This window comes from Peromyscus leucopus, chromosome 8b, assembly GCF_004664715.2.
Source record: "Peromyscus leucopus breed LL Stock chromosome 8b, UCI_PerLeu_2.1, whole genome shotgun sequence".
In the NCBI taxonomy this organism is placed as follows: Eukaryota; Metazoa; Chordata; class Mammalia; order Rodentia; family Cricetidae; genus Peromyscus; species Peromyscus leucopus.
In genome coordinates this window covers 43544765-43687215 of record NC_051086.1, presented here as the reverse complement: position 1 = coordinate 43687215, position 142451 = coordinate 43544765, and the positions used below count along the sequence as shown (strand labels likewise).

Here is a 142451-nt window from a genome sequence, read left to right as displayed (position 1 = left end):
GCGCACATGCGTGTTACTTAAGATGGAGCCCAGAGTCTCCTACATGGCAGACAAATGCTCACCACTCAGCTGCTTGTTATTTCGAGACAGAGTCTCACAAAGTTGCCTAGGCTAGCCTGGACCTTCAGATCTTCTGTCTTACCCTTTGGGGCAACTGGTATCATAGCCAGTGCCACCCCACCAGCTACAGAAACATTTCTAAACGCTATGGTCACCTGGCTTCCTCTGGAGTCCCAAGTACTGTTTGATAAATTAGGATTCTCAGGAGAGGCCAACAGTACAGTACAGAGAAAGAGCAAAATGCCTCAAGCAATGGCGTCAGGGTCCTGGACCCCCTGACCATGAGGCCCTCAACCCAGACTCCACCACTCTGGTCCTGACCTTGTCTCTTGTGTTTCAAGGCCCACGCCAGCCTATCTATCTTCTTGTGCATCTTGAGGCCCACCTACATAAGCCCTCAAGTCTCTATAACCATCAGGAAACTCAGATGAGGGGCGTATCTAACCCCAGGACCAGGTGGGCACGCTGTGGCCAGGCAGCTTCTACCTACCATGTGCCCAGTGAAGCTGCAGACACTTGATCCCAGAACTTCAGTGCCTAGTTTACCCACAGGGCCCTCCTACCCCCGCATCTTGGCCAGGCTTCTTATGCCTCTGGCCACTCCAGAGTCCCCTCTAACTGTGCCCCCATCATGTACTCAGAATGGATACTCATAGGAAACAGTGGGGTCAGTGAGGGCCTTCCCATCGGGTTCTTCAGCAAGGTCACCCACAGGGAAGGGGCTCTAGAATGAGGCCAACAGCTGGTATGGAGGAGACAGCTGTCACCCACACCAGAACCAGTGACTGAACTGAACCTGGTCCCTCATTCCTCCTTTTGGTGACCCCCAAATCCTATGGAGTTCCGATCCCCGCTGCTGCCAGCATGCTGATTGTCTCCAGGTCGCCAGACCATTCCTGACATGGCATTTTAAAGATGTGGAAACTGAGGGCCAGAGATATTGAGCCCAGAGTCACACAGTCATGGAACCACTGCCTCCAAAGCGGATGCTCAGAAAGCCCTCCGCTGTGCAGTGCCCTGAGCCCAGTGGGGATCTGTTCAAGGGCTCCCAAGTCCTCAGGTGTCAGCTGCCTGAGAGAAGAGAGGGCAGAATTTGCACAAAATCTGTGCTCACCCATCCATGTACTTCGTCATCAGTAAGAACACAATACTGAACACAGCGTGAATGCTGTGTGAATCGCGGCTGTAACTATACTGTCTGGGGAACAAGAAATAAGCTTGTACATGCTCAGACAAAGTCTATGGTCCTTATTGCTGCAGCTGTGTGGGAATGGAACCCAAGGTCTGGCACAGGCCAAGCAAGTGTTCTACCACTGAGCTACACCCCAACCCTTTTTAATTAAAAAAAAAATCATTTTATTTTGAGGCAGGGTCTCACACAGTCTCCCCATGGGCATAGAAACAGAGAGCCAGGCACAGCTGCCCTGGGAGCTAGGGGGTGCTACTTTACGGGAGGGTGCCCATAGCCGGGACTCTGTCTGGGGGGTGGGAGTGGGGGGCTGAGGGTCTGAGTGGGGGCCTCCAGGCAGCTTGTCAAGGCATGTGGGGTGAGGTGATGGTGAGATCAGGCAGGCAGGGTAGGGCCATGAGGTCAGAGACCAACTGAGCACCATTGTCCCAGGCTTCCTCCTGGGCCTTCGGCCACACCAGGGCTTAGGCGCAAAATGAGTGCAGTGAGCGAAGCCAGATGAGGAATTCGGGGCTGTGTCAGCACATAGCCCCACTGTGCAGGCCGCCCCCTCTGGCCTCCCCAGTGCCCCTCAGCTCCTGTCTCCGTGGTTGGAGAGGGCAGCAGGAGGCTGAGGGAGATATTTGGTCGATTTGCTTTTGAACAATTTCGGTTTATGCCCGGCTGTGCTGTGCCGGTCCTTGGGGATTCCTGTTGTGGGAAAACACTGACCACAGACTTTGCCAATGGGAAAGCGGGTTTCAGAAGGCAGCATGGACCCTGATCACACTCCACAATGGAGCCGTTATGCCCATCTTGGAGTCTCCTTTCATTTTAGAGCTGGAATCCTACTTTAGGACGCAAGGCCATCTAAGCCCAGGAACTTGCCTGGGTGGGGGGAGTTGGGGGCTCAGGGTCTGAGTGAAGGCCTGGTGAGACAACAGCCATGAAGGGGTGAGACTGCTGTGGGGGAGGGGCAGGCTGAGTCCGAGTACCATGAGACGGGAATGCTCCAAGCGCCAGGACAAACAGCCTCTCCTGGAACGAGGCAGGCTAGGGGCGCCCACTGAATCTTCTATTCCGTGTGTCTGGAGATGTAGCCCAGACCTAGCTAACCTTGGGTTTATCCCCAGCCCCCCCCCCCCCAAAAAAAATCCTCAGTCAAAAGCCAGCCACAGCCTGGAGGACCTCATCCCCTCAGCTCTTATCTCCATCCCCTCCTTCACACCTTCCTAGTTATTTCTGAACATGGAGCCTTACTCCAGGGCCCTTGCATTCACAGCAGCCACACACACCACGCACTCCGGACTTCTGAATGACTTACTTCGGGTCACTGCTCGCGCATCCCCTCCCGAGGGGGAGGCTCCTTTTGGATCCTTTATACAAAATTGTAAGTTGTACCATTGCCGCGCTGGGTTCCTTCCAAGGCTTTGTTTTTCTCTAGCTCACTAATCCAAACCTGACACGGTGTCTAATTTACTGATTTGTTGTGGTAATTGCCAGTTTTCTTTAGGAAGTCGGGAATATTTGTTGTATTGATGGCTGTGTCCCTGGTACCTAAAACAGTACTAAGATGACTGGTAACTGAATAGAATCATCACGAAGAAGCCTCAAGGGAAGAACTGTTTCCCTATTTACTGTCTTTCTCTCTCTCTCTCTCTCTCTCTCTCTCTCTCTCTCTCTCTCTCTCTCTCTCTCTCTCTCTTGGTCAGGGTCTCATTTTGTAGCTCTGGCTGGCCTGGAACTCACTGTGTAGATCAGACTGACTTCTAAGATCTGGCTGCCTCTGCCACCAGAGTGCTGGGATTAAAGGTGTGTGCCGTCACACCTGACTACTCTGCCTTTTTGTTGGTTGGGTTATTTTTGAGACGGGGTTTCACTATGTACCTCCTGACCATCCTGGAACTTGCTATATAGACTAGGCTGGCTCTGAACTCACAGTGATCCACCTGCCTCGGTGCTGGGTTTAAAGTCATCCTAATCCTTTGTGCCCTTCTTAGTTTCCCCATGTTAAAAGGAAGGAGTGTAAGCAGCACCCCAAACTGATTTGCTACAACGCCTTGAACTATGGCTTGGTCCACAGGACAGCTCTACCCAGGAGGGAAGCCAGGGTTTCTGCTTTCTTTCTCATTTGTTCCCTTGACTTTGGCTCAGACTCCCACTTGATTCTGAGCAGTCCATCACTAAGGGCTGTCTCTCTAGCCTGTCTCTTTTCCCTCCCAGGCTGAAGGCATGGAGATAAGTCATGTCCTAAGCCTGCCGTCACCTTGGATTCCAGGACCGGCAGAGCCTCTTGGACAGACCACCTTATCTGGTACATCAGGATTCAAACCTGGTCTCTTCTGCTCTTGAAGTGTGAGGCCTCAAAAGGAGATTCCTCCCTCCCTCCTGGACACTGTTTCTGCTGAGAAAAGAAGAAGGGACGGGGGAGGGGAGCTGTAGAAACTGAAGAGTAAGTGGCCAAGGCAGGAGAGGGGGGCAGGAGCAGAGTCTCCAGACGCTATTTCTCCATCTGCAGATGGATACAGAAATGGCCTCTTCTAAGAGTGTAATAACTTTAAATAAGGTGGATTATGAACATTGCAATAGGGCATACAGAAAGCACAGAGCAAGCATTGTACTATCCTGCTCATTACCTGTTTGCCTGTCCATTCTCACCTATCCTCGATTCACCAACTGCCTCTCCACCTGTCCCCTACTCACCCACCCACCCACCTATCTGTCCATGAATCCATCTATCCACCTACCCACCCACCTATCTACCCATGAATCCATCTATCCACCCACCTATCTACCCATGAATCCATCTATCCACCCACCTATCTGTCCATGAATCCATCTATCCACTGACCCACTCACCTATCTGTCCATGAATCCATCTATCCACTGACCCACCCACCTAGATATCCATGAATCCATCTACCCCCCCACCCACCCACCTAGCTGTCCATGAATCCATCCCCACTGACCCACTCATCGTCAGGGCGCAGGCTCTCTTCATGTGTCCCTTCCCAGTGCCCTGACCTCGCATCCACACGTCTGCCCGCCCATCTGCTTCCCTTCCTCGCCACTTCCAGCATCGGCTTTCTCACCCTCCAATCTCTTACTTCCAGGGACTTTTCCAGCTCGACTCCCAACTGTCTCTATATCAATCCCCTCTGCCTCCTGCTGCTGGCAGAGCAGATGCTACCTTCACATTTAACCGGGTCTTCACCTTCTACACTGGCCCCATCAGACACCTCCAGTTCGCAGAGTAGAAGAAAGAGCAGAGGGATGGGAAATACCACACACCCTTGGCCTCCGCATTCCTCGCTAGCTGAGCCAGGCTAGTCCCTGGGAGTAAGTACGGTGTCCTGCAAGGAACCAATGACTCAGTTACTGAAAGTAATGCTTGTTAGGCACTAGCTCAGTGGTTCTCAGCCTGTGGGTCATGACCCCTTTGGGGGAGGGGTCACATATCAGATATCCTGTAGATATTTACATTATGATTCATAACAGTAGCAAAATCACAGTTATGAAGTAGCAACATGAGGAACTGTGTTAAAGGGTACCAGCATTAGGAAGGCTGAGAACCACTGTTCTAGAACAGACAAAGCCCCTGTCCCATGAAACTGCAGACTCAGTGCTCGCAGCAAATGGGGGAGGGGGATGTCATGCAAATGGGGTGAGGGAAGGGTTGTTGGTTGGTTGGTTGGTTGGTTGGTTTGGTTTGGTTTGGTTTTTGGTTTTTCCAACAGGGTCTCACTCTGTAGCCCTAGCTAGATGGCCTCAAACTCACAGAGATCCTCCTGCCTCCACCTCTGCCTCCTGAATGCTGGGATTGAAGATATGTACCACCACTCTTGGCTCACTAGAAGGCTTTAAGAATAAAAGTGATATGACCTCACAGGTTTAAATGGGAGGCAAGAAATGTCCTGCCCCTGTGGGTGCTCTAGTGCCCCAGCCCCACAGAAGTGGTGGCTAGAGGTGGGACAGGCACCTGAGGCATCTGAGTCCCAGGGTCACTCACAGATGATTTCCAAGTTCTTGTGTCTCAGGGCAAAGAACTGGACGAGGGACACATGATCAGACACAGGGAAAGCTTACTAAGAATGGAAAAGTGCCGGGCGGTGGGGCACACACCTTTAATCCCAGTACTCTGGAGCAGAGGCAGACGGATCTGAGTTCAATCTGAGTTCAAGGCCAGCCACTGGATCTACAGAGTGAGTTCCAGGACAGCCAGGGCTACATGGAGAAACCCTGTCTGGGTGGGGGGGGAGAGAGAGAGAGAGAGAGAGAGAGAGAGAGAGAGAGAGAGAGGAGGGAGGGAGGGAGGGAGGGAGGGAGGAAGGAAGGAAGGAAGGAAGGAAGGAAGGAAGGAAGGAAGGAAGGAAGGAAGGAAGGAAGGAAGGGAAAAGGAAAGCATCCTGAAAATGGGAGTGGACTAGTGAGCTGAAAAAGCACTGGGCCACTAAGTTCACGACCCTTCATAGGTTATTTATGAGCCTGTCTCTCCCGCATCTGTACAGCGCAGGCCTTGCTGTTTGCAGCCCAAGGATAGGAAGGGTGTCCAGTCTTTCTTTGCCAACTGTTGTCTTTCATGTTAACCTTGAGGTCTCCTGCCACAGAAGTGCTAAGGGCGGAGCCTGTGGTGGGGACATTTTTGCTGAGAAAAGAAGAAGGAATGGGTGGGGGGGTGCTGTAGAAACTAGACTAAGTGGCCAAGGCAAGGGAGAAGGGGGCAAGGAGAGAGTCTCCAGGCTTGACCTCGGTGCCTGCTCCACCTGGGAAATGGGCGCTGTGGCTCCTGTGGCAAGGACTTAAGAGAGGCCTCTAGTGGCGACTCGATGCCCTTCTGCCTCTGGGTACAGCCAGCACTCCTGCCGACTCCAAATCTTCCTGTCCTGGACGAGAGTCTTTCCTGAGCTCCAGAGCCTCGGGTAGAGGCAAGGGAAAGAAGTGGGGAGGTCTCCGAGGACCCCCACACTGCTCCCAGGTGCTAGGCTATTCCTGTCTCCCATCTGTGTGCCTCCAGCCATTAGTGCGTCTCTCAGCATCAATGGAGGCTCTAAGTAAGCTCAACTCCCCTTGGAGACCTCCCTCTGCCCAGGACCTCGGGAGATTAGCAACTCAACTTAATGGAGGAGAAAGTGGAGCCTCTCGCTGCTCTGGGGACCCATCTCCACCCCTAGCTCCAGTCTCTACCACGCACCCCTTTCCCGGCTGCTGTTCAAGGACCAGACATAACCACGCCGCCAAATTAGTTCAAAATTCAAAATGTTTCTATGACAAACGGAAATAGCAATGTAACCTGTCTTGGTTAAAACAATGATATTCTAAGGATAAATATTTGTCCCCTCCTTTCAGCCATCAAACTGTGGAGATAATGGAGGCCCTCCACCCCACAGCTGAAATCTCTCTAGGAGAGACATGTTGGGAGAAGGAAAAGACTGAAGTCTAGGGCAACCAGAAAGGAATCATCTTGTGAAAAGAGATGTCACACAACTTGTCAGCCTTACAGAGGAGATTTGAGCCGAGGCAGTAATGAGTAATGGAAAGTGTGGGTGGGACTGTACCTTAGTAATGCACACTTCTTGCTTTCTATTTAAACCTAAACCCTATGACATGACCCAAAATATAGACTCAGGGGCCCCTGGACCTCTTTATTTGTCTCTCCCTCTGTAGCCACGGGATAAATCTCTTTTCTCTGATTTTCACTTGTCTTTTTAATTGACCTATTGAAGATGCTGGCCAAGCCTAGCTTGTTAGGGCTGCGGGGCCCTGAACTATTCTACTACAGCAATATCATTTTCTACATTGCTCCACACAAGAGCAGGTTCTCGGAGGGGGGGGGGTACAGAGCTCTGCCCAGACCACTCCAGAATTCCAAAGCCTTAGTCTGCCTCACCCCACCCCATCTCTGGGTTAGATACAGACAAGTGGGCATATCCTACTGGGCTCCTGAGACAAACGAGAGACTTTTTTGAGAAACACAGCACTGGCCACCGAGTGGTGGAGAAAGTCGTGGTGCGAGTCCTGGCACCAGAGCCAGCCAGCCTGCTGAAAACCAGAGTGACCCAGAGTAGGGACAGGGAGGGGATGAAGTGGGGGTGACAGAGTGGGTAGAGGAGGCCACTGAGGCCAGTGGCTCGTGGGGACCTACAGGAAGGGTTCAGCTTGGTGACAGCCAGCACACAGTTAATTGTGGGCCTTTCCTCCCAAGGGGCTCTCGATCTCTGTCCTGGAAACTGGCTTCCCCACCCTTTCTGACCCACCACAGGCAGAGAGGATTTCCTAAGATCAGGGATCTTCACAAAAATGTCCTCTCCTGTCACAGGCCTGCAATCCCTCCATTAATGACACATTAGGGGAATGGTTAAAAGGGCAAGAAGACCTCCCTGTTCAGACTGGTGACTGATTCTTCCTTACAAGCAAGAAAAGGGGCTTTTCTTTTATTCTGCAGCCTCTCCATCAGTGCGTGTGCGCGCGCACGCGCGCGCGCGCACACACACGCACACGCACACACACATATGCACGCGTGCACACGCACACACGCAAAGAGAAACAGGGTGCTGCATACAAATACACAAACACATGGAAGAACACAAACAGAAACACACAATGATACACACAGAGACAAGACATATCATGATAAATACAGATACACAGAGACACACAGAAACATGTAGACACAAATAAAAACATACACATACAAATACACACAGAGACATATATACGTAGAAGAAACACAAAACACATAGAAATTAACACAGGCACAAACATGTACAACTGTCCTGTCTGGTCCAGAGAATGAACTATGATAACCCTGGTTTCAGTTTCAAATGAGTGAGTCTGTTAAGTTTATAGCAAGCAAAAGTAAAGACTAGGTAGCGAGTAGCCTAAAGAGAGAGCCGCTGATACTTAGGAAACTGTCATCAACGGTCACGGCACATTGTCAACGGTCACGGCATCCAGCTGAGGTGACAAGAACGGCCAGATTGAGAGAGGTAACACCAGCAGATGGACAGGGCAAGCCAGCTGGAGTTCTCCATGGAGTTTCCAGTCAGCTTGAGTTCCCAACTGAGAAAGTCCTTGGTGGAGAGTCTGCTGCTTCCCATCCTCACCAGGCATTGGCTGTCCTGGGATACACAGTAACAACCTGCACTGGAAATAGCTACCTTGTAGCTGTTCTCAAGGACACAATGTTAACACCCTTAGTTAGCGGCTTGGTTTTTCCTTTCTTCTTGTTACAGAGCCTGATTCCGGACAACGAATTCTGAAAACAACCAACAGAGGGTCTCCTCCGCCCATTTGAATATGTCTATTTTGAATAAGTTTAAGCAGCACATGACAATTTACCAATATAATGTACTTTATAGACACAGTCATACATACACATACATACACAGTTATACATATATAGACACAAGCACATAGTTATGCATATATACACACATATACAGACACAGACACAGTCACACACATACACACAGAAATACATTTAGACACACACACTTCAACTTAGAAAATGCTTGTAGCTCTCTACACACTGGTGGACTCATCATAAACACAAGCATTTGTAACAGGTTTTCTCTAGAAGGATCCCAAGACAGTACTTTCAACTCTTCCCCTGTAAGCAGGTCCAAAGGGTCCTTCTTCCCTGCTCAGTCCCGTCAGGCAGTCCTGAAAATGCCACGCCCGCCCCTCCCACTTGGCAGGGCCCACCCTGCCTTGCGTCCGCCTTTCCTGGAGTCAGAGGAGACTCTGGCACCTCTCTGACAGCCTGGAACAAGAGAGCCGATGACTCTGTCCCTTCATCATCTGGTCCCATGAGGAGCCAGACAGGGAGCAGCGGTGTTGAGAATGAAGGAGGCAGCATGGACAAACAGGAAGAAGGCCAGAGAAGCCAGTCAAGGGAAGCCTGGAAACCCTTCCATCCTTCGGCTGCAAACGGCAAACGGAGCATGCCCAGGAAGAGCCTGCACTGTCCAGCCGTGGGAGAGCCAGGTGCTATGTGGATGACCTCAGCTCACTAGTCCACCCCCATTCTCAGAATGCTTTTCCTTTCTTAACAAGCTTCCTCTCTGTCTAACCCTATGTCCCCCATCCATTGCTACGCTTTGGCGCACAGGAGCCTCACAACTCCAGTGAGTGAGCCTGGGACTCAGATCCAGACCTTTAACAATGAGGAACACCAGCATGGAGGATCCTTTGTGGGGGGGAAGGGGAGCGCGCGGGGGGGGGGGAGCACCCAGCCTCCGTAAGTTATCTAGGGTGGGAGACAAGAGAGACAGCTCTGTGTCACAGCAGTTGGCCCAGGAAGAGGCCAGGCCGGCCAAGCTGCCAGTCAACCTCCACCCTAGAATTCTGGGAGGCACGTAATTCGATTCTCATTCTAATTAGGAAAATCTAATTCTAAGAATCATGAGGACTCTAATTCCCGATGACTCCAGTGGATTCAAGTCCACCCTCTTTTCTAGGCTACCACCCAACTGGAGCCCCAGCACCTGCCCCACACTACACCCAGTCCCAGCCAAGGATCCCAGGAACCCTGAACCAGCTTCTGCTCCGGGGCTCCACACCGTTAAGGACCGCCCTCTGCTTAGCAGTAAGAGGCTGTCTTCCTCCCCCACCCAGCTTCTTACTGCCCACTCCAGGGAAGGGCACAGAATGTGCACTCAGGGAATAAATGGCAGTGAGTGGATCCTGTCATTATGACAGTCTAAGATAGCCACTCTCCTGCCTGAGACCTGAAGCTCAAAGAATGTTCTTTGATTGGCCCATGGAGCAGAAGAGCTCCTCTGGATTGAGAGGCACTTCACATACGCCAAGGGTGGAGAGCTGAGAGGCCAGCCTACGTCCTCTACCCATCCCTCTGTAAGCGGTTGACCAGATGGCCCCAAGGCCCAGTCCTCCAGACTTGCCACCTCCTGCAGCTTCTGAAACTACTGCAGCCCCACGGTAGGGTCCAGCCGCTTGCTGCTACCAATCAGGATGTCCCTCCCACAGCTTGACACCTTTTCTCAACGATTCTAACAGGGGCTGCCCCAGACCCACACAGGCTGAGACAGGTGCGGATCCCTCAACATCTGAGGACCTCTGAAAGCCGAGGGGTTGGGGCTAGGGAGTGGGCGCCCTGCCAGGAAGTGGAGGATAGGAACAAAGGCCCTGTGGGGGCTGGGGCTAATGGACCGCTAATGGCCTTGCCGCTGGGCCCTGGTGGCCCCTGGCTCCCTAGGCTCTGCTAACTCTGCTAATGAATGTGCCCCCTCCCATAGTAGGTCCTTCTTCAGGGGCCCAAGGTCATCAGAGCCCAATGGGTAAGTGGCAGGAAGGCCCAGCCCCTCCTCCGCTCCACAATCTCTACTCCCCTCCCGTGTACTTCAGGGCACTCAAGAAGCCAGGCATTCGGCTTGTCATGATCAAGGGAACGGTGCCGCTCCATCTCACATTACATGTTGTAAAACCGAGACTTAATACAGAAATCCGGTCTCACTCACACCTTCCCCGCTCATTTGATGCTTATGGCTCCCTTCTCTCTGGGTTTAGGCTCCCAGTCACAGACCCCCTGCTTCCAAGCCTAACCAGAGAAAGAAGGCTCTGGCCGTCATCCCTCTGGCACAGCAGACCTAGTGTCCAGCCACACATCTACTCAGAGCCACAGTAACAGCAGTGAAAAGAGAGATGAGACAGCATGACACAGCCTTGAAAGTCCAGCTGAGTGTGAAATTTGTGTTTAGAGCTCTTAGGCAATAGGAAACGAAGAATGGGCTGATGATAAGGATGATGCCTGGTGCTGGGAAGTCTCGGGCTGTAGGAAATGCACGCAGAGCCAGGGATGTAGGCTGGATAGGTAAATGGATGGAAGGTAGATACGTGGGGGAGCGGTATGTCAGTAAGAGGGTTGTGGGGAGATGGCGGGTTGTTAGGTGAGTGGGTAGACAGGCGCATGGATAGATAGATGGGTGACTGCATGAGCAAGTAGGTGGGAAAACAGATGAGTGAGCAAACTGGACTCAGGGATCCCTGAATGGACAGGTGGATGACGTGTGAGCAGCCAACCGACTGATTCTATCCGTCTGCTGGTGTAAGTGCCACCATAGAGAAAATGGTTAGGATTTTCCCATGGTACCTTTCTGGGAGACTGGAGGTCACAATGGATCTCTAGGTTGCCTGACAGCCCCCCCTGGCCTGCTAGGGTCCTGGTTTTTGTTGTTGTTGTTGTTTTTGGAGGGGGGCAGTTCGAGACAGGGTTTCTCTGTGTAGTTTTGTTGTGTGTCCTGGATCTCGATCTGTAGACCAGGCTGGCCTCAAACTCACAGAGATCCGCCTGCCTCTGCCTCCCGAGTGCTGGGATTAAAGGCGTGTGCCACCACCGCCCAGCTTGTTGCTGTTTTATCTTACTCCTTCCGGTCAGAGTCAGCCTTCGAAAGGTCTGTTTTCCCACACAGACTTTGCTCGGGTTATTTCCTCTGCTTGGATGTTCTCTTGAGTCTACACCACGACTCTCTTCCTCCTACAAGGGCCCTCTAGACTGACTCAGGGCTGCCGGAGCTCCTGCAAGCCCTTGGTCTATACCCAGTGAATCTGGGATCCATGATCTGTCCACAAGGACACAGAGCCCTGGGAACAAGAAATAGCAGCCCATTATTCTGATGTTCCCAGACCTTGACCATGTGCCAGCCTTCACTCAGCCTCTCGACACCCAATTTTTGAGTGGGGCCGAGGGACAGCTGGTAATCACCTCTAGCTCACTAAGTGGATCCTTGCCCAAAAGCTTTGGTTGGGTTTGGGGTTGGGGTTAGGGGCTCTTTTGTTTGGGTTTGGGGTTTGGGGTTTGGGGTTATTTTGTTTGGATGTTTGGGGGTTGGATTATTTTGTTTGGGTGTTTGGGGTTGTTTTGTTTGGGTGTTTTGGGGGTGGGTTTTGGGTGTTTGAGGTTATTTTGTGGGGGGTTTGGGGTTGTTTTGTTTGGGTGTTTTGGGGTGGGTTTTGGGTATTTGGGGTTTGGGGTTATTTTGTGTGGGTGTTTGGGGTTTGAGTGTTTGGGGTTATTTTGTGTGGGTGTTTGGGGTTTGGGGTTGTTTTGTTTGGGTGTTTTGGGGGTGGGGTTTGGGTGTTTGCGGTTATTTTGTGTGGGTGTTTGGGTTGTTTTCACTTTGGTTTTGAGACGGGGTGTAACTGTGTAACCCAATCTAACTTCAGACTTACAGTAATCCTCCTGCCTCTGCCTCTCATATGCTGGGGTTACAAGTGAGCACCATGCCACTCAGGTTGCCCAGAAGATCTTTAGGGTAGGAATGTTGAGGGCAAAGATTCCTGAAGACAGAGCCAGGGACTTCAGCCACTATAGCAACTCCATCATAAACAAACCTACAACTCTGTCAGCTATGGTCATTCTGTCCCTTCCCTACTCTGTCTGACCTCAGATAACTTCCTGAAGGTTCCACCTTCCACCAGTACTGTCACAGAAGGCCGGAGAAGCCCGAGGCAGCTGGGGACCATAGAGCATGGGTTCTACAGCAGGAAGCAGGCCAGACAAACCCCAAGGCCCTGGGCTTGGAGGACAGCTAAGCAGACAAGAAGCAGCTACTCTGGGACAGGGGTCAGCACTGGTAAAGGTGGAGCCTGCCGTTCCCAGACAGAAGTGCGAGCCATGTGGGCTTCAGGGAGAGTTTGGCTTTGCAAGACTGCAGGCCCTGCTGGATTTTGTTTTGTGTCATGGGGAGTGGTTGGATTTGAACCAGGGATAGGAGAGTCTACCTGGTTTTATTTAAATTAAGATATTCTTTACATGACATAAAAATTTTAAATTGTTAACAGGTCCAGGCAAGGTGGTTGTCGTCTATAATCCAATACACAAGAGGCCGAGGCAGGAGGGATCACCATGAGTTTGAAGCCAGCCTGGGCTACATAGGAAAACCCTGTCTTTTTAAGAATTAAGAAAAAAGTAAAATACAACATAGTGGGATTTGTGTATACATGCAGAATTATGGGCTGCCTAGTTCCAAAATGCTTAGTCTGGCCCCAAAGGAAAGCTTATACCTGTGCCCCCTACTCCTCCTGCCCCAGAGAGGCCACTGCTTTCCGCCCTGTGGGTCTTCGTGGGAACTTCATGAGAGTGGAGCCACCCCCAGGTGACCTTGTGTCTGGCTGTCTTCCCTTGGCACCCTGTCTCCATGGTCTGTCACATGGATTCATGGACTGGAACCTGCTCCCTGGGCAGGTCTGTGGATTTGACAGTGTCTTGCTTGTGTATTTGTGTGTTGATGGACATTACAACCTAGGATTGCCTTCACCTGTCAGAGAGTGCTGTGGAAGTGTGGGAGTGCCTGGACTTGGGAGGACTTGCTGTTTTCTGCGATGATGATGATGATGATGATGATGATGATGATGATGATGCTAGAAATGGTCCAACTCAGGACCTTTTCACGAACTGTTTCCTATGCCATGAATACTGTTCGCCACGGATCCCACTTCCTCTTCGCCTGCTCCGTATCTGTCCAGCTGTCTCCTGCTCAAGGAAGGCTTACCTAGCAGCGTGAGCCCTTCCCCTGCTTAAAGTTTACCAGTCTCCTTAGCTTGAATATCAGCTCCACAACTCCATCGCATTGCATAGGGGTTGGTGTACAGGCCTTATAAGTGTCATCAAATAAAGAGAACTCACGGGGAGCAAGCGCCAGGCAAACGCCACCATGTCCCTGGGGAGCTGGTGGGATTCATCCCATTCTTTCCCTCACTGAAGTCGCTGAGCACATGCTGAATAGAACCATCCAGACACTGGGTGGGCCCCAGGTGGGTAAGTGGACAGCCAGTCACTAGCGGAGACAAGGGACTGATGTGGACTCAAGTGACATCCACGGGAAACCAGAGGACTCAGGCAGTTCCCCGGCTAGGCCAGAACGTGGCCTGGGTGACTAGTGGTCAAGGTCACTCTTTGCTCCAGCTCTGAGTCTGAGCTGCTTTCACAGGCAGGCTCTGGAGAACCCCCGAGCCGAGTCCACTGTTTCCTGCTGAGCCCCTACCTGGTCATCCTGGCTCTAACCCCTCCCTCCGTACATCCTGGTCCATCTACAGGACCCACATGTCACTTCCTCAGTCAGCAGCATGGATCTACTTGCCCGTGTGCTTCTCCCAACCCCAGGTGCCCAGTTAGTGGGTGGTAAGATGATTACTTACAGCAGTGAGGGCCCAAGTAGGAAGCAAGGCCCAGAGAGTGACTGGATTAGGAAGCCCCTGCCCATGGGCCTTGGGGCTGCATGGGAGGCTTTGAATTCTGACCCTCCATGACTGTGGGAGCCTGGTCATGTCATCACACCTCTCTGAGCCTGTTTACCCAGCGCTCGGTGGGACACACCTTTTTACTCCTTTACACCGATCCACAACGAGTGCCCCCTACCCTAGACAGGGAGAGGCCTTGATGGTGGGGGAGGTGAGGCCAAGCCCAACCGAAAATAGCCTGGGATGGCAGGATGATGGAGGCCGTGCCCAGCTGGATGGCAGGAGCCTGTAATTGATTACTCTGCACCAGCCATGAATAAAATATCGGCCTCCGCTCTATCCTGGGTTCATTATTTGCTAAGGGGGACAGGGCTCATTTGTAAGGTCACCTCCACTCACTCCTCTCAAGACAAAGAAGACCCTGACCCTTTCTCTTCTCCTCCTCGCTTACTGACTTGGTTCCTTGGCGCCTAGAGGAAACATGGAGACTCTGAGCACACTGGCCTGTCCGCATCCCCTCCTGCCCAGCCCACAGGCCACTCTGCTTCCTACACACAGTCTGGTGTCCACATACCCAGGACCTTGCCTGCATGCTAACTCTACTTCTCTCTTCCTCTTCCTGATATAATAATACCTGCCACTCACGCCAGACTCAGTAAAGGAGGCTGTTCAGGAAGATCTAGCTGCCCCTAAGCAAGACTTTAGAAGATATGGTCATACCCACCTTGAGCATTGTTGTGCTGCCCCACCACAGATGACCCACTGCCTGGCCCCAGGGGCTTCTTCCTTGCCCAGAATCCTGCACCCAGCTCCAGTGCAAACCTGATTTCATCTTCCTGGATCCACCATTCCTCACCCATCTTGTTATGAAGGACCTCATGTCACGTGGGTGAGCGAATATACATGGGTGAGGGTCACACAGGCCTGGCTGGTCACCCTGGGGATCAAGATTGTCATAAATGACAGGCCTACAAGCCCAATAATGACAAACTTCTGACAGCTGAGCAAGAAAGCTAACGGCAGTGTGTTTGCACAAACAGGACGCCCACAGCTATGAATGGGGTGACCTGATTCACCTAGTTAAAACAACAAGGAGTGGGACAGCATCCGTACCGCTACCTCTTCCATTCAGACCAAGGGCCGCAGAAAAGATCTGCAACCAGTTACGTACATTCCAGGGTTGTTGGTTTTTTTTTTTTTTTCTATTATTGTGATGAATACCCATGCCAAACACAACTTGGAGAGGGAAGGGTTTATTTGGCTCATACGGCTACATCACAGTCCATCATTCAGGGAACTGAGGACAGGAACCTGAGGCAGGAACTGATGCAGAGACCACAGAAGAATACTTGCTCCTCGTGGTTGTCTCAGCCTGGTTTGGTTTTGTTTGATGCACCCAGGACCACCAGCTCAGGGGTGGCTCTGGCCCTCCGTGGTCAATCATCAATCAAGAAAATGCCTACAGGCTAATCTGATGGAGGCATTTTCTCAGTTTAGGTTCCCGCTTCCCAGATGACCTTAGTTTATGTCAAGTTAAAAACAAAACAAACAAAAAAAAAAAACCCTAAGTATCACAGTGTGTAAATCTCCAGAAGTGTGCATGGAAATCCAGTTCTTGTCCCTAGAGAAAAGAGCTGTAGGACTAAGGGTAAGCAGGGTAGGCAATCCCGCGCACTCCAAACCCAGCAGGCATCCGGGTTTGGGATTCCCCCACTCCACCATGGTATTTCATAGTGAAAATGGTCAGGATGGGAAAGCTTATGGCACAGGGCTGAGCAGTGACGATGAGCTCAGCAGCCCTGCCCAGCTTGTCCACCTGCAGCCGCCGCCACGGCTGACAGTGAAGAAGGCATTGTGGGATAGAAAGGTTGACAGGCGAGAGCTGGGAGAGCTGGGAAATGGAAGCTGGCAGCAGGGGCAGTCAGTACTCAGGGAGGGTGCCCTTCTCTTCCTGCTGCTTCCACGGGGTTTTTGAGAATGTGCATTGTTTGTAGGGTAAAGGTCCTCACCCTCAGGCCTGCTGCCTGACTCAGGCTAGATGGGGCCCCGTGGTACATACCTGCACCCTGTCACAGACTGGGCTGCGTGTGTGTGTGTGTGTGTGTGTGTGTGTGTGTGTGTGTGTGTGTGTACATGTACGCACACGTGTGCATTTGTATCTATGAAGTATAATTGACACAAATTAAAATTAGTCAAGGAATTTGGAGAAGTGGCTCAGCGGTTAAGATACATTGTTGTTCTTACAAAGGACTCGGGTTCTATTCCCAGCACCCACCTGACTGCTAACAACTGTCTGTAACTCCAGTTCCAGAGGATCCAACACCTCATCTCACCTCTGAGAGCAATGCATGCCTGCAGTTCACAGACATACATACAGGTGAAACACCACATACATAAAATTAGAATACATAAACGTTTCTAAATAAATAAAAAGTCAGAAAGCTAAACGTAGTAGCTCACACCTGTAATCCCCTACCCAGTAGAAGCTAAAGGTGGAGCAAGATCGTAAGTTCGAAGCCAGCCTCACCACATAGACAGTTCAAGGTCAGCCTAGACAACAGAATGAGACCTTGTCTCAAAGAAACAAATGAATAAACAACAGAAAATAAAGCTGCAATGAATCTACATACACAACAAGATGTGGGCGTCGCCTGTGCCAGCTCCTGACATCCTAAAAGTGCTCAACCTCACTTCTCTAGCACGCCGTAGTTGAGCATTGCCAGCCCTGGGTCTTTGTGTGCTGTGTAGCCAGCCCGTGGTGCTGTCTCCCTATCGATCACACAGCATTTTCTCATCTTTATTCCTTAAACAATGCTGCAGACTATTCACACAGGATTTGCGTTGGGGAAGATATTAAGGAGCCAAAAGGTAGCATAAAGAATACAGGAGGGTTGTGCAGGCTAGATGCAAATACATCATTTTATACCAAGGACCTGAGCAGCCATGGCTTTGGGTGCCTGGGGATATCGGAGCCAGTTCCCTCCAGATATGAAAGGATGACTCTGTGTGTCTCAAAATGCTCCTCTGCTTGTTTATCTCTGTGTGTCCATGCAAGTGTGGACACGCATGTCTCTGTGTATCGGTGTTGATATGACTGTGACCCCAAGGGTCTTTGCATGTCTCTATCCTTGTGTACCAGTTTGTGTGCTGTGTGTGTGTTCCTTATCGGATCCCCACAGGTCAAGGCCATGTCTGGTGGTGGCTTTCCTTCACACACACACACACACACACACACACACACACACACACACACACAGCATTGGCCCTAGGAAGGAAGCAGCTTAGATCCTCAGTCAGCTCTGCTTTCCCTTTGATTCCTATTAGCTGCTCCCTCCCTGGGTTCAGGGTTCAGGTGTGGTGAATCCTGTCTCCTGTCTCCCACTGCACCACTTTCCCATCGCACGCGGAGACCACTGCACACGCCCCTCTTTCCATGGGCAGACTGCTCACAGCACCCTGAAGACCAGCACACACAGACAGAGCTGATCTTGGAACTACCAGAAAAGAAGTCGGGGACTAGAAAGAAGCAAGCTGTGAGTCAGTCATAAGTCCTGAGACATAGACTCAAGACCACAGAAGAGGTCCTTTCATCCCCAAATAGCATTCCCTCAGAAGGGATGGACTTAGGGACATGCAGGCAGAAGAGCCAGGAGGGCTCTCATGCTTTGTAAGCATGAAATAGAGTCCCAGGTGGGAGAGGCCCGCATGCCTGTAATCCTCATGCTCCAAAACGGAAACTGGAGAATGACACATTTGAGGCCAGCCTGAGCTACATAGCAATTCTGTTTTTAAAAACAGACAAACAAAAAACAGTCCAGCTCTGATCACTCAGAAAAAAAGACCAATAATTGACAAATGAGATCTTGTGAAATTAGAAAGCATCTGTCAGCAGTGAAAGCTGTCCATCAAATAAAGAGGCAGCCCACAGGACGACAGAAAATCTTTACCACTATACAGCCAACAGAATTGGTATCTAAGAATTCAAGAGGCTGTCAATAAAATAAACAACCTATTCAAAACATGGACTATGAACTGAGCAGAGTTCTCAAGAGAAGAGATAAAAATGGCATATATATTATGTATGTGTGTGTGTGTGTGTGTGTGTATAATACATATATATTATATAAATGTGTGTCTTAGTGTTCTATCGCTGTGAAGACACCATGACCAAGGCAGCTCTTACAAAAGAAAGTATTTAATTGGGGCTGGCTTACAGTGTCAGAGGTTTAGTCCATGATCATCATGGCAGGGAGCATGAAGGCACACAAGCAGACATGGTAGCTGAGAGTTCTACCTTCATATTCCCAGGCAGCCAGGGGAGAGAGACCCTCCGTCTGTCTGGGCCTGGCTTGGGCCCTTGAAACCTCAAAGCCCAACCCCAGTGTCACACTTCCTCCAATAAGGCCACACCTACCCCAACAAGGCCACACCTACCCAACAAGGCCACACCTACCCCAACAAGGCCACACCTCCCAATCTTTTCAGAGTGTCAATCCCTGGTGACCAAGCATTCAATCTATGAGCCTGTGGGGGCCACATTCAAACCACCACAGTGTGTATATGCGGTTTTTTTAAGACAGGGTCTTACTATGTAGCTCTGACTGTCCTGGAACTCACTATGTAGACTAGGATGGCCTTGAACTCATAGAGACTCACCTGTCTGCCTCCCAATGTTGAGATTAAAGGAGTGTGCCTCTACACCCAGCCTTATATTTTAAAGTGTGTTTAACTTTACTAGTCATAAGGAAAATGCAAATTAAAATTACTTTGAGATCCAATTTCACCCCACTCAGAAGGTCACCATCAAGAAAACAAATAGCAACAGATGCTGGTGAGAATGTGGGGAAAGGGAGACTTACCCACGTTAATAAAAATGAAATCGAGCCAGGCAGTGACTGGTTTTAATCTCAGCACTCCTGAGACAGAGGTAGGTAGACCTCTGTGAGTTCAAGTTCACCCTGGTCTACAGAGCTAATTCCAGGACAGCCAAGGCTACACAAAGAAACCCTGTCTTAAAAAGTCAAAATAAATAAATAAAATAAAAATTGGTATAGCCACTAAAGATGTTAGTGTGTCTTAGTTAGGATTTCTATTGCTGTGAAGAGACTCCAGGACCATGGCAACTCTTATAAAGGAAAAACATTTAATTGGGGCTGGCTTACATTTTCAGAGGTTTAGTTCATTATCATCACGGTGCAACATGGTGATGTGCAGGCAGACATGGTGCTGGAGAAGGAGCTGAGATTTCCACATCTTGACCCACGGGCAATAGGAAGTGGTCTGAGATACTGGGCGTGGCTTGAGCATATATGAGACCTCAAAGCCCACCCTCAGAGTGACACACTTCTTCCAACAAGGCCACACCTACTCCAACAAAGCCACACCTTCTAATAATGCTACTCCCTATGAGCTACATTTAAACTACTGCATTGTGAGTTTAAAAAAAAAAAAAACAGACTTGAAATAGAACTATTATATGACCCAACTATACCACTCCCAGGCATACACCCAAAGGAATACATTCTACAACAGCGATACCTGACCATCCATGCTCATTGCCACCCTATTCATAATAGTTAAGAAATGAAATCAGTCTAGATGCCCAATAACAGGTGAATGGATAATGAAAATGTGGTACATAACATGGAATTTTGTTCAGCTATAAAGAAAAATAAAAGTATCAAATTTATAGGAAAATAGATGGAACTAGAAAACATAATACCAAATGGGATTGACCAGAAAGGTAAATGTCAGGAGGCATGAAAGATCCTGCTGAAAATGATTGCTTTGTAAGCTAACATTTTTTTAAACTTATTTGAATGGAGGTGTCCTGCATGTATGAACAATGCTCCCCCCTGGGACCTGGGTTATTAAATGAAAGCCCAGTGCCAACTGTGGGCACCTCCCTGGAGTTATTATTGGTCAAGGAGGCACCAGAGGCCTCCCAAACACCACAGGCTATCACCACTGCCATTTGGTTTCCCACCATAACTAAAGTAAGACCTTTTGACTGAAGACACACACACTTTAGTTGCAGGACATAGAGAAATCATTCTCAGATTGATCAAGAAACTCTCCCTGATGGCTAGTTTTCATAATTCTGTGAAAGGAAGGTACTATGTAGGCCTCTGGAGGAGAAAACTCATCAATGGATTTATCCAGAGGTGGACCCCGTACGCTGCAGTACCAACCTGCCAGGCAACATGTCCCACTGATAAAATACTGTCACGACCGTTATGGGAGTAACTAATTGCTTTCTGATTGGACTGGAAGCCTCCTCCGCAGGAGGGAATTCATGTCTGGTACTGTAATCCAGGACAAAGCTCATAGCTGAAGATGTCCTAGACCCTAGGAGGGAAGCTGCCACTGTTGTTTTGCTGATTTGACACACTGTCAAACTGTCATAACTATTTAGGTTTATTCTCCTAAGTCAGGGCTATTATCAACCTTGGTCATAAAAGCTTCATTAGCTATTGTAAGCCAATAATAATAATAAGTCCATCCCCGGTGATGTGCTTCCTCTAGCAAAGTTCTACCTCCTAAAGTTCTCATAACCTCCCCCCAAACCACCACCATCTAGGAACCGAGTGTTCAAACACATGAGCCTGTGGGGGACATTTCACATTCAAACCACAATGCTCTGTCCCTGGCCGTCATGGGCTTGTGGTCCTCTCTCGATGCAAAGATCAGCCCAACTTCAAAAGTCCACAGTCTATAACAGTCCCAACACTGCTCAAAAAAAACAAAGTCTCTTCTGTGACTCAAGGCGGTCTCTTAACTGTAGCCACCTATAAAATCATATAAACAAATTACATACTTCCAACATACAAAGACACAAAATACAGCTTTCCTTTCTTTCTTTCTTCCTTTCTTTCTTTCTTTCTTTCTTTCTTTCTTTCTTTCTTTCTTTCTTCTTTCTTTCTTTCTTGTTTGTTTGTTTTTTCGAGACAGGGTTTCTCTGTGTAGTTTTGGTGCCTGTCCTGGATCTCGTTCTGTAGATCAGGCTGGCCTTGAACTCACAGAGATCCGCCTGGTTCTGCCTCCCGAGTGCTAGGATTAAAGGCGTGCGCCACCACTGCCCGGCTCAGCTCTCCTTTCTAAAGGCGAAGAAGAGAGACATAGCAAAAGAAGATTGAACCATATCAAGACTGAAACAGCATGGTGTGGTGGTTTGAATAAAAATGGCCCCCATAGGCTCATAGATTTAATACTTGCTCACGAGGGAATGGCATTATTTGAAAGGATTAGGAAATATGGCCTTGTTGGAGAAAGTGTGTCACTGGGGTAAGTTAGAAGTTTCAAAAGCCCATGCCAAACCCATAGTCTCTCTCTGGGCCAGAAGATTAGGATATAGCTCTTTGCTACTTCTCCAGCACCATTTCTGTCTGTGTGCCCACCATGATGATAAGCGTCCTCCCTGAAACCGTAAGCAATCCCTCCATTAAATGCTTTCTTCTATAAGCTGCCTTGCTTATGGTGTCTGATCACAGCAACAGAACACTGATTGAGACGCATGGCAAACACCAGATCCTGTGGCACACGCAAAGCCTCTGAATTGGGCTGTTTCCAATCCTTGTGTGCAGCCCTACTTGGCAAACATCCCACAATCCTGGCATCTCCAGTGCCTTGGGCTCTCTGTTAGAAGCAAAGCCTTACCTTCACAGATTCACAGCATGGCCTCCCAGGGCCTCCTCACAAGGACTCTAACCCTGCCACACGTTGTCTGGCCATGGTGGCTCTCTGAAACAGCAGAGGAAGAATCCATTATGCCTTCAATCTTGTATCTTTAATGCCTCCCAAACCAGTACCACAGTGATGAAGCTTCCAAATTCTGCTGTCAATTGGGGTAGAAACTGCTCCTTGGACCACAGCTAGAGCAGACTGTGTTCGCTGATACTGGTGGTGATGTCTGTCCTAGTTAGGGTTTCTATTGCTGTGAAGAGACACCATGAAGACAGCAACTCTTACACAGGATGGCATTTAATTGAGGCTGGCTTACAGTTCAAAGGTTTAGTCCATTATTGTCATGGCAGGAAGCACAGTGGCATGCAGGCAGACATGGTACTAGAGAGGTAGCTGAGAGTTCTGCATCCAGATCCACCAGCAGCGGAAAGGAAGACTGTGACACACTCCCTCCAACAAGGCCACACCTCCTCCAACAAGGACACACCTCCTCCAACAAGACACACCTCCTCCAACAAGGACACACCTCCTCCAACAAGGACACACCTCCTCCAACAAGGACACACCTCCTCCAACAAGGACACACCTCCTCCAACAAGGACACACCTCCCAATAGTGCCACTCCTTATGGGGCTGGGGGGGGGGGGGAGTGCGTGTTTATTCAAACTACCACAATATCCCTGGACAGCTGTTCTTTCAGAGCAAGAACCTTGGGCTCTGCTTTCACATGTTGGAGACTTAGCTGGGTGAGGCCTTGTCTTGGGGCCCCTCCCCTCTTATTCCAACGAGGAACAGGAGGGTTCTCTTGAATGGTGTTACTCTCTTAACTACAGCCTCTTTTCCATCACTTGCCTCATGCAGTCTGAAGCTTGCCAGTGTGCTTTTCCTCTTCAAATCGTACATTTTAAATTTCTTTCTGCCCCACTTGTTGCTCTTTTCCATTATAGACCCGTATAGGAGGCATTAGCAATAGCCACAGACTCAGTGTTACACTTTTTAAAAATCTCCTCCATCAGAGAAAATAGACCATTACTTTTAGATTCAGCCTCACCCAAGTTCTCAGAAAAAGGATAGAATGCAGCCAGAGCCGTTGCCAGAACAGAAGCTGAGTGACTGGCCAAGGGGCCCAGTTAACCATAGAGTCTTTGCTCCCCTCTGAAATGTCATGTCCCAGTTAGGGTTACTATTGCAATGATGAAGTAGCATGGCCAAAAGCAAGTCGGGGAGGGAAGGGTTTATTTAGCTTACACATTTCACATCATAGTCCATCACTGAAGGAAGTCAGGACAGGAACCTAAACAGGGCAGGAACCTGGAGGCAGGAGCTGATGCAGAGGCCATGGAAGGGAGCTGCTTTCATGGCTTGCTCAGCCCGTTTTCTTATAGAACCCAGGACCACCAGCCCGAGGACGGCACCACCCACCGTGGGCTGGGCCCTCCCCCATCAATCACTAATTAAAGGAATGCCTTACAGCCAGATCTTCTGGAGGGGTTTTCTCAACTGAGATTCCCTCCTTCCAGATGACTCAACCTTGTGCCAAGTTGACATAAAACTAGCCAGCACACCTCGTAAGCCAGGCCCACATTTTCCTTGACCTTTTGTTTTCCCAAAGTCCCATCAGAACAGTTTATTAAGCTCTGCTTACCACATCCAAAGCTTTCTAGCCTGAAGTTCCAAACTCTCTCGATTCTTCCCACAAACCAGTTTTGGAATATGGCCAGATTTATCACAGCAGCATCCCCACTTCTCAGTACCAATCTCTGCCTTTGTTTCTCTTCTTGTTGCTGTGATAAAAAATACCCCCACGAAAGTAACTTAAGGAGAAACGGTTTACTTTAGCTCACGGTTCCGCAGAGGATACAGTCCACCATGCTGGAGAAGGCACTGTGGTGGGGACAAGAGGCATGACCTTCGTATTACATTGATAATACAGAAGCAGAAAGGAAACAGGAAAGGAGGCCAGGCTACAAAACCTCATGGCCCGCCCCCAGAGACCCACTTCCTGCTACAACCTTCCCAAACAGTGCCGCCACCTGTGAGAAAGTATTCACACACGGAACCTACGGTGACATTTCACATTTAAACCACAGCATATGGGGAGCTGCATGAGACCAAGCTAGCCAACATTCTAGCATGGGTGGGAGAGGGACCCATGAGGCTCCACTGTAAACCGAGGAGCTATTGGGAATGGAGGGGGAGACATTTTTTCTTTGGGGATGTGTCCACTGACAGGCAACCCATGCTCTGGTGGGTAGCCCCACACCCATGTGCAGGCAGGCAGTGGAAATTGGACTCAGTGAGTTTTAAAAAAAAATGAAAAGGAGAGGGCAGAAAGTGGGAAAGAGCATGGTAGAAGAGTCCAGGGCAAACAGAAGATTAGGAGACAGGATCAAGATACATGTATGAAATCATCAAAGAATAAATTTAAAATACTCTTTTAAAAAAGAGTCAAGATCTGGGGGCCCAGTCTTTCCCTCCATGTCCCAAAAGGGGAAAAGTAAGAGATGAAGGTCCTGGGCAGTGGTGGCGCACATCTTTAATCCCAAAACTTTGGAGGCAAAGGCACACAGATCTCTGTGAGTTCGAGGCCAGCCTGAGCTACAGAGCAAGCTCCAGGATGTCCAGGACCACACAGAGAAACCCTGTCTTGAAAAAACCAAAGAGGGGAGGAGGGGAAGGGGAGGGGAGGAGGAGAGGAGAAGAGAGGAAGAGGGGAGGGAGGGGAGGGGAGGGGAGGGAGGGAGGGGAGGGGAGGGAGGGGAGGGGAGAGGAGAGGAGAGGAGAGGAGAGGAGAGGAGAGGAGAGGAGGAGAGGAGAGGAGAGGAGAGGAGAGGAGAGGAGAGGAGAGGAAGAGAAAGGTCATATGGCTGCCCAGCAACTGCAGGGGAGTGTCGGTGTTCATCCTTCACCATCCCAGGTCTCAACCCCTTCAGGAGCCCAGGAGCGGGGAGCTTGGTCCATGTGGACAGATGCCATGTATACTGAGAAGTCACCAAAGGGCCTGGAGTCGGACCAGCTCAAAGGAATGTTCAAGGTAGGGACTGGCCCTCCCTGACACCCTGGACTTCCAAACTGACCCTGTCTCTGCCTGATGCAGTGATGTGAAGTGACATGATCAGGTGTGACATCACCAAATGTATCTCAGAATGTCTAGCCCTCAGGTTGGTGACCCACATGTGGGGCCTGGAAGATCCATGCGTCTTCCCCCATCCCTTTTCTCTCCACAAAGAGGCACTACCCTGAAGTAGGCAGGACATTCGGGTAAGCCAGCCTTGGCCCTGACACCTTCCCTACCATCGGATGAGCGCTGGTCTGACAGAAAGAAAACCCAGCTCCCCAGTCCTGGAAGGGTGACCAAACACACCGGTAGCTACTTGTGACGTCAGGGTTATATGGTCGCCTGCCACCCTGGCACGTTGCTCCTTCCAGCTTTCTCACATTTAGGAGACTGGGCTGTTTTGCCTGAGCGTGGAGTTCGTTGAGGAACCAACTTCTAGTGCCTAGCAGATTTCACTCAGTCCCTCGGCACTCACCTGCCATAGGTCGGATGCCTGGTTCAGGAGGCATTTAGGCATCTATGTAAACGTACTCCATGTCAGGTGTTCTTGTGGACTGCCCAAGTTTAAGGGCCAAATGGTACACCAGGACTTCAGGAAATGCCGAAACTGGATGAAAATGAGAAAGGATGCTAGACATTCAAGAAAGGGTGAAGAGGGAAGGGATGAATTAAAGTCACTAGGACAATGGCATTGAAGGTCAAGAGGGCTGGTGTTTACCCTGAAGACAAGATAAGCCTGTTTTTTTTTTGTTTGTTTGTTTTGTTTTGTTGTTTTTTAATCTACTGTCCATAAGGTTCCCGGGAGGATGAACCATAGGCAGGTTCTAGCAGGAACGAAGCACTGATAGACGCCTCCTTATGTTCCTTATGGACTCAGTCTCCACACAGGTATTCAGGCCTGCCATTTAACTCCCAGCATCCCTTGCCCTCCAGCCTCGGGCTGGGAGTATAGGAAGAGGGTCCAGCTCCATGATAGACAGTCCACAGAGCTGGATTTTTTTTTTCTCCTAAAGCAGTTTTACTTGGATTTCACATAAACCAAAGCAGTGACGAAGCCACAGCATAGCCACTCTCAAGCCAGGCCACCGAGTGTCAGCTACAGATCCAAAGCTGTGGTTCTTGTACTCAGACCACCTTAGGGGGCCCTTCAGCTGGCATGGCATGATTTCAGAGGTCACATTGCCCAAGAAGGCCTTGCAGCCCCAAATCTGCTTTTTCCAGACGGCATCCTTCCCATGTTCACACCCATGCTGGTCGTGAGGGACTGAGTTGTTGAGTAACGGGATCATGTTCACAACAATTCTGCATGGTGTTCTTTTTTGTTGTTTGTTTTGCCTTTCAAGACAAGGTTTCTCTGTGCGACCCTGGCTGTCCTAGAACATGCTCTGTAGACCAGGCTGGCCTCGAACTCAGAGATCCACCTGCCTCTGCCTCCTGAGTGCTGCGATTAAAGGCGTGTGCCATCACCACCCAGCTTGCATGCTATTCTATCACTCTGGGGGCAGTTATTCTCTCTGGGGGTCATTAGCAAGAAATGGAGGATGGGGAAGCACAGGTCCCTGTCTTATAGATGTTCAGATGCCATATCTTGGTCAGGATCTGAAAGGCTAGTTGAGATTAGGGGTGGTTGATGGGTAACAAGGAAAACCTTGAAGCAATTGTCTTCTGTGGCAAATGTTGGGGGCCTGGGGACATACAGGTCACATCCTCCTCAACGCCCACAACCCACTCCCCCTGCACCCTCTGAGCTCTAACAGCAGCACCCTGTGTAAACTGGGCAGCAGTGGCCAGGCCAGGTGAGCTGCCGCCTGGTGGCTTCTCCTACACTGGTGCCATCACCTACCCTCCAGAACACTGTCTGCTAGCTGGAATTGTAAGACTCTCCCAGCAGCTAGGTCACCAAAGGCAAGTTGACTGGCCCGAGTCCTGAATTCCCTCAGAGGGGCTGAGCGTTGCTGATCTCTCCTGGAAAGCTAGTCCCCCCAGAATCCCACTTGCTTCCTTTCTCTAGGCGTTGGTCAAACTGATCTTCTCTGAGGCCTTTTCTCACATCCTTCTGCTTCTCCTTCTTTGTACTTCTCTGTATCACTAACCTCTACCTGCTTTCCATTTTAGTATCATCTGTCCTGCTACTGAAAACATCAGCCCATCACGAGGAGTCTTGGGCTGTCTGGAGTACACATGATGACTGACATTTGTTGACTGGGTCATTCAGTACTTCGGGATCCTAGGATACATCCCTGGGGAGAGCAATAATCTAGGACTACAGAATGCAATGGCATTGGAGCCAGGGCCTGTTCCAGGGAGGCCGCTTGAGATCTGACAGAAGTCGAGTGGGCTGGCCAACTGCCCCCATCACACAAACTGGGTGGACAGCTCCTGGAACCATCACCCCACTAGGGACTCGGTCTCCTCACCTGTGCAGTGACTGGCTGCAAACACCACAGTTAAGGGTTCTTAAGATTTCCCAAGAGGGCTACCACTGCCTGCCAGGCCAGGATTTGAGTATTGAGAGGATGGAGGCACAGTACCACACTGCCAAGCTCAGCTCCCCAACGAGGTAGACTAATCTCTTGGAGACCAAACCAGGCAGGACTCAGGGCTTGGATGCCAAAAAAGAATTTGGGGGCTAGCCAGTAATGATGAACCAGAGTTGGGGATTTTATTAAAGATATTTTAATAAAAGCATGTCTTGCCGGGCAGTGGTGGCAAATGCCTTTAATCCCAGCACTCGGGAGGCAGAGCCAGGTGAATCTCTGTGAGTTCGAGGCCAACCTGGGCTACCAAGTGAGTTCCAGGAAAGGTGCAAAGCTACACAGAGAAACCCTGTCTCAAAAAAAAAAAAAAAAAAAAGCATGTCTTCATTAATTTTCCATTGCTGTGATAAAACACCATGCCAAGGCAACTTCCAGAAGAATGAGTTTATTTGGGGTTTATGGTTTCAAAGAGTTGGAATCCATGACCATCATGATGGGGAACAATTCAGCAGGCAGGCATGGACTGGAGCAGTGGCTGAGACCTTACATCTTGAGACACAATCATGGAGCAGAGACAGCTAACCAGGAATGGCATGAGTTTTTGAAACTTCAAAGCCTACTTCCAATGATTATCTCCTCCAACAAGGCCACACCCCTTAATCCTTCTGAAACAGTTCCACCAACTGGGAACCAAGTATTCAAACATATGAGCCTATGGAGGCCATTCTTATTCAAACCACCACATTCCATTCCTTTTTTCCCAAAGGTCTATGGCCATATCATAATGCAAAATACATCTAGTGCAACTTCAAAGGTCCCCATAGTCTTTCATAGTCTTAACACTTTTAATCAAAAAGTCCAAAATCTCTTCTGATTTCTTTTTTTTTTTTTCTTTTGGTTTTTCGAGACAGGGTTTCTCTGTGTAGCTTTGCGCCTTTCCTGGATCTCGCTCTGTAGACCAGGCTGGCCTCGAACCCACAAAGATCCACCTGGCTCTGCCTCCAGAGTACTGGGATTAAAGGCGTGCACCACCACCGCCCACAAAGTCTCTTCTGTGACTCCAGGGAATCTCTTAACTGTAAGTTCCTACAAAATCAAAATTAAAAAACAAATTGCATACTTCCAAAATATAATGCTACAGAATATATACTGCCATTACATTGGACCAAAGAAAGATCATGACTCAGTAGGGAAAACTCCAAATCCTATAACTCCATGTGTGATGTAAAAGGATTTAGATGATTCCAGCTTCCAGCTTTATTGATTGCAACATACTTCTCTCTCTTGGGTTGAATCTACTCCCTGTCTGTAGCTCCCCACTTTTTTTTTCATTATAGACCTATATAAGAAAGATTACTAATAACCACAAGATAGGGTCAATATTAGGCTGTCTTGAAATCTTCTCTGTCAAGAAAAGTAATCCAATATTTTTCAATTTACCCTCAGACAGATTCTTAGGACATGGGCAAAAGGCAGTCATGTTATTTGCCAGAATACTACAAGAATGGTCTCTAGCCCAGTTTGATATCTTCTGAAACATTTTGAACTGGGCCTCCGTAATCCACATTGTTCTCAGTACTATTATCAGCACTATTGACAGAGTTCAGCAGTTTTCCTAATCCAAAGTCCTGAAGACTTCCACATTCATCCAAAAAACAAAACAAAACAAAACAAAACCAATATGGTCAGGCCTGTCACAGCAATAGCCCCCTCCCTGGTACCAGCTTCTGTCTTAGTTACTTTTCTATTGCTGTGAGAAGACACGATGACCAAGGCAACTTACAGAAGAAAGATTATTTGTGGCTTACAGTTTCAGAGGGTTAGAGTTCGTGACCATTGTGGCAGGGGACACGGCAGCAGGCAGGCGTGGACTGGAGTGGTAGCTTAGGGATCACGTCTTGAGACACAAAGTACGAAGTAGACGTCTTGAGACACGAAGTACGAAGCAGACAGAGCTAAAGGGAATGACAAGGACGTTCTGAAACTTCAAAGCTTGTCCCCTGCGACACACCTCCTCCAACAAGGCCACAACTCCTAATCCTTCCCAAACCATCCCACCAACTGGGGACTAAGCATTCACTACGTGAGCCTAGGGGGCCATTCTCATTCAATCCACCACAAGGCATAAGCATGCAGGTTAGGAGAGAGCAAGGTTCTCAGAAGGATACACTTGGGTGTGGAGATGTCTCCTTATGGGACAGTAAGAGAAAGTGAAACATACAGAAGTATAGACTTGGCTCCTCAAGGAAGGATCTCAGAAGGACAGGCTTGTCCCATAGGGGTACAGGCTCCTCAAGAGAGTTGCAATTAGCTGCCTTAGCATTACCTATATATACCTTTTTGGAGGCTCTCAATTTATATATCAAAAGTTCTAAGAGATCTTTCTTCTTCCCTTTCTCTCTTTTTGTAAATAGGATTACAGGGAGGGTTGGATATGCCTTGGATGGAAGTAGATTTAATCTGAAAAGATAAAACCAGAGGCTTTGAGAGTTGCACAGGGGTTTAGTATATGCCCTTTCCTACAAACAGGTTTTCTATAAGATTCCTAGGGAGAAATGCTGTTTCCTGGCTTGGAGGGGAGGAAAAACTAAGCAGTTGATAATCGTGATGGAATGTTTGCTTCCTAGTACTGAGAAGGCTTGAATCAATTCCAGCCTGAGGAGTTCCTCTCTGTCTCACACACTCAAGATTTTTCCTGCCTTTTTGTGTGGCATCCAGACGACACACCAGTCAGTCACCTGGGTGTTTTGTGTGCATATGGCTGTTCAGAAAGCAATAGAGGGGTGACCACTGAGAAATCATGGCCGCTGGGAGGTGGAGAAGCAAAGCCACAGGCCTGCTTCATGTCTACAGCAACGGTAAAGGGCTGCTTAGCTACCCAGGTGTCGTGGGCCAGTGGTCTCTTTCCGGTTGGATTTCCTCTGGGGTTCAGAGGTTCAGGAGGAGTGGGACAAGCCCACTGAGTTGGTTAGTTTTATGTCAAATTGACACAAGCTAGACTCGTTTAGAAAGTGAGAGCTGTAATTGATCAAATTTTTCTACTAGATTGGCCTGGGGGTACTTTTCCTTGACTAATGATTTATGTGGGAGGGCCGAGACCACTGTGGGTTGTGCCAACCTTGGACAAGAGATCATGAGATGTATAAGAAAACCAACTGAGCAAGCCATGAGTAGCAAGCCAATAAGAAACATCCTTCTAGGGCCTGTTTCCATTCCTGCCTCCAGGCTCCTGTCTTGAGTTCCTGTCCTGATTTCTCTCAATGATGAAGTGTGACCTGAGAGTTCTAAGATGAATAAACCCTTTTTTTTTTTGGGGGGGGGTCATGGTGTTTTATCACAGCAATAGAAACTCAGATAGAAATTAGTACTAGGAATGGAATATTGCTGTGACAGACCTGTCCATGTTTTTGAGAGGATTGTGGTAGGACCTTGGAACTTGGTCTAGAAAAGCCATTGAGTTCTCAGAGCTTCATGAGCTCTTGTGGAAATTTAGAAGAGAATACTGAGCAGTGCAGACAATGGAGACCTACCTTGTGAAGTCTCACAGGGAAGCAAGGACTCTATCAGAGCCACTTACATGATATTTGGCATTAAGAATCACCAAGGAGCTGGGTGGTGGTGGTGCTCACCTTTAATCCCAGCACTCAGGAGGCAGAGCCAGGAGATCTCTGTGAGTTCCAGGCCAGCCTGGTCTACAGAGTGAGATCCAGGACAGGCACCAAAACTACACGGAGAAACCCTGTCTCGAAAAAAAAAAAAAAAGAATCACCAAGGAAAAACCTTTGTCTTGCTGGGACAATTGACTCTGGCCAACTAGGGTTGTGATCTGTTATTAATAAGAGACCAGCTTCATTGAGACACAATTTTTCTGGTAACTATTTCCTCAGGGTCAGCACACAGAAGCTATGGTCCGGAGGGTAAACCACATGTTAACAGCCAAACTGTAATGTGTAATAGTGCCCCATGGTACTGGTTCTGAAGACATGAGGGGTCATGGAGAGCAGCGGAAGCTTGGCACTGTGAGAAACCAGGAGAGGCCTTAGTGGAAGTGTGTCTGCACTTCAGTAGAAGCTCCAGGATTGAAGGGGTCTTGGAGAGAAGTTGAAGCTTGGCACCACGTGGCAGAGTTGGAGTCCCTGAAGAGATCCCAGAGGAGGCTGTCTGGGAAGGTGCAGCCCAGCTGCAGCAGAGACCCCATCATTTCGGAGATGCCAGCACTCTGAGAGGACGGCCGAGGATAACAGTGACTGGGAGTGGAGTCAGCCTGATCCCGAAGCAGACTGCGTTGTGCTGTAGATGGCAGAGCTGCAGAGCTGAAGCTGTCGAAGGCCTTTGGGGCCCCGAGGATCAGGCATGAGTCCCAGATGCTGAGCTTTACACTGTAGGACTTTGGTTATAACTGTGCCCTGGTTCTTCCCTCCTGGAGTAGAAAGTATGCAATTTATTTGATTTTACAGAAACCCACAGCTGAGAGACTTTGAACTTTTAGAGAAACTGGGGAGTTTCAGAGAGACTTGGGGATTTTAGAAAGACTTTGGATGTTTTAAAGAGACTAAACTTTTAAAATATTTAAAATATCGTAGGACTTTTTGAAGTTGAGATGTTTTATTTTGTACTAGTGATATTAATACATAAGATCTTTGGGCCAAACAAGAAAGGGAAATTTATAGTTTAATAGTGATGTGTTTATATGCAAGTTCACACAAGCTAGAGTCATTTGGGAAAAGGGAACTACAGTTGAGAATATGCCCCCACCAGACTGGCCTCTGGACAAACTTGATGGCAATTTCTCAATAACGACTGATGTGGGAGGGCCCAGACCACTCTGGGTGGTGCCAACCCCAGGCAGATGGTCCTGGGTTCTATAAGAAAGGAGGCTGAGCAAGTCATGGGGAGCAAGCCAGCAAGCAGCACCCCTCCATGGCCTCTGCTTCAGTTCCTGCCTCAGGTTCCTGCCTTGAGTTCCTGCTCTGATTTCCCACAGTAATGCAGTATGACCTACTGCATTGAGTTGTAAGATGAAATAAATCTTTTCCTCCCCAAGTTGCTTTTGGTCATGGTGTTTATCACAGCAGTAGAAAACTTAACTAAGAAACCTACCTAGATATCCACTGCAGAAGCTGACAGGGAGCTGTGAAAACGTTGTGTCCCTGAGCAGCCAGGAGTTGGTAGGTGAGGGGAAGGTCTCACATGTTGAACGCACCCCACTAAGGGAGACAATGCATATATAGTCTCTTTACTACCTAGGATTGTTCCCACAGGTCCTGCCCAGATCCTCTAGGAAAACGAGTCTCCAGAAAGATGAATTGTGTGTCATCTGTGGCGTGGCCTTCCTGGAGGAGTGGGATCCCCATTGAAGATATACAACTTCAGTCAAAACTCCAGGACTGAGAGGCCTGACGGAACCGGGGCTCAGCTTCTACCTGGCTGTCACTCACCAGGCCAGGCCCACTCCCCTAGGATCTTGGCTTCCTCATTTGGATCTTGTCATGGTGGGCTCTAGACTTTGACTGGAATTTTAGGTGATATGGGGGGACTAACAGCTGGGGAGAAGTGTACAGTGGATGCATCCCTGGAACAGACATATTCAGTACTGGGGAGCAGGGTAGAACTTTCTGGCTCAGCAGGGCTGGGGGAGGGGGGAGGGGGGGCTCCTGAGGATTATTGCAAGGCTTCGACCAGAAAGAAAACACACCCTCATAACATCGAGACTATGACAACCCACGACTGGATTTGCAGGTCTCTGTTTAAGAAAACTGAAGCATGTATTCAGAGAAAATGTGGGCCCCAGCTTTGGCGACAGAGACATGCACAGCAGCCAGAAGGTAAAACAAGCTCTGTCTATCCATGACGAGGCACGAGGAGAATATCATGTCTGTCTGCAGGACAGAATCATTCAGTCTTGGAAAGGAGTGAGGAGTGTGCTCACCACAAAAGATGACAAGTATATGTGGTCACGCTGTGTTACTCAGCTGGAAGCAGACATTCCACGAGGCATACATTCCAGCACCCTGAAGCTGGGTGTGGTGGCACACGCCTACAGTGCCAACACTCAGGAGGTAGAGGCAGGAGGGAATTGAGTTCCAGGCCAATCCCTGCTATACAACAAGTCTGAGGCTAGCCTGGGCTACTCGAGACCCTGTCTCAAAACAGAGACCACTGACAACAAAATTAATCTTAATTTAAAAGTGGTGAAGGCTGGAAACAGAATAGGCAGAGCACCGAGTGACATGCCCAGCATGTGAGAGGCCCTGAGTCCCAACTCAGAGCCTCTCACATGCTGGCCTTACAGGACTGGAGGAGAGAAGGAAGAAGAAGAGGAAGATGACCCACCAGGACCGTGGCAGCAACCTCAGCTTAATAGTGAGGCAACCCAACCCCCTCACACACCCACTCACTTTCACACGTTCATTCACTCTCACATACACCCTCACATGGAGAAAGAACCTCCAGGGTGGGGGTGGGGGCAGTGTGCCATGTGCTGGGGGCGGTTTCAGCCTTGCCAGCCACACTTTATAAATTTTGCATCATCTTGGCTATGAATAGCTCCTTCTGCAGCAAGGCAGACAGATCAAAGGGAGGAGAAGGGCCCGAGGAAAGCTGGGGGAGGGTCAAGATGCTCACTGAATCCCTACAGAAGGCTTTGGAGCCTGAGGGAAGGCCGTGTGGCAAGATGGTGTCGGAGGAGGGTGAAGGTATCCCTTCCCACCCCACAAGGTGTGCTCCCAAAGCCAATAGGTAAAGCTTCCCAGGAGTCTCCAGCAGGGACCTGGCCAAACCCGTGTGTTTCCAAGATCATGCTACAGAGAGCCTGGAGGAGCACTTGAGCTGACCTGAGACCCAGACCTCCGGTCAAATAGAGGCTGTTTTAGAATGAGCACCATGAGCTCCTCGGCCAGCCAACCGTAATGCATGATGGGGCGCAGGTGAACCGGTAGGAAGGTGTAACAGGAAGTTGTGATCCAGTGAGGTACAGGCCAGGGGTTAGGAAGGCCCTGGCAAGGCTGATGATTTCATAGTCACTTTCATCGCATCTGTGGCTGGGGAGCCTGGGTTCAAATCCCAGCTCTGGCCTGTCCCAGTTTTTGGCAAAACGCATGACCGCTCTATACCTCAGTTTCCCCAACATTAGCTTAGAAGAAAGTCACAAAAGCACCCAAGCTGGGTGGTGGTCCAGTGAAGTTCCTGCCCCTGTTGATGTCTCCCTGAGGAGGCATCCGGAGCCAGCCCACTTTGCCACCCCACCTGAGAGGAACCGGCATAAAACACTAGAAACACGCTGGTTCTGTACCAGGCCACATGAGCACGTCATCACATGTCACCAGTGCTGTGGCCTGCCAGGGAGAGCTGAGGAAGCCACTGCCGAACAGCCTTCCCCACCCAAGGGGCACCCAGTTTTCGGAGCTTACGGCCTGCCTCCGCCAGGCCACCACCTATATACCACTTCCTCATGTCACCAGATTAGGGTCTCAGACCACTCTCCATCTCCCTCCCTGGACTGTGGTAAGCATAAATGTTCCCAGCAACCTGAGCTGGCGACACCTTTACTGTGTCTAAGCACCTGCCCACACTAGGAGCTGCTCCGCTTCATCTGCTCGCTGAACAGATCCTCTGAGGGAAAGGCCATTGCTATCCCTGCTCCTCCCGTGGGCTGAAGGAAGGTGGGCAAGGCTGAGCCTCACAATGCGCCTGGTACTTTCCATTAGAGCTCTTCCATGCAAGTGCTGGGAAGATGGGCACGTCCCTTCTGCCCCTGGACCTGAGTTTCCTAAGCAATATCAGACCTGGAGTGCGGGGAGCCAGGCCTAGAGTCCAAACCCAGCCTTCTGCTTGCTGGCTGGAGAGATGAGTGCCTGGCCCAGCATGCCCTCGTCTTCCTGGGGCGGCCACTTCTACCTCCTAGACCTGGACCCTGAGAGCTGAGCCTAACACTCAGTAAGTGCTTGGGAGGTAAGTTATTTCCGTCTGCTGCCACGGTAATACACCTCCAGGGCAGACTCCCTACAGCCAGGCTCTGTAGTTGCCCTTGGTGCTCTGGGTCCAGAGTGAGGGCAGATGAGGAACCCAGCCCCTCCAAAGGACCAGTGATCACCCTCCTGCCATTCTTCCCTGGCCTCCTAGGGTCTCCACCTAGGAACTTCCTTCAAAGTGAGACATGCCCTCCCTGAGGGGAAGAGGCTCACGAGACTAAGAAAACAGGTGAACAAGTCCAGGAAAGCTGGCCTTACAGAGTCACAAAGCCCCAGAAGGTTCTGAACACAGAAAACAGCTGCTCGGCAAGCAGACTCCCTCGCCCACAGAGCGAGCTGCCTGGGTAGACTCTGGCCAGCCTGTCAAGCTGCCTGTGAGTCCTCCGGAGGTACAGCTTTTGTGAGTCGTCACCCATGCTGGGGTGGGCTCTTCAGCGATGCGACTGTCTTAGCATCGTCCCTGCTCCTGAAAGTGACCCCAGTAAACCCCTGCTTCACCAAGTGGGACTTGAGTGACATCACTCTTCCGTCGGTGGTTGGTGCCCTGTGTGTGGTGAGCACACATGTATTCATATCTTCCCAGAGGCAGGCGAGGCGGGCCTACCTCCCCAGACGCCTTCTCTTCTCCCTCTGGCCAGATCAGAGGGACCTTCAGAGACGCACGTTTCAGAGATGGGCTGGGAAAGATGGCTGCACTGTCACTCAAGGCCCACGTCCCAAGCTGGCCCTGGTGCTCGGGACGTTCATGGCCTGTTTGTCTTCAGAGTTCTTCCTAGCCCTGAACCTTACAAGCTGTGTGACTCTGGGTCCACAGCCTAGCCTCGCTGTTTCCATGTCCCCAGCTCCAAGACAGCAGATGATAGCAGGGTCACAGACAGAGCAGCTGGCCTGGTGCCCCTGGCCTCGTGTCCCAGCCCCCGAATCTGGTCCACTTGGTGCTTGTGTGCAGGTTTGTTGGTGTTAAGGCCCTTCCAAAGCCACACACTTTTTCTACTTTTTTCTTTGAGACAGAGTCCCGTTATCTAGCCTAGGCTGCCCAGGAACTGTCACTTCTACCTCAGCCTACAGTGCTGGCACTTCATGTGTGTGCTACCACACTTGAATCCCAGGGTTGCCCCCTTGACTCGTTGTGTGAGCTTGACCAGGCCACCTCCTGGTTCTCTGCCTCCGTTCCCTTACCTTCGAGACCATCGCAATGCAGATCCAACCCTGGAATCTCATCGTGAAAACTAAAGGATATAAAGTGAGAAGAGCTCTCAACAGACAAGCGGGGTCCTATGGTTGCGGGGCACCACCATTACTTCCCACCCCTGTGCCTCCCTCAGGGGCAGGCCCCAGCCGCTCAGCTCGGGTGGAAACGTTCCTCTCCAGGCCTATTAAATACTTCTCCGTTGCTGTGACCAAGGCAACTTACAGAAGGAAGAGCTCATTGGGGCTTGGGGTTCCAGAGAGATAAGGGTCCGGAATGGCAGAGCGTCATGGCACCAAGTGGCAGGCGTGGCAGAATAAACAGGACTCTGAGAGATCACATCTTCAACCACCAACACAGAGTAGGAAGAGTGAACTGGAAGTGGGGCAATGCCAGGAACCCCCAAAGCCCGTTCCCATTGGCATACCCCCTTCCAGCAAGGCCGTACCTTCCATAACTCCACAAACAGCACCACCAGCCGGAAACCAAGCACTCAAATCCTGAGCCTGGGAGGGGGGGCATTTCTCATTCAAGGTACCCACATGAGCTGACAAGGAGCAGCTCAGGGAGGCGCCCTCATCCCCTGTGACTGACACACAACAGGCACATCGGGAAGGCAGGCAAGGCTCAGAGACCACACCCAAGAGCTCGGCCACAGAGAAGACAGGAGAGGCTGGGCAGCAAGGTCTTGCTCTGGCACATAGGTCTGGGCTGAAGTTTCGGACGTGCTGTCTAGAGAACGTTTTCTTTCTGTGTGTTGAAGGTTTAGATCAGGTCCACCTCAGCCTTCAGGCCTTTGCACAGCACCTGCCTCCCAAGCCTACATGCACACACATCTAGGTGCAGGAATCTGAGGTCACAGGTCATCCGGGAATGTCTCACCCTCAGGAATCAAGACCAGCTGACCTGGGACAGGTGCAAAAAGCCAAACATGGCCGGGTTCCAATCCCAAACCCACATCAGAAACACAATTGCATGCACTCTGTGACAAGGCTGTTAGGAGAAGAGTTGACAGGCCACTCTCACTGAGAGAGAGCGCCAGTCACCCCCAGCCACTGGCATTTACAAGGCCTGTTGGAATTTGCTCCCCACCCATATCCCACCTTATGAACCTTATTTCTGATCGAGCAAGCCTTCCACTGACTTTGGGCACTTTGGATGGCCTGTGTCTGGCTAGCTGGCTGTCTCTTCCATCAAACCAGAGACTCCTCGGGAGCAGAAACTGTGATTCTGTTTTTGTCTTTGATGCCAATGGAATGAGCAGAAGGCCTGGCGTGCCAGCAGAGCTCAGAACATGCATATCAGTGGGATGAATGATGGCATTCACCACGGGTAAACCGCAATACAGCTGCAAAGGCAGTGTTTGCATTAAGTGAAGGCTCTGTCTTCCTAGATCCTGAGGGCGCGCACAGCGTGTGTGTGTGCGTGCGTGCGTGGTGGTGTGTGTGTGTGTGTGTGTATGTGTGTGTGTGTATGTGTGTGTATGTGTGTGTGTATGTGTGTGTGTGGTGGTGCGTGCGTGCGTGCGAAGGTGAGGCTCTGCAGGTTTTAAGACCAGGTCTCAAGATGCCTGACATCTTCTACCCTGGCACGGGGACCTCTTCTGCCATCTCATGAGCTAGCCTATGCCAACCTGCTGCAGGTAAGTTTAAAGAATGTTAGTGATCGCCGGGCGGTGGAGGCGCACACCTTTAATCCCATATATATATATGTGTGTGTGTATGTATGTATGTGTGTATGTATGTATGTATGTATGTATGTATGTATGTATGTATGTATGTATTAAACCACCACTAATGAAGACATTTTGCTGTAGAGATGCTCAGGCCAAAGCACCTCCTCTTTTTTGTTTTTTTGTTTTGTTTTGTTTTTCGAGACAGGGTTTCTCTGTGTAGCTTTGCGCCTTTCCTGGATCTCACTCTGTAGCCCAGGCTGGCCTGAAACTCATAGAGATCCGCCTGCCTCTGCCTCCCGAGTGCTGGGATCAAAGGTGTGCGCCACCACTGCCCAGCAAAGCACCTTCTAATTGCTCCTGTCATTCTGCAATAGATGCTCATGGGCCAAAGCAGCCCCTTGGCCCCAGAGAAAGGAAGGAAGAGGCAGCAACTTCTCCCTCTTGGCCTTGTGGGTCCAGCTGCTCAGGAAGGCAGCTGTGTTCCTACTCCAAGGGTGGAAGGGGGTTGGCAACAGAGGGCGCAGCACCAGCCTCTGGCCCCCAGTGCACCTGCTGTTCCAGCTGTCTGGACGGCCACTGGCTGCTATCATCTCGTGGCACACCTCTGCAGTAGCTAAGCCTTCCGTCAGGTGACCCACCCTGATAGCCCATGACACGCTCACAGACAACCCTCCGAGCCTAGCCGAGGAATGGTCTTTCTATTCCTTCTCTTTGTTCTTTAGCCCCAGGCCGAATCAGCTCCCATGAGAGGCTCCCAGGGCCATGCCCCTCAGGGCTAGAAGCCCTGGACAAAACAGCTGGCTCCACCATCCCGTGAGATAGTGTTGAGACACCTACTTTGCAGATGGAGAAACTGAGGCACAAGACGTAAAGTAACTGGTCAAACAGAACCTAGCCGGTAAGAGGCAAGAAGGCTGGAATGGTGTCGTGCTCCAAAGCCTGAGGTTTGCCCCGCCCAGCAGGAGCGACACTGTGGTGCCATAGGCTGTGGTTCTCAACCCATGGACAACCTTAGCTGACATCCTTGCTCACATCACCACCCCTGAGCTTTGGTTTCTCATGCTGAGGTCCTAGCTCATGGCTGATTCCCTCACAGGCATCACTGTGTATGAGACAAAAGGACAGTCGCAGGCTCGCACTGGCCCTCCTGAGTCATGGACCAGAAACAGCCCTTCCACTTGGAGCACCAGAGGAGGTCTGTGGCTTTCGGGGTATGGGGTGACCCCACCTGAAATTTGCAGTCAGTCTCCCTCTCTGGTAGGGAGCTCTCCGGCAACTAACTCTTCAGCAGGGGACCCTGAGCATCAGGGTCCTCCTCACCAAGGCCCTCAGGAGCTGTAGCCTGGTCCAACAAGGCCCACCAGCGCCCACAGGCTCACTCTCTCAACTTTCTACTGCAAGGAGGACGCACGAGGCCTCCAGCATCCTCCCCTGCTCCTCCCCAGGAGATCCTGCCCTGGGTATGAGAGCTTCCCTCTACTGCCATAGCCTCTGCGGCTCACACAGCCAGATTCACTCCGAGCGCCCAGCCTCCGGGCCATGCTGTCCTCACACAGCCACATGCAGCTGCTCAAACTCACATCAGGCCACCCTCCCTCAGCAGAGTCCCTGCCTCGGGTGCCTAAGTTACGCTTCACCGCACAACAGCTATGGGACTGGTAAATGCCCTGGGAAGGAGACTGAGAACCTCTCCATCACCACAGAGAGTTATTTTCGACAGATCCGGGGGGTGAATCCTGACTAATCCAAGGCATCAGAGGATTGCACTCTCAGACGTGAGGGTAATCTGGCTGCAGCATTTCTTACCCCATCGACTGGATGATTCTGCCAACCTGGCTGGCTCAGAGAGTGTCCCTCCCCTCCGGTCGCCTCCATGTCCGCTCTCTAGAACTTGCCTACCTGGTCAGAGAGAACAATCATCCCCAACAGAAGAGGACTGTCCTTCCATCAAAGATACCTGAGTATCTGCACCCCTGCTAGAACCTCCATGCTCAAGGAATCCCATCCTCCATGGCCAGTGGCTAGTGTATGGCTACCTTCGGGCACATGGGGGAGCTGGTAAGGATGGTCCTCCAAGCCAGAGAAATAAGAAAGGGAGACTGAAGTCTGTGGACGGACTGATTTCTAGCACATCTTTTCTGCTCTCCTCACTTGTGTCCATTATTCTCTTCTGTCTGGAATGGATTCCTGAGCTTTGGTTGGCTCCTTTTAAATGGTTTTTTGAGTATTGCAGCATGTGTTGTTACACCTTCTCTGTCCCTCCCTCCTTCTAGAAGGACTCGGGCTGGCTTCCAACTCCATCCTCCTGCCTCAACAACCCCCTCAAGCGCTGGGATTACAGGTGTGTACCCCCACACCCCACTATTTTCATTTTGCGTGGGGTCAAGCCAAGAGCGTGGCAGATCATCTTTATGGAGATGGGTTTTCTGGACTCTCGGGGAAGTCGGAATCACCGCGCTCCAGTTTTCTGTCATTTCGACGTTTTATCCCCATCTTGCCTTTCACGCATACTTCCTTCTCTCTCTCCTTCCGCTTTCCCATCCATGTCTCCCGTCCTTTCCTTTCTTGTTTAGCTCTCCTTGGCTCCACTCTGTCCAGTTAGAATCTCACTTTCTGTCACTGTGTGGGCCTGCCCTGGGGGCTTTTGCTACAGTATCACTGAGTGCCTGAGGTCTGCCCTGACCCAGCCCTCCCAGCCTTGAGTGGACTCTGATGACCACACATGCTGTTTCCCCTAATGCCAGCTGTGTATGCCACTAACCTGAAGCACTTTTTTAAAAAGATTTATTTATTTATTAGGTATCTAGAAGAGGGCGCCAGATCTCATTACAGATGGTTGTGAGCCACCATGTGGGTGCTGGGAATTGAACTCAGGACCTCTGGAAGAGCAGTCGGTGCTCCTAACCTCTGAGCTATCTCTCCAGCCCCCCTCTATTTCTTTCTTCCACTGCTCTGGGTATCTTGGAAGACATATCAGTATAAGAGGAGGGAGCCAGATCCTCAGTCCCAGACCCCCATCCTGGTACAGGGGACTGTGCGGGGGGGGGGGGGGGGGCAGAATGGACCTCTCTAACAAGAGCCATGAGGATACTTTGTTAATGCAGCCTATGACACAGAACCACTGGGGATTCCATGTGAACTTCGAGTAACATCTGCCCATAAAGAACTGGGTGAAAGCAGAGGACTAAAGCAGAGTATGGAGGGAATGTCACACCTACTGTATCTGCCACAGTGGCAGGCAGAAGCAATGGTTCCTGCCTGGTGATGTCTGGTAACATTGCATATCCAGTTATTAGCTGCCCCCCATCACACCAGACTGGGGTGCTCAGGGTGCTCATCTCTTCAGTGGCCCAGTGGTCTTGGCTGTACATTCCTACTTTCTCCAGAAGGATCAGCCCATATTTAGGTTACAAAGCCATTTGGTGTAGACCGAACTTCAAGCGAGCATATTGAACATGCGGATATCTTTAAAGCAAGCTGACAAGAAACAAAAATCAGAGAACACAATTTGTAAAAAAGTAATTTAATTTTTAGGAGAAAAGTTGCATATTTCTAGTTTGAATTTAAAATTCAAACTAGGAAAGAATTCAGCAGGTGGGGAAGGGTGGGGGTGGCACACGCCTTTAATCCCAGCACTCAGGAGGCAGAGGCAGGCAGATCTCTGTGAGTTCGAGGCCAGCCTGGTCTACAGAGCAAGATCCAGGACAGGCACCAAAACTACAGAGAAACCCTGTCTTGGGGCGGGTGAGGGGGGGGGAAAATTGAAGCAAAATTATTTTACATCGAAAAAACAATTCAATTTACCAGTAAACAAATGGTCATCTAGACTTATGGGTTGACAGTATTTGTGTTGATGTTTTCCAGCTCCAAATAGCTGTGAGTCCCTGTAATCTCAGCACTCCAGAGGCCTAGGCAGCAGGACCATGCGTACTGAGACCCTGTATTTTAAAAAAGAAATCTTTATAGTTAGCAAAACTGGTGTGACACTATTAAGTTATATCTCACCCGCTGTGTGGTCATTGTTGGGTAGTTGTGCAACATTCGCAAAGAAATGTCCCTGATGGAGCTGGAGTGATGTCTCTGTGGAGTATGTCTCTGGTCGTGTGTCTCTGTGGAGTGTGTCTCTGGTCGTGTGTCTCTGTGAAGTGTGTCTCTGGTCGTGTGTCTCTGTGGAGTGTGTCTCTGGTCGTGTGTCTCTGTGGAGTGTGTCTCTTGCGGAGGACCTGAGTTTGGTTCCCAGCATCCATGTGGAGTGACTCACAATCACCTGTAGCTTCTAACTAAATATTATTTCTATATGCTAATAATGACTTTTTATAGATCAGTAGTTGCTGCTTGATCTTCTGTAGCTCAGGTTTTAAAAGTTAAAATATTTGTATTGTTTATGCTAATAACAATATATTCTTCTCACTGCATGGTCTGTACATTCTAAGTCATTATCTAAGAAAGGGCATAACTACAGGAATTCGCCAAAAAAAAAAAGAAAAAAAAAAAGATGGGGGTGGGTAGAGAGAGCATTCCTGCAGCTTCTAGAATCCTCCCAGGGTTCAAGCACTTGGAACCTTAAACCCTGCAAACCCTCTCAGTGGGTGAAGCCGTCTCAGGCCAAAGGTTGGACTAAGGGCCTGGCCTCCTGCTTGCCCTCTCCACACAGACTGCCCTTGGCATTACTGAGACCACGGAGAGGCAGAAGCCAGGGCTGTGTAGGAGATGCATTTATGGCAGCAGGCTACCAATTAGACGGAGAATAGCATAGAATAGTATGCAGGCACTGGAGGAGAGGCCTTGGGCTCCAGGGGAAGTGTAGCTACCATGCCCGGGTTTATCAAAGCCTTTGATGACTTGAAATTTAAAATGGGACTAAATAGACCATCACTCTTCCAGAAGACAAGAGACCAGCTGGGGAAGGAAGGAAATCTTTCTCCCAGCGGCGGGGCCAAGATGCAAAAACAAAACAAGAAAGGAGCCATTCCACATTGAGGCCCTGAAAGAAAGACCCAGGGCAGGTGGCCTCCTCCCCAAACAGTGACAATAGGCCTCACGGGAGACTCCCTGGGTGGCCAGACTGCCTGGAGGGGGGTCCCAAAATGACCTAGGATTTAGAATGTCTAGACAGTTTCTGATGGGAATGATTCTCCCCCTCTGCTCCCTGGGCTATGTGGAGAGGATAGAGAACCTGTTTTCCTTTGAGTTTTTTGTTTGTTTCAGAGATCAGGTTTCTCTGTGTGGCTTTGGCTGTCCTAGAACTCTGTAGACCAGGCTGGCCTCAAACTCATAGAGATCCCCCTGCCTCTGCCTCCTGAGTGCTGGGACTAAAGGCGTGGGCCCACCTCCGACTTGAGAACCTGTTTGTTTAGCCCAGAAGGCTGTGGGCAGAGGAGCCTTACAAACTGACTGACAGTGCATGTCACCCAGGGAGCCCGCGTGCCGGGCTGTTGCTAAAGGCTGGCGGGGACAGGTTTTAAGAGTGAGAGCTAGGTCCTCTGTGTGAGCTAAACAAGGGATTTTGAGGGAATGAGACAGGGAAGAGCCTGCATTAGCTGGTCATCTTTCTCACCCGCCACCTCCCAGCCTCCTTGCTGTTGAGGTGGGGTCATGTGACTCAGTTCTTAGTGAGTACTCCAGGACGGGAAAGTTGAGGGGCCAGACTGCTGCCTCCATTATTGTCTCCTTGTTGATGGCCACTGTGGAAAGACTTTGTTGAGTCACAGGAGGGAAGGCAGTGTCACCAGGTGGGAAAGGCCTCCGATAGTCAGTTACATCAGGATAAGACGGGAAAGCAAAACTTAATTTAGTTCAGTCATCAACACTGTGGGCTTCGCTATCACAGTCTCTACACCTGCACAAAGGTGCACAAAAAACATTGAAGCCCCATTAACTATGTTATTTTATAGCTGACTTTAAATTAAAAAAAAAAACTTATTCTGAATATCATAATTGGATAAATGGAACGATATTTAAAAAACTGTTTTAGAATTTAGCTTAATTGTGTTTTTTGGGGGGTGGCAGGGGCAGTGATGGGAATTAAGCCCAAGGACTCTTGCCCATGAGGTGAGTGCTCCAGCTGCTCCTGTTGGACCCATTTCTCAAAACCCCCAGAGACCACCAAGGAGCCGCTTTCTGATGCAAGCACATAAGGGTCCTTTTATCAGGTTCAACCTGGGCCACCGCACGGCAGATGGAAGGAAATGTGGCATCGGCCACGAGCCCAGTGTAGAGGGTTTTTATAGGGAAAAACCACAAGCCAGGAATTGGCAACTTGGGATTGGGTAGAAGGGACGAGGTGATTTTTTTGAAACTATTGGTCTAGACTTTGGGTGCAAAACCACATTTGAAACTATTGGGTTAGACTTTTGGCGGGGAACCACAACCCGCTGAACAGGATCATCTGGACTGCTCAGCAGGATTATCTAGATATCTTCAAGGGCCTGAACTGCAGACAGGATGTCCTGTAAAGTCAAGTCTAGGCCTTCACACTCCCCTTATTGGGAAGACTAGGCAGTTTGAAGCACACTTCCAAGGCAGCGGTGGGACCATCACCACATCACGATACACAGCACTTCCTTCACCCCAGAGGCTCCTTCTGCCTTTTTGCAGATGATCCCTAACCCTGGCAAACTCTTTCATGTCACTCTGGTCTGCCTTTTTCAAAATGGCATGTGTGGTAGATTCCATAAGGGGAACGCTCTTCTGTGAAGAGTCTCAACACTTTGGAGACTGCTCCGAAAGCTCCCCCCTTTTCAGTGCTGAGTCCTATTCCACAGCATGGCATACCGCAGTGTGATCCTCACTCACTCAGCTGCTGATACCTAGGCTGTTCCCTTTGGTTTGTCGAAAATAAAGCTCCATGAACCCTTAGTCTCAGCTTCGTGCAGCCACACGCTTGTGTTTCTATGGGACTAGGGCCTGAGATGAAGTTTTCTGGTTGTGCGATCTGTGTGTGTTTGCCTTGAAAGAGTGCGTCAGAATGCGCTTCGAAGCAACCACATCATTCTGCACTCCAGACAGCGAACTACCTGAGTATTGTCTGCCTTTTTCACGGAACGAAACTCCAACCCGTTCCCTGCGCACACAGACAGGGCTCTGGAGAGCATTTCGGGGACTTTGATGTTTACAGCTGTCCCCCTGCTTAACATTTGGGTCACTTCCATTTTTTTTTTTTTTCTGATTACAGATGGGACTGAGAAAGGTGTCCTGCATATGAGTTTTAGTGCGCATCTCTGATTGTTTCCTCAAAGTGGGATTCCTTGGAGAAAGAATGATTTGTTTGTTTACACGCCTCCTCAAGTGTGCCCGCACATGGGAATGGTGACGGGGGAGGTGTCCGTCATCTGATTTGTAGGACACGCATTTTCTCTCGCTGGCTTTCTAGTTTGTGTGTCACATCCCCTGCTCTGCTTCGGGTACATTTTATCCACACGCATATTAAGCTGTTTTACCATCCGACATGTCAACCTGTGCACTGTGACTTCTGTCTTTGATGTCATGCTTCTCCACCCAGAGGCTATGAAAACAGTTCGTTGTTTTTTTTTTCAAGATGTCAGCTTTCATATTTAGCACTTTACATATTTATATCTAACTGTAAAATACATGAGACACAGCAAAGAGGATATGGCATGTACACAAGTTTAACAAATAATAGCAAGAAAAAAGAAACGAAGGAAAACATTCCCAAAATATTCATGGAGGAAAGGAGTCACAGGGGACATGGGGTTCGCCTCGTTCTCTGCCTGAAGAATGCGGAAGAAAGCGGAATTGATGCACCTGATCTTCGAAGGGGGACCTTCTGAGGGTAGGGTGGGGAGGAAGTTGAGGGTGGGCTTAGGGCTTCAATGGGACAACTGTGACACTATTTTTTTAGCGAGGGGTGGACCCTGTGGGGTTCATCTTGGAGGTTGGTTTAAACCAGATATTCATTTCATACACTCTTAGGATTGGCATGTTGTGTGTGGCACTAAAGTTTGAATTATGATAAAATATCCATGAAGTCAACCTGTCATCTTAACTGTTTCAAGGGTGTGGTTCTGTGGTATTGGATATATTCACAATGTTGTGTGGCCATCCCTACCTTCGTCTCTAGAACTCTCTGCTCTCCTTGTCCTGAAGTTCTGGACTTATTAAACACATCTCCAATAGTTCCTCTGCCCCCAACTCCACCCTCCTTTCTGTCTCCACAAGTTTGATACCTCTGTCGGTCTCTATGAGTGGAATCAGGTTGTTTATGCTTTCACGGTGGGCCTCTGTCAGAATTTTCATTCTTTTAAAGGCTAACATCTTATTGACTGTATAAATCGCATTTTATCTTTCTATTAGTCAATAATAAATCCATTATAATTTTAGAGAAATTATAAAAATTAGCTTCTTGCTTCCCCATATGACTCTTTAATTTGCCTGGAAGGTCTATGGCATGTGCTGTGCAGCAGGGGCTAGCAGTCTCCTTGGAATTTCTCCATTCTGAGTGTTGTGAGGCCTTTAATCCATTGTAAAAGGGTTTTTTTTCTTTTTTCTTTAAACCTATATTGGGGGTGCTGGAGAGATGGCTCAGCAGTTAAGAACACTGACTACTCTTCCAGAACACTTAGGTTCAATTCCTACCACCCACATGGCAGCTAACAACTGTCTGTAACTCTAAGATCTGACACCCTCACACAGACATACATGCAGGCAAAACACCAATGAACATAAAATAAAAATAAATAAATGTTTTTTTTTTTTTTTTAAAAACTATATTGGGTAGGGAATGGCGGGGGTGCTAAAATAATATGTGCTTTATTTCCAAATATTAATTGAGTAACTGCTACTTGCATGGCACATCTTTAGGACTTAGGTGCAGCTCTACAAAGTAGAGATAAGGACCCTTCTTATTTTTCCAGTGACTGGTGCCAGCGCCAGGGAGACAGGGAAAACTGTGTGCCAAAGGAGGGAATCACCACTCCAGTCATCTGGGGTGTGCTTTGTTGTGAGACCTAATGAGCATAGAACCTGGGCAGGGAGAGTGGGAGCACTGAGTGGGAGCACAGAGAGGGGACAGGCACCACTATGATTTGGATGGTATTGATCCCCACCCATCCACTAGGCTTTATCTATTAGAGGCTTGGTCCTCAGTGTGGTTATATTAGGAGACTGGACCTTGAAACGATAGGCTGTTGGTTGTTGAGGGAGCTGTGAAGCCATGTAGTTCTCGTGAGACCTGCGTAGCTTTGTGAGAGGGTGGGAATAAAGGGTCAGAGTGACCCTTCCCACTCTGGTTTCTGGCCACCTGCCATATGATAGCTGAGGGGCTTTCCACCACGCTCAAACGGATATTGGTGCCAGGCTCTTGAACTTCCAAAGCTGTTAACTAAATAACCTTTCCTGTATACATCACCGACATGTTGTGCTGTAGCAATAGAAAAATAGATACTTACATTTGTCTTAGTTAGGGTTTCTATTGCTATGAAGAGACACCATGACCACGGCAACTCTTATAAAGGAAAACATTTCATTGGGGCTGGCTTACAGTTTCAGAGATTTAGTCTATTATCATCATGGTGGGATATGGCGGTGTACAGGCAGACAGGGTTCTAGAGAAAGAGTTGAGAATTCTACATCTTTGATCCTCAGGCAACAGGAAGTGAACTGAAACACTGGGCATGGCTTGAGCATGTATGAGACCTCAAAGCCCGCCTCCACAGTGACACACTTCCAACACCACGGCCACACCTACTCCAACAGAACCACACCTCTTAATAATGCCACTCCCTATGAGATTATAGGGGTTAATTTCATTCAAACTACCACAAATTACTCCAGGATTGTCAGCTGTTTCATAGTTTATTAGTCAAAAAATGCTCAGCTTCAGGTAACAAAATCTCTCAATTATAATGCTATGATCATAAAGACATTTAATCGCCTCCTTTCAAAAAAAATTTCAGCCAATACTCAGGAGACAGAGGTAGGCAGATAGATCTCTATGAATTCATCCTGACCTACATATAGAGTTCAAAGCTATCCAAAGCTGTATAGGGAGACCCTGTGTATTAGATAGTTTTATGTTAATTTGATACAAGCTAAAGTCATTTGCAAGGAGGGAACCTCATTAAGAAGATGCCTATTGGGGTTGGGGATTTAGCTCAGTGGTAGAGCGCTTGCCTAACAAGCACAAGGCCCTGGGTTCGGTCCTCAGCTCTGAAAAAAAAAAAGAAGAAGAAGAAGAAGATGCCTACAGCTGGGTGGTGGTGGTGCACACCTTTAATCCCAGCCCTTGGGAGGCAGAGGTAGGTGGATCTGTGAGTTTGAGGCCAGCCTGGTCTATAAATTGAGTTCCAGAACTGTTACACAGTTTTCCTTGAAAAACCAAAAAAAGAAAATGCCTCCATAAGATCAGGCTGCAGGTAAGCCTATAGGACATTTTCTTAATTAGTCATTGATGTGGAAGGTCCCAGCCCATTGTAACCATCCTGGGCTGGTGGTCTTGGGATCTATAAGAAAGCAGGCTCAGAAAGGCATGAGGAGCAAGCCAGTAAGCCATATTTCTTCATGGCCTCTGCATCAATTCCTGCCTCCAGGTTCCTGCTCTGCTTGAGGTACTGCCCTGACTGTTTTTTCAAGACAGGGTTTCTCTGTGTAGCTTTGGAGCCTGTCCTGGAACGCACTTTGTAGACTAGACTGGCCTCAAACTCACAGAGATCTGCCTGGCTCTGCCTCCCGAGTGCTAGGATTAAAGGCGTGCGCCACCACTGCCTGACTCTGCCCTAACTTCTTTATGATGAACTGTGATATGGAAGCATAAGATGAACAAACCATTTCCTCCCCAAGTCACTTTGGTCACAGTGTTTCATCACAGCAAATGCAACACTAAGACACTCTGTCTGAAAGAAAGAAAGAAAGAAAGAGAGAGAGAGAGAGAGAGAGAGAGAGAGAGAGAGAGAGAAAGGAAGGAAGGAAGGAAGGAAGGAAGGAAGAGAGAGAAAGAAGGAAAGGAAGGAAGGAAAAAGAGAAAAAGGGAGGGACGGATGGAGGGAAGGACAGAGGGAGAGAGGGAAGAAACAAACAAACAAACAAACAGAAAGAAAGAAAGAAAAGGGAAAACTGACACAGACCATCCCATAGAAGGACGATAGCCAAATAGACATTCAGTGATGCCAGAGTCAGGGAAAGACCACATCATGGTCTTTCATGGTCTCATCATGAAGCAGGAAGAGCAGCCCATCAGTCTCACCCCCACCCCACAGCAGAAATCAGAGTAAGGGCAGCATCTTCTGTAAAGGGACCAAGTGGGAGGCAGGGAGGTTAGCATTCAGCCAAAGTGCCAAGTGGAAAGGCTGTGTGCAGAGCCTCATGGGAACTCCAGGCCCCTCGTCCCATGAACACTTCAAAGGACATCTGAGAAAGTGACAACACTGAGTAGTTTTTATTGTAAACTCATTGCTTCATTTTCTAGATTTGATTTCAAAATAATGCAATTACAATATGTTGTTGTTTGTCTTTACTCTTTGGGCTCTTTGGCTCTTTGGGGGGCTCACCACCCAGCTTCCAAATAAATCACACATGGAAGCTTATTCTTAATTATAAATACCCGGCCTTAGCTTGGCTTGTTTCTTGCCAGTTTTTCTTAACTTTAAATTATCCTGTCTACCTTTTGCCTCTGAGCTTTTTCCTTTTCTTACCTCTGTAATATTACTTTCACTCTTATTCTGCAAGACCCCTAAGCAAGACCACCATAGAGCCGATGTCCGATGCAAAACACAAAGGGGTGTATTGATAACAAGCAAGCTCAGGCTTGGTCCATGTCCAACAGCTGGTGAAGGAGGATGGTCCTGAGCTCTCAGGGTGAGGGGTTTTTAAAGGGAAAAACTGCAAACAGGGTGGTACAAGCCTTGGTGTCATATGATTGGGTGAGAGTGTGTAACCTTTGAGTTTACTGGTTGGGGGTTACAACTACCATTTTGGGGCAGACCTGGACAAGTCCCAAGCTTTGTCCTTGAGCTGCCATGGGGGCTCGCTGGCCTTGCACGTACTGACTGTAGGGGCTGACTCAGTGGCCCAGACTCTGTCCTTGAGCTGCCATGGAAGCTGGCTGGCCTTGCACATTCACATTGACCCATGCACGTAGCTCTAAGTTGGTGAGGGGTCTCAGACAGTAAACAACAGGCTGAACCTTGAGCAGTCAGAGTACGTGCAGAAAGGGAGCTACTGCAAGGACTATGTCTTTTTTGTTCACAGCCTTCCCAGAACCTGCTTGCTCAAGTCTTAGGAAACTGAAACTGAGGCCTGATCTCTGAGAGAAGACTGAGCAACCTGTTATGGCATCTGCTTGATCCTTTCAACTCCATGACTGGCTGTGTAGCTGGGTGGCTGACTCCTGATATCCTCCTCCTTTTCTCTTGCTCTTTCTTCTTTTCCTCCTAGATTTCTCCTCCTACTTATTCTCTCTGCCTGCCAGCCCCACCTATCCTTTCTCCCACCTCGCTATTGGCTGTTCAGCTCTTCATTAGACCATCAGGTGTTTTAGACAGGCACAGTAATACAGCTTCACAGAGTTAAACAAATACAACATAAACAAAAGTAACACATTACAATAATATTCTACAATAATACATATTTATTTTTTTAGCTCTGAGTAATTTATTTTTTCTTTTAATTGTATAATTTACAGTACATCAGGACCACAGCCCCCCACCCTCCACTCTCCCAGCTCCTAATACACACCTCCCTTCTTCCCCAGGTCCACTGCTCCTGCTTCCCTTCAGAAAAGAGCAGGTATTTGTAAATATTTGTAAAGTGTAACACAACACATATTTGTAAAGTGTAAACGCTGACAACAAAGGGAAACAAATGGGCCTGTGCACCCCAGTTTTGCCAGCACAAAGAAGAACCATTCCAAGGGACTTCTGTGTGCCCTCGCATGACCATACATCTCTGCTGTCATACACCCTAACACAGAAGACATCCAGATGTTCGGCAAGATGGCTCAGTGAGTACAGGTACCTGCTGCCGAGACCTGAGCCCAGTCCACAGGACCCACACGGGAGGAGAAAACAACCCACATAAGTGGTCCTCTGAGCTCCACCCACATGTGCCCAGTCACTGCCCCTCCATAATGAACTAAGTGAATTAATTAATAAAAAGAAATGGAAAAAATCATCTACAGGTTCTCCATCACATCTCCCTGCTGTTATCCGTGTCCCTTGGGCTCAAGAAGGCAGTTTTCTGATTGTTGCTCCAGTGTCAGGAAGATCCCAGGGGTTAAATAAAAACCCGGTGGTGCTGAATGTGGATCCAAAGTTGAACTAATGGCCTAAAATCCATGACCGATGCAGTAGCTTTCTGTACTGCTAGTGCCCAGACTGTGGGTTCCAAGCACAAATTCCCACTAGAATCAAGACCCTGGGCTCCACGGACAGACGGCCCAGTCCAGCCAATAGGAAGGATTCTAGATGAACCTGCTTCAGCCCTTTTCCAAACTGGATAGCAGGCATGCTCTGAAAGAACACCAGAGGCAAGGCCAAGGGCTCGAGGACTGCTTAGAAAAATAGGATAATTCTGGCTGCAATAACAGTAATTATTTCAGCCAATTAAAACACACAACTATCTTTGAATTCACGAGTTCAGTTATTTCTTAACCCTTTGGGGCCGCTGGGAGAGTGGTTTTATTTAGAGAACTGTGGGGAGAGCCAGGAAAACACGTCTTCTGCCTTTCCTTTACCAGCCACACAATTAGGTAGCCAAGGAGTGCAAATTTGACCGAGGGGCGGCGGCTCCCTATAGAACTATTTCAACCGCAAATACAAAGGGAATAATAGGGTCTGAACCAACATTGTGCATCTACTAATTGCTTTGAGATTTATTTGCAAGCCGCTAATGAATTAATGAAGCCAAGTTATGACCATCAGAACATGAAGAGTTCTAGGGAGAGGGGAGAAAAAGTCCGAAGTTCCTCACACCCACACAAAGGCTGCAGCCTTAGAACAAGACCAGCCTGTGCCCCGACATCCTGGCACCTCTGCACAACAGAGTCCTAGTAACGGGGGACAACAAAGATGTCCCTCTCCAGCTTTGGTTAAAATGCATGCTACCTGGGACCCAGGGCTCTGGCCCCCTAGAATTCCTGTGAGTTTTGGCCAGGGTGCAGCCTGAAGACACACCTCCATTGGTCCAGGCCCTCAGCACCACTGCTGCTCTGGAAGGTGCCATCTCCAGTAACGCTCACCATGGCAGGTGCTGGGGACATGTGCCACATTCCTGACACTGCCGTCGCTCCACAAGAGTGAGGCTCATTCCTGAGGGGCCCCCAGACATATCTACCATGCCCCAGGACTTGACACTACATTCTCCCTACTAGAAGCTCCATCTAAAGTGGAGCTTGTAGAGAGACACAACTCCAGGCTCGGGAAAGTCCCTGGCAGCTCTAGATCAGACACAGGTTAATGTCCAGAATTTATAAAGTACTCCAAAAGTCAAATAACCCCGACCACCCAGCCAATAAATGGGCAAACTGTCTATTTACAGTTCTCAAAAGAATAAATGCAACTGGCTAATAAGCACGTAAAAAGGGCCAACATCCTCAGCCATCAGACAAATGCCAAACCACAATGGGATTCCCAGACAAAATGGCTCTTATCAAGAAACAGCCGGACAGTAGTGGCGCATGCCTTTAATCCCAGCACTCGGGAGGCAGAGCCAGGAGGATCTCTGTGAGTTCAAGGCCAGCCTGGTCTACAGAGCAAGAGATCCAGGACAGGTACCAAAACTACACAGAGAAACCCTGTCTCGAAAACAAACAAACAGCCGGGCGTTAGTGGCACACAACTTTAATCCCAGCACTCAGGAGGCAGAAGCAGGAAGATCTCTAGGAGTTCAGGGCCAGCCTGGTTCCAGGACAGCCAAGACTGTTACACAGAGAGACCCCCATCTCCAAAAACAACACACACACACACACACACACACACACACACACACACACACACACACAAAAGAAACAAACAAGTAAATATAAAGTGCTGGTCAGGGTTAGAGAGGAGTTCTTGTGTACTGCTTGTGGGAGTGTAAACTGGTAGGTGCTGACACCGTGGAAATCAGTGTAGATGTTCTTTTACAACACTGGCAATAGAACCCCCAGGTCCCAGCTATAGCAATCCTGGGTGTACACTAGAAAGAATCGAAGTCAGCATACCACAGACACTTGTAACACTATTCCAGACAGACAGCCTGCGTGCTCACGAGCACACGCATGGATAATATGAAAATGTGGTCCATGTATATGTAGAAATATGGGAGTTCTTTAGTGGCAAGAAAAATGAAATCATGATAGTCATAGGACAATAAAGGGCACTGGGGGCCATTATGTAACATGAAATAAACTGGATGCATAAGGACAAATACTGTATGTTTTTGACAAAATGGAAGGCAGATTTAAGTATATGTGACATGGGAGCAGAATGGGGACGGAACCAGGGGGAGTGGGAAGGGGGATGGGGCAGAAACTATATGTGTGAAAGTATCACAATGAAGCCTAGTTTTCAACTCCAGCTATCAAGATTAAGTTCCTGGGGTTGGGGATTTAGCTCAGTGGTAGAGCGCTTGCCTAGCAAGCGCAAGGCCCTGGGTTCGGTCCTCAGCTCCATTTAAAAAAAAAAAAAAAAAAGAGATTAAGTTCCTAGAAAGGAAGAGAATCAGATGAGGCTTTCCCAGGACTGCAGGGCACACACACTGCTCCCATACTCCTGGTGCCATCGCCCCCACTTCGGGGCATCCCTACTGGCAGTAGTACTTGCTTCCGCAGGGCCTGAGGATATGTTCCCCACTGCCAGAGTGACCCAGCCTTGCCCAGTGACAGGCGCTTGCTCCACGAAGTCCTAAGGTCACACAGCCCTGGCAGCCCCGTGCTCTGCCCCGTCACACTGCCCTCCATAGACACTTGCAATCTAAGCCAACAAGACACTCACGAACACCGCTGATGTCAACAGAATTGGTGTAGAAACTCGATCTTCATGCCCTTCTCCAAACCAAAGTGCCACGTCGGACATCAACCTGTGAGTCAGTGCAGAGCTACTCTGCAAACCCAGGCGAGGTGACGGCGACCTAAGATGCACAGACAAGCTCAGGGATGGAGTCAAGAAAGCAACAGCCAAGGAACAGAGACTCCCAGAAACAGAGGAAAGAAAACCCATGACATTTCTAAAAGTGAGTTCAAAATAATGACCCTGGGAGGTTTGGGGAGATTCAAGAGAGAGCAGACGGAGAATTCAAGAAACCGAAGAAAGCAAATGAAGACCTGGAAAAAAAAAAAAAAAAAAAAAAAAAAAAAAAAAAACTCAAGAGCAGGACAGACATTGTAAGAGCCAAACAGAAATCTAGAACTGAAGAATTCAATCAATGAAATAAAAAATACAATGGATAATCTCAACAAGAGGGTAGACAAAACAGAAAAAAAAAAATTCTGAACCTGAAGAGAGGACTTTTGAAATAACTCAAACAAAAAAAATAGTAATAAAGAATAAAAGGGGGTGGGAGGAGGAAAATAATGAATAAAAAAATGAAAAAAAAAGAATAAAAAGAATGAAAAAAGCCTATGTGGAACACCATTAAGCAAACAAATATTCACTTTATGGGTGTTACATGAGAAGAAAACATGGGGACGTTATTCTGAGAGCTAATAGCTAAATGCTTTCCCAACCTTTGGAAAGGTGTAAACAGCCAAGAGCAGCAGGCTCAAAGGATCCCAAGGAGAACTTATCCCAAACCAGCCCCTCTGCATAGTACGGTACAGTCCAAATGCCAAAAGTCCAAGACTAATAAGAATCCAAAGCAAGAGGAGGTGCTGTCCGCCTGTAACAGTGGCACCCAGGAGGCAGAGGCAGGGGATTGCTTCACATCTAAGGCCAGCCTGATCCAGACCAGCCAGTGTATTAGTTCCCTTTCTATTCCTGTGACGAGCATCATGAGCAAATGTAACTTGGAGAAGAAAGGGTTCATTTGACTCCCACTCACACAGCACAGTCCACCATTCAGGGAACCCAGATCAGGAACCTGGAGGCAGGAGCTGATGCAGAGGCCATAGAGGAGTTCTTGCTTCTCATGGTTTCTCAGCCTGCTTTCTTATACACTCAGGACCACCAGCTCAGGGATGGCACCACCAACAGTGAGCTAGGCTCTCCCACATCAATTGTCAGTCAAAAAAAAATGTATCATAGCCAGGTTGGTGGTACACGCTTTTAATCCTACCACTTATGAGGCTGAGACAACTGGATCTCTGAGGGTTCAAGGCCAGCCTTGTCTTCAGAGTGAGTTCCAGGACAGCCAGAGATGGATACACAGAGAAACCCTGTCTTGAAAAAACAGAAGAAGGAGGAGGAGGAGGAAGAGAAAAGGGAGGAAAGAAGGAAAGAGAGAGAGAGAGAGAGAGAGAGAGAGAGAGAGAGAGAGAAGGAGAAGAAGAAGAAGAGAAGAGAAAGAAGAGAAGAGAAGAGAAAAGAAAAGGAAAGGAAAGAAAAGAAAAGAAAAGAAAAGAAAAAATAAGGGAGTCCTGGAGTCCAAGGACAATAATGTCCAAAACAGTCAAGGCAAAATAATAAAACTCACTGGGACAACAGATACACATGAAGAAGAAAACCAAGTAGACTTGACCATTAGAAGACCAATTGGACACAAAACACATAAAAGATGAGGGATCTGGGACCACTGAGACGGCTCAGTGGGTAAAGGCTCCTACCAGGATAAAGGCACTTGTCGCTAAGCCTGATGACCTGAGTTTGATCCCCAAGACCAAAGTGACATGCGCGCGAACGCACACACACACACGCACACACACACACACACACACACACACACACATCTTTTAAAAAGAAAGAAAGAAACCAGGTGGCAGTAGCACACAACTTTAATCCCAGCACTCAGGAGACAGAGGCAGTCATATCTATGAGTTTGAGCCCAACCTGGTCTACAGAGTGAGACAGCCAGGGCTACACAGAGAAACCCTGTTTTGGGGGTTTTTTGTTTGTTTGTTTGTTTTTGTTTTGTTTTTTGGTAAGAAAAAGGAAGAAACAAAGAAACAAAAAAGAACAACAAAAGATAAGGAATCTGTTGTCATCTAGTCTACTCCCTTACATGTGATTTGCTTTTAGAAATCTCTTTGTTTGAGACTTTGAACTTTGTGACTAAGAAGACGTTTTTAGTGGGGTTGGAGGGTGGGGGTGGAGATTTAAGCCAGGGCCTTGTACAGACCAAGCCCTTGAGCTCCAGCTCCAGCCTGAAGAGGACCCTCTGGTCACTCCTCTTAGGGTTCTGTGAGTTTCCTTGCCTGGATGTCTGTATTTTCTCCAAGACTAGGGAAGATTTCTGGGGATAATCTCCTTATGTTTTCTATAGCTATTCTAACAAACAGAAAATACTTTTAAAAATGACAGGAATAGATTCATACTTAACAATAACAACCTTGAATATAAGTAGCTTAAATTCCCCAAAACACAGAGTGACACTGATCCAAGGTACTGGGGAGGCAAAGACAAGAAGGATCACTAAGAGTAAGTGGTGGTGGGGAGGAGAGAGAGAGAGAGAGAGAGAGAGAGAGAGAGAGAGAGAGAGAGAGAGAGAGAGAGAGAGAGATTGAATGAATTTAAGATTTAAAAAAAACCTCAAAGCAATCCGATTATATACTACAAGACACATAAGCTGAATGTAAAGTGCAGGGAAGGATATTCCATGCAAATAGAAACCACGAGAGAAGCTATGCTTATACCACATAAAAGAAATCTTGTCAAAACCAAAAGAGGGGGTTGGAGAGACAGCTCAGCAGTTTCGAGCATTTGTTACACTTGCAGAGGCCCCAGGTCTCACATGGTAGCTCCCAAACATTTGTAACTCTGGTTCCAGGGGATCTGACACCCTCTTCTGACCTCCTCAGGCACCAGGCATGCACATGCCAAACATACATATATGTAGGCAAAGCAATCATACACAAAAAGTAAAGTAAATAAATAAAGCATTTTTTTAACTTAAAAAGAGACAAAGAGAGTGTGATGGTTTGAACAAGAACCGCCCCCATAGGCTGATATGTTTGAATAATTGATCCCAGTTGGTGGAACTGTTTGGGAAGGATTAGGAGGTGTGTACTTGTTGGAGGAGGTGTGTCACTGGAGGTGGGCTTTGAGGTTTCGAAAGTCCCTGCCATTCCCAGTTAGTTCTCTCTGCCTCTTGCTTGTGTCTCAAGATGCAAGCTCTCAGCTACTGCTCCAGCACCATGCCTGCCTGCCTGCTGCCATGATGATCATGGACTTACCGCCTGAAATTGTAAGCTCCAAATAAACTCTTTCTTTTACAAGTTGCCTTGGTCATAGTGTCTTATCACAGCAAGAGAAAAGTAACTAAGACAGAAGGGCAACTATATAAAGACAAATGGATAAGCTCAGCAGGAGAGAATGAATTGCAAACACATTTGCAGCAACAACAGACAGGGCAAATACCACAGTAAATTCAAAGGTGGGTGCCAATATGGTTAATAGCTGGAGACCTCCACACCCCACTTTCATCAGATTTAAACCATACTGTAGACCAAGCGACACCCCCCCACACACACTCAAGCAGAGTGTGTCATCCAATGGTCAGGATCCACATTGTCTTTATTAGAACATGGACAATGTATGTGTTGGGCCACAAGACAATTCACAGGGCTAGTAAGATGTAAAAGCCCTTGTCATGCAAGCTTGGTGACCTGAGTTAAATTCCCAGAACCCATGGTAGAAAAAAGGACTGACACCTGTACACATGTGCTATTGCACTTCCACACACATGGTCTCTCACACACAATTTCTTAATAGAAAAATTGTTTTTAAAGAGAGGGGCATGGTAGTGCACACCTTTAATCCTAGCACTCAGAAGGCAGAGGCAGGTGAATCTCTGCAGAGGCAGGTGAATCTCTGTGATCTGAGGCTAGCCTGGGCTACAGAGTGAGTTCTAGGTCAGTCAGGGTTATATAGTAAGAGCCTGCCTAAAATAGTTAATAATAATAATAATAATAATAATAATAATAATAATAATAATTTTTAAAAGAGAGAACAAGAGCTGGGCGGTGGTGGTGCATGCATTTAATCCCACCACTCGGGAGGCAGAGCCAGGTGAATCTCTGTGAGTTCAAGGCCAGCCTGGTCTACAGAGCGAGATCCAGGACAGGTACCAAAACTACACAGAGAAACCGAAAAGAGAGAGAGAGAGAGAGAGAGAGAGAGAGAGAGAGAGAGAGAGAACAATTTGGGGAAACTGAGGCAGGAGCTCTACTGTGTATTTAAGATCAGCCTCAGCAACAGCATAAATCCTAAGGCCTGCCTGGGCTGCAGAAGAAAAGCCTAAGCCTGAGCTGCAGGAGGGGACCCTGTCTCAAAGAAAAAAAAATCAAACCCAAATTTAATAGAGGAAAAAATATCAAAGAGTAATAAATAAAATAGAGATTAAAATAAATACAAAAGATCAATAGCATGTTTTTTGGAAAGATGAATAAAATTGAATAACATTAGCCAGGCCCACAAGAGCAGAAGAGGGAGGGAACAGCCATATAAATAAAATCAGAGATGAAAAATGAGTCAACAAATACCACAGGAACACAAAAGACTGATCCTTAAAGGCTACTGCAAGCAGCGTTAGACCTACAGGTTTTAAGACTAAATAAGGGATCGCCTTTTATACATACACAACCAACCCAAATGGAAGCAAGAAGGTAAAACCGGAGGCATCACGATAGCTCACGTCAGAATACAATACAAAGCTGTAGAAAGCAAAACAGCGTGATGCCGGCCAGAATAAAGGGACAAACAGACCCATGGGAAGAGTCTAAAATCCAGAAACAAATTCAGGCATTTGCAGCCAACTGCTTTTCAGCAAAGGAGCCATGAATACACAGTGGAGGAAGAATATGCTTTTCCATAAACGGTGCTGGAAAAGCGGAATACAGAGACAGACAGACAGACAGACAGACAGACAGGGAGTGTGAAACCCACAGACATCAACTCGAACAGGTCATGAATCCAAACCAAGTGAGGACGGAAGCAGAAGATGCCAGAGGGAGAGCAGAGGAAGGCAGAGCGGGAACACTTGGAGACACTGGCAGAGACAGTGTTTTGGAGAAAACCTCCAATGCACAGACAACAGCAGCAAAAATAGACAGATGGGATTGTGTCATACTACGAAGCTGTGAATGGCAAAGGAAACAATCAGCTGAGTGAAGAGGGAGCCCGCAGAATGACAGAACATAGCTTCAGACTATTCATCTGGAAAAGAACTAATAGCAAAAAATAAATAAAAATAAAAAAAAACCAGACCTTTCTCAAATGAAAATAAAACAAATGATGAACAACTATTTAAGAAATGTTCAGTCTGGCTGACCACCAGGGAAACATAAACCGAAGTTACAGTGAGACGTCATCTCATCCCAGGTAGAACAGGTATTACTGAAAAAAACAAAAGAAAATAATAAATGGGGACAAGGATGCCGGCGGGACGGTGTTAGTGTAGCCACCGAGGAGGACAGCATGGAGGCTTCTCAAACCCTGAAAAGACAGCTACCCTGTGGCCCGGCCGTCCCACCACTGAGTACATAAGCCAAAAGAGATAGGTCACACCACAAAAGAAGGACCTAGACACCCATTACAATTGCAGCATTATTCACAATGGCCCGGGGATGAGATCTACTGAGATGCACATCGGTGGATGAACGGTTTAAAAGGTGCGGTCTGGGGTGAGGGGCTGGAGGGACGGCTCAGCAGGTAAGAGCGTGTGCTGCTCTTGCAGAAGACCCCATCCAGCTTCCAGCACCAGCATCAGGCAGCTCACAAACACCTGCGATTCCAGTTCCAGAGGACCCAATGACCTCTTCTAGCTCCCACTGGGTATCTGTACTCACGTGTGTATGTACACACAGAGAGTTTTAAAAAAATAAGTCTTTGAAACTTATTTTAAAAATAAATAATGTGGTCGTTGAACCCAGTGGAATAGCATCAACCACTGAAGAGATGAAATCCTGTCAAATGCAGCCAGCAACATGGATGGAATTGGGTATTATTAGGTTACTAAAATAACCCAGACATAGAAAGACAAACTGCACATTCCCATTCATTTGCATAAGGAAGCTAGGAGAGTTGACCACATAGCAGAGAACAAAATACAGATCCCTGGAGGCTCTGCAAGATGGGATGAGGGAAATGGAATAGACAATGAACATTAAAACACCGTTGGAGGAAGTGTCAGATCCTGTGGAACAAGCAGGACTGGAGGAGAGCTTGCAGGCTCTCACCCACAGAAGCCAGGTGGGGAGATGGAGATGTTCACACTGCACACTGCATGCATGCACCCAGTTAAAAAACCACACCCACAGATGTGTGCACAATGTGTCAAATAAGGACGTGTTTAATGAAACAGCTCTTAGCCATTTTGCTTAATGGTAAAATAATTACTTTGTTACATTTTTATATCATGTTATAATGAAGCACAGCCCAGTGTGGTTAAGAATCTTAGTTGTTGTTTTTGTTCTTTAAAGCAGTTTCATGTATCCCAGGCTGGCCTCAAACTAGCTATATAGCTGAGGATGACCTTGAACTCCTAATCTTCCTGCATCTGTGTCCCAAGCACTGCAATTACAGGCATGTGACATCACACCTGGCCTGAATCTGGTCACTCTAGACCCTGCTAACAATTTACAGAAAACACAGGGTATGGGTATCTAATACCCTAGTTTCATCAACAGAAAAATTCTCAGGAAGAACACTCAGAGATGTGTCTGGAAAACACCGAGCAGATGTGCCAGCCAGCTGCACTGTGAGCCACATCAGGGGCCTTATTTCACTTCTTTTACAATTTTGACATTTATGAAACAATTAGAAATTTGAATAGAAACTAGGTATTTGCCAATAGTGAGGGATTGTTGCTACATGTATGAATACTAAATAATGCTATTGTATTTTTAAAAAAAAACTTAATCTTTCAGAAATACACTGGAATATTTGAAAATTAAATTATCATGTCTGAGATGAGTGGCAAGAATGTCCAGATAATTTGAGGGGAAGTGGATGAGGCCAAAAGATCCAGGACAGGGTGTGATGGAGTCAGGACAAGGTATGATGGAGTCATGGAGCCAGGACAAGGTGTGATGGAGCCAGGACAGTATGTGATGGAGCCAGGACAGGGTGTAATGGAGCCAGGACAATGTGTGATGGAGTCAGGACAAGGTGTGATAGAGCCAGGAGAGGGTGTGATAGAGCCAGGATAGGGTGTGATGGAGCCAGTACAGGGTGTAATAGAGCCAGGACAATGTGTGATAGAGTCGGGACAGGGTGTAATGAACAGTATGTGATGGAGCCAGAACAGGATGTGATGAAGGCAGGACAGTATGTGATGGAGCCAGGACAGGGTGTGATAGAGCCAAAGCTGGTGGGCTCCAGAAAGTTCACTCTGCCTCTACTCTTGGCTATGTTGGACTCTTTCCTAACAAAATTTTTGCATGTCAATTTTTGTGTGTAAATTATTACACACAAAGTTTTTCTTTTCAAATTACTTAGTATGGTCTACAGTTCTTTAAAAATCACTTTTCAGCCAGGCACAAACTTCTCTGGCCCTGCAGGAGGTGGCAGAATTGGCTCAACCAGGCCCTGACGCCATGTGCTTGCACAAACTGGCCCTCCCAGGCAGACGCCATTCCTCTCACATGTATCTTTTCTGTGGCACATTCCCAAAGAATCACACAGATTCCAAAACGTCAGAGTCCTGCATGCACAGGATGCCCATGCTGGGAAGCCTGGAGGCAGGGAACACAACCAGCACAGGTATGCCATACGATGGGATGATGAGGAGCCATCCAAGACAATAATTAGTTAATAGAGTGTTTCAGACTTCCTGTGAGATGAGGAGGCATGGCTGTGAGCCCCACATGACTCCAGTTCTTTCAACCCCAGTGAGTGAGTGGAGGCTAGTCCCAGCCTCCCAGGACAGAATTCATGGCTCAGACGGAAGCTGAGCAGTTAGGGAAACTGATGCATGCTCACTGTGCCTCCTCTGTTCTCAGAAGACTTCTGAGGAGCTAAAAAGATAAAGTGCTTGCTGAGTTTGGATCGTCAACACCCACATAAAAAGCCAGGCATGGCAGCATGTTCCTGCAGCCCTGGTTCTGAAAAGGCAAAACTGGGGGATCCGTGGAGCTCACTGGTCAGCCAATCTAAGCCAACTGGTCAACCAATCTAAGCCAACTGGTCAGCCAATCTAAGCCAACTGGTCAGCCAATCTAAGCCAACTGGTCAACCAATCTAAGCCAACTTGTCAGCCAATCTAAGTCAACTGGTCAGCCAATCTAAGCCAATTGGTCAACCAATCTAAGCCATTTGCTGCATTCCAGATTCAGTGAGGGACTCTGTCTCAAAAAATAAAGTGGGGAGTGATTGAGGGAGACACTCGGTGTTGGCCTCGAGACTCTACCCCGCGTGCACCGCCACACCCACACACAAAGAAGGCCCGCAGACTCCCTAGCCTCCACCACCATCCAGGATTCTCTGTCAGCCACATTACATCCTCAAGCTGCCTTGGTCTGTAAAGCCTTCTCTCCTGCTCCTTTTCTGGGGTCTCCCCTCCCCTCACAAGCTACTGTATGTTAGACATCCCCTGAAAATGGGCTAGACAGGCTGACCAGTGGACGCCAAGGATCCGCCAAGTTTTGCCTCATCAGCCCTGGGGCTGCAGGAACACACTGCCATGCCTGGCTTTTTACATGATTGCTGAGGATCTAAACTCACAAGGCTAGTGAGGGTCTCTCTGCCCAGGAACTCCTCCCTGGCCATGCCTTGTGCTTCCTCCTCCAGCAGTTGACTGGGACATGAGACACCAACCACCTCCCAGAATGCCCCCTGCGAAACACTTCCTGCAGGACCACCCACAGAGTCCTCTGCATGTTTCCTTAAACAAAGACAGTCTCTCTGTGGGGGAAAAAAATCTTCCTGCTTTAAAGTAAGATTCTTGTGTCCTCCCAATGGGAGATATGGACAGGTAGCTCCTATTTCTGGGCCCCTCTCTTGAGGCCACAGAGCCCCAGGAGTATAGCCAGGAGACAGCTACAAACAGAAAGACTATACTTCCTATCCTCCTTAGCCATGTGACTAGAAGATGTCAAGGGGCTGTGAGCCTCCTGGCCTGTCCCACTTCTAAGAGAAGGGAACCCTGATTTCCATCTCTCCCATCCTCCCCCACACAAGGGAGGCTTGGTCCTGTAGTCACCTGGGATGTGTGGATTCGGGAATCAAACACTCAGGGAAAGGCACAGCAACCCAAAGAAGGGATGTAGACAACGGCCCTGGACTGCTCCCGCTGCCACAAACCACTGACCCTGCAACTAGTCAGACAGCATGAGTGCCTTTTGTTTAAACCACCATTCCTATGGGTTTCCTTTGTTTCCCAGTAAGCAGCCAAGCCTACACCATACCCAGTTTTCTGGCTTTACTGAGCCGCCATGGTACCCAGGCCCACAGGTTATCTTCGACTAGGTTCTCCCAGAAGCAGAGCCTGGGGCACACAGTTCCTTCAGGCACAGAGGAACTTCACTAAGGACCTTATCCCAGTGGGAATCAAGGAAGGAGTCAGGCCACTTGGAGTGAGGAACACCTCTAAGCCAGCTGATGCTGGACCTTAAAGGACCTTGGGGCTCATCCTGTTGTGAGCCACCCCTTTAAAGCTGACTTGAGATTGAGGGTTTGGGATTAGGTGTGGGATCCCAGAAACAAGGTATCAATGGGGTGCTACACACAAGGAACCCAGAAGCCTCATAGTTGGGTCCTTTGTGATCCCTGCTCACCTTAGCCCCAAAAGATGAACGTTCCACTGGAATCCTCAGCCAGCCCCATTCACCCTCATTACCTGCCTCCAGGGGTAGGAGGACACCAGAGGCCTGTGATTCAGCTGCCAAGTAGCCCGTGCTGGCAGGTACATCCCAGCACAGAACCATAGGTGTGCAAGAACTTCCCCAAGTCAGTTAGTGTGGAGGAGCCAGGTGGGAGGGAGAGGGTGAAACAAAGCTTTGTAAAATGGGTTAAGCTGTGAGGGAACCCCAGGAGGAAAGACCCCAAACTCTGCAAGGCTGGTGTGTAGGTCACGGCCTCAGTGGTTGCCCTGCCAGTCCTTAGAGGTTCTGTCTCACGTGATCCCCACTACATTAGGACACTGAGAGGATTCGGCTGTGAATCCTTCAATAAGAGGACATAGAGTATCTGGACCGGGAGGTGAGAAGCTGGTCAGAGGCACATGACCAGCACAGTCATTCTTGTGACGAATGGAGCTCCTGCAGCTCAGAAAACTGATGGGACAGCACAGAACACAGCTACCAAGACCTTTCTTGTTGCCTGCGGATGCTTCTGAGAAACATCCATTCCTGGCTGACCTGCTTCCCACTCTCAGAAAGGGCGCTGGCCTGGAGACAGCTCTGGGTAGAGCGGCTAGGGAGCTAAGCGGCCACATCTTCAAGAGACACAGGCTGTAGGGCAGGTTGGGCACCGGAGTGCCTGATGCGGGTAGCTGCTCCTTTAAGGAGACAGCAGAGCCATCGGAAGGGAGGGATGAGTGGGTTTCACTGGCAGCAGGAGACAGGTGAATCCATGTTGGGTAGGCTGGCTGCCCAGCATCCAAGGCTCGCTTGGGGAAAGAGCCATCCTGTGTGTGGTCCTGGGTAGGGCAATGTCCTGTTTCCCACTGCAAGAACTGAAAGGACCAGACTCGTGTCTGGGATTCTGATGCTTCAGGTCTGGGGCACAGGCCAGCACAGACTCTAGAGCCCCTGAAAGCCAAGACAGCCTTTTTGTCTTAGGCTGGATAGAAACTCTCTGACAGCTATTCTTGACAGGAAAACTAGACAGAAGGTGCTGAGGGGAGTGATGGTACCCGTGACCCTGAGCCTGCATCCTGTGAAGACGCTTCCCCAGACTGAGGCCACCTTCGAGGCGAGCTGCACACGGCCCTCTGCTGGCAAAACTGAGCCCTGAGAGGCATGGCAACTCACTAAAGTTTCCCAACAGTCACTGCACTCAGTGAGCCCCAGCAGAGTTTGGGGACCTGGTCGAGCTTCTGTCCTTGTTCCTATATGCTAAAGGCCTGTCCTCCTTACCCCAGCAGCCTATGGGACAGACACTGAGAGAGAGTCAGGTTCAGAGGGCAAGCCTGGCTCCACACAGAAGGCTTCAGTCAGCAGCACCAGCTATGGAAAGGATAGTGGACTGGGGTCTGAACATGGACCAGAGGGACAAGCACAGGAATGAAGTGCCCAGTGGCTGCCTTTCGTGGGTCTTTGCACTTTGCAGGGCGTTGCTGAAGCTGCCATGGTCCTAGAGGATCGATATTTGGAGGAGAAGTCGGTGTGTAGCAGAGGAAGTGAAATTTCAGAAAGATGCTAGGACATCTTCAAGGTCAGAGTGGGACTCGGGGCTATCTGCGCTGGGGATGGAGAGTAAGGGACACAGAGTAGAGTTCTGAAGGCAAAGCACAAAGCAGTCCTGGCACATGTCTCTTGCTCCACCACCCTTCCTTGGAAATCAAGTCCTACTCCCTGGGTAGCCCACAGGGGCCAGTGCCACCTGTCCTTCAAACCCACGTCCTCTCAGTGCCAGTGAGTGCCCTCCCACCTGGGAGCGTTTAAATTCAATTGAAGTAATTCAATGAATCAAATGGAATGACTGACTGGTAACTGAGCTTCATCAGCTGTGATGATCGTGATAATTAATTGAATGTAACCAGATGTTTCTCCCTGGGGAGCGATGGCAGGGAAGGTGATGCCAGCTGAGTTGGCTGAGAATGGGCGCAGGGCTGGTACCCTTGCTTGGCTCTCCAGGGCTAGAACGCTGCCTGCTACACAGTAGGTGCTCAGACAGCATCTGCCATGTGCCAAGCCCCACAGAGAACCCAAACACCCCTGCTGCAGAGATCTCACTTTCTTGAGGTGCCATGCAGCAGTGCACCCTGGGAAGGAACGTCTGGGAGATTCATGAACAGAGCAACTGCTCCACCCCAACCAGACAGAGCAGCTACCCAAGTCAAGTCCCCCATGTTCCTTCTGGCATTCAAAAGAAACAGAGTGCCTGCTGTACCACAGATGACTGTGGCTGGCTACACCTGGCTTGGTAGGTAGCCCAGGTGCAATGGTGCAGAGCTTGGGTCATGAGAACATCTGGTTTCTGTGCCCTCTGTGGCTCTGCTCTCTCTGAGTGGCCAGAATCTGTTTGAACCTCTGTGAGCTTCTGGAGAGCCTTACTACCAGCTGCCCAGGGCATGAAGATAAAGGGGGCTCTGCTGAATGTAATGTACATAGCTAGTGTCTATGTAAACCCTCCCATGTGCTTGGGAGGGAGGTTAGAGAAGCAATCACTCCACATGCTAGAATGTGCACGCAGCTCCATGTTGCCGGCTTCAGGAAGCAGAACAGGGCCAGATGACAGACCAGGACCCTCCAGAAAGCTTGTCTTTGTGGAGTGACCTCCCTGGCAGGGGTGGGGAGTATAGAGGTAAAAACCGATGCTCAAGTCTCCATGGGTGTGAGAGAGATGGGGAAAGTCTGAGGCACCCACTCCTACCTTCCTGCTGGGAGATGGGGTAACTTGGATCCTGCTGCCCGAGTATGTCCCTGCCCACAAAACAAAACAGAAAAAAGCTTGATATAGAGAAGAGAGCTTCTGGCAGCTTGTGCAGGTTTTCACAACTGGAAGGGAGAGGAGCTGGCAGGTTCTGGGCCTATGGTACTGACATCCACGTAACCAGGTGAGCAAAAGGCTTCTCCCGGCCCAGCCTCCAGCATAGAATTGGATCATCCTGGGTGTGCAGGGAGACCCCACAGGAAGTCAGCCATGGTGGGGCTGGTTCCATACCAGGGCTGTCCAGACTTCACATAGCTGTGGGGACCTTTCATCAAGGTCTTGTGTCTCCCATCCCACCTTCCAGCTCACACATGCACTGAGTCAGGCTCTGAGCAATCAGACTCTCCTGGTCAGTCCCCGGAGGCAGAGAAGGGACAAGGATGCCGACAAATAGCTATTAAGGAAACGAGGCAAGCCGCAGGTAGTCGGGCAGACTTTCTGGGGAGGGGGTCTCTGAGCAGAAGATCTCAAGGCAAAGTATTGGGGGAAGGAGAAGACAGTGTGTTTGCATCTTTGGAAATAAGCAAGGGGTAAGGAGCAGAGTAGTAGCAGGCCAGCTACTCCGGGGCACTGCAGGACTCCTGGAAGATACTAGGTAATCTTCTTGTTACTGTGACAAAAAGCCTGACCAACGCCGTTTAAGGGAGGAAGGTTTGACCTTTGGCTCAATTGGAAGGCACAGTCAGTCCATCGTGGTGGGAAGTTCATGGTGGCCAGAGCTGGAGGCAGTTGGCCACAGTGCATCATCCATAGTCAAGAGGAGAGGGAGACGGATGCTGTCCTCTTGCTTTCTGCTTTTCATTCAGTCCAGGATGCTACGCCATAGAAAGGCGTCACATTTAGGACGGGGTCTCGCCACCTCAGTTAACCTGATCCAGAAACTGTCTCGGGCATGCCCACTGGCTTGTCTCCTGAGTGACTCAAGACGCCAACAGTCAGTAGTAACTATTCTGGAGAAACTTTGAGCAGGAGCTGCAGTACAGTTCTGAGGGAGGAGAGATAGCTGGTGTTTAACAGCGGCGGCCTGCCCTGGCCTCTGGGAAGGAATGTCCAGTAAGTGCCACGTGTCTTCAGAAGCAGTTCTAGAACACGCCTCACCGCTGTAGTGTTGGAATTGCTTGGTGGCCTTTGTGGTGTGAACAGAAAAGCCTCTGTGTCCATCAGTCCAGAGATATTAACCCGACCTAGAAATGCCCACTGGTTCCACCAGCTGCCTGACGGCAAACAGAGACAACGGGTCTCTGTAGGACTCTAATAGGTTCCTAGTCCCCTGACCCTGACTCCAGAAGTGGGACTAGGGAGAAGAGGAGTCTGCCACTAAGCAAGGAGCCCGATGTGGGACCTTCGCTGCAGCCATGGGGCTGTGCTTTGAAATGTCAGTGTGACTTGCATACTGGATGGCGGGCTAAAGGTGTCCAAATGGTAAAGGGACGGAAACCACTATTTGCGAGTATTATATGCCGTAGAGGAATATGCTGTGAGGTGCCAGCCAGATTTCAGCAAGCAAACTGTGAAGTGCTTGGTAAACTATTGAGTCTCTTGGAGGCCCACAGCGGGTTGCAAATTTCTATCTACTTTGCAGAGCCTGTTTGGTCGGCCGCTGAGCACTCCGCAAAGCGCGCTGCCCTCTAGAAGCCGAATGGTTTGCCAGCTGCAGAGCCGGCGCCCTCAGATTGCCCTGCAGCGCTGAGTTTGGCGAGCACCCTGCAGAAAACCTACAGAGCCTAGAGGGGCTGGACTAAGTCGAGACTCTGCCGCCTCCTGGCGGTCAGGGAAATGCGATCCGGCCGCGCCCTAGACGAAGGACTGTCGACCTGCGCATGCGCGAGCCCCAAAACACTCCTGCTTTATCCTGTGGGCGCTCACTACTCTCCGCCTGGCTTCAGATTCTCTCTTGCCTTATTTATTCAACCAAAGTTGACCAAGTCCCCTTAGGGATTGGCGGTTCCCTCTCACAGGGAATGTGAGATGTGGCGGGTCAATCATCTGCCCTGATGACATTAAGCTTGGTGGGCCATTCTTTTAAGTCATGGCCTTCCTGTTAGGACTCCCTCAGGTAGTGACAGGAAAATGGGACAGGGCTGGCCCATACCGGCCTCTGAGATGAGAACCAACCTTTGGTCTAAAGGCGAGAGGCTCTGTGAAGCTATGAAAGCTGAACCAGGGAAGTTACAGGAGAGGCCGGTGAGGAAAGGTGGTGGAAACTCCCATGCGATGCTGTGCTCTCCCAGGCACACCAAGGCAACAACATCACCTTTGTGATGTGCTGACTCTCCCCCGTGGTCCACCTATGCCTGAAGTCACACTCCAGTCTTCCGGCTTGGGCATGAGCACACACGACTCCGTCCCAGCCAGTAATAACCCTCCCTCCAGAGGACTATAGCTCTGGACCTACGTTTAAGCTGGGAGAAGCCACCAGGTTCTGATGACCCCGAAGGGTATGGACACAAGTCCTTTAGGATGTTAACCAAGCACCTGAATACACCAGTACCTAAGACCACACACATTCCTCCTTACAGGAGATAAGGCCTGTGGGGGGTCTCTGTCCTAGTCCACATGTCAAAAAGCACAGGACTAGGGCTTTCTACCAAGCAACACCCTCCAAGCCTTCTTCTAGGCACCGCTACCTGCCCTGGGCCTCCGCTGGCTTCGAGTCAGTGTTGGGAACTCTCTGAGAACATTTTCTCACCTGTAAGCTCAGACAACATAATGCAATCAGTGTGGAACCTGCCACTTCCTACCCGACAGTCATCTCTCTACCTCTGGCTATCAGCAGACTTCAGGTGACCTTACAAGGATCTAGCCTGGGTGGCCATGGAATGAAACACCTCACCACAGCACCCCAAGAACCTGTGTCCTCCTGTGAATCGTGGACAGGCAAGTAAAAGGCCCTGGGGGGTCGGCAGCCTCCAGGCCCTAGTCATGTCGTCCTGGTACAGTCCCGAAGTAAGGATTCCACCACTCCCCAAGAAAGAGCAGGCTTGCCAAAGTCAGCCATACACAGTTTTTTGGTTTGTTTTTTTTAATTAAAACAGCAATAGGTTCCTGCCCAGGGAAAGGCTGGGAAAGGCAGGCCTTTCTTCACAAAAATATATTTTCTTTCTTTCTTTTTTTTTTATTTTTTTTAAAAACACCACCAAAGTAAACCTATTAGCTCCCATGAGCTGGTCACACTTGGAGAGTTGGTATGGCTCCCCTGGTGGCCTTGTGCAAAGAGCCTGAGCCATCCTGTAGACTCCAGCCTGGGCACAGGGGTAGCTGTGATCCTGCTGGCACGTAGGGTGAGGTGACCAGCTTCAAACCATGCAAGAAAAACCAGCGACACCCACAAAGCAAAGGGCAACAAGGATAACAGTTTAAAAATAAAGGCAAATATCACTAGAGGTGGAGGCTAGGGGGCTAGGTCAGTGTGCCCCCGAGAGACCACTGGCCAGTGCTGGGGGACGGCCTTGGGCAATTCAACACATCTCCCAGGAAAGTCTTAGGGGATTCCCATGGCTCATCCCCATAGTGTGTCCTCAGCACCCGAGACAGGATAGAGATGTCCCTGATGCAGGCCAGTGTACAAAGTCCATTCAGTTGTGATTTAAAATATATATACAACCTGGGTAGCATCCAGGACAGTACCAAGGTTATGGCCTGTCCACAGAAGCACCTGCTGCCTCCTCTTCAAGAGGCAACAGCATCTGCGGGGGGGTACAAAGACCCCTCCAAATTCATCCCTTGGGTGGAGGCCTGAGACCCTGGGAGCAGCAACAGCAGAGGCACTGTGGGGCCCATGTGGGCCTGGCTAGGAAGCCCCCTGAGGTCGGATTCTTTGGCACTTGGGAGAGCTAGTTGCCAAGCCAGACAGGAACAACCCCCTCACTTCCTCCTGGAATGCCCAGGACCAGAATGGCAGTAGCTTATGGCTGTAGGTAAGTGCTGCCCCAGTGGACGGGTATGGGATGCTGGCAGACCAGTGGGGTCCCAGGCCTATGAATCCTCTCCCAGGATCTCCTTCACAAAGGCAGCAATGTCCGTCTTCTTAGTTTTGTGCAAGGTGAAGAAAGGGTGTTCCTGGTAGGAAACAGAGGCACAGTTTCTGGGGGTGAAGGGGTACAGGAGGAAGTATAAAGGGGAACCCCCCCCAGGCCTGATCCACCCCAGCATGCTCCTCCCGCCTCGCCAACTCCTGCTGTCTACTACCCCAGAAGCCCTCCAAAAGCATCAGAGCTTGGGGCTCTGCCTCAGTCTCCTGCAGTAACGCTCCCACTATACAAACACCTCCTTCCTCGAGGGTACCAGGCCTCTGCTCCACTAGACCCTCTACCCTTCTTTCATCAGCAAGAAGCCCATGTCCATCCTTCCAGCTCAGTTCAAATGGCACCTCGTCTAGGAAGCATTCTCGGATGCCACACCGACCCCTCGGCCCTACTGTCACAGCATTGTGCACCCTTCCACAAGGCCTGGCTTGTGCATGTGAACCCTCGGAGGCAACCCTCTTCCAGGGAGCCCCACCCAGCCACTACAGAGCACAGGGGGCAGGGCAGGGCAGGGCACTTCCCGTGCACACTCACCATCAGCTCCAGGTAGCTCATGCGCTCGGCGGGGTTCTTCCTTAGGCTAGGAAAGAGGGCAGTGAAGCCAGGCTCACACGGAGGAAGCGAATCCAGACAGGCTGGGCTTGCCCCCATTAAAGCAGCATACTCCTGGGGCCCAGAGAAGGAGCGAGACTGTCTGGGGGTCTCGCAAAGTGGCTGGGGGTCCACGGGTACAAACTACAGTCTTGTAGCAACTTTCCTTGCCTCTTGGAGTCCAGCTGTCTCCATGACACCAACCCTGAAGTGTTCTGCCTAATGACCACATACTAAATTATCCTTTACCAGAAGGAAGGCTTCAGTTAATGGTTCTGGAGCACGAAGGTCCAATCAGAAAGGGTCAAACTAATCAATGAGCCTCGCTGCTGGGCTCAGCTGCTTTCAGTTTTTCTTGTTTTCTATTGAGAGGCTTTGTCTTGCTCTCCGAGCCCCTCTTGACCCACAGCACACAAACGCCGGTTTGCTCTCACTAGTTTCTTCTTAAAAAGAAGGTATTTTCTAAATCTCCTAACCCCAGAGTTCTTTACAAGAAGCCACTTTTACTTTCCGTGTGGTTATTTAATTATGGTTAGAGAACATGGTCTGTATAATTGCCTTTTTTATTCTTTTATAACTCTAAACATGATTTTTATAAAGCTTCCTTGAGCTTTCTGTAATTTGATAAAAACTTCTAGGCACCGATAAAAGCGCACTTCACTATGCATTTTAATCTCTGGTAATATACATAATATCACACACCCACTGTTCCTCCCCTCCTTGAGTCTACCTGATTCAGCCTGCCCAGGGAAGTCTCAACGAAAACCTCCCACTGGCACTCAGGTTTTGCCCCCGCTGCAGCTGCCACTGCTTCCTGCCTCTTGCTACCGCGTGGCTCAAGGGTTTCCTGGATGCAGGAGGAGAGGACACAGCCCAGACACTCACCACTGGCTCGTGAAGTCCACAAACTCAGGGGAGAACTGGTCTGCTGGGAGCTGTGGGGACGGCTCCTCCACCACCTGCTTCAGCTGCTGGAACGGTGTCCCCCAGGACTCATAAGGGAACCGCAGTATGGCCATCTCGATCTGCAGTAGGGACAGCGGCAGAGTCAGCGGGCTCCAGACATCAGATGACCCGAACTTTGTACCCAGAAGCACAAAGTGGAAGGGACCTGGCCATCCTTCCCCAGTACCCCAGGCCAGGCCAGTGGTGCTCTCACTGACTGCCCTCACACCCAGCAGTAGGTCAAATACTGGGATGCCAGTACTAAGCATCTCTGACTGGGTTAGCAGAACTAGCTCAGACTAAGTCTAGCCCTGGGGGAGTGGCAGCCACAGACACCTTCCCACAAGGCAGCAGCAGTCAGCAGAGTACCTCACTGTATCAAGTCCTAGTCCCTGTTGGCCCCAGCTACTCCCTCTCCAATACCTCCCCAGCACAGACTTCAATATTCAGGGCCACCTCTCCAGCTGTTGCTTTTACTAGTGAGGACAAGAGAGCATGGCGGACTCTCCTGCATGGATACCTCCTGACTGGGAGAGCAGGCTGTGGCCACCATAAGGAATGGAAGAGATACCACTCAAACAAGTGCAACCTGTACAAACAGAGCGCTAAAGACTCAGCTAGGAAGGGGCTTCCCCATCAGTCTCCAGGCCTTTCCAGCCAACATGAGAACAGCATGGGGGGGAGGGGAGTGTGTGCCACCCTGTGTGTCTGTCCACAGGACAGAACCGTGCAGACTCAGTAGTGCTTCAGCATTTCCAGACTCTACGGTGGGGCCTTTCTGCAGACTCTAAGAGAAAGCTCAGCGGCACCATATACCTAACCAAATCACCAGACCCTGGGCCTCAACCATCTTGTCTGATGATCTGTTCTTCTGAAGAGCTTAGAAAATGATCAAGAAAAGCTACCTCAGCGTAGGCATAAGGCAGTCACCTATCACAAGAAATTATTTACAGAAAGACTGACCACCCCCAGGAGGCAGCCCCCTCTAACAGCTGAACATCAGGGAGAGCAGTGGACATGGAGACTCTCTTCCTCCAAGTCCACTCAGGTCAGCACTTCGTCAACACTCCTTCCTGGCTGAGAACGTTCCTGGGTGTGACCTGTGTCTGTGGGGGGAACCTCCTTGTATTCTGAGACATAGAAAATGTGTGTGCCCAGAGCTCCTGGGGCCACCCCGAGGGGGATGAGTTGAATTGTGTAACTGCTCCCTGGATGACAGCATTTTAAGTGGAAATGTTGGGCCGAGGATAAACATGAGTGGTGGACTTGGAGGAAGAGGTTCTAGGAAATCTGGAAGACATCCCAAGCCTTGCTGCTATTTCCGCAGCCTGAAAAGCTATTGTAAAACTTAGACCCCAGCCTTCAAGATTAAGCCTCTTTAACAACAAAAATGTCTTACCCAAAAGTCATGAGATCAACCTTGGGAAGAGTCTCAGAACAATTAAACATGAGGTAACCAAGAAAATGGGCAGTGTGTATTGGTAACGGTGACTCCGGATGGCCAGAACGTCGCTTTTTGTTAAAGGTCATTGCAACTGCAGACAGATTGTTCTTGCTCTATCAAGAACTAAGATACCAGGGCATTTTCCCACACACGTGTAGTAAAGAAGTGCCCCCACCTTCAAAGAATTCAACTCCATTGCAACATTGTGCTGGCTAGTTTAATATTAATTCAACACAAGCTAGAGTCATCTGGGAAGAGGGAACCTCAATTGAGAAATGGTCCCCAGCAGACTGGCCTATGAGCAAGCCTGTGCATTTTCTTCATTGATAACTGATGTGGGAGGCCCCAGCTCACTGTAGGTATTCGACTCAACCTCTAGGCTGGTGGTCCCAGGTGATGTAACAAAACAGGCTCAGCAAGCCAGGAGCAGCAAGCCAGTAGGCAGCACTCCTCCATGGCTTCTGCTTCTTTCAGGTCCTGCCTCCAGGTGCCCGCCTTGACTTCCCTCAGTGAAGGGGTGTGACCTGAGAGCTGTAAGCCAAAATAAACCCTTTCCTCCCCAAATTGCTTTTGGTTATTGTGTTTTATCACATCAATAGGTGAACTGGAGCTCTGTGCCAGGCAGGTCAAGAAGGCAGAGGTGCATCCCTACACCTGGACTTAGATTTACCTGGTCCAACTCAATCCTAATGGGCTAGCCCCTGCCCCTCCCTCCAAGCCAAGGATCCTCTCAGCCTCTACGAGGCCAGGATCCAGAGCCTCACCACGCTGAGCTGGCAGAAATACAACAGGAACCTATAGCAACAGGCTCCTGGTATGGAAAAGCTCAATTACTTTTTTTTTTTGAGGGTTGGGAAGGGTATTGAGACAGAGTCCTTTAAATTCACTATGAAGTTGAGGATAACTTTCAACTCCTGATCCTTCTGCCTCTGCCTTCCAAAGTATCACATTACAAAAGGGTGCTACCACAGGAATCACATCACAGGAGGGTGCCATCGTGCCCAGCTAAGAGTTTACCTTCTTGATTTGGAAATGGCTTGCATGGCAAGAAATAAACTTAGCATCAGCTGGGATTTCTTATCTACCCATGACTCTAGGGAAAAGGCTAACATCACAGAATCCAGGGAACATCCATGATGGTTCAACTGAGCCCCCAGGAAGGAGGTCCTCTACCTCACAAATGTCCTCTTACCCAATAGGAATGTTTGATGGTACATTTGTTTTCTTGAACCCTGAAACCAACTCTTTCTTCCGAGATTTAAACTACCTGGAGTTCATGGACCCCAACATAGACACACCCCACCCCACTGGACCAGCAAGTGCTGCACCCAGCCCAGACAGTACCATGGTGATGCCGAGGCTCCAGACGTCAGACTTGACATTGTAGCCTTTCTGATTCAGCTCAGGGTTGATCCTTTCAGGCTGCAAGAGAGACCAAGGACTTGAACAACCAGCCAAGGCCCCTCCATTAGACCCTTCTCTTCTACTCCATGGCAGAGTGCCATCAGGTTCCCCTGCTTACATGAGATAGGCCAGCAAGAGCCAGAGCCAATCCTTGCCTTCCCACCAGGCCCCCAGTCCCAAGGAACTCTGCCTTCCTAATAACAGGGATCACAGGTTCTATAGACTACAAGTTCATCCAAACAGGAATCTTGCAGCGCAGGTAAATGGTGGCGGGAGGTACAGCTGGAAAAATCCAGCCCACTATATAGAAGCAGAATCTTGTCCTGTCCTCCACCTAGGCAGGATGCCCCCACTTACAGCCATATAAGGCTTGCAGCCAGCATCCATTGTCTTTGCCACAGAGTCCACCAGGTAGCCACTGATGCCGAAGTCGCACATCTTCACATGCCCCTCCTTGTTGATAAGGACATTGGATGGCTTCACATCTACAAGGAGAGCAGACCTTTCTCAGCCGGTGCCAAGTGAGATGCTGCCTCCTCTAGTGCCCTGTGGTCCAGCAGCAGGTTACCCAATGCTCCAAGGTTAGGGCAAGGAAAGAGAAGCAGTGAGAAGTGCAGCAGCAGGCCCCATCCCATAGCTGGACAGTGAGTCAGGATGCACTTCAACCTCTCCCTACCAGAGAGACATCGGAGCCCTGGAGACACCACCTAGGGCTGGCTACGCATGCGCACCACCTGCTAGAGACACCGATCTAGCAAGCAGAAGGAAGTGGGTGAACAATAGGGTGGGTGACAGTGTGAGGATGGGTCTGTGCGTGCAAATGTGCCTCACAGGAGGCAGGAACTTCCGAGCAAAGGTCCATGTGGATGTGTGAAGGCAAAGATGCACAGAGAAGGACAGGAAGCTTCCATGGCAACGGGCCAACAATGATGACCCGAGGATGGAACTGGGGTGAGTACTGAGCATCCAAGTTGATATGGCCTCCTCCATTTTCTAAGCGCAGTGCAACCAAGTTAGTGGGAGGTTGTCTTTGTCTTTATTTTGTTTTGTTTAGCTTTTGTTTTTTTGAGACAGAGTTTCTTTGTGTAGTTCTCCTGGAACTAGCTCTGGCCTCAAACTCAGAGACTCGCCTGCCTCTGCCTCCCTAGTGCTGGGATTAAAGGCGACCTGGCGGGAGGCTGATTCTTAATAACTAATAACCCTGGAGGGGAAAAACCAGACTAGTGGCCACAAGGGCAAAAGGAGCCCAGAAAAGCTCAGGATGGTTGCGTGGAGGGGTAAGAGGAAGTCTGTATCCGATTCCCAGAGGGACACGCCACAACCTAGGTGTTTCACAGTACGTGAACTGTACATATGAGAAGTGGACAATGGAGCCCAGGAAGAGCAAGCATCCAGTTAGTTCCTCCTGTTCTGAGCACAGCAGACCCAAAGGCACAAACGCAGAAAGTGACCCACACCCCACCAGGTGTATGACAGTCTGTCCCTCCCTGAGCCTCGGTGGCTGGCGGAGGACACTGACCTCTGTGGATCACAGACAGCTGGCTGTGCAGGTGTTCCAGGGCCCGCACGATCTGAATAGGGGTGGGGGAGGCAGGACCGCTGTTATTCCAGGTAACACCAACGATAACAAAGCAGCCAACCTCAGCTCCTCTAAACACACCCTAGCCCTGTCACCCAGTTCCTGCCCATGCCCCAGATGTGCCCATCATCCTGGCTGTCCTAGGACAGACTTGACAGTTTCCTGCCTTTCCTCTCACTCCACAAATCCCAAGTGGTGCTGCCCAAGGGACATCACCAAGACCTACCAGGCCCCCCAGGTTTCTATAACTCCCCTAGGAGAGAGCTACCTCCGGGGACTAGGAAAGAGAAGGGCTGGAGGCATGGGATGGTTTAAACGCTTCCAGGGGCAAACAGGATTATAGGGCATCCTTGATTCTACCCCCTGCTCAGCTGTAGCAACGCTCAAACCAGAGTTGTTGCCCTCCTCTAGAAACAGTAGACTCAGAAAGCAAACATTTCCCTATCACAGCCTGGACCTCTGGAGCTACCATGGGGTGTCTTAGTATGAGGCAGGACTAAGCTCTTTTCTTCAAAATGGGCGGGAACCTGCGAGCTGCATTCACAGGCTTGGAGGCAGGTGGTGGCCAAGCCTAAGGAGCTCCAGCCTGGGGCCTCTCCAGGAAGGTAATGCTCCAAGGTTTTAGAAGTACTGAGCCTTCAGGGGACAATTGCTCCACCAAGATTCAGTCACACAGCAGGTTCTGTGCATGCTGGGTAGAACCAGGCCACTCACAGACACAGCGATCTCGCCCAGGATGTCCTCCGGAATTGTCATGTTCTTGTCCAGCACCTTCCGGTAGAACTTGTCCAGGGAAGTGTCCATGAGCTCCATGCAGATCCATACATCCCCCTAAGAGAACACCCAGTGCTTAGCTGCTCCACTAATGCCACCCAGCCCTGACAACCTATAGGCTCCCAGTGGCCTCCCCAGCCCAGAACAGCCTGGCCTTGAGCACCAGGTCCAGCCTCCACCTAGGAAGGGACATCATAACCACCCCCCACTCCCACACACACCTCAGATGTTCCTGAACCCCTCACCACCCCTGGCTGCCTTTCAGATTTGCCTTTCTGACACCTGACCATGCAGTCCACGCCACCTAGCCCCAGTCTCCTCCACCTGTGCCCTAGCGCCATAGTGCCCCCAAGGAAGCAGGAGCCTAGTGTGTCCTGGGACTTTCAGGACACACAGGGACAAGAACCAAATTCCTATGACTGGAAATGACGTCTCCTCTCCCCGACAAACCTGCACAGCCTTGAGATGACCTGCAGTAGAGGTGGCTCAGGCCAGAACCTCCCGAGCACAGAGTCAGCTGACACTTACCCGGGGTATCAGCCCACCACATGAAATGTGTAAGGTGGGGTCTGAGCCATCACTGGGACTTGAGAAAGATCCAAACGGGAAGCCAGGGCAGAGGACCACTGCGGACCACTCAAGAGCTCCGAGATGGCAGGTCACCATGGGAAGTCCCTGCTCCACGCTGACTCTGGGGCTCACCTCATGCTGCTCCCAACACTATATGCTTCCAGCTGGCTCGGGGGCAGCTCTATACTCTTGATCCTAGACCTTATACCTTGCCTCACCCTCCAGTCCTCTACCCCGACATACAGCCAGTCCTCTGCATCTAGAATCTAGCCCAGGTCGTCACCCCTCCACAGTGCTTCCCCCCTTGGGGCTCACCCTGCATGCCCACTCAGGTACTAGCAGAAAGCAAATAGCCGCAAATATAAATCTCAGCTGCTACTGAGGGCCGGGCCCAAGATCAGGCCCCTGACCACAACCTAAAGAGACCTGCTCAGACACCTGCTTCATCTTCAGACAAGGAAACCGAGGCACAGAGTTGCCCAGGAACAAGGAAGCCAGGCTTCCAAGCTTGCCTCTCCAGATCCCATCTAAGCTGTCTTAGGTGACAGAGAGCTCAGTGTGGCTCCCCTGTATCCAAGGTCCCAGCAACTACACACAGTAGCCGTGGCATGGCAGTAGCGGTTGGCAAGAGGTGGGCGGAGACAGAGCCTACCTCTCTGAAGAGGGCGCCGTAGAAGGTGACTGTGTAGAAACAGTCAACCGTGCGCATGTTGATGTCTAGGTCCATAAGCAGGCGTTTCTGCTCCTGTGAGTTCACAGTGGCCCGGATGCGCTGCAGGAGAGATGCATGTCAGGGCCATGTGTAGGCCGCACCCCTTGCCTAGTCCATGAGGACCAGGAGCCTTGGGCAGTCCATGGCCTGGCCTGGTCTGAGAAGTTCTGCCTCAATGCGGGTGATGACAGTGAGGGACAAGGCCACAGGTAGGCAGTCAACCTGCAGCTCGGTCCGTGCCCCCTCAAGTGCTTGCTCCTCCGGTAGGGTGAGCCCTGCTTACCTTTACAGCCATGATGGTACCACTCTGAGCATGTCGCACCTTCTCCACCACCCCGTAGGCTCCACGGCCCAGCTCTGAGATGGTCACCAAGTCATCAGCCTCCACCTCAAAGTTCTTAGGAGGCAAAAGGGAGAGGTGATTAGTGACCATCATCAAGTAGAGACTGACTCTTCTCCCTCACCCAGGAAAAAAGAGCAGAGGACAAGCGGATCAGATTCGAGTTTGAAGAGGCTGTATGCCATGCTGTGTGACCCTGTGGAAATCACTTAGCCAATCTGAGCCTGCCACAGATCTCTATCAAATGGGTTCAAAACCAAATACTTGGAGACTTTGAAAGGAACTCTTCCCTCTTTCACACACATCTCAGCAGAGGGAGACACTAGTCAATCATCTACAGAGTCTTTATGGGAGTCCCCGCCCCTGAATGAGATATATGGGATTATGCAATCAGACTAACAGGACACCAGGCAGTGACAGGAGCTGGGTAGGTAGGCGCTGCCAAGAGGCTCCCAGCATGCTTTGCCCTGGTGTACATCCCCAAGTCGGGCTTCTCAAAGCAGGTAGCCTTTCGAGGCACTCAGGTATGTACGATATAGAGTCTAGGGTCTGACCTGAGGTCTGGGGCCCAGGAGCCTGCATGTCCAACATGCTGTTTCCAGGTGATAGAGAAGTGGGAGATTCACAGCCTACCCTCTGAGATAGGCAGTTCTGGGCTCCCCACAGCCCTATAAGGCAGGTGGAATGTACTTCTTCCAGATAGGTTCAAGGCCAGGTGGCCCAGGGCCACAACCAGCAAGACAGGAAAGAAGTTCTTCCCCAGAGCCAAGCTCTGTCTACCACCCATGGCCACCTCTCAATGGCCCTATGGAATGAAGCAGGAGGCCTCCCAGGTCCAGTCACCACCTACTCTGTCTCCTATAGTGATGAAGGTCCGGGAGTCAAGGTTCCGCGGAGGTCTGTAGAGAGAGCAGAGCCATAAGCTTCTCTGGGAGAAGAATCAACAGGGGTATGGAGGTGAGATGCATCTGGTCCTGAGGGCAGCTTACACAGCCACCCCATTTCATTGATATTGAACGTCTACTAGGTCTACGTGTAACAGTATGGCCAGGCAGCCCTGACAGAGCCCCCAAGACAAGGACTGGGAAGGCCTGGAGCATACGGCCAATGCTCCTCAGTCTCCGCTAGAGCCACCAGGACAGGAGGAGAAGAATAGCTCTCTCACCCACCTCTGACCCCATGTCCCTACTTCTGACTCACACTCCTGACCTCCTTCAAGAAGTTTCTCCAAGTCTGAACAGAGTGAGGAACTTAAGGCGGACTCACGTGGGGCTGGGCACGGGTGGCCTGGACACGCAGGCTATCCGCAAATCCTTTTTCCTTTTGGACTTTCCTGAAGTGGAGAGAAGACAGGGCTCTGGTCAACTCTTAGTCCTGGGCTGGGCAGAGGTGGGGAGAGAGGTGACTCAGGCCCCTGGTCCTCACTACCTGCTCCTCCAGACATGGATACCCAAGGGACAGTGTGATCAGTGCCAAGAGGACCCTCAGAGCCTGGAGGTATTCAGAGCATGGTCCCCCTCAGGCAGGGGGCCAGGCGCAGGCCTTCTCCCCAGCACAATGGCAAAGCCAAGCCCCACCCTCCGAGGAGCTGCCCTGCAGCTGGGAGGCACCAGACAGCTGTGCCTATAAGACACACACACACACACACACACACACACACACACACACACACACACACACACAAATGCTCAGCTATGCATGAGTTTCCAGGCCTCTTAGCAGCAGGAATGGAATGTAGTCTGCCCAGTACCAATGTTCCCAACCACACAAAAGCTCATGTCCTAGGTCTCTGGTCTGAGCTGAGCTGTGTCTTTCAAAACGTATATGCTGAAGTCTTGACCCCCAAATGTAACCTTATTTGGAGAACAGGGTTTTTTTTTGTTTTTTGGCAGAGTTAATTAAATCAAAATGAAGTCATTAGAGTTGGCCCTGATCCAGTGTGACAGGACTGGTGAGTGTGTTTGTGTGTGTACATGGGCACACACATATGTACATGGAGACGAAACCTAGAGCTTTTTGCCTGCCAGGTAAGAGAGTGATCTTCCAGCACAACTGGTATCCTTATAATAGAGGAAATTGGGGTACAAAAGAGGAAGCCAAATGCCACCTCTAAGCCAAAGAGAGGCTTGAAAGAAAGCCTTCCTGCATGGCCTCTGGGGACTGTCTACCCTCCTCTCAAACTCCTGCTGTGGAAGCTGCCTACTCGGTGGTCTCCGTAACAGCAACCCCTGCCTCACCATGTCCTTCTGCCGCCAGGGTCAAGCCTGGGGAGGGAGTGGCTGAGCCTGGGCTCCATCAGGTCCCTGCTCACTGTACTTCCACTCTCTGAGTCTCAGTTCCCTCATTGGTCACCCCAGAACACAGACATCCACTGGGGCAACGGAGGCTTGGCCTGGCGCATGGCCTGAATGGGATGGTACCCCAGGATCTCCGTCTCAAACTTCTAGGGCCCCAGGGCTCGGCACCCACCACTGGCAGCAGGCACTCAGCTTCTCCAGGCAGTCGAGGCACTGACCCCCAAGTGGGGAGAAAACTCCAGGGAAAAGCAGGGTAAGAAAGATGCAACAAGTCTCAGTGTCACACAGGACAGAAAAGCAGACCAAATGTCGGCCCTTCTCAGAAGCTTCCTGCGAAACTGCCGCCAGCTCACTCTGGCTACCTAGCCCTATAGTCAGGAGCTGTCCACTATACCTGCCACCACCTGCCAGGAGACCTCAGTCCGTGAAGCCATGTCTAAACCAGATTCTGGCCAATCTGGCCATAGCCACACGCAATCCAGAGCATGGGATGTGACTCAGGTAGTAATAAGGCCTGTGTGTCCAGGCCAGCCCAAAGTAGCTCTCAAAAGTACTGACTAGGAGACCAAGATGAGTAGCTGGGCTCGCTGCAGACCCCTTTGGGGTGAGGTGCGGGGTTCTCCCTGTGCTGAGGGGACAGGCCCTGGGTGTCTCATGCACCTGTGGGTCCAAGCCTTTGCCAGATATGACCTCTGGCTACACGTGCTGGGATAGAGTTGGGCAGCTGCAAAAACTCTGTATGTACCCAGATTGGCTTATGCGCACATTATCTCTCTGCACTTCGGCCTGTACTATCTAGTTTTCATTCCTGATACGAGGCTCTTTGCAACCAAAATATAAAGTGTTCCATAATAAAATGCACAACTCTGCTTGCAACATCTAGAGCCACAGCCTGACCCCCAGCCCTGGCAAACCTGCCTAAGTGGAGATCATAGTGCCACCCCATCCACAACACCGTGGATGTGGACTGGGAGGTATTATAAGATATGCCCTCTGCCAGGCCTCAATTGCCCCATCTGTCAAGGTCATGCCCACACCTGTAGCTGGGTATGGTGGTGAGCTTCTCTTATCTTCCCAGGCTGGGCAGCACGCAGCCAGCTACCCTAACAGGGCCAGCAGCCTATGTGAGGAGCGACCTGAGCTACTGGTGCAGCCACACCAGCTGTCAGAGGGAATGGGCAAGGCCACCATGGAGACAGCCCAGGCAAAGGCCTCAAGCCACCAGACACCGCTGGCACTATCCAATGCCAATGTCAGGGCCGGGCCCAGATGGTCAGGCAGCCTGGGGCTACCCACCAGGTGTGGCCCAAGGTGGTGACTGTCACCACAACAAACAGAGGCTCTTGGCCACCATGAGCAAACCACAAGCCTGCCAGGATCGCAGGGTCCTTTGTGCAGGCCAGCCTAGCGCCAGGCATCTACATAGCTCACTCCAGTCTCACAGAAGTTCCTCGGGGAAGAAGTGAAGAAACCGAGGCTGACAGGATTCAACCACCTACCTGCGAGTCTAGCGCTGACATCAAAGCACCCACAGATGAGGGCGGCGAACTTCTGGCCCCACCTCCTCCCACCTGTACCACTGTCCCCCCCACACCCAGCCCTCCACCTTATTCCCTTTGCATATACTATTCTCTCGGCCCTTCGACCCCATCCAGTCTGGTTCCTGATCCTGCCAGCCCATAGTTGCAACTTAGTCCCCTTGCCGTCCCTGAGTCCCCCTGGCCTCTGCCACTCCTTGCGGTTACTTTCCCAGACAAGCCACTCTGGAGCCGAGTGGTCGGGTTCAGCTGTCACTCTGTCACTTCTTCGCTATGCACTCTTGGGCAAATGATTATGCCTCTCTGGGCACCAGGGCCTCAGTATGATGTGGAGAGGTCTGGCAGACCTCCCAGGACCCAGCAGTGCCCAGAGGATAAGGGGGGGGGGCTATCTGAGGCCACCACCCACGTTACACCCTCTTCTCCATGGCTCCACGAGGAAAAGTTTTTCACTGATCCACTGTACAAGTCAGGCAAAGGGGAGAGATGGCTTGACAAAGGGCATTGTGTGCATCTGCTGGGGTACGGACAGGATCCCGAACAGGCCGGCTTGCTCTAACATCCAACCATCAGCAGGGACAGACAGAGAGCACGCCCTTGGTGAGAGCCCTGCATCATAAGACAGTAAGTCCCACCCCATGGTTTCCAATGATAACAGTGACACTTATGCCTGGTTTACTCTCCCCACCCCTACCACCAGTGCTTAATATGGCATCTGGTTTCCAGGAGAAGTCCTGGGCCCGGGCACCTAAGCCAACCAAACTGGGAGCTAATGTTGCTGCTTAAGTGTCAGAGGCAAGATGTCCCATCTTCCCACTCAGCTGGCCATCTCCATCCAGCAGTCTTTTAGAGAATAAACAAGACCACCCACAACTAAACAGGGAAAACTGAGGTCCAAAGAGAAGGGTGGGCTTTTTTTTTTGGTGAGCAGCTTCCTCTTGGTAGCTAAAATATGCCAGCTTCAAGTGCCTGGAGGTCAGCTGAGAACCTGATACTGGCTGGGGTAGCCACAGAATCACTGAGCCAGAACCTCTGGGCATGGCAGCGGGGCCAGGCACAGGCAGGAAAGGAAAGAGACTATGGCTGCCAAGGGCACAGCCCCTACCAATGCCAGGGCCCAGTACCGGCTTCACAGGTCAACAGGAGCAAGAATCCTTCTCCTCCGGCCACACCTCACTAGGTGCGACCCTTCATCCTGCCGGCTGTCAAAACTGCCCATTTCCCTTCCATGAGAAATGACGTCTCTGACAGCCCGCCCACTCCCATGGCAACTCAGTGAGTTACCATGTGCCAGGCCGAAGTACTGGCCCTTGGCTCCCCCTGACCACAACCTGCCCCTTGACTAGGCCCAATCCTGCTGCTAATATCCAGGGCCCTTTGCAGCCCTGTCCCCAAGGAACCTGGCCTGTCACTGCACACTTGCTGACTCAAGACAAGCTTCTGAACTTGGTGACATTTGCAGTGATACAAGGGACCAATGCCAAGATTGTTCCTGCAGCCACACAGGTAGGCATGACACAAGTTGCGGCAGCCAGAAAATCACTCACCCACATAGACTCCGAGCTGCCCTAAACCAGCACCTCTACCAACCAGCACATAGAACCTCCCTCCCACCGAGGTCCCAGCACAAATGAAGCCAAAGCCAAGAGCGAAGAGGCACTGTGCTCCCAGACAGCTGACTCCAGTTTCCTTCCATTCTCACCTCAGGGCTGCCCTGTCGTCCACCATGTGGATGCAGCCTGGGCCTCGGTAGAACAGAGGGCTAAACACACGTTGGGCATACCAAAGTTCAATTTTACCTATGTATTTTGAGACAGTCTCATGTAAGAACTCACTGTATAGTAAACAGCTGAGGATGACACTGAAATTTTCCTTTTGAGACAGGGTCCTACTATGGCCTCTGACTCCTACCTACGTGCTGAGATTAAAGGTATGCACCACCATGCCTATTTGCAACACTGAACTTCGGATCCTCTTGTCTCCACCAACTGAATGCTAGTAAGCTCGAATTTTAAAAAGAACTGAAGGGGCTGGGGTGTGGCTCAGTTGGTAGAGTGCTTACCCAGCATGCACGGGGGCCCTGGACTGAATCCCCAGAGACCCTGAGTTTGATCCACACCACCACATAAAACCAGGAGTGGTAGGGCACATCTGTCATTAAGTCTCAAAAAGAGAAAAAAGAAAGGAAATATGAGGTGCGGTACTGGGGAGATGGGGAGTAAAGGGAAAATGAGGAAGAGGGAGAGAAGGAAAAGGAAGCCTAACCAGGAGGGGGTCACAGAGGAGGCTTCACCACCGGCCCATACATGGAAGGAAGGTTCAGCTGAGGCGCTCAGGGTCAGGGACTAGCTGTGGGTGCTGCTGGACACAGCATCCCTGAGAAGTCAGGGCAGCCCTAGAACTCCAGCTCAGCCAAGGCACTACAGCAATCCAGCAGGCAGGGAGAAGGGTCAGGGCAGGAAGCTGCGGACTCTCCCAAGGCCAAGTATGGCTAGGCTTATTGTCTATGTGGCCTCGTAAGATAGAGCATTGTCTCTGCTCTTTATGTGAAATGGCAAAGAAAAATCTATCCGGGATGCTGGGCAACATGGAAAACCAATCAAGGGGAGACTTGAGAGAATTCAGAATGAGCCCTGCACTCCCCAGGCTAGCACCAGATCTGACATCGATGAAATCCTACTACCTAAGAAACTAGTCCAGGAGAGTCTACCCTTAGGTCAGCCCCACACCTCCAAGGCTTCCATCACTGATGTCTTCAATGCCACTGAACAGCAAAGCTGAGTGACAGGGACAGGTCTGCAGGAAGGCCCAAGCACCTCAGTTCTATAATCCCCTCTTAACTTCCTGAGGCTACCCAGGCAGTAATAGTAGTCTACAGCTGCAGTTTAGGAAGCAGAGGAGGAAGAGATCCTAGAGCAGCAGTTCTCAGCCTGCAGGTCGAGATCCCTTCCGGGGTCAAATGACCCTTTCACGTGGTCGCCTAAGACCATCAGAAAACACAGGTATATACATTATGATTCTTAACAGTAGCAAACTATGGTTACGAAATAGCAATGAAAATCATTTTACGGTTGGGGGTCACCACTGTATCATGTATTAAAGGGTTGAAGCTTGAGGACGGTCGAGAAGCACTGTCCTGGAGCATAGCGAGTTCTGGCTCTCCGACCAGCGAAGCCTTGTGTCACAGATCTTACGAGTACATCATCAAAGGCTATTTATCCACCTCCCAATGAAAAGCAGCCACAATCCCACCAATTAAATAATAACAGATGCCATTTGTTTGGGAAACACTATCTCCCATCTTTACTACCACCCTGCAGGGAAAGACGCTTCCTCCCACTTCGGAGAAGAGGGCTGAGTCAAAGAGGACATGCCATTTACCCAGGTGAGGAAGCAATGGAGTCAGGACCAAATCCTAGACCCATTATAGCTGGAATGACCAGAACCTGACACCTGGCCACTGGATAAGGCCATCTGCATCCATAAAGGCAGGGCTCGCTAGCTCATTTTGCTGGGGGAAAAAACAAAACAAAACAAAACAAAATCTTGGGCTTCTTCTCCAAAAGATGGGCCCTACCCATGGGACTGAAACCTACACAAAGTGTCGAGAATGCACCAGAGGCAATTTGTTCAATGTCACGTTGCAAAATGAGCAGAATGGGGATCTGAACACAAGTAGTTCAACCTAGCTGACCCTGCAAGGCCACTGCTTCTGGCTTTCCGCAGGCCCTGTTCTCTGGGCCAGGGGCAGTCAACAGCAGCTGCCACCTACTCCTAAATAGTGAGCAAGAGGAAGCAAGAGTCGTTTACCTAACAGAGGAAGTTCCTGGACAGGACAGGAGGGCCTGCCCAGAAGCCAGGTCCAGCTCAAGAACAGACGACCTGTGGTGTCCAGCTCAGAGCCAGGGGCAGCCTACAGGGCCAGGTACGTAACCCCCTACAACTGTCTGCCAGGCATTGCCCCTTTAAGCTATAGGCAGTGACTGGCATGCCCATGGTGAGTCAGCACCCAGCGCCTGCTGATTCACCCACCGGAAGCCTGGCTGCCTCTCCCCACACAGGCTGACTGGGAACTTTACTGCCTTCAGGCCCTGAGCCGCAGGCTGGCTGATAGAGAGTTTCCTGTGCGTCACACTAGGACAGGGGGAAGTCCCCAAGGTGCCACCCTCTAGTCTTTCCAACTCCTGGGACAGGAGGAAAGCTATAACCATAGCAGGCAGGACCAGGACAAGATATTCAGTGCTCCTGCAGCCTCCCTGGGCTGCCAGAGGCGGCAGCAGCCACCAATGAGCTCCAGTGAGAACACCCCCCAGCAGAGCGACAAAGGCCACCCCTAACAATACGCACAGGGTTCCCCAGACCACCCTGAGCACACGTGTCCCTGTACCAGCTGCCCTTGGCCTCTGACCGCAGCCAGTGGCCCACTAACGAGCAAAGCTGAAGGGACCTATGGGCCTCTCACATTTGGGGAGAACTTCCCAGGCTTGGGCACAAAGGACAGGCTGTCAGCTGTCCAGTGGGAAGGTTCACAGATAAAATTCCCCACCAAAGGTCAGGCGCTACCACTCCCTGCTCTGTCCAAAGTTCTCAGCAAACAGGCTGGCAAGATGGCTCAGCAGGTGAGGGTACTTACTATCAAGCCTGAGGACCCAAGTTCTATGCCCGAACCCCACATGGTAGAGGTTGAACGAGAGAACTGACTCGCACTAAGTGTATTCTGACTTCCAGAGAGACGTCCATACATGCGCCATGCTGCGGCATGCGTGTATCTATATATGCACAGAGAAGTGTGATTTCCTTTAAGTCGTCTGCAAAGGTGGAAAAGAGTTCCTGCAGGGTCCACGCTGGTGCAGACTCCCCAGGGCCTCCACCTCCACACCTTTGCATCTGTTGCAGGGCCACACTGGGGGAAGCATCCACTGTTAAAGACTGCATGCACAGTAAGTGCGTCAGCAGGCCCCCAGGTCCAGTGGACATGGGGGTGATGGCCAGAACGCCAGGGTCCCACTGTTCCCCTAGGCACCTCATATAGGAACGGGACGCAGGGAACACAGGAGAGAGCATCTTGTTGTCCTGCTGTAACCACCCACGCTCTGGCTATCACAGCTATCGAGCCTCTGTAAATGGTTAGTGTCCCTGAGCCCCTGTTAATGAGCAAATGGGGTTACCGGGAATAAACACGTGGCAAAAAGCTTGGTAAGTGACAACTCAAGCGTTTTCTGTTTGCTTGTTTGTTTTTAGTTTTTCGAGACAGGGTTTCCTCTGTAGCTTTGCACATTTCCTGGAACTCACTCTGTAGACCAGGCTAGCCTCGAACTCACAGAGATCCACCTGTCTCTGCCTCCCGAGTACTGGTATTAAAGGCGTGCGCCACCACTGCCTGGCCCGGCAACTCAAGCGTTTTTTTTTTTTTTTTTGGTGAATGGATATTGTTATTCCACCACCACAGATGTCTCCAGACCCCTAAAAGGCTACAGGGATCCTAGGTCTTGGAGAGAGTCTGACCTCCACCCAACCCACCCAATATCATGTCACCTAACCTACAATCTGCAAATTTATATTGGCTCTCTCAGAAGACGGACCCAGAGTCCAGTGCCAGGCCTCGAGTCACGCAGCACATGAGGGTCAACAGTATCCCCAATCAGCGCTTTGCTACATCACCCACAATCCCTCTCCCTTGTACTCTACAACTGCAACTTTTATTTTGATGCGGCACCTCTCGCCTGGAAGAGCTGAAATGCCTCCAAAGCAAACACTGCTTCCAAACCCTTCCTGAGTGGAGCAGCATCTAATTTCCTGGTTCTCAAGTTCCACGAGGTCTGCACGGCAAGTCCCTCCCCAATCACCTCCCCCAACAAGTGCCTCCCTAGTTACTCACAGAAGTTGGGCAATGGTCAGGGATCTGGCCTCCCACTTACGTAAGATGCAATTACCCCGCCTACTGGGCTCCTGCACAGCCATGGAAGCCAGCTGCAGGGGACTGAAAAAGCCCCCGCCTGCCCAGGACAGCCTGCCCAGGACCAGGACTCCTGAGGTCGAGGCTTCCTAGGTCAGGAGAGAGAAGGCCACCACTGCCCAAGCACTCTCTAAATGCCTGCCATTCCGGCCATCTGTACTCTGCAGTTAGCTGCAATCCAAAGCTGAGCCCTGACCCCCCCAGGGCTGAGCCTTTCCAGTAAGAAAAGCTGCAGACAGCCAAGGTCATGCAGCAACTTTTTCCCCCCTGTGTACCAACTACATGCCAGATGCTTAGCTAGGTTCCTGATCATCTCGCTCATGCTGCCTTCAGACCATTCTCCATTCAATCTCACATCACACCCCTGGTATCTGTTTCGTTAATAAGGTCTGGACATGTCAAGAGACTGACCAGGCGAGGCAGCGGCAGATACAGAATGCTGAGAGTCAACCCAGTCACAGCTCTAGGTCTAGTTTGGAATTCTCTTTTCTGCAGATCAACCTACTTAGTCCCTGACTTGTCAAAAACGTCTTTCTCTCTTCCTGGAAAAAAAAAAAAAAAAAAAAAAAAAAAAACTGTCTTTGCCATCCAAGTCTTGTCCCCCTCACTTCCCATGACAAATGCTGCTGCCGCTGCAGCCCACGCAGCAGCACCGCCACCTCACAGAAATTTCCAGGAAAGCCAGTCAGTTACTTGGAGAAGACAAGCCCAAGCCTTGTACGGTTAGTCCCGGGCCCAGCCGCTAGCCCGAGTAGCAAACAACAGGTCTGAAAGCAGCAGTCCAAGAAATACCAAGTGCAGGAAGAGGTCAGCTCCTTAACGTGCAGTGAGAAGACTGCCACTGAGTCAACCAGAAGTAGGCAGCACGGGCTGAGCTAAGAAGTGGAGCCGCCAGGAAGTTCTACAGAGACAGCCCCAGGGAGGAGAGCAGGCGGCCAGTGTGCAGGCCAGGGAGGTATGGGCTAAGGAAGACTCACAAGGATGGAGGGAGCTGGAGGAGAGGAGGAGTTCTGAGTTCAAGACTAGGCAGGTTTCCGGCTTTGGGAACACAGCCCTGGGGCCCAGAGGAGAATAAATTCCAGCCTGGACACAATCCAGGAACCTGGCCTGAGGGGGCTGGTGCAGCCCAAGGACCCTCTCGCAGGGATCAGTGAAATCCCGGCAGAGTCCGGGATGCAGCCCGGAAGCCTAAACGAGGAGCTCACGATGAAGCTCCAGACTTGGAGCCGGGTAAGGAGAACCAGTCCTGCCTGGGTGCAGTCCCACGGCCTAAGATCCGGATTCCAGTGAGGTCCGGCGAGGTCCCGGACTTGGGCTGGACCCAGTCCTGGGCTGGAGTGCCGCTGCCCATGCCCGGCCCGGAAGGGAGTCCAGTGTCCCCGGACGGGATCGAACTTAGTGTGGTTCGGGCCGCGCGGTAGGGCGGGAGAGCCTACCTTTGGTCTGAGGCAAGTTGGCCGGCGGGCTCGCGGCGGGCGACTCCATGCTGTGGACGGTCGCGGCGGAGAGCACTAATCTAGAGGACGGCAGACTACACCGGAGCCGGGCGCGCTCATGGCTGCTGGCGGCGGGCGGCGGACGACCGGCGATGGGGAGCGGAGAGGCGACGGTAGCGAGCGTCCGAGGCGGGCGGCGCCACAGCCACACTGGGCAGCGCCGGACGCCGGTCGACGGCGCCACGCAGACCCCGCCCCTCGCGCCGATTGGCCCGCCTGAAAAGGCCCTTGCCTATCAGACACCGACCGGACTGTCACGCACAAGCCCCACCCTCCAGGAGCCGGAATCCAACCCTGCTTTCCCCTAGTCCAACCCGGCTCCGCCCTCTTGCCCATCAAGATGACAGCCCTACCCACTCGCGGGATAGTGCTGGCGTGGTCCTGGGTGCCCCAGCCTGTGCCCCCCTGCGGTGCAGCCTGTGCGGGTCGTAATCTGGAAAAAAAAAAAATCTCAAGATCCCTAGGGTGGCCCGGCCTGGCCGATGCGGCTGGTGGGATTAAAAGTGCTGCTCCTTGAGGGAGATGGGACTCCTAAGTGGCTGCGCCTTCCCGAGGGTGAGCTTCCATGTGCTCGCCTGTCGAGAGCAGCGACCTCGGACCTGCCTCCTAGGGCAGCAGGGAAAAACGAGATCCCGCGACGGCGCGTGCCAGGTGAGTGTTGGCCGACTGTGGGAAAGAGTTTACTGCGCCTTGCTGAGCGCGCACGCGTTTAAGTCCTTGTGGCGGCGGCAGCCAGGAGCACCTGATACGCCGGCACTTTGGGAGCGCGCGCGGATTCAGTGGCCAACCTGGTGGTGCCTAGTGACCAAGTAACTGTTTGGGTTGTAACATTATAGCCTCTCTACTCCGAAGGCTGGCGGTCGTCGGAGATAATTAGGTGTCGTTCCTAACATTGAAATACCTTTGGGCAGCCTTGAGCGGGGTTCCATCTCGGCCGTCGGTCGGTCGCTGAGCCTCTGTCCTCACACTAACCAGGAGTCTCTGGGATCGGATGGAAAGCCAGGCGTAGTGAGGGCAAGAAACACAAGGTCAGGGAGTCAAAGCCCGAGTGAGTCTTAGCTCTCTGGCCAGCACTCGGGCCAGCAATGCCTTGCTTGGTTTCTACCGCACCCCTCTTCCCGTGCCACCCGCCCCTCCCCATCAGGAATCCTGATTATCTCATCCCCTGGAGGTTCAGCCGAGAGCCACGCACATAGTAGGTGCCTAAGAACTATTTGAGGAATGCACAGAGGAAGTAGGAAAGCATGCCACAGACATGGGTAAAGCGATTCCAGTCCCGTGCCAGCCTCCCAGGCACCAGGATGACTCAGACAAGGTCCTCAAACAGGAGGAGTTTAATGGGTTAGTCAGAGAACTTGACAAACAGCCCAGGAATCACCAACTCCATGCGGGGTGCTAAAAATAGATGCAAGAGTCCTAAAAGGAGGCCCTGCCTCACCTGGGTGGGGTCAAGGAAGGTGACCTTCATGGATTGGTAGCTAGGCAGAGAGGTAAGAGACCATCCTTGGAAGAACAGAGAAGCCAGCCCAGGGAGTGGAGAGCTGTGAATGAAGCCAGGCTAGGCTGCACCTGCAAGTCAGTCAGCATGCTGGGGCAGGATGGAAGGCCACTAGGGTTTTTTCTTTTTTTTCCTCTCTGGCCACCTCTGGCAACAGAATCTATTGCCCTTCTGTCTCTAAGTGGAAATTAAGCTGGGGGAGTACATGACTGCTCAGAAACTGACCAGAGCGTTGGGTCCAGCTCCCAATGGGCTGCCTCTGACTCTGGCTCCCAGGAGAGCAGACCCCTCTGCAAACTAAGGGAAACTCAGGTTTAGGATGGGAAGGCTTCAGCCGGTGTCAGCCTGTGGATGCTTGAGGTAGGCAGGCCCTGGAGGGACAGTTGGAGAAAGGGGTGGTTCAAACCCAACCGCAGGGGGTAGGAGGGGGTGGGGGGACACAAGACACCTCATTCATTGAACACATGCTGTGTGCCTAACATTGTGGGGTCAACATTGAACGAAACAGGTACAACTCTGCTCTCAGGAAGAAATGGACTTCTGGCCTATGTTAAATGATAGGATGTCTCAGATTGGCAAACGCTGTCGGGAAAAGGCAGAAGCGAGACAGTGTGTCTAGAGGTTGGGGTGTCATTTTAATGAGGGCAGTCAGAAAAGGCCTCCATAAAGGTGATACAGAAACAGGGACTTGAGGAGGCAAGAGAAAGAGTAAGCATTCCCAACAGAGGAAGTGCAAAAGCCCCAAGGTAGCTGTGTCACTGGGGTGGTCAGAGGTGAGAAGCCCTCTTCTCCCTTAGACGCGGCGGCCCTCCACATGCTACAACGGTGTCATCCCCATGTGCTGACCATACACCCCCCAAGCACACCTGGATACCCACGAGGTGCACACGTGTTCGTTTGCATGCAGCATGACCGCACGGGAGCAGCAGTCATGCACAGCTCTGTCTGTATGCTCAGTGCCCTGCCGTCTGCAGAGCCTCCAGGGCTTGCTGACCTGGGGTGGGTTCCTTCTGGTGACCAGACCTGGTGTGGCTGTGCTCTGTCAGTGCCCCGCACAGGATCAACCATCCTTGTACTTTGTCTGCCATCCAGCTGTCTCACATCTGTGCAAGTCGCTGCAGATTCTCCACAGTGCTTCAGAGGAAGCTTTCTGAAACAGGGCTGGCCCGGCTCCAGACATTTCCTGGTTCCTTAGGTAGGGAATTTCCAACTCTCTGGCTCTAGATACTTCCAGACCAAGCTTTCCTTCTTGACCCTGTCTTTGCCAAGGCTGTTTCCTCCGTCAGGAATGCCCCCTCTGCCTTCATCTGATGCATTCCACCCTTCTCCTTCTGCCATGTGAAGAGCCACAGGGGAGACTTTGTAGTAGTACTTTTCCCGTCAGGACTGTCAGCATGCAAATAATGACACGGAGACTTATTATTAATTATGAAAGCTTGACCTTTAGCTTAGGCTCTTATAACTCAAGCTAACCTGCTCCTATTAATCTACATTTTGCTACGTGGCTTTTACCTTTCTTCAGTACAGCACGTCTGACTCCTCCAATTCTGCTGGCAAAATCCATGTGCCTAGATTCCTCCTCCTCTTCCTCTCTCCCCCTGGAAATCCTACCTATCCTCTCCTGCCTAGCTATTAGCCATTCAGCTCTTTATTACACCAATCAATATAGCTTCACACAGTGTGCAAATATCCCAACAAGACTCACCTGCTAATTTTTTTTTATTTTTCACCTGCTGTATTTAAATGGCCAACATTTTGAAATGTTGAATTCATACCCGTGGCATGTGTTACTGGTACAACAGTACCAAGTGCCGTTTTCCCAGCCCTGGGGTGTGTGGGCCTATCCCTCATGAGAACTCCTTATGGGGCAGGCTGTTGGGAGCAGTGCCCTACTCAGCTACTGGCCTCCCCAATGCACAGCAGGCCCCCACTGAACACTCGGAACACACACTTCCCAGGGAGGAGTGCCTTTTCATGGACACCGAGCAGAACAGAAGCTGAGGGTGAAGATCTGCACAAGCATGAGACGACTGTTCAGACTCGAGTCTGGCAGATCGTGACACTTTCCTCTGCCCTTTTCTGCTCATGCTCTCATTAAAATGCTTCACAGTGCTCTTCTGGGTCACACAGGTTTCCCTGCGTTTCTTCTATGGCTTTCTAGAAAGACAGTAAGTAGCTCTTTGCCCTTGGATGTGGACTACCCAGGTCCTTACAGGGTTGTGTGGAGCCCTCTGGCTGCAGCAGGGAAGAGTTTCAGGCTCAGAGGTGTCCAACATGGCCCTTCCTGCCTAGAACACAGAACGCAAGCATTTATTGTCACTCATCACATGCCAGGTCTCACAAGTTCACATGTTGTGAAGCTGGCATAGTTGGAAATTCTTCTTCCAGATGAGGAAACTAAGACCCAACCATCTCATGTCTGGGAGAGAGGAGGCCAGATCCTAACCCAAATGATCAAGGATGGCTCAAAGTATCATGTAGGGGCTTTTTACTAGAGTGCTTGTTTGTCCTGCTGTCTGGAACCCTGGACTGCCAGCATGTTCTTATTGCCACGATTTTGTGAGGCGTGTCAAAAAAACAGAGACCAGTGACTTACCCATAGTCACACAGCCAAGAAAAGAGAGGCAGAAGTGTATTAGCCCTGTATCAACTTTACCACATGGGCAATGTCAGGGTCCACCTGCACAGGGATGTCCTCCAACCTAAGCCACAATGCAGCAGAGTAACCTTGAGCCAATCGTTTGTCTCTGCCCCCCCCCATGTGCACGTGTTTCGTGTGTCTGTCTGTCTGTCTGTCTTGGGAGATAGCATCTCAAGATGTAGACCAAGGTAGCCTTGAATTCTTATTTGGTTGGTTGGTCGGTTGGTTCAATCGTTGTTTTTTGAGACAAGGTTTCTCTGTGTAGTTTTGGAGCCTGTCTTGGAACTCACTCTGTAGACCAGGCTGGCCTCGAACCCACAGAGATCCGCCTGGCTCTGCCTCCCGAGTGCTGGGACTAAAGGTGTGCGCCACCACCGCCCGGCTACCCTTGAATTCTTGATGCTCATGCTCTAGCCTCCCTAGTGCTTGGATGGAGCTTTCTTTCCCATCCACAGGCATCGTCGCTTCTGCCCCCTCTCAGCCACCCCCAAGTTGCCTGACTCCTTCCACAATTTAGCTGCTGCTAGGAAGTTGTGGCAGCTGGCAAGGGGGAGGCCAGAACACCTAGCAGGCCTTCTCACAGGGCCACTGCCACCTCCAATGGGACCATCATCGGGACTACCACTGTCTTTTCGGTGATAGTCAGCTGCCTCGCTGCTTTCACAGCTTAGCTGGCCACCTGCTCAGCTGTCACTGCTGATCCGCTGCCTCTTGGCGCCTCTCTTCGCCTGCTGTCTTCTGGTGTATAATCGCCGTTTGCTACTGCCTCGGCTTCTTGTTTTCTTAGGTGTTAGCAGCTCAGCCCACACTACTGAAAGCAACGGCAGAAAGATCACCTGAAAGAAACCTTTCCTTGGGCCCTTTTTTAGCACCCGGGATGGTAGCACAGCAGACTGGAGAGCCTAAGCAAGCTGCCGGTAGTTGAGCCAATCAGGGCCGTTTGTTTGGACCAATCATAGCCTTTCCTCTTAGCACCAGCCTCAGCAGTCCCTCAGGAGAATAACCGGGGGAATTGCGCCCCTTCTGGCCAGAGTGAAAATAGTCCTAGAGCGCTCGGCAACACTAAGGCCCCCAGAGTCTGGTACCATGGTTCAAGTCGTAGTTCAGTGGAATGCTTGCCTGTCATACAGGAAGCCCTAGGTTCAGTCCCCAGCACAAGGTATGGTGGCACATGCCTGTAATTGCAGTGCTTGGGAGGTGGAGGTAAGGAAGATCAGAAATCCAAGGTCATCTGCTCTTTAGGCAGTTTGGAAGCCATCCTGAACTAGAGACCCTGTCTCTGTTTTAATTTTTGTTTGTTTGTTTGTTTGTTTGTTTTTGTTTTTCAAGACAGGGTTTCTCTGTGTAGCTTTGCGCCTTTCCTGGAACTCACTTGGTAGCCCAGGCTGGCCTCGAACTCACAGAGATCCGCCTGCCTCTGCCTCCCGAGTGCTGGGATTAAAGGCGAGCGCCACCACCGCCCGGCGAGACCCTGTCTTTGAAAAGAGGGTCTGGATGGGGCTGGAGAGATGGCTCAGGGCTTAAGAGCACTGACTGATCTTCCAGAGGACCAGGATTCCAAGTACCCACATGGCAGCTCACAACTGTCTGTGACCCCAGTTCCAGGGGATCTGGCACCCTCACACTGACATATATGAAGGCAAACACACCAATGCACATAAAATATTAATTAATTAATAAGGGGAGACCTGATACAAACTGCTCCAAACATCCCTGACTGAGGCTGCACCTTCAGGAGCCAAGACAGTCACCCATGCCGTCTCCATAGTTTGCTCTGGGTGTCTGTGAAGTATTCAAGATGGCTGGTGCTGGCATAGGGTAGTCCCGCTGGCTGTTAGACTAGCAGTCCCTTTGCTCAGGGCATCAAGGGAAAGTTCAGCTGCTGCTACTTAGGGAGCTTCATTGCCCACCCCAGGTTTTTGTTCATTTCCAACAGTGAACATTGGGCCAGGCAGTGGTGGTACACATCTTTAATCCCAGCATTTGAGAGGTCAGCCTGGTCTACACAGTGAGTTCCAGGACAGCCAGGGTTACACAGAAAAACCCTGTCTAGATTTAAAAAAAAAAAAAAAAAAAAAAAAAAAAGAGGGGCTGGAGAGATGGCTCAGCGGTTAGGAGCACTGGCTGCTCTTCCAGAAGTCCTGAGTTCAATTCCCAGCAACCACATGGTGGCTCACAACTATCTGTAATGGGATCTGGTGCCCTCTTCTGGCCTGCAGGCATACATGCAGGCAGAAGACTGTATATATAATAAATAAATCTAAAAAAAAAAAAACTATTAAAAAAAATGAACATCGGAAAAAAATGCTGACAATATTGTCTTAGTTGAGGTTACTATTGCTATGATGAAACACCATGACCAAAGCCAAGTTAGGGAGGAAAGGATTTATTTTGTTTACACTTCTGTATCTCAGTTCATCACTGAAGAAAGTCAGGCCAGGAAACAGGAGGCAGAAGCTGATGCAGAGGCCATGGAGGAGTGCTGCTTACTGACTTGCTCAGCCTGCTTTCTTATAGAACCCAAGACCACCAGCACAGGGATGGCATCACCCACAGTGAGCTGGGCTGTCCTCATCAAACACTAATTTAAAAATATGTCCACTGGGGGATGGTGGTGCCTTTCATGCCTTTAATCCCAGCACTCGGGAAGCAGAGGCAGGTGATCTTTGTGAGTTCAAAGCCAGCCTGGACTACAGAGTGAGTTCCAGGAAGGGCTGCAAAGCTACACAGAGAAACCCTGTCTCAAACAAACAAACAAACAAACAAACAAAAAACAGTATCTGGAACCGGGCATAATGGCACTCACCTTTAATCCCAGCACTTGGAAGGCAGAGGCAGGCTGATCTCTGTGAGTTCAAGACCAGCCTGGGCTACAGAGTGAGTTACAGGACAGCCAGGGCTGTTACACAGAGAAACCCTGTCTGGAAAAAAAATAAAAATAAATTAAAAAAAAAAATAAAATGCCCTACAGACTTAACTGCCTACAGCCTGATCTTACGGGGGCATTTTCTCAACTAAGGTTCTCTCTCGAATGACTCCGGCTTGCATCAGGTGGACGTAAAAACTAGCTGGCACAAATATAGCCTTGAGTGTATTAACACTAAGAAGTAACTTTAATGGAATGTCTTACAAGTCATTAACAGAATAGCTTAACCGCTTGGTGCCCAGGAGGTCAAGGGGTGCACTGGTCTGTCTAACCTACAGATCCCTTTGTAAGCGAGCTAGTCTTTACCTTCCACGGCAGGAAGCCGTTGGATGCTGTCTAAAATGGAAAGGGAAGGAAGGGAAACAAACAAAGGCAGTCTGCATGGACGGTGAAGAAGGAAGGAGGGGTTCAAGTTCGAGGGTAGGAACTTGTTCCCTCTGGCTCCCTGCTCCGTCTCCCACGTCGGAAGCCTGGCAGTGATTGATGAGCAGGCTGGGGAGCCAGTGGCTGCTGGGTATTGTGTTGTTGTTAGAGTGCTACTTGACATTGAACACCATGTGCCTGCGATGCTTTGGTAAAAATAAAAAAGGAAAACAAAAACATACTTCCAGGGAGATTGAAAGTTGCCCGCCGTGCATAAGACACCGGACGAATGTGGAGAAAGAGATGAGTGGGAGGGAGGCAGGGTAGATGGTGGAAACAAGCAGAGCATCTACCTTTGGAACCCACTATGAACGCATGTTCCAGAAGAACACAAGCTTCTCAGCGAGCCCGTGGGGAAGATGCAGACGTCACTGGTGGCTTGCATGAGCCAATGAGTGTAACATAGTTACACTTCCCCAGCCCCAAGCATCGTTGCTGCATTAAATATAGAAAATGTATCTATAGATAGGAAATTAAAGTCTGCCAGCAGGCAGAAGGAGCTGCCAGGGTTCCAGTACAGGCACTAATGGAAGTGTGGCCTTGACTGTTATGGGAGTCAGCCTTGCTGGCCAGGCCTTAGAGTCTTGTGGGTTCTCACAGGGCTATCAGGTCAGAGAGCTAACTAGCCAAACCCCCAGGTCAAGTCACAGATCTGTCTTGGGAGTGAATGGTCCAGGCAAACACTAACGGAGAAGTGATATCCGGTCCTAGGGTTTCTCTAAGCATCTTCCACTGCCCGTGCAGAGAGGAGACCTGGAAACCTCCATCTGTTTGCTCAGTTCACCAGCCCTGGGCCTTCCTCTTGCCTGGGATCCAGGTCTCAAGCCACACCCTGTAATCCACTTCATATTTACAGTGTGGAGTTGGTCTTCCTTGTGTCGGGAAGGAAGCGTGTTCACATATTTGGCCTTTGGATGCATATGGTTCTGAGAGAAGAACTCCTCTGGATTGGGGGATAGTGGGAGTCCCTGGGGAAAGGAATTTCCTCTCCTGGGGCCCAGGGCTCAGATGGGTTGAGACATTTATCGGCTGAGTAGCCAAGAGGACTTCAGTACCCTGAGAGCGGTGTCCACCTCGCCCTCCCGATTGACACTGGCCTGAGCCTGTTCATTTGTTGTATTGAGGGCTGTCATGAGTCTGAGTTTGTCGTTTTGAGGGTTTTGAGAGCTAAGAACGGACAGGTTTTAGGAACAAATGCTGTCCCTTCCCCTCAGGGTAGAGCCACACCTCAAGGGAGGGGCTGGTACCAGAGGAGCAGAAGGGTCAGTGTGATAACAGGGGATGCAGGGAGGGGGCCTACAGAGGCAGTGGGGTTGATGGCCGACCAAAGCTACAACCATGAAGTTCTTTGTGTGGGGGTGGGGTGGGGGAGCACACTTCTCTATAGAGCCCTGGCTGTCCTGGAACTCACTATGTAGACCTGACTGGCCTTGAACTCTGTCTCCCTAAGTGCTGGGATTAAAGGCGTATGCCACCTCACCGACTAGTTCTTTGGTGGATGATCGGACTCTCCCTTCACCAGCTAGTCTCTTCTCCACTAAAGCCAGAGGAGAGTTTTCCCACACTCACAGGCTGTGTGTGAGTGGCAGGTGAGGCTGACTGGTAGAAACGGGAAAAGGCTACAGCTCAGCCGTGACAGTTGTGTATGTGTGTGTGCATGTGTGCATGCATGCATGTGCACACACATCTGGAAGCCAGAGGTCAGCATTGGGTAGCTTCCTTAATAGCTGTCTACCTTTTTTCCCCTTTTATTTACAGACAAGGTCTCGCTATGTAGCACCAACCAGCCCTAAGCTCCATCCTGGTGATTTCTCTTTAAGATTTATCCATTAAATGTTTCTGCAAGAAATATATATTTTCAGGATATTTTAGGTATTTAGGATTTAAATATCAACATAACTGATTAATTTAATTAATGTTAATAGTGTTTTGACATAAATAGATGAAATATGGATTCTTTAAGTCTGCCTGTTCTGTACAGCTCAAATCCTGTCCCTTCCATGTAGCCTTCCTGGATCACCAACCCAAGATCTTCAGTGGCAGGTTGGATCCAAAAGGGACTCAACACCTCCTAATGACTCAAAACCTCAGACTGAGATGGTATCTGCTGGGTATGGAGGAAGGAGATGGGATCAAAGCGGATGGTTCCTGATTTGAGTGTTGCCTTATTTTATTGTACAGGGTGAACTGTAGGCTGGAGCTTGACCCAAACTAGTTTCCAAACCAGTGCTGCTTCAACAGCTTCAGTCTCTGGCAGGTCACAGCAGGTGTCTGTCTGCTCGTGAAGGAATAATAATGAGAAGAGAGAATTTCTCAAGTCACCGCCAAGCTTATGCTCTTTCCTGGTACAAAACAGCCTCCAGAAAACACAGCTAGTAGAAGCCAGGCGTGGTTGTACACACTTTTAATGCCAGCGTGCAGGAGACAGAGGCAGGCAGACCACTTTGAGTTTGAGTGAGGCCAGCCTGATCTACATAGGGAGACCCTGTCTCAAAGAAAACAAACAAAAGCAGCTAGTATAATAGGGTGGGTCTACTCTGTCCCCCAAGGTCCAGAGTCCCACTGGGATTTACCCATAGGCCCCATCGCCTGGGCATCCTGCAACTAGGCAAGAATCGCAGGGCCCCTGCCGTTAGTACTGTGGTGGATGGCCCTCTGTGGTGCCAGCATCTGGGTGGCTCCAGTCATTTGCAGTGACAGTGACTGTCCTGATGCAGAGATTCCCTCCTCACACATGTGAGTGCATCTGAGGAAGGCAACCCTGGAAAGGGGCTGGTTAGGGCAAAGCTCCTTTGCATCGGAATAGAGACAGATCAGGCCAAACTGCCCTCCACACAAGCGCTCATCCTGTTTCTCCCAGGAGATTGGGTAGATAGATAACAGTGAGGCCAGCTTTGGGAGGGGAGGACAGCATACAACACTGAGGATGGGAGCAGAAATGGAGGCCCAGAATGAACCCGAAGAGGGAAGGAAAGGGGACTTGGGTAAAGTGGACCTCTGGGGACTGTTGTAATGGTTAGCAAAGATGTGCCTACAACATGCCTGGAGCCTCTGAGTCTGTGGGCTGTGCATGAAAGGTCCCATCTGAACCAGTAGTCAGGCTCTGGGTCTCTAATCCTCCAACTTTTAATTTGTCAAACAGCAGAATCGCACCAGGACATGCACTTCCCTGATACGTGACCGTTCCGGAAGAGTCCGCCGTGCGGTGCCTGCTGGGTGTTCCGTAGCTGTGTTCACCCACGGCGGGGCTTCATATGGCTAGGCTGGAGTCAGCGGCAATGAGAATGATGCCAGCGGAGCAAGTGTCCCGAGCAGATCTTGGTCCCTTAGCTCTGGGCTGTAGGAATGTGTATAGCCACATCTTTGAGCCTCCGTGGTCTCTTGTGGCAAGCGGGAATCGGAAATGAGGCAAGACAGGGCTCTGATGAGAAGAGCTTTGCAGGTAGCCAGCAAAGGCAGGCTGCGGGTGTGGCCTAGAAGTTGGGGAAGACTGTGGCTGTGTGTCTGGGGCAGGGCAGGGAGGGTGAGGGCAATATTCCGGACCTCCCTTCCCTCCCACCAACAGCTCCAGCAATCAGCCTGAGCCAGCTGACGGGTTTTGATAAACGAATATCATAAACAACCATGGCCTTAGGCTCCACTGGAGGCTGTTGGCTTCCTCAAGAAGGTCTAGCTGGAGGGACCTGAGTGGCAGGTTTGGGGGTACCCAGAAGAATTGGTGGGCAGATGCCATTGGCAGCTCTGAGCTGAGGGTTCATGGCCCCAGGTGCAGTGTCACAATGGAGCAGTGAACTAATTGTGGCAATATTGACAGTGGTGATAGCACCCACTTACTAAGTGCTAATGACCTTGTTTCACGTTCAAAGCAAGCTGAGAAAAAAATCTCACAAAACATTTCAGAGGCAGAACTTGTATTAGAATATGTGAAACGCCGGGGTTGGAGAGATGACTCAGTGGTTAAGAGCACTGGTTGCTCTTCCCGAGGACCTGGGTTCAATTCCCAGCACGCACATGGCAACTCACAACAGTCTGTAATTCCAAGATCTGGAATACATGCAAGCAAAACATCAATGCCCATAAAATAAAAATTATTTCAGCCGGGCGGTGGTGGCACACGCCTTTGATCCCAGCACTCGGGAGGCAGAAGCAGGCAGATCTTGTGTGAGTTTGAGGCCAGCCTGGGCTACAGAATGAGTTCCAGGACAGCGAGGGCTACACAGAGAAACCCTGTCTCCAAAAACCAAAAAAAAAAAAAAAAAAAAAAAAAAAAAAACACCAAAGCTTACTTTCCAGTTCCTGTTGACAGTGAAGAACTGGAACAGGGGACAGGGAACAGTCAGCTGCAGTGACCAGATCCCAGGACCCACGGGACCACGTGGCTCTTCTTGTTGGACCCCCAGATGTCTCCCTCGTGGGAGCAGCACCTCACCTTTACCACACCCTGAGGGCCCAGGTCTTCTATATTCTTTTGACTGCCACTCTTGCCAAGGAATGTATGGGACAGGTCAGCTGCTTGAGGCCGATGCTTGTCTGCAGTTCAAGGTGTCAGATTCTGGACTCGGTCTCACTGGGGTCAAGTCCCAACTGCCACCAAGAGGCCTGTGGAAAGTCCTCAGTTGCTCTCAGGCCATGACCCTCATCTTGTGGCCCCAGACTCTCCGGTAGGCAAACAGAGCTGATCAGGTAACGCCCAGGAAGCTAAGCCTGAAAAGTGTGACTCAGTGCTCTTTCTATTGCCTCCTCAAAAGAGGATTCTTGAGGAAGAGAGGGAAAAAAAATACAGCAACATAGTCACTCGGGGATGTGAGAATTTGGAGGTGACCTAGGAGCCACAGCTGAGGCGAAGATGTTCTATTTATAATTTTTTAATGTATTTATGTATGTATGTATTCTTGTAATACTGACGATTTGAACCTGGGGCTTCATGTGTGCCATGCGAGTGCTCTATAACCGAACTACATCTCCAGAGGTCAGTCTTGAACTTGTGATTCTCCTACCTCAGCCTCCCAAGCAGCTGGGATGACAGGCCTGACCCACCAGGCCCAGCAAGAGGCTGTATTTAGACAGGACCCAGGTGCTGTCTAAATTGAAAAAGAATGACTGGAGCCATGCCGGCTCCTGATGGCCAAGTTCTGTCATTGTAGAGCACCTCACAGCAATGGAAGAATGGGGACACGAAGGCAGGTCTCCAGGACAGACTGCTAAGTGATGGGTTTCACTTTAGGATTACATGAGAAATGTTAACTTGAAAAATGAGGAACAAATATAGATTTGTACTAACTTGTATTTATGGGTGTAAAATTCTGGAAGAATACATAGGGACAGGTTAAAAAAAAATTCCATTGCATGTGACTAGGGAGAGCTAAGCAGATGACAGAAAAGTGGGAGGCAGGTTTTCTTCAGTTCTGAACCTGCACACCTGAGCCTTTATGCACACAAATTCCAGATCTGTGTTTCCCGCCAACCATGGGCCAGAGACATTCAGGGACTGGCTATAGTTCAGTAGTAGAACCCTAGTGGTGCCCAGACAACCCTAGGTTCTAGCCCCGACACATACACAAATCACAGATATCACATCTGTACTGAGCATGTACAGAGTTTTTTCCTTGGTATTATTTCCTAAAAGCACAACATAGCTTTTTCTGTAGCATTTACACTATGCCGGGTATTACAAGTCATCTCTATTATGAGGTAGATTTTTATGCAAATATGAGGTCTATCATAGTTAGCTTTGACTGTCATTTGACAAAGCCTAAAGTCATCTAAGAGGTACTGCCTCAGTCAGATTGGTTTTGTGGGCATGGTGTCTGCACGGGAGTATTTGTGCCAATGCCTCACAGATAAGAAATGGCAACGTTTTATTTTTTGAAGTATGACTTTGTCGGTGATGGAGAGATGGCTCAGCAGTTAAGAGCACTTGTTGTTCTTGCAGAGGACCTGGGTTTGATGCCAGCACCACATGGTGGTTCACACCCATTCTAACTCCAGGACCAGGGGAATCTGTTTACTGCTCTAGAGGCTCTGGGATCAAGGAGAATGGGGTCAAGGAGTGAGGCAGACTAAAGTCTCATACAATAGCCAGCTTTATTCAGAGCATCAGACAGAAGTCACATGAGTAAAGTGTCCAGTCACAAGAGCAAGCTGCACGTGGCAGACATGAACGCATAATCCAATAACAATTCTGTGGTTTTGGAGAAACTGAAGTCACAAGAGTCTTGCCCTGGTTTCTTGGAGTTTTTCCACAGCATTCATAAATCTCCCCACACGACACTATTCCTGGACCATGTTCCAACAGGGATCCAAAGTGTTCTTTCACCTTCCACAAACATCAGGCACAAACATGGTGCACAGACATATGTGCAGATAAAACACCCATACACATAAAATAAAAACAATCAATCTTTTTTAAAAAAAGAAATATGACAGTGTTAGTCTGCTAGCCAGCTTTCTGCTGGTATAACAGAATGCCCAGGGTAATAAACATATGAAGAAAAGAGGTTGGATTTGGGCCACAGCTTTGGAGGCCCCTCATTGGGGGCCTGTGGTAGTATATTGTGGAGATATGTCACTCATCTCATGGCCAAAAAGTAATAGATAAGAAAGAGCCAGGGTTTCACAGCCCTCTTCCAGGGCACACCCCAGTGACTTCATCTTCTTTTAATAGGCCCTACCTCCTTAAAGGTCCACCAACTCCATGGTGTTAAGCTGGTGACTGACTTGAAGTGTCCCCATGGGCCTTGGAGGGGACACTTCACATCTAAACTATATCAATGACCTCATTTAAATGGTATTGATAGCTGGGTGTGGTAGTGCATGCCTTTGATTCCAGCACCTGGGAGACAGAGGCAGGTGGATCTCTGCTGTTGTTTGTTTTTTTATTCATTTGGGGGCCTTCCCCACAGCTCCCAAATAAATCACAAACAGAGGCTTATTTTCTTTCTTTTTTTTTTTTTCTTCAAGACAGGGTTTCTCTGTGTAGCTTTGCACCTTTCCTGGATCTTGCTCTGTAGACCAGGCTGGCCTCGAACTCAGAGAGATCGCCTGCCTCTGCCTCCCACGTGCTGGGATTAAAGGCATGCGCCACCATCACCCAGCCGGCTTATTCTTAATTATGAATGCCTGACCTTATCTTGGCTTGTTGCTTGACAGCTTTCCTTAACTTAACTTAGCCTGTCTACCTTTTGCTTCTGGGCTTTTCCCATTCTCTTACTTCTGTAAATCTTACTCTTACTTCATGGCTTGCTGTGTTGCTGAGTGATTGATCCTTCTATATATTCACTCTGCCTGCCAGCCCCATCTATCCTATCTCCTGCCTTGCCATTGGCCATTCAGTTCTTTATTAAACAATCAGGTGTTTCAAACAAGCACAGTAACACAGCTTCACAGAGTTAAACAAATGCAACATAAACAATAGTAACACATCTTAAAATAATATTCTACAATAGCTCTCTGTGAGTTCAAGGCTAGCCTGGTCTACAAAGCAAGTTCCAGGACAGCCAGGGCTACACAAAGAAACCCAATCAATCAATCAGTCAATCAATCAATAAAATAAAAAGTTAAATGTTCACAGTATATTGTTAAATGGAAAAAAGCAGGATGTAAACAGCAAATATGAGCCGGGCATGGTAGCTCATGCCTATAATATGAGCACTCAAGGGCTGAAGCAGGGTTGCAAGTTTAAGGCCAGCCTGGGTTTTATAGAGACCCTATCTCAAAAAACCAACCAGAGTAACAAAAACAGAAAACTCAGCACATACAACTTGATTTCATTTTTGGAACAAATATGTTTGTGACAAAGTCTCTGTGTGAGCAGGCTCTTTGCCTCATGTTTTACTGTGTCCCTAGTCCAGAACACAAAGCTGCAGCTCAGAAAACACGAGTGGGTGGGTGGGTGGGTGGGTGGGTGAGTAAAACAATGGGCGACAAGGTTAGGCTGCTTTCTAAGTAGACATGTGGCCACATCGGGCTTGCCAGTAGATTTAAGAGGGACTTTTATCTTCTTAATATTTTTCTACTTTTTTTCTGAGCTGTTAAAATGAGCATCCCCTGTGCTTCTAGTTGGGAAATGAAAATAGTTATAGAATTAAGAGGTGTAGCCGGGCGTTGGTGCTGCACTCCTTTAATCCCAGCACTCGGGAGGCAGAGCCAGGTGGATCTCTGTGAGTTCGAGGCCAGCCTGGGCTACCAAGTGTGCTCCAGGAAAGGCGTAAAGCTACACAGAGAAACCCTGTCTCAAAAAAAAAACCAAAAAAAAAAAAAAAAAAAAAAAGAATTGAGAGGTGTGAGGGGAAGGCTCCCTGGAAAAACATTGAGCTGCTGAACAGACAGGCCTCTGCCATCCCACCCATGCCCATGTCACTCAGGCCCAGAAAAGGTGTGAGCTCTAGGAGGAGAGATGGGGTGGGAGCTCCAGGGCAAGAGCTGGAGAACACAGAAGCCAGGTCTGCAGGAGCCTGCGGGAGGGGTATGAAACCCAGAGATACAGCTGTGCCTGGCCTGAGACCACACAGCAGCAGGCCAGGGTCAGATGAGCCAGGCTTGGTCAGGCCTTGGTCTCCAACATCAGGATGCCTGGACACCAGACAAGTTTATGTTTCTTAGCTCCATTTCACAAATGAAGGAAAACTGAAGCCCTGCGATTACAGAACTAGAAACTTTAGATACAAACAGACCCAGGAGTCCATCCAAATCTGATACTAAACTCCAGTGGGCACCTCTCCTGGTGGAATGTCAACTCCCTTCGAGGAGTGGATGAAGGTACCCACATCAAGCCAAGTGACTTGTGCAAGACAAGGGGAGGGAGGGGTCTCCAGCTTGTTCGGATTCCAAGGTCAGGTCTGTCTATCTCCCTGGGGTTATGTCCTCTGTTTACTGTTGTCAAACTTGGGGGTCACATCCTGTGTGCCTAGGCAGGTCTGTCCACTCTATAAGTCAACCAAAGAAGCCAAATTAAAAGTAGAAATCAGAAAAGAACAAAAATATTTATTCAATATGGTCATGGCCTGTCGGTGATAGTGCACACCTTTAATCCCAGCACTTGGGAGGCAGAGGCAGACAGATCTCTGTGAGTTCGAGGCCAGCCTGGTCTACAGAGAGAGTTCCAGGACAGCCAGGGCAGTTACACAGAGAAACCCTGTCTTGAAAAACAAACAAACAAAACCCTAATGTGGTCACATTTGGAAAAGAGACAAAGAGTTCCAGCAAACCCCCAAGTCTTTGGAATCCTGAACTGAGACCAAAGTTTAAATTGAAGGCCAAGAATGAGTACATCCGGGCAGTGCCAGTCAAGGTGTGGTCCTGCTCACCGTTGACCCATCGATGTCAGGACTTCAGTCTCATCCTGTAAGATGCTCTGACAACTTGTTACCTGTGTGACAGGTTCCCTTGTGACTAGTGTCTTTCCTTCTCCCAGCAGGAGATTCCTGGGGAAATTCCTTGGGATCCATTGAACAGTCTGATAGCCACATGGAAGAGACACAGGATATCTTCATTTCTTCCCCGGTCGGTTACAGTAGCACAAAGAGACACAGTGTCCATAATGTTCAGGGAGCTCGTGGAGACCTCCTAGTCATGGCGACAGGACAGAACGGGTGGGGGCTGGGACTTTGCTTCCTGTCACTAAGATGGTAGCGCTTAGGACTGTGGACAACAGTTAGGTTGTCACTGTCCTTGGGACCAGTGTGGAGTCCCTAATCCCTGTTTTACTTCTGGGCCGCCCTCATGCAGTTGGCAGAGAGGTACTTAACACCATCTCTCAGATCGTATGCAGCCGGGAAGGGACAGGGTGCTGAGTGGCTCAGTGTACCAGTCAATTGCAGGGGCAGGAAAATGGCAGGGGACAAGCCAAAGGTCACAAGCTGCAAGGTTCCTGGTGTGTGATACTCTAGCAAAGCCAAAAGGACAGGGACCGAACACTGACCAGGTGGGTGGGGGGTCAAAGAAGTGTCCGGGATGGATATTGTTTTGGACTGACTGGTAGTGGCGGCTCAGTGGCTTATTCAAAGAAGAAGGGGTTCTTACTGAATGTAAACACTCCTTTAAACTTTGTTAAAGGAAGACGGACAGATACATAGGACTGTATTTTACTGTTCTATCTACAAATATGTTTGGAAAAAAAATCCAAAACAACAAATAAAATCATGCCCAAGCCCTCCTCCACCCCGGGCTCCTTCCCAGCTCCATGTCGGAGGCCCTTGCTGTTCTGACCCCATGGCAGGCAGTCTGCAGCTTCCCACCAGTGCTGTGTTTTTGTTTTGTTTTGTTTTTGTTTTCCAAGACAAGGTTTCTCTATCTATGTAGCCTTGGCTGTCCTGGAACTCACTCTGTAGACCAGGCTGGCCTCGAACTCAGAGATCTGCCTGCCTCTGCCTCCCAAGTGCTGGGATTAAAGGTGTGCTTTACTCCCACCCGGCCCACCAGTGCTCTTTATTTTAACCCAGGGCCTTTGCTTTAGCTCGTCTCGCTCTCTGGGCTGCTCTCCTCTCTCCCTCTACCACCTAACTCACGACATTACTTCCTTCAGTCTTTCTTCACAAAGCCTCTGTCTCAGCTGAAGGCAGACTGCCTCCAGGAGCACACTGGCCCGAACCAGCTGGCTGGCGAGCATGCTCATCAACCCGCTCCTTCCTTCTCTGATTTCAGTGCACTCCTGCGGAGCTGTGCTGCAGGGATGGGGGCCTCTGCTGTGCTCATTTGTGCCCTCACAACGGTGCCTGCTCCACGGAGATGTTCAGTACATACTTGGCAGATTAGAGAGCACCCAAATAAATCAGATCCACACCCCTACTCTGGTCCCCATGAATCCCAAGCAGGCACGGCCATGGGAAGCTTCCAGCACTGAGTCATTCAGTGACTCCAGCAAACATCCATTGCTCCATGTTATTCTTTTATTTTTCCAGAAAGGACTTTGCTTCTTTGGTTTGGGTGGGCTCACGCTGAGGGTGTAGCTGAGAACTGCCTTGAATTCCCAGGTGCTAGGAGTACAGGCCAACACTATGCCGAGCTTCTAAAAGGGATTGCTGCAGGGCTTCCAGACTTCAGCATGTAAAAAGACACAGGGAGGGAAGAAAGACTCTCAGAGAAGAGAGCTTGTCATGTGCTAATCCCTTATCAGGCCAGACTCTCCCCTGGGCCAGACTGGCAGGTCAGACACCCTGTCAGTAGGCAAAATGCAGAGGAGGGCTGCTCCAGGAAGTGGTGCTCGGGCAGTCACGCAAAGGCACAGTGGTGTGCAGATGAGTGGCCTGTCCAGACACTCTCCAGGAACACACTCTGGCCATCTCCACTTACATTCTTGGGGAGTGAAGTCACCTAAGACTCACAGGTCTTGTCTTATCTTCCTCGTTCACGCCCTGACTCAGCCAAGCTCACAGCCCTCTCCCATCACAGGATCCCTTTCGGCCACTTTGCGTATAATGACCCAAGTCAGCCCTCTTTTGTTTACAAATGTTGTGATACAACGCACATTTGTTAAGAAAAGGAAATTATTTGCTCAGAAAAAAGACATTCTCAATAGTATACCTGACCTCTAACCAAACAATAAAAAGAATGGGAAGAAATCAAAATGAAAATGTAGTGGGCACAAAACCAGACAAAATTTTTCATTAAACAGATGTGCAAACGGCCTGGAAGCCTGGGGAGAGGTCAAGAGCCAATTACTGCCACTAATGACAAACTGTCCACTGCAACTTCCGAAGTTATCAGTGGCAATGTAAAGTTGTACATTTAGAAAAGGGTCTTGCAGTTTATCACAAAACTAACACACACCAGCCATAAAACCCGGCAATACATTCCTGGGAACTACCCCAGGGGAATGCTGGCCAGAGGACATCCACAACATGTTACTCATAGCAGCCCCAAACCAAAACAACACAGCAACCCATTAACATGTGATGGATAAACTGGTACATGCTCACCGTGGGACACCCTGACACAGTGATGAACATGATAGCAGCAGCAACGTGGCTGATCACAGGTGGATGCCGAGAAAGACACGAAATAATCCCAGCACTCAGGAGGCGGAGACAGGCAGAACAGCCAAAGCTACTCAGAGAAATCCAGTTTCAAAACAAAAGAAAAAGCCAGACAGTGGTGGCACACACCTTTAACCCAGCACTTAGGAGGCAGAACCAGGAGGATCTCTGTGAGTTCGAGGCCAGCCTGGTCTACAGAGCGAGGTCCAGGATAGTCTCCAAAGCTACACAGAGAAACCCTGTCTCCAACACCGCCCCCACTCCACCGCCAAAAAAAAGAAAAAAAAGAAAAAAGAAACTAGATACTAAAAGGTCAATATTGTGTAGTTCCATTTTATAGGATGTTCTTGGGGAAAGCTGTTTAGTCAATAGTGCTAAAAGTCAGGGAGCATACATCCAAAGGAAGGCATCAATTGGCAGGGGACCCACGAAGATCTCCATTTGGCTACTAAGTGCTTCCTTGTCTCCCCACCACTGCCCACACACACTTGGTACCGCTTTGAACTCACAACCTTCAAGCACTCTACCACTAAGGTCCACCCATCTGTGTGGTGGTCTCATAGATGTGGACATCAGATTTTCACCTTAATTAACAGAATGTGATTCTGTGAACATCCATGGCAGGCTTTCCAAATACTATTTGCTGAGGAGTAGTTCCACTTCCATGGCTTCTAGGGAGACACTGGTTCCTGGGTAGCTAGCTCCTCAGGGACTTAGAATTTCTGCCTTTTTTGGGAGAGATGGCTTTTCACCCAGTCCCAAACACGCCTGGGGTAATCTCTCAATAGCAGCTTCAACTGCCCTGGGTGGACGGGCTGCGTAACGCCAGTTCCCGCTGGGTTCCAGCTGAGATTAAGTGTGCCTTTCAATGCCCAGTCCCAGTAAAACGGGGTCTGAGGTATCTGTGCCTCAGCCTTGCCGGTGAAGCCGGTACCTAATATCCGATAGCTGTCTTGGAGAGGATCAGAACTGCCCCACAGGTCGTTACGTGTTTTTCAGATGGGTCCGCGTGGGTCCTAGAGATGCATCTGGGGTAAACGCGAGGACAATCGGCACCCTTGAAAGGCCAGCACATTATTGTTGGTGCCGCGAGAGAAACGCGCCGCGCGGCCCCTTTAAGAGACGCCAGGAATGTATCCAAACAGACCGTGCGCGCGGCGCACGTGACTCACAGCTGATTTCCGGCCCCGCCCCCTTCTCCGGCCCGCGCCGCCCGAGAGTCAGTTCGCTGCGGCCCGCGGTCCCCAGTCTCGGCGCGCGCGATGGCGCATGCGGCCCCGCCGAGCGCGCTGGAGCAGGGCGGCCCCATCCGCGTGGAACACGACCGCCAACGCCGCCAGTTCTCCGTGCGCCTCAACGGTACCGCGCTGCCTTTGTTTGCGCGCGCGCGCGGGCGGGCGGGACGGGGCGGGACCTGCGGGCGGACGGATCCCGGGGCGGGAGGGTTCCCGAACCCCGACAGGCACCGCCAGAGCGCGCCCGCCCGGGCAGCCCGCACCTGCTAGCACTGCTGCCGGCTTCCGGCACCGCGGACGGAGGGCTGCCACCCTGGATCCCAGCGAGCAGGTCGCTGGTGGCCTGCCACCTCCCCGGGTGTTCGGTTGCTTCCTGCCGTCCCCTGGAGGAGCCTGCGCGGGCCGGGGGCATAACCCAGGGAACTTGTGGCCTGGAGGAGGAGGCGGGTAGGTGGCTCCGAGACGTTAGCCAACTTACCCAGTCGATGTGTGCCTCGGTCTCCTGGAATCTGCAGTGGGGATGGCTGTAGTGATCACCGTTTTGGCTGGGCAGTGAGGATGAGATACTGTGGCAGTAAAGGTTCAGAATGACACATTTGGTGCACAGCAAGCGCTGATAAACATGGGTAAATGGCTACTTCTCAAACCGGACAGCTAGGTCAAGGCCTCGACTTCTGTAGCGTTTGTACCAGCAGACCAACACTCTTCCCATTGATACTAGGGGTTGGAAATGATGGTGAAATACGGGACCTTGAGTTCTTTGTAGCCCACCCCTCCCAGCTGGGCACGTTGGTGACCTGACTTAGAGGCCACTGCGCCGGTTTTGAAGGGACGCCCGTGTGTGAAGTCGGCCATTAAGTTGTACAGCAGCGAAGGTACTGAGCGGCCTGTCCTGACCGACGGAGCCGGCCTTCTGTGACGGCACTTGCACTTGGTCACAAGCAGAAGAGGCCTAGTCTCCCATCTGTGCCACCTGACTACAGTGGAGGCAGCTGTTACTTCCTGCGTTGAGACATACCGCCCCACATTACACATGAGTAAACTGAGGCTGGAGTTCAGGAAGTGACTTGCCCAGTCTTAACAAGACCAGAGTCATATTCAGATCCGGGCCCAGCTGCCCCTATGGCCATGCCTTTTTCCTAGAGAAACAAGTCCTGTCGTCATGCTGGTGGTGAGACTTGGCCCTGGTCACTTGAGGTTTTTTTCAGCTTGAGGTTTTTTTTATCAGGTTTTTTTTTTTTTTCAGAACCTCTTTCCTGAGTTCCAGGGGGGCTGTGATTCTCCAGATGACTCCGGAGGCCCATTAGATCCACAAAAAGAAAAGCAGGGACCCCTCAGGCTTCTTCTTCCTTTCTCTGCAAAATGGGTCTGGTCAAGAGGACAGTCTGCTGGCTGTGAGCAGACTATAGTTTTAAACTTAACCCTTCTGGACCCTGCTGCCCTATCGCCAACCACAAGTGGTGCCCTAGGGAGACAGGGTGGCGAGAGGCGGGCAGCCCCACCCCCGCTCCTGCTGCGGAGCCTGGGCCAAGTAGGATTCATTCCACTAGTGTTGACTGAGTACCTGTGTTTACCAGCACTCTTAAGATGCCCAGGATTTGTGGGGCTGACAGTCTAGAGGGGGAGATGGGTCTCGAGGAAATGACATAATATCTTATAAAACAAAGGCGTCTGAGAGAAGTGACGCCGGGCCAGGGCTGTCCTTCAGCATCGGGTTCCGAGCAGGTGTCTTTTAGGAAAGACCTGAAAGGGGCAAGACGCACTGGAGAGGGCAGCATGTGAAAGCAGCAGCTGAGAGAGCAAAGGCCCTGTGGTGCCCATTGTGTGCTCAGAACAGCCGGGAGCAGTGTGGGGATAGAGCAGCCTGGCAGGAACCGTCAGTCTAAGAGCTCACAGTATAGGACTGGACATGTTAACTCGTATGACTCGGACCCTGAGTACTGTGGGTTCCTGAAAATGCGCTGAAAAGAGGACAGCTGACATGGACCAGGAGCCCTAAGGCTGGGCTGGTGGGGAGCATACTGTGGGGGATGGTAGTGGGAGCACGGAGCTGGCCACCACACCTCTCCAAGCAGTGTGAGCAGGGGTGGGAAGAAATGTCCAAGTCCTGAGCAGATGTGACAGGACACACGGAGAGAGCCTGATGCTAGGACGTGTGAGAGGAGACTAGAACTCAGGTTTGTATATGCGACCCTAGATTGAAGTTCTGAAATGCTGGCTGTGTGGCCGCTGTTGAATCGGCGAGAGACCAAGGCACGAGACTGGTGGACAGCTGGTCCAGAATGGAACCCCAGGTTGTCTCCTGAGGGTTGTCATCTAAAGGTGGAGGAGGTTAGCTAAGGCCCCAGCCTCCGGCCCCTTCCTTGCCTTCTCCTTCTTACCTCAGCCAGGGTCAGCCACTCAGGTCTATGTGTGTGCTTTAAAGATTGTTTTTATTTGTGTGTGTGTGTGTGAGTGTGTATACACATGACATGTATTCCAGTGCCTGTAGAGGTCAAAAGAGGGCGTCAGATCCTGCAGCTGGAGTTACAGGCAGGTGTGAGCTGCCAGACATGGGTGCTGGGAACTGAGAGTCTCTGTAAGAGCAGAAAGCCCTCTTAGTTAGCTGAGCCAGCTTTCCAGCCTCTGGGACAGCTACTTGTTGCAAGAAGGCTCACTCAGATCCCCCCCAGAATCTCTCTACCCCCTACTTTGCAAGTAGGAAGACAGGCCTAGAACTGAGCCCAGCTGGTTCCTCCAGCTCCCGGGTGCCTAGGACTGTCCCCAACGTGCTTGTCTGAGGTCTGGGGCACTCAGAGCCCAGCCTAGACCCAGTCTGTGTCACCACTAATCCAGGGAGTCGGACCACTCATCCACTGCAGGAGTGTGGGGAGTTGTTATAGCGTTCTGTCCCATGATGGTGGGCAGACAGGAGAAGCCCCTAGTGAGAGAATACTTAGAAGATGGGAAGCCATGGGTGTAGATGTGGCAAGGGGAAGATCAGCAAGCAGCTAACCAGACACTTAGTGGCTCTTGTAGGGAGGGGCTGCAGTTAGGGTGTGGCTGGAGCCTGCTGGCATATCTGAAAGCAAGCCTTAAGCAGACACCTGCTGGGGACTTACATGGCTGTTCTCTGGGGACCCTGCTAAAGGCACAGGGGCTAGGCCTTGGGGCTGCCATGTGCCACTAGTCAGCCTCCGGTCTCAGAATGCTTCTGGTAGGAAGAAGCAGGTTTTTGACAGATATTTCCTGGGTGTCTGCCCTGGGGATTATGAGGACAAGGTGGTGACTGTCCTGACCACCAGACACCAAAGGCCTAGGCAGAGAGAGAATCACTGTGCTATCCCAGGGTTGCTCATAGTTTAAGTAGGCTCCATGGGATTGCGAGCAGGAAGAGACTGAAGACACTAGCAGGTTTGCAAGAGCTCAGTCCCTGCCCCCCAAGACTGCTGGGAGCATAAGCTGGTCTGTTGGTGGCTCTAGGATCTCCATCACCTGCTTCCCTACACTGCCTGTCCCTTACTCACTCAGGCCAGCCACTCTAGCTTCCATGTCATTCTGAGCATCATGAGGACTTTGCTTCTGCTGCGCTCACCACCTGGACTTCTCACACCAAAGGGTCCTATGTCCCTCACTACTTCAGGTCTTTTGCGCAAGAGCCAGATTTTATTTTTATTTTTTTTTAATTTTTCAAGACAGGGTTTCTCTGTGTAGCTTTGGAGCCTGTCCTGGATCTCTCTCTGTAGCCCAGGCTGGCCTCGAACTCACAGAGACCTGCCTGGCTCTGCCTCCTGAATTCTGGGATTAAGGTGACTGCCGCTGCCGCCAGGCGAGCCAGATATCCTCTTTGTGGTGACAGTCCCCACCCCTGCTCCCTACCCCTTCTCTGCTCTCTGTGCCCATCTCCTGAGACGGCTGTCATTTGTGTCTCCTCTACTAAAATGTGAAGGAGTGCTGTGTCGTCGGCTTTGTTCTCTGCCTGCCTCCCCGCTAGCACTGCAGACCCAGCCAGAGCATAGTGCAAGGTCAGGACAGATGGGCGGATCTGCGGTAACCAGGTCAGTCCTGCCATAGCTTCCCTCTGCACTCCCGTCTCTGGTGAGCTTGACTGACCCCAGCACATACAGAATCAGACCCGGGTCCATGTCTTACAGCTACAGGGGGTGGCTGTGGTGGCCATAGCTGGGCCTTGGTCGGGGAATGGGCACAGCCCCAGAACAGATCAGTGTAAGGAGGGAGGTTTCAGCACAGGGGAAGGCCATGGCATTTGTGGACCTGCTGAGAAGGGCATCCTAGTCTGGAGGTGGGAAGAAGAGGGCATAGTTTCCTGAAACAAAGCATTGAGGATGGCTGAGGTGATGCGTGTCCGTAATCGCAGCACTCTGGGTTCTAGGCCAGCTTGGGCTACAGTGAGACCCGAGCGAAGCTTGGATGGTGGGTCACTGGGCTACACTCTACCTTCAGCCCCTGTGCGACTGCGTAACTTGAATCTCAGGAGGTTAGCTCTGGAAATGAACTACTGAATCCTACTAGTCTCCCTCTTGGAACTTGGGGAGGCTTGAGTACACTGAGGGCAGAATCTTCGTTGGGTTTGTTGGGCTCTGTTGTGCCTGTGCTGGACCTTAGGAAGGGGGGGTTAGCTGAGACACAGGGTTGTGGTCTCTGGAATGACAGTAGCAAGGGCTGTGGGTGGCTGTGTGTTGTTGGCACCACATTAAGCCTGTTGCAGAGAATGCCCAATTGAACCCTACACACAGTCCTCTAAGGAATGCCATCATGCCCTACTCTGGGGATATGGAAACTGAGGTACAAAATTCAAAATTCAGCTCCTGTACCTCACTGGTAGTCTGGCTCCAGATACTGTACTTTACCCTGTCCTTCACACCTGGGATTGCCAGGAATAACCAAGCTCCGAGGACCCCTGAAGTCCACACCTCAGTTGTTTGTATCTCCTGCTCCAGGATGTCATGACCGGGCTGTCCTGCTCTATGAGTATGTGGGCAAGCGGATCGTAGACCTGCAGCACACAGAGGTCCCAGATGCTTACCGTGGGCGTGGCATTGCCAAGCACCTGGCCAAGGTAGGATGGATGGCAGACCAGGACACAGCTGTCACATTTCCCTTGCAGGGAAGATTGACTAGTGGCTAACTCGAGTTTGTGTCTAGACCACAGCTTCACAGGCCCATCTGGTCAAGAGTTTGTAGTTGGCAATGGGAGAGCTTTGACCATTGCTTATCATGCTCCTAGGCCTTCCGTGGCAGGTCCACTATTTTGAGCATAGCGTCCCCACAGCCTGACTCCATCTTGGGACCAGGACTTGGCATGCAGTACTTGTTTAGTAACCTCTGATGATACAAAGCGAATGAGTGTACAAGTCAGTGGGTTCATGCCCAGGTCTTCCACCTCCACCTGCCTCTCCCAGGCACTTGAAAATCCCAGGCTGCCTGAGGTGAAACAAAGATGACTTCTGGGTGCAGGCCCTACCCCTGTGCTTCTAGTGGAGCCCTCTGCTGGTTTCCCAGTCCCTCCCTGTGGGGCTTCCTGGACCTCGTGCCCTTACACACAGGACTTGGCCACAAGCTGGTCTGTGAGTTAACCCAGTTACCAGGGAGGGAACTCAAGACACTGACTGAGGCAAAATGGGAGAATAGCCACTTGGGGAACCTGGGGAAATAACAGAAAGCTGATGGCTACCAGTCTTAGACCACAATGGGCCACAGTCCCCAAGTAAGCTGCAACTCTTAACAACTGTTCTCTGCTAACCAGGCTGCCCTGGACTTCGTGGTGGAGGAAGACCTGAAGGCTCACCTCACCTGCTGGTACATCCAGAAGTACGTCAAGGAGAACCCCCTGCCACAGTACTTGGAGCGCCTACAGCCATGACCCTGGCCACTGTGTGCAGGAGTGCACCCTGTGGGCCTTCCTCGTGGGCCTCGGCCAGCTCATGTGCTCTCAGGAACCTGTTCCTATGGGGACAGGCTCAGAGTTATTTTTGCAAGGACTCTCGTCTGCAGCCCTCATCCAGGATTCTGGGGACCAGCTGCTGGCTGAGGATGTGTGGCTCTCCAGAGCGGGATGGAGGGCAGGCCGAGTGGCCGAGGCCCGCCTCTCACCAGCTGCACATCCACATCCCGTGGAACCTGGCTCCTGGGTCCCTGCTCAGATCAGCAAGAGGGTGAGGTCGAGCCCCGGCACCACCACCTGGAGCTGTGTCCTTTCTGCAAATGAGGAGGGTGTCCCTGGAGCCAAGGAGAACAACAGGAACCCTATGTGCCAGCTTCCCAAGGTGGGGGTGCCAAGCCTTAGCCGCTGCCAGTGCTAACCCTTTCTCTTTCTCAGACTTGTGCCCTGGCACAGGCAGGCAGTGGACTGGCAGCAGAGGGCAGCCGATCCCGGTGTGTGGAGAGCTCTGGCCCAGGCCCATCCATGGGCATGCCCACCAACACACGAGCACAGAGGCAGGGCATGTGACAGTGAACGCCTTCCTCTCTTTTGTTACCCACACTCTTTGGCTTCTCGCGTGGGTGCCTGTGAGGGTCTGCCTTCCCGTGGATCCATCTGCTGGAGCCGGTTCCGGGGACAGTGGGTCTGCTGAGCAGTGCAGTACCCTGGCCCTCTCTGGCCTTCCAGCTGCTCTGCCAGGCCTTTCCTGTGGGTCACCTTGGAGAAGGGTGGGAGGGTGGCACACAGAATCCATTTTATATCTTCTCTTGTGCTCCTGGCTTCTGGTTATCTCCCCACGGCTGCTGAGGCCACTCCAGACATGTGTGCACAGACACCTTCCTACTCTGCAGGAGTGCTGACATCTGTACCAGGAGGCCATACATCCTGGCTGGGAATCCTTAAGCTCAGAACCCTCGAGCCTCACCTACCACTGCAGTCATGGGCATGGATCCTTGTGGTCCCCACCCTCAGCATCTCCCTACCTCCTGCACCCCTGGCTCTTACCCTGTTCTTGTTGCTCCTTTTCCACCCCACCCTCCTAGAATTCCAGGATAACCCAGCATACCTCCCCTGCCCTTCTCTTGTCTGCCAGGGACTCTTTTTCAGGGTCCAGACAAACCCTGAGCCTCTAGGAAGACATTGCTGACAGTATTCTGCCAGCTGTGGTGGAAGTATGTCTACAACACAGTACTTGAATGAGGGTCCTGAGTCATGTGGACCCAAGGAGAGTGGCTGGGCTTCCTCAGTGGGCTTGTTTCAAGTCCCTGCAGGGTGGCCTGGGCATTCTCACTGCCTTGGCAACTTTAAAGTTCCACTGCCCGTGCCCAGAGGCTTCCCAGCCTTGCCATGTAGCAATAACCATATCTCTGCCTCTTCCTCTTGGCCAATACTGCCCAACTGGGCCACTCTGGTGCTACCCCATCTGCCTTCCCACCCCACCCCCAACACCTGCTCCATGTCCCAGCTCACTCCAGGAGCCACATGGTTAGGCACTGGTCACTCTAGGTTTCGTGTTCCTTCAGTAGATCTGTGCTGCGGTCAGATCTCACCCTGGGGTTTCTCTTCCTTGCCCAGTCTACACAGGCAGTAACTCATGTGCCTTTCCTACTCTGAACCTGCCACCAGTAGTACCTGGGCCAAGGCTGGTCTTGGGACCTACATCCCCCCTCACTTTTCTGACTTTTGAACACGTTGCATGATCCTGTTGGTAACTAATAAAAGACTAAGGCACAGCGAGGTCAGGGAGCCCCAGAATGAAGGAATATGGGGAGAGAGATTGTGTAGGAGGCAGTCCTTCCTGGTATCCCGCCTATTTCTTGGTCCTCAGTACTACCTGCATGGTGGGACAGCCCCACTTGAGGGGAGTCTAGGCTCTGAAGACTGCCATGGCCTGACTGAGGTCTCCCAGCACAGTAGTGGTGATTAGCATCAGGATCCCAGCCCAGGTCTGGATAACTCTGCCAGCAGCTTTACAGGGATTCCTAGAGAGGTCATGGTGCCACACTGGCCTCTGCCACATGAGCTGCTGCTCTTTGCCCTGAAGTTGGTCATTTGGCAATTCCCGGCCCAACATTGGTAAACGGAGGGAATCTGCTCATGGGAGCGCCTCCTTAGTGGGACCTAACCCACAAAGACTTGGGTAGCTAGTGTACTGAGAAAGAGGCACAGCAGTCACAGCTCCTTGTGGTTTTACCCCACTTTAGTTCCCATGGAAATCCCCAGACACCAGTTATTAGGCCTGTTCTGCAGATGAAAGGACAGGGACAGATTGAAGGAGTCACCAGCCTGCAACCAACACAGCTAGACAGCCCAGGATCCAAAACTAGTCCCTGTCCCCTAGATGATTCCCAGCTCATGTATTATGGTCAGATGTCTACTTTGGGAGACAAAGGACATCAGTAATACATAGATAAAATTTTTAGCAATTCCCTTATTCCTTTGAAGGACTGAAATAGGGCTCTGTCTTGAATTATAAGGTACATGGCCAACATCTAGAAGTCTGGCTTGAGAACAGGAACACTTACCTGGAGCACCAGGCCACTCACCTGTTGTTCCTCAGATCAGGACTTGGGCTGGTTCGAGACCTCCCACAAGTCCTTTTACTCAGGGTCCTACTTCCAGCTCAGTGCCCTCTGTTTCATACACGAGATCCTGCAAGGCCGGCAGCTGAGCTGTTAGCTGCAACCTCCAGGATCACATTTAGGGGTTTCAGCTGTGTCCTATGGCTTCAAGATATTAAAGATGCTTTTCTGGTTGTCAGAGTTGCTCTCTGGTTCTTTCAGTGCCTTGGGATGAACAGTTGGTGGTCTTTCTGTCATCTTCAGTACTGTCTTCTGTCACTGTGCCCCAGACCAGCTGGGAGGCTCTGACTACAGCCACAGGTGGCGGCCATTGGGTCTTTCGGGCTTGGCTTTCAAAGCAGGTGATCACTGCAGCATTTGTGTACGAGTCTTCTGTGTGATGATGTCACAGCAGAACCAGGATTGGACATTCTGTAAGGAACATAGGTTTGGTTCTAGGATTCCCCAGGCTAGAGAGTCTAAGGTCAAGGGCCACACCTGGCTTCTTGCTGCACTGTTTGTGGCAGGCAGCAGAAGAACAAGGGAGCATGTCCAGACTCCCTTTACAGTAATGCAATAATGCTTCGCCCATGCCTAAGGGCTGAGCCCTCATGACCTAGAAACCTCATAAAGTTCCCACCTTTCCCCACTGTTGGGGGTTGGTCAGCAGTGCATGGTCTTTCTGGTATATGTTGCACCACATGTGAGTTTTCAGGGGACCCTTTTCCCAGCAATGGGATCATTCCTGAGATCCAGCTCCGGGGGCACAGATCAGCAATCCCTGTTCACAGCTTTAGGCAACTGTTTCCAGCTACCAGCAATGACATCAGCTAGTGAGGACAATGAATCTGTGTAGGATTTAGGACAGAGAACTTAGAAAAACCTTAAAATTCTCAGCTGGACTGTGGTGCATGCCTTTAATCCAGCACTCGGGAAACAGAGTCAGGCAGATCTCTGTGGGTTCAAGGCTAGCCTGGTCTACAGAGTGAGTTCCAGGACAGCCAATACTACACAAACCCTGTCTCAAAAAAAAAAAAGAAAAGAAGAAAAAAAACTCAGAACTATTCAGGTTGTTACACTGAGGCTGGAGGGACAGGTCCTCAAATGCCATAATCACACAGTGGCCAAGGTTTCTCCTTGCTGAACAAAATTCCAGGAGTGCACTACTCTTGTCCCCCACATTAGACACCCTCAGAGCAAGGCGACTCCTTTTGCCTCCCTGCCCCACCAACAGAAGCTGAGAACTTATCAGCGAAGGCTCTGGCAGGAGTGGGTTACAGGCCAGCAGCCCCTTCTGATGTGCAGAGAAGAGAGCTGGCAGCCCAGACAATCAGGTGAAGCAGTGATGCCAGTCTGCTGATACTGCAAAGCCTAGTGGGTAGAGCATTTGCTGAGCATGCATAAGACTCTTGGTTCTATCCCCAGCATTCTCCCTCCTTAACAGTAAACCAGAGAAAAATGGGCCTCAAAGACAGGCCCAAAGGAGGATCGGCTCACCTGCTGCCAGTGCAGACCCAGCAGGCACAGACCCCGGCACTACTGACGTCACAGCTTCCTTGTTTGGAGCAGTTTATCTCAAGGGTCCGGGGAACACACTTGAGCCAGGAAGCATGGAGCTAGGAGACCTGACTAGTGGTTGGTAAATTTATGGATGAAGAGGTAGGATCCACAAGGCCTGGCCAAGAGCCTGGAAGGTTTGTTCCTAAGGGTCAATCTCCTTCTGGAGAAATGTGTGGGAATCCCAGCCAGGCATGCTGTGGGACAGAGGAGAGTAGGAATGAGCCTCTCACAAACTTGGTTTTTTGAAATAGGATGGCACCATGTTGCTCAGACTGGCCTCAAATTTGGGATCCTTTTTGAGAATCAGAGTTTTGGTGTTTTATCTGCTGACGAACTCGGGAAAGCAGGCCATCACATGTATATCAGCTTTTTTTGTCACGATAACCAAAACATCTCATAGAAACAACAGAAGAAAAACTTCTTGACTCCGTTTCACAGGGTTCAGCCCACCATAGTGAGGAAGCCATGACAGCTCATGGCAGCATGATGTCATAGAGAAGCTCACAGTGTGAATGTCAGGGAGCCCTCATCACCTGCATAGTAAGGGGCTGAACACTCAGGGATCCCATGCCCTTCTCCCTAATTCAGGAATTTACCAAATCTCACCAGCCTGACCCCCCCACCAACTCCAAGATTACTGCCCTGCATGTGCTCTGATGACCTTTAGAGTCCCTACTCCCAGTGCCCTATTCTACTAGCCAAGTCACACCCACAGCCTGCAAAAATGGTGTTACCAGCAGGCTTCCAAGTGTTCAAAACGGGACCCTGAAAGAGACATTGCAAGTTGAACCCAGAACCGTGTGTCAGCCTCCTGCAAGCTAAGGAGATCCTTCATTGCTTACTGGTTACTGTCCCTCTGAGATCTAGGGGTGTCCACAAGGCAGCATCAGTGAGTAACCAGGTAACCAGGACAGATGAGACTCCATCTTCCTGGGATCTGCTAGCACCTGGGGAAAGTCCTGAGAAGGTACACACACTGAAACTGTAGAGGGACTGACTGCCCATGTCTACACATGAGCACAGCTCCTATCTGAGGACCTAGATGGTTTTCTTAAAGGACACGAGCCTGGCCTGGTGGCACACACCTTTGGTTCCAGCCCTCAAGACAGGTGGATCTCTGAGACCCTGTCTAAAGGGGGAGGGGAGGTTAAAGGATGCTTTGTGCCTAAATAACCTAGAGGCCTTCCACGGTCTCTGACCTTCTCTTCCATTATTGTTCCATCTCAGTTTCCCAGAAACCTCCTGTTCTGCCTTGGGGTCTTTCTTCATGCTGATTCCTCTGCCCATGGTGTAGAGAGAGCCATGTATGGTCATAGTTCTCTCCACACCTCAGGCCTGGACCCAGGTGTTTCCTTCTCAATGAGACTTTCTTTCCATCCTTCCACCCTCATTTAAATTGCTCCTGACTCCCTCACCCTCACCTGCTCTGCATTCCCAAGCCTTGATTTCTTCTTATACATTATATCATTTCTTTTGTCTTCTTTGTCATCCAATCCACTGTCTCTTTCTGCTGGGATGCGGTCCCCGTCCCAGCAGTGGGAGCCTGTCTTCTGTCTTCTGCTGGGATGCAGTCCCCCAACCCCCAGCAGTGGGAGCCTGTATTTTGTCTTCTGCACTTGGTTTTCCTTTTGTTTTGTTTCATGTTGTTTTATGACACAGTCTTACAATTTTTTGGGAGGGGGGGCTCAAAATTGCTTTGTTGTTGGGGCCTTTTGATTCCTAATCCTCCTGCCTCAGCCTCCCAAGTGCTTTGATTGCAGGCAAGCACTACACAACTCACAGATTGCTTCTCCCCCGCCCTCTTTCTCTTAGTTTTTCAAGACAAGGTTTCTCCGTGTAGTTTTGATGCCTGTCCTGGATCTCGCTTTGTTGTTGTTTGTTTTGTTTTGTTTTGTTTTGTTTCTTGGTTTTTTGAGACAGGGTTTCTCTGCATAGCTTTGGGCCTTTCCTGGAGCTCACTTGGTAGCCCAGGCTGGCCTCGAACTCACAGAGATCCGCCTGTCTCTGCCTCCCAAGTGCTGGGATTAAAGGCGTGCGCCGCCGCCACCTGGCACTTTTCTTTCTCTTACTGAGATATCACAGTATCTAGATCAATGCCCAGCATATACATAATGTACAAATTATCTATTGGATGGAGTGATGGATAGATGGCTGGACAGATGGATGAGTGGATGGATGGACATATAGGTAGATGGATAGATAGGGAATGGTTAAATGGGTGGATGAGGGGATGGACAGGTAGATAAATGACAAAAGGATGGATAGATGGACAGGTGGGTAAACGAGTAGATGGATGAGTGAATGAGTGTGTGGCTCATGCAAGTCACAGTGTGTAAACAAGAAAGAGGGTAGGGAGGATTTGGCCTACCAATCAATGAAAAGTGAACTACTAACAGCCTCTGTGTTTGATTTCCACGGAGATAATTGTAAGTGATGGCTTATTTTAGCTGATGGTTTTAGAAGTCCAAAACCATGATGTCATAGACTCATTGCTTCTAGGCCTCTGCTGGAGTCTTGGATGGCAATGGCAGGAAACATGTTACCACAGCACTTACTTTATGGCCAGGAAATAACAACATGGAAGGGTTGAGGTCCCAATATTGCTTTCGATGTCACAGCATCAGTGACCTCACTTCCACTAGGCTCTACCACTTAAAGGTCCTACCACCTCCCAAGAGCACCATGGACTGGGGATGTCTTCAAATACCAGAGCCTTTGGGAGGTACTCCATATTCCAACCTTAGCAAACTTTGAAGACCATTCAATAAGATTGCAAAGGATTTGGCTGCCAAGGCCGAACAGTTCCCAGATGCTGTGGACAGATGCCTCCACCCCACCCCCACCCCAGTAGGGATCAGATGCACGCCACAGCCACTCTCTTAATGTAGTACATTGAGACAGAGACAGAAATATGATAGACAGGAAGTAAAGCAGTGAAGCTGCTACAACCCATATTAGGAAAGGTGTGGTCTCACGCAGAACTTACTGGAAAGAAAGCTCCCCAAATTCCTGAGGGGACTTTGTTGCTAAGGACTCCAGAGAGCCTATGGCTTCGAAGTCCCAAACCTGTTTGGGCAGAAGAACTCCAAAAACTTGTGCTCTCACAGCAGATTTGATCCTGAAGAAAACTGAATGGGGAGCATCCTCCTGGGAGGCAGATTCAGGTCCACTGGGAAGGGGCAGGGGAGGGGCTTGGAAACGCATGCTCTTGGGATTGTGTCACTGCTGAGGCCTCAGCTGTTGCATGTCCTCCCTTTCTCCTAAAATGAACTTAGTGGTGAGCATTCCATCCATGCGCCATCCTTTTTTTTTTGGATTGGGGGAAAGAGCTTAGATTTTACTGGAAAACACAGTATGCAATGTAGTAAGAGTAAACTGGGATGATCTAGGAAGGAACAATGCCCAGAGGTAGAACTGCCCAGGAAGTGCAAAGGCCCTGAGACAGAGCACAGTGGCAGGATTCAAAGAACAGAACAGTTGGTGCCCGGGAGATGGGTGAGCAAGGGCTGCACTGACTTCCTTGAATTTCAGCCCTAGTGCACCAAGGACGTCTGAGCAGGGTAAGCATAGTCTACTTGGCTGTTTTCTTCTCTCTCCGTCTCTCTGTCTCTGTCTCTCTCTCTGTTTTTTGAGATAGGTTTTCTCTGTGTACTCCTGACTTTCCTGCAACTCACTCTGAAGACCAGGGATCCTCCTACCTCTGCTCCAAGTGCTGGGACTACAGGCCTGTGCCACCACACCTGGCCTCCTTTTTCTCTTTTACATAGACCAGCAAACACAGAAAATACATCTAGTTTTGCTACAAATTAAAAACAAACAAACAAAAAAAAACAAGCTTGCACGCTTAACAGCATCGAGCAAGCACATCTGTGAGTTTAGCCAGTCCAAAGATTCAAAAAAAAACAAAAAGTCAAAAAAAAAAAAAAAAAAAAAAAAGTTTTACAGTGAGACTCTGTCTCAAAAAAAAAAAAGAAATTGATTTGCCAGGCAGTGGTGGCACACGCCTTTAATCCCAGCACTTGGGAGGCAGAGCCAGGAGGATCTCTGTGAGTTCGAGGCCAGCCTGGTCTACAGAGCAAGATCCAGAGCAGGAGCCAAAACTACACAGAGAAACCCTGTCTCAAAAAAAAAAAAAACAAAAAAAAAAAAAACAAACAAAAAAAGAAAAAGAAAAAGAAAAGAAACCCCCCCCCAAAAAAAAGGAATAAACAATTGGAGGAATGGGGTGATGGTGGCTGAGCAGTTCAGAGCACTGGTCCTTCAGAGATTCCCTCCCAGCACCCACGTGTGGGCTCACTCACACCTGTCTGAAACTCCAGTTCCAGAGGATCTCATGCCCTCTTCTGGTCCCTGGAAGCACTGCTTGCTCATGGTGCACAGACATGCATGCAGGCAAAACACCCACACATACAAAATAAATCAATAGAAAAAATTTTAATTAAAACCTCTTGGTGCCGCCTTTAATCCAGCACTCGGAGCAGGCAGGTGGTCTTGTGGGACCAGTGGTAGGAGGCGCAGTAACAGGACCTGTTCGACCTTTGCTTAAGCTGGGCAGTGGTGGCTTGTGCCTTTAATCCTAGAACTCAGAGGCAGAGGCAGGCAGATCTCTGTGAGTTCAAAGCCAGCCTGGTTTACAGAGTGAGTTCCAAGAAATCCAGAGCTACACAGACTCTGTCTAGAAAAACAAAAACAAACAACTCTTCATGTCAGGCTTTGCTCTTTATCTTTCATGTCACTGAACCTGTGTTACATCTCAAGGAGACAGAAACAAAGACTTTATAGTTTGGTCTGTTCTTTTTCACTGCAGGCACTCAGGTTCCATGCAATTGAGTCATGTGTATTCATGGCATTGTTTTATGTCTAGAAACAACATGGAATTTCAAAAATGGTAATAATAACCATGTTAACAAAACCTCTAGCCATTTCATTTTTACATTTTAAAAATCTTAGCCAGGTGTGGTGGTGCATTGCCTTTAATGCCAGCACTCCGGAGGCAGAGGTAGGCAGATTTCTGTGAGTTTGAGGCCAGCCTGGTCTATAAAGCAAAGTTTCAGGACAACCAGGGTGGTTACACAGAGAAATCCTGTCTCAAACAAACAAACAAATAAAATAAAGACTTATATACCACATTAAGTGATATCTGATCTTTGAGGTGTCACACACCTTTGATCCCAGCACTCTGGAGGCAGAGGCAAGAGGATCTCTATGAGTTCAAGACCAGCCTGGTCTACATAGGAAGCTGCAGGCCAACCAGGACTACACAGTGAGACACTGTCTCATAAAGGGCTAGGGTGGATGCTGGAGAGATGGCTCAGCAGTTTAGAGCACTTATTGCTGTTGCAGAGGACCCAGGTTCTATTGTCAGAACCCATATGGCACCTAATGTTGGTAACTCTAGTAACTCCTCTTCTGGCCTCCAAGAGCTGATATACAGACATGTATGCAGGCAAAATACCTATATACACATAAAATAAAAATAATAACTAAATCTTTTTAAAAAGAGAGGGAGAGAACAATAGCTGGATGTGGTTAGCACAGACCTTTAATTCCAGCACTCAGGAGGCAGAGGAAAGCGGGTCTCTGTGAGTTTGAGAATAATCTGGTCTACAGAGCTAGTTTTATGACAGCCAAGGCTACACAAAGAAACCTTGTCTCAAAAAAATAAATAAATAAATAAATAAATAAATAAATGCTAAAAAAAATACCCATATACATAAAATAAATAAGGTAATTGAATTCTATTTTAAAATCTCTCTGTGTGTATATCTTAATGTTTGCCAGGGTTTCTCTGTGTAGCTTTGCGCCTTTTCCTGGAACTCACTTTGGAGACCAGGCTGGCCTTGAACTCACAAAGATCCACCTGCTCTGCCTCCCGAGTGCTGGGATTAAAGGCGTGTGCCACCACTGCCTGGCTACCCTTTTTTCATAATGGAAATTACAGGAGATGCAATTCCAACAGGCAGTCACATGCAGAATATAGGTAAGCTTACTCCATGTAATTTCACTAGAGACCTATGTTATTAACTTTTTTTTTAAAGCTAGTATCTTACATTTTAGTTTTGTTACAAGCACGGATCTGAGTTTGGAGGGCACTGAATTCCAGATTCTTTTGTCTGAGAACCAAGGACTACACCAACACATGGTTCCAAATGCCTCCAAAGCGCTGGCCCTGAGACCAGGACCCTTTATAGGTTATTTACACAGAATCTGCCTCTCCCGAGTCTCTGTAACACTGGCTCGTCTCCAGTCTCCTCTGTTACACGAAGTGCGGATAAGGAGGGCATTCTAGTCTTTCTCTGACACAGCTTCTTCTCTACGTTAGCCTTGATGTGATTTTCTCTAGCCAGTTCTGCTTGTCAACTTACAATGGTGTCATTAAAGTCTGATTGCCTGCCTGCTTGTGCCAACCTTCTAAGAACAAAGCCCCAAACCCAGAATTCTCAAGGTTCTTACCTTGGCCCACATAGGACATGGAGGCAGCTGCTCTTTGGGAAGCCTACAGCCACACCTTTAGGTACTTTACTCATTTTGTGGGCTTTCATCTTTGTGTGTGTGGGTGGATGTGTTTCGTGCCCATGTGTGTACATCTGTGTGAGTGCATCTGTCTGGAGGTGTGCTGTGTGTGTGCATCTGTCTGGAGGTGTGCATGCATATGTGCCCATGTGTGTACATCTGTCTGGAGGTGTGCATGTATATGTATACATGTGTGTGCATCTGTGTGAGTGCATATGTCTGGATGTGTGCATGTGTGTACAGAGGCCAGAGATGAAATCAGGATTCTTTCTCAGCTGCTTTTTGAACCAAGGTCTCTCACTGAACCTAGAACTAACTGATTTGTTTAGACTGGCCATCCATCCCCAGGGGCCCTATCTCTGCCTCCTAGTACCGAGGTTACAGGCACACTGTTGCGCTGACTTTTTGTTTGCTTGTTTGTTTGTTTGTTTGTTTGTTGTTTTTGAAACAGTCTCAGTACGTAGCTCTGGCTGACCTGGAATTCTCTATATAGACCAAGCTGGCCTCAAACTCACAGAAATCTGCCTGCCTTTGCCTCTGCCTCCCTAGAGCTGGGATTAAAGGTGTGCAACACCACATCATGCCTAGCTTTCACTTGGCTTTTTTCGTGGATGCTGGAAATCCAAACTCTGGTCCTCCTGCTGTGTGTCAAGCACTTTACCAACCAAACCATATTCTCCTCCTTGTCTTTTTCCATTTAAAAAATAGTTATTTTCCCAACATGGCAGAGACCTAAAGGGCCTTCGTGAAAAACTCTCCCCTTCTGATGCCAATGGGGATTGAGAACCCAATATGGCCAACTTTGGCAAGCATTAACATAAGCCTAGGAATGGTAACCATGCAGTTAGATTCTCCAGAAGGTAATGTATAGTAACTGCTTTTTCAAGTATATTTGAGAACATGTCACCCAGACACCTTGAAGATTAAGGATAACCCTGAAGGTCACTGACCTCTATTTGTTAACAGCTGCATGCCAGCTAAGCCTTTTCATTTTCAAAATCCTCTTCGAGCTGGTATAATACATACTTTTCAGGAGTGGCTCTGTGCAACATTTATTGGCCTCCTGAAATTCATTTAGCCCCCTTTGAAGATACCTTAAAATTTATCAGCCTAAGCCTGGGCTACAGAGTGAGTTCCAGGAAAGGCACAAAGCTATACAGAGAAACCCTGTCTTGAAAAACAAAAAACAAAAAAAACCTGTGGATTAAAAAATATTTGAGCGGGGTGGTGGTGGCACACGCCTTTAATCCCAGCACTTGGGAGGCAGTGCCAGGAGGATCTCTGTGAGTTGAGGCCGCCTGGTCTACAGAGCAAGATAAGATCCACAGGACAGGCGCCAAAACTACACAGAGAAACCCTGTCTTGAACCTACCCCCACACACACCAAAAAAAAAAAATCTTTTGAGAAGGCTAATGGGTAGACTTGAGAGCAACACAATGGAAGCCAGGCGGTGTGTTAGCCTAAGTTTTAACAAAACTTTTGAACCCTGCTCAGAAATATTGACTCTACTTTTGAACCAGTGATGGTAGCCCTGCATAAGCAGGACCTCAAAAAATTAGTTTAAGACTCAGAGTTGTTCCTCTCCACGGAAATCTTTAGTAAAAGGCGAAAGATTTATACGATCTGAAGAGAAACCCGAGTATGACCTCACACTTAATGCCTACCATCCTCAGACACCTGCAACTCCTACATAACCAATGGGAACCAGTGCCACAAAATAATTGGTCAATGACTTCTGCTTTCCGCTCACAGGAAGTCTCTCGAAGCTGCATCACTATTCAGAAAACAAAATGAAAAAGAAAAGAAGTAAAAGTTTACACTTTTAAATGAAAGTGCGGGTCTGTGTGCAATGCATTGTGGGTATTATGTAAAAGAGGTTGAGTCACAAGCCGGGTTTCCAAAGCCCCAGCCTTTGGCCCTGGGCTAGCTAGAGCTAGGCCACCATCTGGGACAGGATGAAAGCCGTATTTACAGGAGTATACACACCGACCACAAAGTCGGACTTTTCCAGAAGGGGTCTCCACAGTCCCACCCTTAGAGAGGGAGCTGTTGGCAGCTGACGGCCGCTGAGGAGGGAGACTGGGGTAGGTTGCTCCTGCCCCAGGATGACTCCACACCCGTGTGCATTTGGGCAGCACTAGTTGGACTCAAGAGGTTAATAAGAACTTGACAACAACCACAAAGCAGTAAATAAAATAATAAAATTTATAATTAAATAAATAAATAAATAAAATTATTCTTTTCTCTGCCTTTGGACCTAGTATCCACATTTCTATGTACAAATCAGAAAAAAAAATTATCAGCCTAGCTGGGTATTGGTGGCACACACCTTTAATCCCAGCACTTGGGAGGCAGAGCAAGGCAGATCTCTGTGAGTTCGAGGCCAGCCTGGGCTACCAACTAAGCTCCAGGAAAAGCGCAAAGCTACACAGAGAAACCCTGTCTCGAAAAAAACAAAATAATAATAAAATAAAATAAAATAATAATAATAATAATAATAATAAAAATAAAATAAAATAAAAAATTAAAAAAAAATTATCAGCCTAAATGTAGCCATTATAAGACCATTAGTTATGCTCCTTGTGAGCTGCCTGTTTTTTCTTTATGGTTCTTAGTTGTTCTTTTGCAGAGCTGCCTGATTAAGTCATGCTGGGATCAAGAAAAATGGACCTTGGTGGTTCGTGTTCCTGGAGTTGTATCCATGTCAGTGGATGCCCACACACTCCAGAAGAGAATTTGACATTGCTGCTGCTGTTGTTGCTGTTATAGTAGATGCGGCCACCATTGCTACTGTTTCTGGGATTACCATTTCATAATTGCTTACTACAGCTAGCACGGTAGAGAGACCCTGGCAGCAAAAGTAGCTACCTCAGTTAATTAATCTTTCATTTTATTGGGCATGATAAATTTAATTCGATAGTTATATACATTTCTATTGGCTTTTAAAATTATAAATTTATAAACTCAAGTTCCATTTGCCTTTGGGATACCATCCTACAAGGACTCCAATTTGCAGTAAGGCTCATTAAGGAAGGGAATGGCTCAGTTGCCTTTAGCCTACTGGCTATGGGTGAGATAGGACTTCTGTTGGTCTTTTCTGTGTCAAACACACAGATTGCAAGCCCAGCGCCACTTTGAGATCTTTGGCAGCAGTTAACTCTGCAGCTCACACACGATTGAGCCTGTATGATAATGAGTATTCAAAGACAGGTAATGCCTGGGGGGCACTCACCAACCTAAGAAGAGTGCCTGTGTGGCCTGGGCAGGTGTCTCCATGATGGGTAAGGTGACCTGCTGACGTCCCATGCAACCCAAGTCAGAAGCTCATTTTTTAATAAAAGGGGGACCTGCAGGGTCCTGGCCCCCCGTTTTGTATAGCTGTTGCCATGCTTGCTGACCTTGACCTTGATATCCTTCCTATGCTAATTCCCTCCCGGGTTTCACCTCCTGAATGCTTAAGGGAAGTTCCTTGTCTATGTATCCTGCATAATGGACATTAACAGCTTAGATGCAAGATTGTAAAACATCAGTAGTGAACTTCTGCCCTCCGGGGTTCTCCCATTGTGCTGTAAGCCTGTATTCAAGACCTCCTCCCTCTTTCAATAAACGACATTCAGCATTAAAAAAAATAGTTATTTTATTATTTACTTACATGTACATGTATGTGTATGTGTGTGAGTATTGGTACCCCATGAGGCTTCAAGAGAGTACCAGATACCCTGGAGCTGGAGTTACAGGTGGTTATGAGCTGCCCAGCATGGGTGATGAGAACCGAATCTAGGTCCTCTGGAAGACAGCAAATGCTCATAACTGCTGAGACTTTGTCCCTGTTTAAAATATCTCCAGTCCTGCTACAAACTAGTTCATCCTAAAATTATTTTTGAGTAGAAACCACAAATCCCGGTTCAGCTTTGGTGGGAGTCTCTGAAAAGGACTCCTCAGGCCACAGCAGTGACAGTGTGGAGCTTTGTCCCTGCTCCTGTGGACACTGACAGTGTTACCTTTGTATTCTACATGATGCCATCCTTGATCTAACACTGACTCCTAGTATTCTTTATCCCAAGACTGGGTGGTCTTTTGATCTCATTTCACCACTTGGAATTTTCCTGTTTGTTGACTGGTCAGTACACCTTCAGTCCTCCAGGGTAGAGCCACAGCTGTCTTGGTCATTTACTAAAACTCCATGGCACAGTGCTTTGCAAAGGAAGTACGTAGTCACTGTCTTGGTCCTTTTCGTTTGGTTTGTTTTTTGAGACAAGATCTTAGGTAGCCCAGGCTGGCCTAGAACTTATTATGTAGCTGAGGATGATCTTGAAACTCCTAATCCTCCTAACTCTACCTCCCAAGTTTTGGGTTTACAAATGTGCACCATCCATACCTGGTAGTGTGTGTGTGTGTGTGTGTGTATGTGTGTGTGTGTGTGTGTGTGTGTGTGTTAGCAGGGATGAATCAAGGAACTCGGTGCCTTGTACATGCTAGACAAGTATTCTCATACTGAGCTAATTTTTTTGTTTTGTTTTGAGACAGGGTTTCTCTGTGTAACAGCTCTGGCTGTCCTGGAACTTGCTTTGTAGACCAGGCTGGCCTTGAACTCACAGAGATTTTCCTGTCTTCTCAGTGCTAAGATTAAAGGCATGAGCCGCCACTGATGGTCAGTAAAATTTTTTGTTGTTGATGTTGTTGTTTGTGTTTTTTAAGACAGCGTTTCTCTGTGTAGCCCTGGCTGTCCTGGAACTTACTCTGTAGACCAGGCTGGCCTCAAACTTAGAGATCTGTCTGCCTCTGTTTCCCGAGTGCTGGGATTAAAGGTATGCACCACCACTGCCCAGAAGTAAAATTTTTTTAATGTATAAATAACCTAGTTATTTACCTAGTTAGTGCTCAACCGAAGACTCAAGTCCAGGCCTTCTTCCCCTACTCCTAGCTTGGACATTCTCTTGTGAATCACTGGCTCCCTGGACCCTCTCTAGAAGATTCCAGGAACTTGTAAGCAGCCCCCAAATCTCGGGTTCCAGGCAAGTCTCCATTTCATAAGCGGATGCATGCTCTGCAGGCCTAAACCACTGCAGTGCTGTACTGTTTCCTGCATCCACTGCGGGCTGTGAGAACCATCTGTCTTCACACTGACATTCTTCAGCAGAGTAAAGCCCGGAACACAGGCCTTCCTTAACTGGGAGTGCCTGCCTTCTATGGAGCAACCAGTCCAGCCACAGAGTGCAGGGGGTTGGCCTCAGACCACAGACCCGCTTCCGCATCAGCCACAAAAGGCCTAGGCCCCCGAGAGAAGGAGGAGCCATTCGAGGTAGGACTTAAGGCATTGCCTTGGCTCTCCTTACAGCTGCTTTCTGTATCAGCAGCCTGCTGTACAGCTGTGCTATGTGGGTGGCCTGACTTTCCCTTATAACTAAGTGTAGGTTAGCGGTCAGAGGGCACCCAATCCAACACAGCAGCAAGGGGCTGGGCTGGAAGAGAGAGTCCTTACCTAGAAAGTGTGAGGCCCTGGGTTCCATCCCCAACACTGGGAAATAATGCCCTAGCACTATGAGGGTGGACAGAGGTTTATACTCAGTTAATTTCTCAACTGTGATGGTGCCTGGGTCTTCCAGCCATTGCAAGTTCACCACTTACCTGAGGCTGAAGTCCCATAGCACATTCATCTTTTGTCTTAGGATTTCTGTTACTGTGATAAGACACCAGAGCCAAAATGAACTTGGGAACTGAATGAAATGAGGACATGACCACTCCAAGGTATGGTTGAGGGGAAGGTTTTTCTTGTAGCTATGAGGAAGTACAGCCAAAAGCATCTGGAAGATTCTAGAGCAGGGAAAGAAAGTAGTAATTAAGCATGACCAGGAGACTGAACTGGGCCATGAAAGTGGGGCGTGGGGGAGTGAGAGAGGAAAACAAGAGAGGGAGCAAGGACCAAGAGAAGGGTAGGGAGCGTGGCAAGAAGAGCTGACAGACAGCATAGACTCTGTAACAAGTGCTTGAGATATTGAGAGATGTCAGAATGCTCTTGGGTATGCTAATAGGTGCCACAGTTTCTTTTGGACCTGACAGAGGGGAAAGGGTTAATTTCTGCTTACATATCCTAGGTCACAGTCCATCATGGAGGGCAAGTCAGGGCCAGAACTCTAGGCAGAAACTGAACCAGAAGCCATGCAGGAACATTGCTTATTGGCTTCCTCCTCATGGCTTGCTCAGCCTTTACTTTTTTTTCTTTTCTTTTTCTTTGGTTTGATTTTTCAAAACAGGGTTTCTCTGTGTATCTCTGGCTGTCCTGGAACTCACTCTGAAGATAAGGCTGGTCTCAAACTCGGAGATCCACCTGTCTCTGCCTCCTGAGTGCTGGGATTTAGCCTGCTTTCTTATATATAATCCACATCAACCAAGACAACAGATCACGGGCTAATCTAGCAGGGACGTCCCCAACTGAAGTTCATTTTCTCAATGGATCCAGCTTGAATCAAGTTGACAAAAACTAACCAAGACGCTTCTGTGCTCATCTTAAATGTCAGGGACATGAGCTTTCTGAACCTGGAGCCCCAAGATTAGAATTACCTAGGCCAGCTGGTCCCTGGGGGTCCCTGTGACTAGGCAGAGCGAAGCCGTTGTTAGAAATGAGTCTGGGGCCAGAAAGATGGCTCAACAGGGTACAGTGTTTGGTGCCAAGCCTGATGATTTGAGTTGATCCCTGGAAGCCACATGATGGAAGAAGAGAAGAGAACTGACCCCTGCAAGTGTTCCTCTGACCTGCCTATGTGTGCCCACATGCACAAAATAATACATGCATGAAAAAAAATTATTTTTAAAGAAAGGAATGAGTCTGGGATTCCAAGGAAATGATCACGCAATACAAAGTATTCCAGCAAGGCAAAAAGCTCATTTCTGCGGAAGGTGCAAAACTGCTCTGAGTCCAGGGAGCACACCCAGAGCCATCCCACTGCGGGGTCGCTGTTTTGTTTCCTTTTGAGACAAGGTCTCACTATGTAGCCCTGGCTGTGCTGGAACTCACTCTGTAGCCCAGGCTGGCCTGGAACTCACTCTGTAGCCCAGGCTGGCCTCAAACTCACAGAGATCCGCCTGCTTCTGCCTCCCAGGTGCTGGGATTAGAGGTGTGGGTTACCACACCCTTAATCCCACTGGGTTTTTTATTCCTTTGCCTCTGTGAGTGGTTAGAATTTAGCCTAACACTCTTATATGGTTGGCTAATTCAAAATGGCACAGTTGGTAACCAAAGGACAATTTGGGAGAACAGGATGTAGCCTTGGGGAGAGATTTTTTTCCAAATGGTGTTATTTAAGGATGAAATTTTTTTTGGTCTCATACAAACCTTTGGTAGAAAAGACAGTGTATTTTATTTGTATCTCCCATAACACCCCCTTTCCCTGTGCGCGCGCGCAAAATTATTTTTCTTCTAATTCAATTAATTTTGCCAGACTTTCCTGCTCTGAGGTACTCATCAGTAACATATATGATAAGATGTAGGAATTTTGTCAATTACTGATGTTAGTTAATTGTTGAACTAGACCTTGTATGCACAGGATTGTCCAACATCCTCCTCCAACTGTTCCTCCTAGTACCATAACAATGAAGGTCAGGACTGGGGTCATTATCTCATTTCAAACCACTGTTCCTTAAGATTAGAAAAAGGAGAAAAAGGATCATTTTTTTCCCTGAACTTTCAGTTCACTGGACAAATAGTTCTGGAAGAGCCCTTGTAATGATGCCATCAGGAGCCATGTTATTAGCAATGCCAGTGCAACGCTGGCCATGTTTCACCACACACCTGACTCCACCCTTTCCTGGTGATAACATGTCTAGGGCCAGTTCATTTCCCACCCCATTCTACTGCTGCCCCCCAGTTGACCTGCTATACCCTTGGTGGCATCCCCAGTGCAATTCACAAAGCCTTGTTGGGTGGATATAATCTATCTGGTCTACATTTTATCTATGGTAGATCATATGGTAACAACAGCGTGACCCAAAGCCGCTGCTATTTGGTTCCTTGACTTAAATTTATCCAGGCTTCCCCCTGGCACTCTGGTGGACTCTGTATAAACACGGGGACCAAATGGCGCTCTTGGAGTCAGAAGCCCCCTTGTTCTTGTTCTACGAGACAATTGAAGTTGACCCTGGTTGTGTTGATGAAATAATAATAAAAGGAATAGCCAGTTGACTAAAGCACAGGTCCTACTCCAATTGGCTGGAAAGATTTTGAGTAATAGTCTACCACAATGCCACCAGACACCTTCTCTGGTAATGTTCAGGCTATAGTAATGTCACATCTCAAAGGCACAGAGGCTCTTCCATCCAGACACACTGCCCAAGAATTCAAATTCCTCTCCACACCTTTTGAGGCAGGGCATGTAATTGGTTCTGATCAAGAGTGGTCAAAAGTTTGAAAAGGTCTTTGCCTCTGTCTTTATGACCAGGAGCTGAGGAATCAAGGATTCCCTAGGGCGTCTGAGGTTCATCCAGCAAGAATGGGACCACTTGAGCTTCTGGCCTCCTTGCTACTCAAGTATAACAATCTTATTTAATTCATTGATAGAATATTGATCCATTCCAGCTATATATTCATTTCCTCATACCCCATTCCAACCTCTATAGTCTGTCTTAAATCTTTAATAATTTCTTTTCTTTCTTTTTCTTTTTTGGTTTTTCTAGACAGGGTTTCTCTGTGTAGTCCTGGCTGTCTTGATTCTCTCTGTAGACCAGCCTAGCTTTGAACTGCATGTCTATGCATTCCAAGTACCAGGCTTGCTAAATCTTTAATTTCTATGGTGTGAACCCTTTTGTCATCTTTAAGAATCTTTGGATTAAGCCTGGGCTACCAAGTGGGTTCCAGGAAAGGTGCAAAGCTACACAGATAAACTGTCTCGAAAAACCTTAAAAAAAAAAAAAAATCTTTGGATTAGAGGTTAGACTAGGTTAGGTAATTGAACTAATAGAAAAACATCCCTTGGGTCTCTCTTATTACCCAGATATGATTTATATACATCTAGCCCATGTGTTCAAGTGACAAATAGTTCCTGGTCTGATTGATTGATTGATTTCGTTCTTTCTTTTCTGTTTTTATTGTTTTGTTTTTGTTTGTAGAGACAGCTCTTTCTTAGCTTTAATTTCAAAAGATTCTCCTGGTGGTAAGTTTGTCTATTTTCAAGCTGGGTGGTGGTGGTGGTGGTGGTGGTGGTGGTGGTGGTGGTGGTGGTGGTGGTGGTGGTGCACACCTTTAATCCCAGCACTCAGCAGACAGAGGCAGGCATCTGAGTCTGAGGCCAGCCTGGTCTATAGAGTGAGTTCCAGGACAGCCAGGGCTGTTGCACAGAGAAACCCTGTCTAGGAAAAAAAAAACCCAAACAAACAGAAAAAGATTGTCTATTTTCTCTGGGCACTGTTATCAGCAGCCTTCTTCACTCAGGTGTAATGGATCCGACCTCTCTCAGCCATCTGAACTACAGTTTGGGTAGTTAACAGCACCAGAAATGGCCACTCCCAGATTGGTTCCAACTTGGTCTCTTCATCTATTTATTAGTATTCAGTCTCCAGGCCGGAAAGAATGGGCCACCACCACCACCACCACCACGCTTTATTTTTATTATATGGGAGTATATGTGCACATGAATGCAAGTGCCCACAGAGGTCCAAGGTGTCAGATCCCCTTGGAGCTGGGGTTACAGGAAGTTATAAGCCACCTGATATAGGTGCTGGGAATCAAACGCAGGTCCTCAGGAAGAGCACCACTGAGCCGTCTCTCCAGCCCATGACTGCTTTTTAGAAACTCCAAGTCTCTGTCCCCCCGGAAGTTTAGCAGGGCTAAACTGTTGAGCTGATAATTTTATTCTCTTGTTCCACTGACAATAATTAATTATCTGCGTGTGTGTGTGTGTGTGTGTGTGTGTGTGTGTGTGTGTGTGTGTGGTGTATGTGGTGTATTCCAAGGCAATGGGGAATTTTTCTAATATTCCTTATAAAATGTGACCAAATGGGTGTGATTCCCAGCACAAGGTGGCTCACAGCCATCTATAACTCCAGTTCCAGGGGATCCAATGCCCACTTCTGACAGAGATTCAGGCAGATTACTGGGGCTTGCTGACCAGCCAGTCTAGGGACATTCTGATTCACTGATTGACACTGTTGTGAAAAATAGGATGGCAGCAACAGTGGAAAACTTACTTGACATCTACCTCTGGCCTCTACGTGCTCATGTGCATAAACACCTACACTAAACACACACAAAATTAAAGGTTTTCGAAGAGCAACATTAGTCCAGTTCCTGAGGATGCACTGGAATTCAAAGGGTGCTAAGTGGAGAGACATACACCAAGGGCTCTCGAGTGGAGAGAGCATCTCTCTTGCCCACGCTGAGCCTTCAAAGGCTGTTCTCCGTCCTGTCATTGTCTTTTCCTCCTCCTCCTCTTCTTCCTCCTCCTCCTCCTCCATCTTTTAAAGATTTTTTGTATTGGTGTTTTGTTTGCATGTACATATGCACACCACACATATTCCTGAGATCAGAAGAGAATGTCAAATCCTCTATACATGTGGGTGCTGAAAACTGAACCTGGGTCTTCTACAAGAACAACAAGTGCTTTTAACCACAGAGCCATCTTTCCAGCCCCAAACAGGAATCAACCATCCTGTCTTCTGACCCCTAAACAACCTCTGGTATGTCTGAGAATAGTCATAGGAAAATCAGAAGCACTAGTTTGTATCCCAAATGCTTCTGGGATTACTCTTTACTCAAATGGGCTTTAAACCAATTGCCTATATTGTCCCTCTTCCAGGATTCAGTCACAAAAGTTGGAATGTTGTTCCCTGCTATGAGCATCTCTGAAGCTGGTTTTATCTCAGTGGAATAATGTTGCTCTCCTAAGAAGCTCCTAAGATAGATAGATAGATAGATAGATAGATAGATAGATAGATAGATAGAAAACAGAACCTGAATTATTAAACTGCTAAGTTCAGAAAAGACGTTTGTATGAATAGCATTTATTATTTTGTTTTAAATCATTATTCAGTTTAAAATTCCAAATGGGTAGGATTTTTTCCCTTTAGATCTAATGCTCAAGGGATGTCTTGTTAGCTGCTGGTCATTATCTGCATACTCTCGGGGTAGCACTACCTACTGTAATTAGACAGGGAGGAGTTAGCACTTACAGTATAATAATGCAGGAGTAAACAAATCATAGTGTTAGAAAAGAGGGGAGCATAGTCAGCCAGAAATAGTCTGGCTGGGTCAGCATATGAAGCCAACAAGCATTGAACCATGCAGGAAACAGTCAGCATTTGAAATGTACCAGAGTTGCCCTGTCTCTAGAGTGCCGGGGTTAAAGATGTGTGCCAACACCGCCAGCTGGAAATGGAGGCCTAATGAGGGATTCCCTAGTTTTGGCCTATGGGCATGTGATGGGTAATGTTTTAAGGTTAATGTTGCTATGATGAAATACTATTATCAAAAACAAGAAGAGGAACAGGTTTATTGGCTTCCACTTCCACATCATGATCTATCATTTAAGGAAGTTGGCATAGGAACTCAAAGAGGGTAGGAACCTGGAGGCAGGAGCTGAAGCAGAGTCCATAGAGGGGTGCTGTTTACTGGCTTGTTCCACATGGTTTGCTCAACCTATTTTCTTACAGCAGCACCTACAATTGGCTGGGCTCTCCTCCATCAATCACTAATTAGGAAAATGCCATACCGGGTGGTGGTGGTGCATGACTTTGATCCCAGCACTCAGGAGGCAGAGGCAGGCAGATCTCTGTAAGTTCGAGGCCAGCCTGGTCTACAGAGTGAGTTCCAGAAAAGGCTCCAAATCTACACAGAGAAACTGTGTCTCAAAAAAGAAAAAAAAAGAAATGAAATGAAATGAAGAAAGAAAAATAAAATGCCCTACAGCGGTATCACATGGAGGCATTTTCTCAATTGAAGTTCTTTCCTTTCAGATGACTCTAGCCTATGTCAAGTTGACATAAAACTAGCCAGCACAGGTGGGAAGGCCTACCCACTGTGGGTGACACCATTCCCTTCATGGGATCCTGGACTGTACAAATGTAGAAAGGGAACTGAGCAGAAGTATGCATTCATTGCTGTCTGCTTCTTGACTGTGGATGTCATGTGACCAGTTCTCTCAAACTCCTTCCACTGTGACTTCGCTGCCATGATAGACTATAACCAGGAATTGTGAACCAAATAAATGCTTCTATCAGTGGATCACAGCAACAAGGAATGGGAACTAAGACAGGAATTGGGACCAGAAGTGGAGATGCTTCTGTGAGAAACCTGAACATGGGGCTCTGGGGCCTTTGGAACTGTTTTGTGGGGAAGGTGTGGAAGAAGTTGGAACTTTAGGCTAGAAAACACTGAAAGCTGTAAGTAGAGAATCATGGGTCATTCTGGTGGGAGCTGGGAATATAGCAATGCTGAAACACAATGGAGGAGGCCTGGCTCATGAGATTTCACAGGGTAACAAAGAAGGACTGTGTCAAGACCTATGCCAGGGGCCATTCTTGGGATATTTTGGCCAAGCATCTGGCTTCATGTTCCAACCTGAGTGAAGTTGAATTTAGAGATAATGGACTAATTTCCATTGACAGAGGAAAAGTATGTAGGCAGGCTTAAAGTTTCAGAGGAGAAGAGCAGCCATAAAGTTAAAAAGACTGAATGGAGTCATTAAAGAGAAACCTGGCACTCTGCACGTGTGTAAACAGATTATTATTTCTTCAGGGTCAACACACAAAGTGGATTCAACTGTGGTCCAAGAAGGTTAGGATATATCTCAAGCTGGCAGCATAGCTTGACAATACTATCTATGTAATAGTGGTTTTGTAGGAGTCCGAGAAAATGCTGAAGGAAGACCCCAGACTCAAATAGTATGTAAGAGCAAAGAGCATTTATTAACCCCAGCATATGTGGGATCGTTCACCTGTACAAAATGGTGTGGACCCTGAGAGGAGTGGGCAAGCTCCTTTTAAGCACAGCTAGGGGAATTTCAGGAACAGTTAGGTCATCTCAAACATAATTGGTCAAACAAGCAGCAGTTACACTAGTATGCTGTGGAATAACCCCTTTGTACACTGTGAAGATTTGTTGCTGTGATTGGTTTAATAAACAAGCTGACTGGCCAATAGCTGAACAGAATAAGATTAGGCAGGAGAGCCAAACTGAGAATGCTGGGAAGGAACAAGGAAGAGTCAGAAGACTCCAACCAGCAAGCAAGACATGCTAGAGGACAGATAAAGCCATGAGCCACATGGCAATACATAGATTAATAGAAATGGGTTAATTTAAGTTGTAAGAGCTGTTAGTAACAAGCCTGAGCTATTGGCTGAGCATTTATAATTTATATTCAGCCTCTGAGTCAGTTATTTGGGAACTGGTGTGTGAGAAAGAAATGTACATTTACACTAGTATATTTTTGATTGGCTGAGGTTTCAGTTTTTCCATCTTTGGGCATACTGTTTCAGGGGGTTACAGGAACTGTCGTGTGTGTGTGTGTGTGTGTGTGTGTGTGTGTGTGTGTGTGTGTGTGACTGTCTTGTGAAACTGTAGGGGCTGGCTCAGGCCTCACACATGCTTCCCTCCTCATATCTGCTGTCAGGGGCAGTGTTGACTAATGGTCCTTTGTTGGAAAAAAAACTTGTTTGCTGTAAAACAAAAACAAAACAAACAACAACAAAAAAAAAAACCCCCGAAACCTAAACCCGGTTGTAAAATGGGGGAAATATAGACCTCTAGGTTTAAAGGCAAAGAGAACAAAGATTGAGGAGGTCATGAGGAGCCACTGAGGCCAGATACTGTGTGGCAGGGTTAGAGTCCCTGAGTGGCTACTGTGTGAAGCTATGAAGGTGAAACTCAAGCTGCATTGGAAACCCTAGGATTTTGGAATTGCCAGGACCATGGGACATCTGCCAAGAATGGCTGCAGGTGTGGACTAGAGCTGGCCTGAAAGTTAAGCTATGTGAGCTACAAGTAGCAGGGCTTGAACTTTTCGGACCATAGTCAATTTTATCACAAGTCCCAGATGCTAGATCTGGAGCTTCAGGATTTGGTGTTTGCTCCGCTGGATTCTTGTTTTGTGTGGATCATCCCTTGCTATGCCCTGATCCCTCCATTCTGAAATGGGAATGTTTATTCTGTACCAGCAGAGGATGGAAATTTTATTATTACTATTGCTGGGACTCACAGTTAAGACTTTGGACTTTTAAAGTGTTGGGATTTTAAAAGCTGGGTTGTTATTTTACATGATGAGCTAATCATGAGACTTTGGGAGAAGGAATGAAAGCTTAAGGTTATGGTTTAAAGCGATGTGTTCGTGTGTCAAATTTAGATGAGGTAGTGTTGTCAGTTTGTGTTGTCAACTTTACACAAACTGGAGTCACCTGGAAAAGGAGTCTGAGTGAAGGGTTGCCTAGACACATTAAGGTGGAC

General features: G+C 49.5%; 2 protein-coding genes, 1 long non-coding RNA gene and 1 other non-coding gene across 6 annotated transcripts; 1 reads left to right on the top strand and 3 right to left on the bottom strand.

Moving 5' to 3' along the window:
* Window positions 1–70175: 70175 nt before the first annotated feature.
* Map2k3 (mitogen-activated protein kinase kinase 3) lies at window positions 70176–90935 on the bottom strand. 2 transcript variants are annotated; one of them, XM_028857494.2, is made up of 12 exons: window positions 90711–90931; window positions 80750–80816; window positions 80334–80382; window positions 79427–79540; window positions 79084–79203; window positions 77802–77918; window positions 77028–77079; window positions 75866–75993; window positions 75449–75526; window positions 72601–72740; window positions 71659–71704; window positions 70176–71158 (listed from the first exon to the last, which is right to left on the bottom strand). In XM_028857494.2, exons 1-12 carry the CDS (start codon window positions 90757–90759, stop codon window positions 71075–71077), a joined length of 1044 nt encoding a protein of 347 aa, XP_028713327.1. In that variant the 5' UTR covers window positions 90760–90931; the 3' UTR covers window positions 70176–71074. The 2 variants fall into 2 exon arrangements, with proteins under 2 accessions (XP_028713327.1, XP_037057365.1); XM_037201470.1 differs by lacking the exon at window positions 70176–71158 and having other exon boundaries at window positions 71703–71790; window positions 90711–90935.
* A 148-nt stretch (window positions 90936–91083) lies between these two features.
* Natd1 (N-acetyltransferase domain containing 1) lies at window positions 91084–120150 on the top strand. 2 transcript variants are annotated; one of them, XM_028857491.2, is made up of 3 exons: window positions 91084–91421; window positions 116406–116524; window positions 117212–120150. In XM_028857491.2, exons 1-3 carry the CDS (start codon window positions 91253–91255, stop codon window positions 117326–117328), a joined length of 405 nt encoding a protein of 134 aa, XP_028713324.1. In that variant the 5' UTR covers window positions 91084–91252; the 3' UTR covers window positions 117329–120150. The 2 variants fall into 2 exon arrangements, with proteins under 2 accessions (XP_028713324.1, XP_028713325.1); XM_028857492.2 differs by lacking the exon at window positions 91084–91421 and adding an exon at window positions 111419–111589.
* Window positions 101361–103021, bottom strand: LOC119087037. Its single transcript, XR_005090470.1, has 2 exons — window positions 102688–103021; window positions 101361–101731 (listed from the first exon to the last, which is right to left on the bottom strand). It is a non-coding gene; the product is annotated as an uncharacterized LOC119087037 (long non-coding RNA).
* Window positions 120151–129550: 9400 nt separating the features above from the next.
* Window positions 129551–129666, bottom strand: LOC114683290. The gene has a single exon (XR_003733142.1). It is a non-coding gene; the product is annotated as a U5 spliceosomal RNA (small nuclear RNA).
* Window positions 129667–142451: the final 12785 nt, after the last annotated feature.

Excerpts from the sequence above, each read along its gene's own strand:
- Natd1 (XM_028857491.2), top strand. The coding sequence starts at position 91,253 with ATGCGGCTGGTGGGATTAAAAGTGCTGCTCCTTGAGGGAGATGGGACT. Across the intron at positions 91,422-116,405 it reads CCCGCGACGGCGCGTGCCAG|GATGTCATGACCGGGCTGTC; the intron begins GTGAGTGTTGGC and ends CTCCTGCTCCAG. Across the intron at positions 116,525-117,211 it reads TTGCCAAGCACCTGGCCAAG|GCTGCCCTGGACTTCGTGGT; the intron begins GTAGGATGGATG and ends TCTGCTAACCAG.
- Map2k3 (XM_028857494.2), bottom strand. The coding sequence starts at position 90,759 with ATGGAGTCGCCCGCCGCGAGCCCGCCGGCCAACTTGCCTCAGACCAAA. Across the intron at positions 79,541-80,333 it reads TCATCACTATAGGAGACAGA|AACTTTGAGGTGGAGGCTGA; the intron begins GTAGGTGGTGAC and ends TTGCCTCCTAAG. Across the intron at positions 71,705-72,600 it reads GTGGACTTCACGAGCCAGTG|CCTAAGGAAGAACCCCGCCG; the intron begins GTGAGTGTCTGG and ends CCTCTTTCCTAG.